The sequence below is a fragment of the Oreochromis aureus genome, linkage group 8 (assembly GCF_013358895.1).
Source record: "Oreochromis aureus strain Israel breed Guangdong linkage group 8, ZZ_aureus, whole genome shotgun sequence".
NCBI classification, from domain to species: Eukaryota; Metazoa; Chordata; class Actinopteri; order Cichliformes; family Cichlidae; genus Oreochromis; species Oreochromis aureus.
The window spans coordinates 25,810,428-25,932,323 of record NC_052949.1 but is presented as its reverse complement, the minus strand read 5'-3'; the positions used below and the strand labels follow the sequence as shown (position 1 = coordinate 25,932,323).

General features: G+C 41.3%; 10 protein-coding genes across 16 annotated transcripts; 6 read left to right on the top strand and 4 right to left on the bottom strand.

Moving 5' to 3' along the window:
• Positions 1-391: 391 nt before the first annotated feature.
• On the top strand, positions 392-18,621 carry LOC116330881 (SAP30 binding protein). Of its 2 annotated transcripts, none has more exons than XM_031753335.2 (10): positions 392-544; positions 2,281-2,390; positions 4,260-4,304; positions 9,506-9,545; positions 13,677-13,765; positions 16,286-16,377; positions 16,493-16,605; positions 16,681-16,739; positions 17,417-17,504; positions 17,892-18,621. In XM_031753335.2, the coding sequence occupies exons 1-10, from the start codon at positions 433-435 to the stop codon at positions 18,068-18,070; spliced, it is 927 nt and encodes a 308-aa protein (XP_031609195.2). In that variant the 5' UTR covers positions 392-432; the 3' UTR covers positions 18,071-18,621. The 2 variants fall into 2 exon arrangements, with proteins under 2 accessions (XP_031609195.2, XP_031609194.2); XM_031753334.2 differs by having other exon boundaries at positions 16,681-16,790.
• A 2,628-nt stretch (positions 18,622-21,249) lies between these two features.
• On the top strand, positions 21,250-48,801 carry itgb4 (integrin, beta 4). Of its 5 annotated transcripts, none has more exons than XM_039616526.1 (42): positions 21,250-21,539; positions 27,219-27,301; positions 27,755-27,837; positions 28,331-28,432; positions 28,549-28,753; positions 28,828-28,924; positions 29,022-29,193; positions 30,153-30,416; positions 30,522-30,611; positions 30,698-30,820; positions 31,662-31,829; positions 31,917-31,993; positions 32,112-32,320; positions 32,877-32,980; positions 33,073-33,168; positions 33,266-33,398; positions 33,494-33,619; positions 34,623-34,741; positions 34,832-34,865; positions 34,957-35,151; positions 35,249-35,352; positions 35,429-35,487; positions 35,603-35,626; positions 35,734-35,882; positions 35,987-36,166; positions 36,265-36,413; positions 37,508-37,715; positions 37,819-38,136; positions 38,291-38,463; positions 38,815-38,995; positions 39,218-39,355; positions 39,441-39,623; positions 39,707-39,835; positions 42,733-42,900; positions 42,993-43,139; positions 43,526-43,660; positions 44,727-44,876; positions 45,005-45,193; positions 45,304-45,459; positions 45,553-45,717; positions 47,603-47,722; positions 47,812-48,801. In XM_039616526.1, the coding sequence occupies exons 2-42, from the start codon at positions 27,226-27,228 to the stop codon at positions 47,940-47,942; spliced, it is 5,829 nt and encodes a 1,942-aa protein (XP_039472460.1). In that variant the 5' UTR covers positions 21,250-21,539; positions 27,219-27,225; the 3' UTR covers positions 47,943-48,801. The 5 variants fall into 5 exon arrangements, with proteins under 5 accessions (XP_039472460.1, XP_039472462.1, XP_031609174.1 ...); XM_039616528.1 differs by lacking the exon at positions 21,250-21,539 and adding an exon at positions 21,973-22,011; XM_039616527.1 differs by lacking the exon at positions 21,250-21,539 and adding an exon at positions 24,972-25,321.
• Positions 48,802-49,997: 1,196 nt separating this feature from the next.
• Positions 49,998-58,378, bottom strand: zgc:194990 (uncharacterized protein LOC568410 homolog). Its single transcript, XM_031753323.2, has 10 exons — positions 58,243-58,378; positions 56,638-56,729; positions 56,443-56,541; positions 56,254-56,361; positions 56,018-56,176; positions 55,703-55,843; positions 55,373-55,424; positions 52,973-52,999; positions 51,544-51,570; positions 49,998-51,464 (listed from the first exon to the last, which is right to left on the bottom strand). The coding sequence occupies exons 2-10, from the start codon at positions 56,698-56,700 to the stop codon at positions 50,905-50,907; spliced, it is 1,236 nt and encodes a 411-aa protein (XP_031609183.1). The 5' UTR covers positions 56,701-56,729; positions 58,243-58,378; the 3' UTR covers positions 49,998-50,904.
• Positions 58,379-59,184: 806 nt separating this feature from the next.
• On the top strand, positions 59,185-62,905 carry si:ch211-250n8.1. Of its 2 annotated transcripts, none has more exons than XM_031753322.2 (16): positions 59,185-59,318; positions 59,631-59,738; positions 59,825-59,900; positions 60,006-60,162; positions 60,285-60,330; positions 60,414-60,472; positions 60,549-60,584; positions 60,714-60,766; positions 60,850-60,982; positions 61,597-61,811; positions 61,907-61,952; positions 62,037-62,102; positions 62,175-62,234; positions 62,318-62,400; positions 62,636-62,730; positions 62,817-62,905. In XM_031753322.2, the coding sequence occupies exons 1-16, from the start codon at positions 59,282-59,284 to the stop codon at positions 62,849-62,851; spliced, it is 1,305 nt and encodes a 434-aa protein (XP_031609182.1). In that variant the 5' UTR covers positions 59,185-59,281; the 3' UTR covers positions 62,852-62,905. The 2 variants fall into 2 exon arrangements, with proteins under 2 accessions (XP_031609182.1, XP_031609181.1); XM_031753321.2 differs by having other exon boundaries at positions 62,315-62,400.
• Positions 62,906-62,959: 54 nt separating this feature from the next.
• Positions 62,960-65,433, bottom strand: LOC116330875 (histone H3.3A). Its single transcript, XM_031753325.2, has 4 exons — positions 65,307-65,433; positions 64,425-64,562; positions 64,186-64,339; positions 62,960-64,093 (listed from the first exon to the last, which is right to left on the bottom strand). The coding sequence occupies exons 2-4, from the start codon at positions 64,550-64,552 to the stop codon at positions 63,965-63,967; spliced, it is 411 nt and encodes a 136-aa protein (XP_031609185.1). The 5' UTR covers positions 64,553-64,562; positions 65,307-65,433; the 3' UTR covers positions 62,960-63,964.
• Positions 65,434-65,576: 143 nt separating this feature from the next.
• On the top strand, positions 65,577-76,834 carry unk (unk zinc finger). The gene is made up of 15 exons (XM_031753319.2): positions 65,577-65,968; positions 66,465-66,674; positions 68,163-68,339; positions 68,436-68,566; positions 69,752-69,887; positions 70,003-70,120; positions 70,205-70,289; positions 70,382-70,677; positions 70,816-70,881; positions 71,043-71,226; positions 71,312-71,413; positions 71,530-71,715; positions 71,794-71,975; positions 72,111-72,371; positions 75,349-76,834. The coding sequence occupies exons 1-15, from the start codon at positions 65,820-65,822 to the stop codon at positions 75,502-75,504; spliced, it is 2,439 nt and encodes an 812-aa protein (XP_031609179.1). The 5' UTR covers positions 65,577-65,819; the 3' UTR covers positions 75,505-76,834.
• On the bottom strand, positions 76,352-93,890 carry unc13d (unc-13 homolog D (C. elegans)). Its single transcript, XM_031753318.2, has 35 exons — positions 93,751-93,890; positions 92,204-92,394; positions 91,314-91,340; positions 89,237-89,290; positions 89,067-89,123; positions 88,871-88,978; positions 88,718-88,777; positions 88,470-88,536; positions 86,979-87,159; positions 86,854-86,898; positions 86,288-86,359; positions 86,139-86,208; positions 85,946-86,050; positions 85,578-85,670; positions 84,130-84,230; positions 83,586-83,703; positions 83,180-83,301; positions 83,001-83,091; positions 82,855-82,911; positions 82,669-82,766; positions 82,519-82,570; positions 82,291-82,421; positions 81,706-81,823; positions 81,463-81,615; positions 81,279-81,374; positions 80,991-81,197; positions 80,834-80,908; positions 80,471-80,550; positions 80,239-80,353; positions 79,350-79,421; positions 79,179-79,262; positions 78,978-79,098; positions 78,766-78,889; positions 78,454-78,674; positions 76,352-76,966 (listed from the first exon to the last, which is right to left on the bottom strand). The coding sequence occupies exons 2-35, from the start codon at positions 92,261-92,263 to the stop codon at positions 76,854-76,856; spliced, it is 3,348 nt and encodes a 1,115-aa protein (XP_031609178.1). The 5' UTR covers positions 92,264-92,394; positions 93,751-93,890; the 3' UTR covers positions 76,352-76,853.
• A 1,715-nt stretch (positions 93,891-95,605) lies between these two features.
• wbp2 (WW domain binding protein 2) lies at positions 95,606-100,967 on the top strand. The gene is made up of 8 exons (XM_031753324.2): positions 95,606-95,841; positions 96,931-97,039; positions 97,216-97,351; positions 97,436-97,528; positions 97,616-97,762; positions 97,847-97,969; positions 98,825-98,901; positions 100,530-100,967. The coding sequence occupies exons 1-8, from the start codon at positions 95,783-95,785 to the stop codon at positions 100,575-100,577; spliced, it is 792 nt and encodes a 263-aa protein (XP_031609184.1). The 5' UTR covers positions 95,606-95,782; the 3' UTR covers positions 100,578-100,967.
• An 817-nt stretch (positions 100,968-101,784) lies between these two features.
• On the bottom strand, positions 101,785-108,466 carry trim65 (tripartite motif containing 65). Its single transcript, XM_031753320.2, has 8 exons — positions 108,380-108,466; positions 107,542-107,993; positions 107,319-107,414; positions 106,950-107,180; positions 105,655-105,823; positions 105,484-105,573; positions 104,244-104,461; positions 101,785-103,985 (listed from the first exon to the last, which is right to left on the bottom strand). The coding sequence occupies exons 2-8, from the start codon at positions 107,989-107,991 to the stop codon at positions 103,677-103,679; spliced, it is 1,563 nt and encodes a 520-aa protein (XP_031609180.1). The 5' UTR covers positions 107,992-107,993; positions 108,380-108,466; the 3' UTR covers positions 101,785-103,676.
• Positions 108,467-108,819: 353 nt separating this feature from the next.
• Positions 108,820-113,651, top strand: mrpl38 (mitochondrial ribosomal protein L38). The gene is made up of 9 exons (XM_031753361.2): positions 108,820-108,938; positions 110,002-110,190; positions 110,295-110,426; positions 110,510-110,712; positions 110,805-110,877; positions 111,018-111,063; positions 112,154-112,312; positions 113,120-113,256; positions 113,404-113,651. Exons 1-9 carry the CDS (start codon positions 108,854-108,856, stop codon positions 113,538-113,540), a joined length of 1,161 nt encoding a protein of 386 aa, XP_031609221.1. The 5' UTR covers positions 108,820-108,853; the 3' UTR covers positions 113,541-113,651.
• Positions 113,652-121,896: the final 8,245 nt, after the last annotated feature.

Sequence of the window (121,896 nt, the reverse complement as noted above, 5' to 3'; positions counted from 1 at the left end):
ATGTCAAAAAAGTCAAATACCATGTTGTCAGATATTGCAGGAGGTGTATAGAACAGGTTATGTATGCAATAATGTGCAGCACAGGTTAAGTGCGTATGAAAGCAGAATACATTTTAAATGAGACTTTAAAAAGTCTTAGCATCACAACTGGACATATTAGTATAAAATCATTCAGATTTTATAAGTTTTGGTTGGCATAAATGTAGTTTAGTGTTTCGTGTCTGTGAAACAATACCTAGTACAATACCGACAATACCAAGTACATATGTTGGGTGTAAACTGTAACGGATGAATGCCTAAGAGATGTTTACACAAGTATTTTTAAAGCTTCTTCCTGGTACAACAATAGAATGACTACATTTCCCAGTGCCAGACCGGTTCCTTCGGTGTCTTACCGTTTTGATGACGTGAATATTCTGCGACCCACCGTTTATGCGGTACTACACAGAAATGGCGAGCGGTAAAAAGAGTACGCTGCTGTCGTCTTTAGCGGTCTATGGAGATGATTCAGAGCCCGACTCTGACCCTGAACCAGAAGAATCAGGTATATAAAAGTATTTAACTTCCTTTCATACGTTTAATGACTATGAAATACTTTGCTGTAGTTCCGCCAGCCTTACTGCGGAACTTCATGTGGGAGCTAACGTTAGCATGTAGCTAGCTTAGTTAACGTACTTTCTAGATGATCTTCATGTTCATGTTGTTTTGTTCGTAAAAAATAATATGCGCATATTTCACTGGATGGTGTTGTTTTATTGAGAGAAACTTTTGCCAAACGGAAATTAACAAGCGTCTTTAATTAACCGAGGAGGGTGCGTTTTGTGTCAGGATACCAGGTTGTGTTCTTGACTCTGAAATGACCTCGTTCACTGGTGGGATTGCAACAATCTCACCAGTGGTGTATGTTGTGGTCAAAAAACAAAAAAGTCTAGTCTTATTCGTGGAAAACGTTTGCAAGTAACCAGTCTCTTTTTTAGAATCACCGTTCAAAACAACCGGCTCGATAGCGCAATCCCATTCATTTTAATGGACGGAAAGTTTGGAGGTAGTCGAGAGCCCCTCCAAAAATGCTTAAAAAACACTGCATCTGAAATATATTTCTTCAACTCACCATTTTCAATCTGCACCCACAAATCAGACACGTTTTTCCTCAAAGACAACGGCTGTACGCTTTTTTTAACTGGATACATTTAAGGGAGATGAGTCTCATCAAACTGCCTAACAGAGTTTAAATACAGTTTCATGAAGGGCCTTTGAAGAAAAGCAAAGACAACCTTTTTCTTAACTTTCGCACAGTTTCACAGATATGTAGAGCAAAGTCTTATGATGCTCACAGATTTTTAAAACGGATGGAGCAAGCCACAGACGATGTCCGGCAGTAACAACAATCTCATTTCAATTTGTCCTCAAATTGCATAGACTGGTTAATGAAATCTTATGCTTGAGTCTTGATTTCTTTTGCAGAATGTGGGTAGTATATATATTTTTTTTTCTAAATGTAGTATATTTTCCTGTAGTTGTGATCCACTGGCAGTTTTCATGTCGGCCTTATTATGTTTTTTTCCCCTCATATCGTCCTTTCTAAAAGAGCCAAAGCCTGTTTGTTGGCACACAGGGAACAAATGTACTGTTGATTTGTTTCTGGACTGCTGGATTATGACTTGTGACATAAGATCATTGTAATTCTAATTTTACTAACCCACATTGTAATTTGTTACTGGACAGAATAATTATCGGATTAATCTCAAATGAAAGTAGTCATTAGCTACAGATGGATGTGCATAATGTACTCCACTGGAAGCGACTACACCAGCAGTAAAACTGCTTTACATTAATAACCCATTGATAAAATATACATCAGTATTGTCCACTGAGCTCTTCTAATTTTAATGCTTAAAGTAAATTTCTTGAGAGTGAGAGACATATGACATGTGGTTGTTAGTTGGCACAGAAGCTTTCAGAGCAGGGATTCACAAGTAAGTGCCAATTTAGGGAGTCGGTAAAGTTTTCAGAGTATATTACCATTAGTGAGGTCCCAGTGTTGCTGTGCTTTAGTCTAGGCAATGAGGGCTAGAACAGACAATTTAAAACTGAGGACGAACTCTTTCTTTGGCTATTTCCTGTTGTCTCATAGGCTGGCTTACTTTGAGGTTTCAATAGTTAGAATGATATCACTCATTAGTTATGTGTGAAATAAAAGAATGATTTTGCTGCTAGTGATGCCTAATTGATTTCTTTTACTTCTGTGTCTTTGACCCCCCCCCCCCTTGCGATCAATAGGGGGGCGTGTAGGAAGCCTTGTGTATCGCTATGATGAGGATGACCTGAACCAAACCGTGGACCCAGAAGAAAAAGAGTCTGCAGATGAAGACAGCAGAGAAAACAACTCGGTCAGTTTTGAATTCTGTGCTTAGCTTTCTAGATTTTATTTTTACTCATCAATCAGTTCCATTCCACTGATGTCTCTAGCTGACAGGAAAACAGTTCACATGTTGTGTGGTCTCGGAGCATGTGTTATGTTTTGAGACATTGAATCTTCACTGAGTACAGAGGGGTTTGGAAGGCTGATTGCTTGGTTGGATCTGCATCATAATCAGGATCTTCCCACTACAAAATCAGCATCACCAAAGTACTTTTTTTTCTCTTTTCTTTTCTTTAGTTTTAGGTTCACATTATTTGACTTCTTTTAAGCATAAATGCAATTTTTCAACATCCCCAAAAGTTGATTCTGTTTATCTGGATGTAGCGTTTTCAGTGGGAGAAATGTTTCGTCACTTATCCAAGTGTCTTCTTCAGTTTCAGCTGACTGCAGGTTTCCCCAATCTTATAAACAGTACATTTGCATAATGACTGAAACTAGCACCACTGAAGGAGCAATGGGCTGGGAGGTCAGTTCCTTGATCATTAAGATGCAAATTCTCATGACCGTTGATCAAAGACCACTAATCAATGATGAAATCTTCAACATTAAAAGGCTAACGGTTGGTTAAGACAAACCATGGTTCCTCCTTTGTTTGATGTTGAATGCCACATATGTAGTCTTATCAATGCTTGCTTTATGCTTGACCTGGGATTGCATGAAGGCAATCCGTGGGTGGTCATTGATGGCCCGTCTGCCTGCAGAGAATGTTTGTGGTCAGATGGAGCCAGGGTTAAAAAAAACAACTTGCGATACAACTGATCTTTGAGCTATCTTGTCATGTTGTTGGTCTGTCAGCCAGCCTCAGAAAAGAGCGAACTTTCAATGTACAAAGAGCTGAAGATTAATAGTGTTTAAAATCAGTGAAGTGTCCACTGCAGGCGCTGTCTGTACTTGTACCGTTTTTACAATCTTTGATTTTTCCACGCTTCTCCTATTCCCCGGTAATCTCTGCTGTCACACCCCTCCCTATTCACTTGTCAACCAATCAACATTCACATCCAGTGACGTGTATTTGGGATTTTGCAGTGGCAAGTTTGTGATGGATGAAAACCTCCGTCTGTACTCTGTCCAAAAGAAAACCAGAACGCAGACTGGCACATTTTTGGGATAATAAATTATGCTTTTGTTACTTGTTAGCAAGTGACCTCTATTTTGAAATGTTTTTAAAGCTTCGAAATTCACAAGTGGAGGCTATTTATTGAGGTATGATATGTTTGTCGGAACACAAACAATAGTTGTAACCAAGTCATCTAACCAGAAACTTATTCACTTTGACACAAGGGAGGTGGGACTGCAAAATGCTAACTCATTTCTGAGTTATAGACCTTAATCCTACATGGCTCCATTACAGTGCTGTTTGTTTTCTCTGGCATCTTTGTGCAGATTACAGTAGCTCACCAAAGTCACAACTATACAGACAATGCTGTTGGGCTGAGAGCGGATGCAGAGAAGCAATACAGACTCAAGCACAGATGCATGCATTATTATGAGAGCGGGTATTAGTGTGTTACCCTTTTTTCTCTCCATACTATTGCAGTAGCCACCTTTGCACACCAGCAAATGTTTTAATTTGCATCAAACCTTAAATTAAACTGTCAATATTTGAAGTGTTCTTTGGGCAGACGTGTATCACACTACTGTTAAGATGCTAGAAATCACAGTCAGCCTTATAACCTCCCAGAAATCTTTTATTTAAGGCCCACTTGTAGATGAAATAGTTGACTTATAGGTTTTCAGCCCAGAGCTGGCTGTTGGTCCTGCTGCTTGGCTCCCCATTATGGTCTCTTTTTCTTTTTGCCCCTTACAGTGTTAACCTTCTGCATTTTTGTTTTTATAGGAAGTGGACGAATCTGACGAGGGGAGGGACGCAGATGATTTTGAGGTATTTGAACACTGTGGGATTGATTAGATTTAGTGATTAAGCCTGATTAGTTTGTCATTCTGTTTTGTGACTAACCTGAAGCACAGCGATGGCGACCACAACATGCAACGATAGAGCATATTCACTAGATGGTGCTGTGGGTTTATGGATTTGAAGTACACTATGAGTCGCTGATGCATCTTCATGTGTGGCTTAAAGTGAAGAGGCGAACCAGCAGTATTGATTCTGTAAAGCACACTACTTGGACCTTCACACCATACTAACCACACCCTTTGTATGTATTTTCAAACTGTATGAGCCAGACGGTGTGCCAGCTTCCTGCTGCACTGTTTGGCACAGTTCACCAAGGTGAGAGTCACTCAAAAACCTAACAAGCGCAAACAGTAAGTCAGAGGATGTATAGCCTGACTGAGGCTTTGATTTACAACATTTCTGTGATGGCGGCCGGGATTTTATGAGTTTTGCCTGTTGGTTATGCCACATCATGAAGTGATGGCAATGAAAGGACATTGCAGTATGGTAATGATAACTGTGGTTCATGATGTGATTTCTCAGTGCTGCGTGTATCAACATGTAGAGCTTTATTGCCATGGAAGAGAAACAAGTTAATGGAACATATTCTGTGTACTTTTTAGGGAAATGCTTCACTTTCTTCTGTTGGGATGTGGTGCAAAATGAAAATAAAAAATAAACAATTTGCAGCTCTCATTAACCCGTATTTTATTCACTATAGAACATAAGAATCCCATTCACACCATAAATGAAGTGCTTCAGACTGAGACCACCTACTCCTAAGGGTCTCAGTGCAGTCAATTTGTTTTACTAGTGTGATTACCATATTCACATCTGCACAAGTGAACTGAAGTAAGGCAGAAGAAAAACCAGTTTGTATTCTCTCTGAAGGTTTACTCCATTTAAATCGATCGATGTCCGATCATTTAAAGTATATTCAGATAATCTGGAGAATGTCTGTGTACAAGGGACAGTTTTTATTTTACAAAGCAACCCAACTTTTTTGAAAACAGGCCCGTGTGTCTAGTAGTGTTATTGAAACCTGCTGCAAATACCTTTTGTGAACAGTTGCATTAAAGGCAGTGGTTGTCTTGTAATTTTGGCTACGTTGGGAGAGAGAGTTTAAAGCCTCGATGTGTTTTCTTGCTATCGTTACCATTACTAAGATATTGTTATAAAGCAATAGGATACTACTCATAGATTTTGGTTTTGCTAGAAATTGTGCAGCGAAATCTAGCAGCAGTGATGTGGTCTGCATAAGCAGATGTTAGGTCAACAGGCTAATATCTGGGTTTAGATTTAGAAACACAAAACAAGAGTGAATGTTTGTATTAGCTTTTACCCTGTCCTCAAACTTCATTGTTGTTTGCAGTTGGCTTATCTGTGATTGGCAGCTGCTAGGTGTGATACGTGTCTTAATTGTGAGTGTGCAGTGCCTCATTTTACCACAAAGACTAAATACTAAAGATGACTTACTGCCAGGTTATACTCGGTAAGAACTGTGGTTGGATATATCCGAGTTCTCCTTTAATGTTTTTAGATTGTACTGTGATCTAGTCTGAAATCTTAAGAAAACATTGAGTTTACATATTGGGGGATAAGATAACCTTTATTAGTCCCACATGTGGGAAATTGATGGGGAACTGTCTACTGGAATGGAGATAGAGGGGATAATCTGTAATGTGAAGCCTTTGTATTGTTGATAAAGTTGATCATTCTTTTTAGATCTGTGATAGCTGTGCAGCAGAGGTTCCTACTACAGGAGAACGTTCCCTTGAAGAGCATGAATCAGAGTTCCTATTGCTTAATTTCAAAGCACTGTTTCTGTTAGTTGGTGACCAACTGAAATATCGAGAAGATGGGCAAAAATCTGTTATCTTTCCAGTAATGCTATTTTAATAATTGCCTGAAAGTTTTAATTTTCAGCAAAATATCAAACAATCATCTTGTTCATAATTTTTAAGCTTGCCGAAGGATATTTTTAGTTTAGAAAAATTATTGATATTGTAGAAACTAAATGTCATAAGTGACAGAGCTCTGAAACTCCAATATTTAGAGATATTATTGTCTAACATATATGTGAGTAGAGCTCTGAATTTTGTCATTATGCTCACCTTCTAGTACTATCTGGCGAAAAAGTCAGTTTTTATTTGATGTAGTGAACAATTTATTTCATTTACACATTTTTTTTTAACCTCTCAACTATAATTCTCATTCTGTTACCCAAAATCTATGTGATTTTATAAATCCAGGCAATTCGTTCCAGTATTTCATTTTTTCCATCAGCATCTGTTTTACTATCTTTAGGTTAGGTTAGCATGCTAACAAGTAGCACTAAGGTGCTAATTCTTCCTTGGGGGGGCCTGGAGCTTGAACACTAAGGAAGAAGAAAAGCACTTGGCAGAAAGATAGAGCTGGAAAGGATGTGCAGCAGGTTAGGGTGATTAAGGATACAGATTGAAATGTCCTAACAAAAGAATAGAGTGTATTGAGAAGGTGAAATGAGTACTTTGAGGATCTCATGAGTGAAGAAAATGAGTGAGCAGATGGAGTCAAGGAGGTGAGGCCAGATATGAAGGGTGGAAAGGAGGCTGGCCCAGAAAAAGCTCTGAAGTTAATGAACCATACCAGGAGTTGCTGAAGCTAGATTAAGGAGAGACGTGACAATCAGTGAGCAGCATTGTGGCTTTTTTGCACTGCAGATGCAATGTTTCCTTCTAAAAGTGTTGATTGTACAGATCAGAAGGAGCCTCACTGTGTCTTTGTAGATCTAGAGAAAGCAAATGATGGAGTTTGAAGACAGAAACTGTGATGCTGCATGTAAAAGTAGAAGGGAAATGAGGGTGGTGCAGGACATGTATGAGCAAGAAAGATGACAGATGGGCAGGGATCAGGTTTAAGAGAGCTTGGAGAGGTGGAGGTGTGCTCTCAAGAGAAGAGGAATGATTTTGACAGAAGAATAGCAGCAAGAGTAAAGGGGGAAGGTTTGAGATGGTGAGGTGTGTGGTGTGAAGACAGTGACACTGAAAAAAGATGTGAGATGCAAAGGTTTTCATTGGGAGTGAACAGAATGGACAGGAATAGAAATGTGAATATATCAGAGGGAATGCTCAGGTCGAGTGGTTTGGACACAAAGTCAGAGAGGATAGGCTGAGACGTGTAGAGGAGTGAGAATTGCTCAAAGAATGTTGAATAGGGAGCTGCCAGTCATGAAGAACAGAGGACAACCACAGAGATGATTCATGGATGTAGTGAAAGAAGGTTATGTGACACAAAAAGGATGCTGGTAATAGGGTGAGATGGAGGCAGATGATCCACTGTTTCATCTTCTAAAGGGAGCAGCCAAAAAGAGGGAAACAAACTAGTAACATCCATCCATCTATTCGCTTCCGCTTATCCTTTTCAGGGTCGCGGGGGGCGCTGGAGCCTATCCCAGCTGTCATAGGGCGAGAGGCGGGGTACGCCCTGGACAGGTCGCCAGTCTGTCGCAGGGCTAACACACAGGGACAGACAACCATTCGCACTCACTCGCACATTTACACCTAGTGGCAATTTGGATTATCCAATTAACCTATCCCCTCAAACTGCATGTCTTTGGACGGTGGGAGGAAGCCGGAGTACCCGGAGAGAACCCACGCAAACATGGGGAGAACATGCAAACTCCACACAGAAAGACCCCGGCCTGATGGTGGAATTGAACTCAGGACCTTCTTGCTGTGCGGCAACAGTGCTAACCACCGTGCCAAACTAGTAACAATAATAATAATATTAATAATCCTGCTCTTGTAGCAGTGCTAAATCGGTCTGTGATGAGAGGGCAGCCCACATGCTAAAATGCTGCTGCAGAAGCCTGAGTTCAAATCCACTTGGAGACCATTTTCTGTGTCTTCCCCACACAGAACTGTTCCTGGTGACAAACGGACTGAACCTCATGTTCAGTGCAGTGCTCCTTTTAACAGGGAAGCATATCGCTTTGTTTATAGTGTAGTTGATACAATTAAAGCATCCGGTCAATCTTAAATTGTTTTTTCCCAGTTTGCTGAATATATAAAAAACATTGACACTACAGTCTGATATGTTATACAGCTGTCTCACATAAATCCCATCAAGGAAGAAGAAATTGTAGAATTAGAAGTAAACCCCTTATGGTGTATTCAACACCATATTCTGTTATGTTAATTTTGCATTGGCCTTTATTACACTGTTTCCGGTAATTAAAACTTAAATGAGTAGATACATGATCAGTGTCCCTGCAGTGAATAATATGTTGGTATGTGTGTGGTTACAAGTCCGTGTTTACTCATGCTAGACAGATGGCTTGACGATGTGCACAGTTGGCTGAAATTAGAAGGGCCCGTTGTTGATCTGAAGGGGTGATAATATTTTTGGTGTGGCCTTGTGACACGGCTGAATTTATATTCTCTGTACAAAAGTCCTCGAAAGCTGCTTACTGTGGCCTTACTGTGAGGGTGAGCTAAAAGGGGAAGCCGTGCCAACTGGAGGATCAGTGAAGTGATGAGTGTTTGTTTTTTTTGTTTTTTGTTTTTTAAATTAATTAATTAATTCATTTATTTTTAAGCTCGGTCTCAAATAGTCTAATTTTTTTCGCTGGGGTTCTTTACTGTATTTCCATGTCTTTCTGCCATCCTCCCTCCTCCACCACCACCTTGTGATTTGGCCCACTTCAGGAGAGTTCTTTGAAGTGCCCGTGCAGTTGCTAGGTGACAGCTTGATTCCTGTGAATAACAGCGCTGTTCTTTTGTGCTGAACCTGTGTTATGCCCACAATGCTGGCACAATAGGCGGCATATTTTAAGGGCTGTACAAGACTCCTCCTCCTGCTGAGCCAAGGCGTTCTCTGGAATCTTCTAAGATTTACTGTTCAGGCTTCTGTTGCTGCTATGAAACTGCTCTGTAGTGTGTGAAGTCTTCTCTCTAGGTTCTGTGATTTTTAGGTTTCAGGTATACAGAGAACGAGCTTTTGTCTTTTTCACCTGTACACCTTTGATTGATTAGATCGGTCATCTCACTAACTAAACCCTGGCAGGAATCATGATCTCATAATATCTATGACTGATGCTGCGTTTATTTCCCACCATCAAGCACTAATGATAAAAAAGAGGCCTAAATGTCCCCTGTGTTTTCATTTTTCTGCCCTCCCACTCTCGCCCCTCTTCTTGTGATTTCTAGATCTCAGAAGCAGAAAAAAAGGACCCCAAGGAACTAGTTGGTGAGTATACACGAACTCGCACACGCTCACGCAGAATATAGAGCAGCAATTAAAGGATTAAAGTAATCCTTATGCTCAATCTTTAACTTTGAACAATAAACTGACCCTACACAGAAGTATTAGCCCAAGCCTTTGATATATTTCCCCTCTGTTCTTGTCCACAAGCTCTTAAAATGGACTTGATTAGAAGTTTTTTTTTAAAGACCTCATCTAATATATATATATATATACATATATTATGTGTCGTGTTTGATTAAGTCATATTGCTGTAAGCGCTCTGAGACTTTGCAGCGACATCAGCGGCCACCACTTTTGAACTCGTAACTATGTTACTGACTGTGAATGAATGTAAAGATGCAGACAAGACCAGGAGGCATTCATTGCAGTGAAATGTGGATGGCTATAAATGTGCTTCAGTACATTAGCCAAACTTGGTAGTGAAATACAGTTTAACATAAACTGTGTATATAGAAAGACTTGGCTAACATGAAGTGACTGAGTGATTATAAAGATTGTTTTCCAACAACAGCCTTGTTGCTTTGCTGGTTAGCCACATGGAGCTGAGATGGTTAGTGCCTGGTTAAAGTTGTAATCTTTAATAGTTTAGTTTTATCCTTAATAATGCCCACCTGAAATTAATTTAAAAAAATGTGATATGTAGATGGCTGCTACGATCATCCAGGAGGTACAAAATTGCATTCGATTTACATTAGAGCTTGATATCTTTGCAGAAAACCTGTGATTCTTTAGCTGAATGTAATCCCTGGGAAATCCACAGTTTGCCTTTTTAGTCAAGTTTAAAAAAATTATATTAAGAAAAAAACAATTGTTGTAGAAAATTACACCTTTTGGAAAAAATACAGTATATATTCTGACTTATCCTTTGTAGACACTAATGGCACTCAAAGCTGAGTGTCTCAGACATGACTGTCATTATTTGCTTAAAAGGATAATAATACACTTGTTGAATTTCTTTCAAAAATATGTGAAAGAATCAGATTTTTTTTTTTTTTATCATGCCAGCTGGGTGTTGATACAGTAGGCATATGAATCACTACCTTGACCTAGTTGACTTGTTCAAGCCTCTTTGTCCACTGAGTGACAAATGAAGGACTAACAAGGACCTGGCAGTGGTTAGTGAGTAATGACTGATCTGTACAGGTGTGTAAGGAAACATCAAATCAGGCAGGATATGAGTGATACAGGGAGTGGCGTTTTATACACCAAACCTTAGACTGTAAACCTCTGGCACTGACAGTCTCCCTCTGCTGTTGGTTAATGCAGCCCCCAGCTGGATGTGGATGATGGCACAGATTAGGTAGTGCGACGCCCATTCGACATGTGGTAATGCGTTGCCATGAGGGTAGACAACTCATAATAACAATTTAAATTATGTGATTTCTCATGGATTAAATGTTTTATTTTGAAAGAATGTCTCGCAGAAAACGAGTGTGAGAAGAGTTGTGTAACATATTTGTTTATAAGATGGATGAAAATAATTTTAAAGGGTTTCAGTACATCTCACTGTGTAATATCTGCCATCACTCTCCATGAGAGAAATAGCCTCTGCTCACAAATAATTTCCCGCTACCGTCACCTCTTCCAAACTTCTAGCCTGGCTCAGGCATAAAAATAAGTCCCAGAGGAAAAGGAGATGCACTAGAGCGATTTTAAAGCTTTCAAAGCAGTTGCTATTGCCATGAGTGTACTGTAGTGTCAGAGTGTGACTCATAGCCCGAGCCCGGACCCTTGGCATTCCTGCAGTGGAGCTCGGCTCCTCCGTCTTGTCTGTCAGTAAATGTCACAGAGCATCTGGCCAAAAGCCTTCTGTCAGCAAGCTGAAGACGGCTCTTTGTGTGTTTACTGAAGGGACGGACATTGTCTGCCTTTCCCAGAAAAAAACCCCAGGGCACAGACTTTGACTTTCTGTCTGTTTTTAGGAAGACAGATGGTGATTTAGAAACTGAATATAATCTTTTCTCTGTCTGTTTATTACTCTCAGATTCTTCCTGTTGTTTGAGAATATTCCTCCCCATGCTGAGCTGAAAAATTAGCAGGGATTTATTTATTTTTGTATTTTTACACAGGCTGTGATTTATTCACACTTGCCATCTGACGCACTTTACTTTAGTGTTTAGAGTTTGTACAAGGGCACAAAATTATCAAGTAAATCTGGGGTTGTTTTAAAGTGGATTAGCAGGCTTCCACACTGTTAAACCCGTGTTGCAGCAGCACTGTGAGATAGTGTTTGCAAGTCTTTGTGTAGAGAGAGTTTAATGAAATACCAAGCTACCACCTAATGCCTCTGAGTCATCGGACTTGCCTTGTCAGGTTTTTATTGTTTGGGGCTACAGAAGTTTTCTGTCTCTAATAACTGAGGTTTAGTGCCACAGACTATTTACACAGGACCAGTTCATGTTCACGTAACTGAATATCTCTGTATATCTCTATATATCTCTAAACTAGTTTACATCTTAGGCATGCGTATGAACCTATGCACATGCATGCAGCTTTATTTTTGTGTCTAGCCCACAGAGGGAACGCCCTGCCCCTCCTTTACCCCAGCGGGGGAGGTTAACTATAACCATATCAGCTATCAAACAAAGGGAAAGGGAGGTGCTCCGCCTCTTAGTCGTCTGACATGCGGGCAAGTGCACCAAAACAGTATGAACATGTGCAGCTCTGTGGACCCATATGATCATGATCAGCAGGCCAATGGAAATGGAAAATGATTAGCATCGTGTCTGCACACCAGCAGATTTCAGCTCTGGCACACTACCCACGTGCAGACGTTGCTTAACTGTGTTGCAGTAATGTTTCTGCTCACAAACAGAGCAGATAGGATGATGTGAAATGATCAGAAAACAGAGTGTAGTGATCATTTTTTGTGTGCAGATCATTTAGAGCTTATATTTAACTAAAAATAACACAAACATGTTTCAGATGATAAAAATGCAGACACTTTATCTTTTGAAAAATATTTGAATTTGATGGGAGTTAGTATGTTTAGCAATGTTTTGCATTACCTCTTATTGTTAGGGGAACGGAGGAGATCATCTTTTTAAAAAAAAAAAAATCACAGATCAGCCCTTACACACTAATGCATTCTTTTGAGCTAGGCACTTAGACCAAGCCGAGTGGTGCTCTCCTCGTTAGCCAAGATGATGCAGCCTCCATTATTTCCAAACACAGGTTTTCCACTTTGCTTCAGTCTATTTTAAATGATGGCTTGCTAAGAGAATTGTCTATTTTTAAACCTGTAACACCTGAAGGGGAGCTCAGGTTTGGTTTTTGGTCTAGTCTCAGGAATTTGAATATGTACTCTGATAAATGACTTTGGTTCTAACGGGATTTTTTTTCTTCTTATGTTCCCTGATTGAAAGCTAGGTTTTCTTTTGAATTGAATAAAAACACTAAATATAAAAATGAAAGTAATTGGGTTCTGTGTATGTGATGATGGGATTTTCCTCTGCTCTGTAGGCTAAAGTGTTCAACAAGACACAGTGAGCACTTTTTTTTTTTTTTTTTTTGGGTCTTTTCATGTCCAGTCAGGTTTTTACTTGTCAGTGTTCTTCATAGAACTTCAGCAGACACGAGTTCCTCCATCTGCACATGCACACACTTGCAGCATCTCTTCACCAAAATACTGACAGCTCCAAATGACTGTGTCTGTGTGATTAAGAATTAGAGTGACACAGAAGAATGCCTGGCCTGCAGTCAGAGAGCAGAGGGAGACAAGTCGAGCAAGGAGAACAAAACAAAGGACAGGTCCAAAGGGAAGGAAAGGAGTCTGCCTTCTCTATACAAGCCCCAACAGCAGCCACTCCCTGCCTGGGACATGCTCTCTTCATACCACACTGCCCTGTAAAACTTACTGGCACACACTTAGGAGTAAGATGAACACAAGGGTGCTCAGAAATTCTCCAGTAATACTTTGACGCGCATTAATCGAGTTTCCTCTCCAATTCATGTCCGTATTCCACCACCTTCTCTCCAATTTCTCATTTGGTAGATGTACACTACATTTTAGCTGTGTAACATAGCTAATCCTACGTGTAAAGACACGCAGGGAAAAGCCACAGAGGTGAAAGCACAGTAAGGCTTATGTTTATTTTTCTGTCTTCCTTCCAGCTCTGTTTTCAGAAAAGGTGAGAAACATGTCACCTGACGAGATCAAGATCCCCCCCGAACCCCCTGGACGCTGCTCCAGCCATCTACAGGTACCCAGCACCACTGTTAAACGTTCACTTAACCACATACATTTCACTTGCAGCACACACTTTAATGCTGTTGTATCATGCAAGCAGCTTGAGTAACACCATCCAGGCCACAGTTATGTCTGGTAATCAGATTGAGGGGAGAGGGTGTGTGGTTAAAGCAGGGGTTGTGGGTTTTATAAGGGCTTGATGGAATAATCTGGGGTTTTTGTAGACTTGTTTATGTGCTGGATAACTACTTTCCAGGTAGTAAATTCATCCTCCTAAAAGAACTTGTCATTAGCTTGAAAAGGAAGAAATTGGTTCCATAGGGAGAGAAAACAGTCTGCGCTCACTGCCTTGGCATAAGATCAGATTTAAAAACCTAGACTTCAAGTTTGAAACTCTAAAGGTTCGAAGCTGCCTTATCCATACACGAAACATATGGGATGTTTATGCACTGAAAATAACCTCCTGTTGACGCCAAGCGAATAATTTAGTTTTCACTTGTTCCCTCTCGGGTTAGAAATACATTCTGGTGGCGACATAAATTCTGAGGCGCACCCCTGTAATTAAACCAGCACACAGTGTCATCCTCAGTCAGCTCAGCGTCACCACCGCTGATTTCTTTTCGCTGCTGTGCATTTTCAGTGTTTCCAGCTTCAGTCAGTTAGGTTTGTCTTCTGAGGAGCAAAGGCAGGTCAGGACACACAGCTGACTTAGTAAGTGAACAGCTCAGCAGTATCCCCTCTGGGCTGACACTCCCCCACCTATCAGACGAACAACTAATGATTCACCTTCACCAGAACGGCCTGGATATCCCTGCCCTCTGGGCTTAGAGGAGCTGCACAGCACATGTACTCTCACAGTATGGTTTAATTGGATTTCGCAAATATTCTGTTTTTCCTGTCAATTCACCTGCGCTGGAATGTAGCCACAATGTGAACTGTTTCCAAATGCCTTTTGCAATCATACCGTGACCTTGGGATTAGAGCAGATTAGAGCGATCCACTGGCTGCCAACTCCCTGAGCTCAGTCTGAAACTCGGATATCTCTGGAGAAGATTCCTGTTTTAGGAAAAGTGGACCACAATATCTGTGGTTTTTTGTTTTTTTAAATAAATATGTCCGCATTTGGAAAATTTTGCTGCTGGAAATTCAAGTAAAACCTTGAAAGCAGGAAGTGTCCAGACTGGTCCAAATCAGAGCAGCAGAAGCACTGTCATGTGTTAGCCAAGCATTAAAAAAATACACTTGCAACTGCTCCAATAGTTTTATATGCCACAAGTAGGCTTGTTTGGGGTTTTACATCATTGTAAAGTATATATTTGAAGATTGTACCTGTTATAGACAGAGTGTCAAATTGGAAGACTTGTGAAGATTATTTTACAAGTTGGAATGTGACAACATGGGTGCAGACAGTCTGTCACTCAGCTTCCTCTTGTGCATTTCTGGCTACTTCTTCAACTCAAAGAGAAATAACGTCACTGCCAGTGAGTTCTTAAATGCTGACAAAGTTGTCAGCTATACTTGTATAGGTTATCTCATAGGATCTACATGCATCAGTGCAGAAGTATAAATGAAGCTCGGGCTTTTAATGTCATTTGTCCAACCAAAGTGTTACAACACCTAAGTGTTGCTCTCATAACAAATGCTTAACTTGCAACTAATTATAATTTAAGTGGGGCATACAGTTACTTTAAGGGTGCAGAGTGTCCATAGTGACAATGCTGTGAGCATGTTTGTTTTTGCATTTTTCTTGGGAGTCTATAGGGATGGACTCGTCTTGGAACAAACTGCATATTTTGGTGCGTATCTATTCGCGACATTCTCGCTGCTTACCTTCAGCCATTGCCTTGTTTATTTCACTGTTTATTAACATCCTATTTGTGGTTTTACATGTGGCAGAGGGATGCTTATTGAACCTTGAAAGTAAATTGAATTCATTATAGTCCAGATATGTTTAATATTAGTGTGCTTGTTAATCTCAAGACTCCACACGAGATATTTTAATTAAGTCGGGGGTTTATTATGCACATCTAAAGAGTTTACTTGAGGAAGGTCAGAAAGTACATCTTCAAAAATAATTTTTTTGTTGTTGTTTACATCAAATTATCCAGCCAGTAGGGATGGCTGTTTAGAAAACACTAATATTAGAAGCACAGGAATTAGTTTTGTTGTTGTTAACACAGTAACAGTGGACCTAGACATGTAGTGATGATAAAGATACCTCTACGGATGAACAAGAGCACTATCCTCTTATTTCTCATTGCTTTCTTCCACCTTTTCTATATTAAGACCTCATGCATCACTGTGGATCTGGGTACATGTGCCAGCTCTATGTGGTTTAGTTGAACGTGGATGTGAAATATTTCTCAGCAAATTCAGGAAACTCATCTACAGTAACTCCATTCCTGGTATAAACATGTTGTTTATTACCTAAGTGACACTGCATTGTGACACAAGTAAAGTGAATTGTAACAGCGGTGACTGTGCATGTGCGTGTGTGTTCTCTTCCTTCACCAGTTTGTTTGTTTTGTAACAGGAGAAGATTCATAAGCTGTATGAGAGGAAGCTCCATGGAGATTTTGACACAAACGCGCACATCCAGCAAAAGAAGGAATTTAGAAACCCAAGGTATGCAGCTCAGCTAGGGACTGCACCCACACTGTCAAACGCACATATGGGCTGTCAGCTACACGTGACAGCAGATGTACTGTTTGACTCTTATGAAGCTCCTCTTTGCTTTCAGTATTTACGAGAAGCTCATTCAGTTCTGCGCTATAGATGAACTGGGAACCAACTACCCAAAAGATATGTTCGATCCTCATGCCTGGTCGGAAGACTCTTACTATGAAGCTCTCGGTAGGTCTTTTTATTTTTGCTTACTTGTCCTCTGTGATTTCAAATCAGCACTCATAATTGCTTTTAATCCTCCAGCCAAAGCTCAGAAGGTGGAGATGGACAAACTGGAGAAAGCCAAGAAGGAACGGACCAAGGTGAGCCTAACAACAAAGAAGAGTGGATTACTCTGTCAATCTGCGTCAGGGGCAAGTCTCCACCAGCTGTACTTTATTTCTACTTTACCTCCGTCTGACACACAGAAATCAATGTTGCCAAGTTGAGCTCTCGTAACAGCAGCTCAGGCCTAGCCCAGGGCAGATATACTTGTTGGCTTCACCCATTCTGTGTTGCTACATAAAAACCACCGTCTGCTCCCCCCGCCCCCCCCCCAGTATGTCTTTCTTTGCTATGGATTCTTTTGACTTTATGCTGGGCATCATTTCAGACAGCTAAATGCTGGGAGAGATGGGAGATGGGAGTTTCCAAGGACGATGTTGTTTAAAAACATAGTGATACCTGCTGCCATCAGCAGTATCATTCCTGCTGTTGCACTGAGCTGGACTTGAATGAACATGTAGAGTACATCAGCTATTCTGCCTGATGTGAAATGAACCCACTGTTATGTAGCTACAGTATTAAAGCTAAGAGACATCAGAGCTGTCCACAGTATTTGTAGTTGTGCAAAATGCTTCACTTGCATGTTATTGAATCCTCTGCTGTAGATTCTTAAGTAGAGCTTTTCAGTGACTGCAGTCAAGTTCAAACAATAATAAATCAAACAATTTAAACCAGTGTTTTAATATGTTTGTGTTGTTTTTTTTCTTTTTTCCAGATTGAGTTTGTCACGGGGACTAAGAAGGGCACCAACCCCTCCAGCACAGCACCCTCCACCACCAGCAACACCACAACTACATCCACAGGTAAAACACTGCAACATCTGCTAGCTTCAGCTTGCTACAGTAGCAGTGTGATCAGGTTAGACCTCAGGTGTACAAGAACAAGTGAGATTATTGGGTTAGTGAAGTACAGTCCAAAAATCTTAAGCCATTTATTTGTTTCTATTTTGCTTCCAAGAAGCCGGCTCTTCTTTTTCTTTGCTGCTTTTTCAGGCTTTTTTTGTTTGTTAAGCCATTGTTACAGATAACCGACACGGTATAAACAATTTTAAAATTAATATAATTTTTAAGCGCTTTGATGCTAGCAGGCGGTTACAAAAATGAGATGAGAGATGCATCCTGCCAATTGGTTAATCCAGAAAACACAGACCTGCTCTTACTGACTCCTCCCCTGTGTTTACTATGTCACAGATGCCCAGAAGAGGAAAAGTAAGTGGGACTCTGCACTCCCCGTGACCCTGGCCCAGCCCACCCTCATCACAACCACAGCCACGCTGCCCGCCGTCGTCTCTGTAACAACCACAGCAAGCGGCACCAAGACCACCGTCATCTCCGCGGTGGGTACCATCTTAAAGAAAGCAAAGCAGTGAGGATGATGAACGGGCTGCAGCGTGACCGATGGCCTATAATGTGCTGCACCTGTTATATATGTGAAAAGTGATGGACACATTTTCAGAACCAGCCCACAAATTCTTTCTGCTCCTCGTGGACTCACAAAGACTAAAAACTGCCTTCTATCTCTGGGATTGTATCTGCATTATGGCATCACAAAGCCAAACTGAGCACGGGGACAATACTCCTCTGTAAATCTGATGCATGCAGATCTTTCTAAACAAGCGACTATGTCATTGTGCTTTTTTTTCTTCTTTATTTGATGGCAACATTTGTTTATTTAAGACAGAAAATTGTTGAAACTGTAAAAGGGTCCCTCACAGAACGGATGTAGTTGAAATGTCTGAAGTTTATTTTTCTATCCATAGTTGTGGTACAGTATTTTCATGCCTGCTGTAGCACTCGATTGTAATCGTTCTTCTGTGGCACAGTGAATGACTCTGAGCAGAGATGTTTGTTTTTGTTTTTTTACACTTGTACATATGTATTGATAAGAAGGTGAATAAATGGATGCGATGTTGCCTTTTCACTTGGTTTCTGGTCATTTGCACAAACTGTGATCACTCAGTCCTCTTCTGTCGTTTCACATATGGCTGCTTCTAATAGAGCGTTGCATCTTTGTGCTTTGAAAGGAGGCTCTGTTGTTATTCAGGAACAAGCTCTTATTGACTGCACGCATTGGCCTGAAACTGGACTGAAGAATCTCTGCAGACACCCGCCAACACATTAAAACAGTTTCTATCTTTTCTTTCAGGGCAAAGCATCTGCGTTCCAGGTGAGGTTATGCTCACTCTAACCTCACACTCCTCATCTGACTTCTCTGGAAAGGGGAGTGTCAAGACATTTATGTGATTACGAGGTACTGTAGTGGGTTAAAGCTGGCAAGAATCAGCAGGCTCTGAGCTGCCTTGAATTTTAAAGCAGCAGCACATCCCATAGAGTTATTTTTAAAAGCTGCACATAGTTTTTCATAACCTTTCATACTTGGAAGGTGGGTGCAGTCCTTTAACTTGCCTAACTAAATATCTGAAATATGCAAAAGTAAATGTCTTCCTTGTTTTCCGGTTGTTTATCAGAACCTCACCCTGCGTTCCCAGTCGTGTTGTTGTCGTATAATCATCCACGGTGGCCTGCAATTAGACTGTGATTTAAATATACTGTGCACAGCTTTCAGATTAACTTTATATTTTGTCCTCAATCACAAGCTGACTTCCTAAATTGGCTCTCAGTCATTAAACCTTTGGTTTTAGAGGCTGGAGAAGACTCTGAGTTCTGAATTTGAGCTGTCGGTGCGACTCCTGAGGGGGGTTTAAAGTGCAGATTATGGCTTAGCACTGACTCATTTATGAAATTCATTTGAATCATACCCACATTTGGCCACAAGCCTTTATAGAAGTCATGCATTTGGTAGAGTTGCGTGTTCGTCTTCTTGTTGCATCTAAACATGTTTTTGCAGAGCCTGGAATGCAAATGAATGGCTGACAAACAAGACTGCTGGTGGCTCCACTGTGATTTCTCCGAGCTTCAGTGATTGAGGATAGAGGAAATGCAATTACAGCCAGACTAGAGCTGATTGGATAGTTGTTTTATCACGTTTAGCTGATGTTATCTGACTGAAACAGTGTTGAAAGCTTTCAACTTGAGTTTTCTTTACAAATATTACCTTTTTTGTGCCTAATAAGCTTTTTAAGCCTTTTATCCACCTGTTGGACAGTATTGCGCATTTTATCTACAGTATTTCTTGGTTTCTGGATTGTTCTTAATTTTATTGATGTACTGTTACTGTTTCTGGGTTATTTTGTTTCCTCAGTGTTTTGTCTTTTTACATTTACATTTTTATCAATATTTGTTTTTGCTTTTTTTCTTATTACATATTATTACTGACTTCTACTGTGGAGCATTTTTAACTGCAATAACCTCCATGAAAGGCGCTGTTATGAAGGCCCTCTGCTTTGGCGGGGCCTGCCTGTTTGTCCCTTAGTCATGCCTTGCAGGTTCCTGGGAGCACCTGGCAAGTCTTCCCGGAGCATTTAACAGCTGGAAGTTGCTTGGATCTCTCCATTGACTCAGCGTCATACTATTTGCTTGATGGGCTTTACTTACTTTAGCTTTTACAGTATACACCACCATACTCTTCATACATTTAATATTCAAACACTCATCCAACTGCGAAAACACTGATAACACTGGTAGAATTTGGACAGAGAAAAGTTAAAGGCCCCTCTTTCCTGAAAACTGTCCCATTAATTCAGCCATCTAGAAGTTAAAATATACATATGAAAATGAGCATGTATGTAGCAGTATATTTGCAAGGTGTTTTTATAAACCTTCATACACAAAACATTAGTAAGGTTGATTATTCATTTTTATTGTTTTTTCTTTTTAAACCTTGACTTTTCCCCTTGGGTTATAATTCAAAAGCAACAAGAGAGGGCTTACACGTTGGAGGTGAGCCCGCCAGACACACCCAATGTACAGCTTGTACTGAGCAGGTTACAACTTTACCCCATTTATCCACTGTCGTCACGATTTGACTCAAAAATGTGTACACAAAAAACCTTATGTTAATAACATTTTAAAACTTGCGTTAATGTAGCTAAACCTGATTTTTTTTAAAAAAAAAAATCCTAGTCACTATTTAACAAAACTAAATTGTTTCTCCTAACCCTAATTAACAGCTACAAAGGACAATAAGGTCAAAATGTCAAGATTGAAGTTTTAATATTATTTTGAGAAAAAAAGTCCAAATGTGAACATTACAGTTTATTTTCATAATGTGGTCCTAATACTCCGTCGTAAATACTAGCTAAACCTAATTAAAACAAATGTTACTTTTTCTGTTAGCATTTTACCTGTAAAATGACAGAGTAACTGTGTTTTTATTGAGGTAATTATTCACATAGTCTGCACTACATGTCAACCTCAAACACTTAACATAGCTTTCTTTTACCATGTAAAGGATAGTTATTTGTGCTTGTATAGAGATATTTGACATAAGGAAGCTTTTCTCGCTACACTGCGTTCAACGCTCGTAATCGCGTTACAGCACAGCTTTACCAAAGTAATTAATTGTTAGCGTCGTGGTCTTGTAACATATACAGGGTTGTGTTACTTTTCCACGTGTAGTTGCAAAGCTGTGTGTGAAATGTGTGCGCAGTAGCAGATTTATTAGTGGGAAGAAGAAGAACGGGGAGACGCCATTATAAGTGGTGAATGAACTCAGTGATCCAACAAGCGCAGTTTTTGTCATGTAAATTGGCAAAGAGTTGCCAGTGACTCAGGCTGAAACGTGGAGAGGGGAGCTGGGAAGTGGGGACATTCTTGTTGGGCTTCTTGTCTGAATCCAAAACTTTACCCCTTTTTTTCCAGCTGCCTGCGGTGGGGGGAAAAAAAGCTCCATCTATTCTGCAGATGAGTTCAATTCACTACAGGAGCATCGTGTAAACAGTAAGTAATGTTTAAACTCATAATTAGCATGTCTGCATACGCAGGAACCAGCAGTGTATTTGTGGTCCTTGAACGGTTTATTATCAATTTTACCTTTAGGTCCCACTAAGGGTGAATCATGGTAACTGACTGGTATATGTATAACCATGTATGTACATGTATAATTAGCACAAAGCTTCTTTCACACGATCCCTTGCTTGATTGTACAAATGATACAGCAGGTGTGCCACACCTTCCCCTTACCTCGTTCAACATCTAAAAGGGCTGTTTAGAGTTGTTTCTAACAAGTTTTGTTCCCCTGGAGAGTGAACCATTTTCTCAAACCAGATCTGGTTGCTAGGAGTGTGGCTCTGTATGTCCCCATTCAGGCTGCTCATGTTGTGAAAAGGAAAAGAGATGTTTTCACATTTGAGTTTGAGTCTTTAAATCCCAGATCTGGTCCACGCGTTGGAGAAGATGTGTTGCGGAGACAGTAAGTGATCGTGAATAACCTTTAACACCTGTTGTGTGGTCTGCTGGAGAGCAGAGGAAAAGCTTTTCCAGATAAATACACATAAAATTGCTCAATTGGACTCTGCCCCTATCTGGAATTCCTGCTACTTCCTTTTGCAAACTTCATGCAATGCAAGAAATGTATTAAAGAGCAAAAAATTAAACTGAAGCAAAGATTAAAGGGTTAGTTAGAGTAAAAGGGCAGAGCAGGGGTTTACTGAGTACGTTCAACTACAAAACGGTCCAATGATTAATGAGAGTCCTGACATCTAAACAAAAAAGCCTGAGGGGCATGGGTTTTGAAGGAATGTAGGCAAGTAAAAGATAATAGTTGAAGTCTTTTAAAGTCCAAAACAGACATCTAATATGTGGCTTCTCTCAGAACTCAACCGGAACACAAGCATTTTTAATAGCGAGCACACAGTAGCACAAGCGCTTTCTTATAGAGATCACTCAACACTGCAGCAATATAGTGTTAAAATGGAAATGATTCTCACTCACAGGCAGGGCTGGATAACCATCACAAGGCCTGGGGGCAGGCAAATTTCTTTTGGGGCGCCCCCTATGCTATAGAACTCGAGTGGCTTTGAACATGGCGTAGCTGTTAGGTCAGAAAATGCCCTGTTGATGCCGGAGGTCGGAGGAGAATGGCTAGACTGCTTCTAGTTGATATGAAAGTGAGAGTAACCAGAGGAACCAGCCAGATGGCCCCACCCCTCTCTGACCCTGGTTCTGCCGGAGGTTTCTTCCTGTTAAAAGGGAGTTTTTTTCCTTCCCACTGTCACCAAAGTGCTTGCTCATAGGGGGTCATATGATTGTTGGGTTTTTCTCTGAATGCATTATTGTAGGGTCTACCTTACAATATAAAGCAGCTTGAGGTGACTGTTGTTGTGATTTGGTGCTATATAAATAAAATTGAATTGTAAACTTATCTCAAACTGGTTTCTTCAACATGAGAATGAGTTGTGTACTCAGATGGCCTTCACAGTCATCAAGTCGAAAGAAACACAATTTCAATTTGGGACGTTGGCCAACCTGTTGCTGACCCCACCAATAATCAATATACAGTGGCTTGCAAAAGTATTTGGCCCCCTTGAACTTTTCCACATTTTGTCACATTATAGCCACAAACATGAATCAATTTTATTGGAATTCCAGGTGAAAGACCAATACAAAGTGGTGTACACGTGAGAAGTGGAACGAAAATCATACATGATTCCAAACATTTTATACAAATAAATAACTGCAGAGTGGGGTGTGCGTAATTATTCAGCCCCCTGAGTCAATACTTTGTAGATCCACCTTTTGCTGCAATTACAGCTGCCAGTCTTTTAGGGTATGTCTCTACCAGCTTTGCACATCTACAGACTGAAATCCTTGCCCATTCTTCTTTGCAAAACAGCTCCAGCTCAGTCAGATTAGATGGACAGCGTTTGTGAACAGCAGTTTTCAGATCTTGCTACAGATTCTCGATTGGATTTAGACACCAGACTGCATTTCTGATCAGCGCTCTCCTTGTTCGGCGTGTGAGTTTAGGTGGACGGCCTTGTCTTGGTAGGTTTACAGTTGTGCCATACTCCTTCCATTTCTGAATGATCGCTTGAACTGTGCTCCGTGGGATGTTCAAGGCTTTGTAGCCTAAGCCTGCTTTAAATTTCTCAATAACTTTATCCCTGACCTGTCTGGTGTCTAAATCCAATCGAGAATCTGTAGCAAGATCTGAAACTGCTGTTCACAAACGCTGTCCATCTAATCTGACTGAGCTGGAGCTGTTTTGCAAAGAAGAATGGGCAAGGATTTCAGTCTGTAGATGTGCAAAGCTGGTAGAGACAGACCCTAAAAGACTGGCAGCTGTAATTGCAGCAAAAGGTGGTTCTACAAAGTATTGACTCAGGGGGCTGAATAATTATGCACACCCCACTTTTCAGTTATTTATTTGTAAAAAATGTTTAATAATATTAAATTTAATAGTATTTGCAGTCCTCATGCAGGAGTCCTGAAGTGCAAAATCCAAACATGAAAAAATAAATAAAATCCAAAAAACGTGACCCCCTAAAAGAGAAAAGAAAAAGAAAAAAGAAAACAGATCAAAATGAAAATGTTCCCTTTTTAAGAAAAATGTTTGTTTTTTTGCACTTTAGGACCTCCATACTTAAGTTTGAACAAAGATTTTGTTCAAAATTAAGTATGGAGTATGGAGGGTTTGTGCATTTTGTTACAAAATGCACAAACGATGTCATGCAGAGCTGGGACACCGAGCCCTTACGAGCTGCCCAATATGGCATTGATATACTTCTGCTGTTCGGTTGGAAAGATGTTCCAACAAATTGTGAGAATGACACTTGAATATATTTAAACATTGAAATTGTGAAATTTTGTGTACCTTCAGTTTAAAATGTACCTACACTAAAAAAAAGGAAACACAGCGAGGACTGTGAAGTGTGGCAATCAGTACATTAATATCAAATACTGGAAGAAGTAAGTACAAGAAGAAAATGTGCCCTGCAAGTATGAGTACACGGTTGTGTAAACACAAATCACAGAACTGTTTCCCGTAGCCTGCAGGCAGAGTTCTGCTCTGTGTGCCACTCCCAAGAGCATGGGAGGAGGCTGCTGAAGGAGGGGACTGACTGCAGAGTGTCAAGCCCACACAGGTGAACTCCCGCTGGGGTGGAATGTAACGGGCGGGAGAGGGGGGCTGACGCACAGAGGTGTGGACCTTTTAACTTAACAGGGTGGGGAAGATGGAGGTGGCGGAAGGGAGTTAACTCTATCTGTTAGAACTACTCACCTAGATAGGAAAGTGAGTGTGTGTGTGTGTGTGTGTGTGTGTGTGTGTGTGTGTGTGTGTGTGTGTGTGTGTGAGCGTGTGCATGAGCATGCAGGAGCAAAAGGAGGGATCAAGTCACAGCCCTCGCGGTATATTCACTCAGTTGCTCTCACTGCGTCTCATATCTCTCCCACATACACTCTGAGACACACACACACTCACTCTTACTCGAGTGAGCGGAGTTTGAGGGCAAATAAGTCAATATTTGACCAGAGCGGACTGTACAGGAACAGAAGAAAGTGGAAGCTGGAAGTGTGTCGGTTTCTGTTTTTAAGAGGAACTGTCAACGTGGTCACAAGGATTTGAAGTTTTTGGGGGGTTTTTTTCCTTTTTCCGCTAACAGGTGGATACAAAAACTCTTCACCAAACTCCTGGGTCAAACAAAGCAGAGAAAAAAAAACAGGGAAATAGTTTTCTTATTTATTGCTGGACTTTTGGACCTGGACTGGGCGAGAACACAGTAAGAGGTTTGTTTGATCAGTAATCTCTTTATGTGTGGTCGTAAATTGCCTGATGGCTCCATTGTTTTCAGCGTCCTCTTTAAACGAACCTCGCAGAGCTTCGAGAAATCGACTGGCTACTTTACCTGTCGGTGTTTGCATGACTTTTGAGCGAAGTGTCTGGCTGTGAAACGTGCGTTATATAACTTTATATCAGGCCACATGGTTTTAGAATTGCCTGCAAGACCAATGACTGAGGTTTAAACAAAGTTGCTTTAAGTTTACTTGTTATTTTCTTTTGTCTTCGTGTGTGTGTGAATTTGGCTTCTCATTCTGCATGATTGCTCACATCAAGACCCAGACTGCAGTGTAGCACAGGTGAAGCGGATCAGCTATGAGGAGAGTAATCCTTCTTTTGCTGATATTAAACCTCCAGACCTGTTGTGTTGCTGCTTGTTTTGTGCTATTTGTGGTTTTAAGGGAGGAATTTGTAGATAGCAGGGATGGTTTTCAGGTGTCACCCTTCAAACATGTTACAAAAGACCCTCCTGCCCTTTCACTGATGATGTCAAGACGAGGTTGGACCCACACCCAGCGGTGGTATGTTCACCTGGCGGGCATGTTGTTGTCTGTGCAGAAACAAGCCCAGCTTTGGGGTTTGGGAAATGCCCCGCAGAATCCTTCAGAGCAAAGAAAAAAACCAAAAAAACAGCACGAATGACTCTGCTCTGTTTTCTGTCCCCTCAAAGCTGTAATTTGTGTCAGTGTCAGTGTCATAAATGCCTGCGTGCCTTTGATTTTGCCTGAGCAGGAGCAAAATACAAAGTTGCACTTTTTTTTAGCTCATATTCAGCGACTCATGATTAAGTTTGGGGATAAGAGCTGGTTTGTTCTGTGTTTCAGGCCCAGCTCTTTATGATCACTCTTGCTCACACACACACCTGCAGCCAGCTCAAGTTCACACCGAGTTGCCAGGTTTCCTTTCCCATGTGTTTTTCAGGCCGTGTCTTTAACTCGCACAGGTCATTCTCTCGCCCGAAGGAGAAATTCCTTTTCAGGGTTGTAAATCTTCGCGGCCCGAATCACCTTCTTTTCTTCCTTTTTTCCTTTTTTTTCTGTGTGTGCACTCAAATCGCATCTGCCCACTGCAGCAATTACCGAGACATTTCATGCCACACAGCACCCTTTGTTCGGTGCCATGTTCAGTGGAGTGTTTTTTGCAGCTTCCATCCAAGATTCCAGTATGAAATTATAAAGTGGTTTTGCTGTGAAGAGTCTGCACAGCATGCTGCTGCAAATATGTCCAGGTCCCACCCTGCATCCGCCCTTTCATGTCAGGATTCGATCCATTGCTCTGCTGCAAAGATAAAATTAGCAGGGAACCTTTTTTCCTTTATTTATCTGTATCTGAGATTTCCACCTCCACCATTGCAGTGGAGCTGTATTGAATGTGTGTAGTGCAAGATGTATGGTCCCCAGTGTTGGGCACGATCGACCTCAGAAGCAGCTTTTTCTTCTGCAGAAGTCAGTTAACAGAGTTTCAATTAGATATGAAGATTTATTTATTGTATTTGGCTGTGCCCACCCAGTCTGCAAATCACTATTTATGAGCACATTCAATTATTTTAAAAAGTGACCTTTGTTTTAAAGAATAGAAATCAGTGGAAGCGGAATGTATTTTAATAGGGTCTAGTGTTTGTCTTTGGAAGCTGCTGTTTTGCTAAACTGAAGTGAAGGTAAGGGGAGCGTCTGGGACTGATCTCTCTGTCTGGCCCTGAGAGTACAGGTGGTTCAAATTACACCAGAGGAAAGTAGATTCTCTGACCTTCTTTTTTTCTTTTCTTTCCCTAAAAGTGGATTTGAGCATTCTTCTACATTTGATTTTTTTTTTTCAAATTTGTTTTGTTTCTCTTGCAGGAAGGAGATGGGGAGATGGACGTTACATCTCTCGGTAGGGATCGCGCTTGTAGCGGTCCTGTTGACCTGCTCCTATGCTGAAGGTGAGAAAGACCAGATGCATGTTACCTGAACTAAACAAACATTTATTTATTGAGAGCATTTATTGTGAAATATTTCTCAGTGATGTTTGTTTGAAGCCACTGAGGTGTAGATTGGCAGAACCTGCGATATCTGCAAACGGTCTTGTGATCATTTGCAGATTTGTACACTCATTTCATTATGTCGACTAAATTACAAATTGATTACTGAAAACTATAACTGACATATTTATTTTTTATGAATGAAGAAGTTGGATTTGACTTTAATTTTTATAAAAGCTCCATTAAACCTGCTGGTTTAGCCAACTTTTAGGGAATACAGGACCAAAATGAGAGACAACCGATTTGAAGATGTGCTTGGTTTCAGTTGAGCTGCTGTTCACAGGTTCGGTTCTCACTGCGTTTCCTCTCTGTGATTCCTTCTGAGAGTATCCCATTTTCTTTCTGCTCCAACAGAGAACTACTGCTTTGCCTCCAGGGCCAGCTCCTGCTCAGAATGTCTGCAGGCGGGGGTCGGCTGCGCTTACTGCTCTGAAGAGGTGAGAGTGAGAAACTGCAGAAATACGAAAGAGCAGAAAGACGATTGATTCTCAACACTGTTGCCTTATGTGAAGTAGTGAAGTTTATCTATTAGTAACTAGTCAACAACTAATAGATAAACAGTGACATTTAAATGACAGAAAAGTTCCTGTTTTTCAACTATACACTAAAGAAGTGTCTGGTTTGCTTTTTTCTTGAAGTAAATCTACAGAACAAAGGATATTTTCTGTGAATGAATGAAAACTTTATGTTTTATAATTACAGGACAGTTTGGGCAATGAACTGCAAAAACCTTTTCTGTAATTTTACACATTTATCATGTAGTTTCACTGGTCCGACCACTTAAGTCTGTTGTATATGGTCTGTATAATGAGTGTCACGTCCCTGGTCTATAGACTGAATGTATTCCCTTTCCAATCATCTTACCTAAGCGGTCAAATAAAAATTCTGCAGGAAGGCAGTCTTCACAAATCAGTCTTCCTTCTCACTCAGACCTATAATGGCCCTCGCTGTGACCTGCATAAGAACATAATTGTCCATGGCTGCCAGGCTGCAAGCATCATTACAGTTAAAAGCAGCCAGGAGATACTAAAGGTAAGTCCTGATCACTCTTCCACCAGTTTGGCCTTAGATTAATTGTTTTCAGTCAAAAGAATTTCTAGATTTCAACTTTCACTTGTTCTTCTTCTTCTCTCTCTCCTTCTGCTCAGAATGAACGAATCAACATGAATCTTCAGAAGTCTCAGGTGTCACCACAGAGTACCATGATGACCTTCCTGCCAGGGGAGGAGAAAAACATGACGGTGGAGGTGTTTGCCCCAGAGAAAGGCCCTCTGGATCTTTATATTCTTATGGACTTCTCAAATTCCATGGAGGACGATTTGGACAACTTGAAAAAAATGGGGAATGAGTTGGGTGAGCATCCTTGCAAAGGTGATGTGTCCTGATGAGTGTCGATGTTATACTGACTGGGGATGTATTTCCTGTAGCTTCGCTGGTGGGGCGCCTGTCGAATGACTACACTATTGGATTCGGAGAGTTTGTGGACAAAGTGATAGAGCCCCAGACTGACATGAGGCCCAACAAGTAAGAAAAAATGAAGAAAGTTGAGCACAGTCTGTACCTGCATTAGCAGAGTCAAAACATAATATCATCTTTGTCTTTTTTCCATCCTCTTTGTCAGACTTGAACAGCCATGGCCCAACAGCGACCCTCCGTTTGCTTTCAAAAATGTCATTAAATTGACAAGCAACGTAAATGAATTCACCCAGAAACTTCAGAAGGAGAGAATATCTGGCAACCTGGATGCCCCAGAGGGAGGCTTCGATGCCATATTACAGGCTGCAGTGTGCGGGGTAAATAAAAATACTAAACCAGTGTTGCTATGCCTACATTTGTGTTAAATTCATAGGTCTAAGACTGTCACCGGTACCCTTCCATTGGTCCATTTTCTGCCGCTTGTCCAGGCCAGATCGCAGGGGCAGCAGCTTAAGTAGAAAAGCCCAGTCGTTACACAATCACCTTCTCCAGCTCATCCACTGAAACCACAGGCATTCCCAGGACAGCAGAGAGACGTAATCTCTCCACTGTGTGCTGGATCTACCCCAGGACCTACTCCTGTTCTACCTCTCCTGGTAGGAGATGACCAGAACACCTCAAACAGGAGGCATCTTTGTCAGATGCCCAACTAGCAAGACCCTGAGATACTGAAACTCCTCCGCTTGGGGCAGCAACTCATCGCTGACCTGGAGCAGGCACTTCACCCTCTTCCTGCTCAGAACTATAGCCTCAGATATGAAGGTGTTAATTCTCATTCCGGCTGGTTCATGCTCAGCTCTCAACCTGATGAAACTAAGAGAACCATGAGCAAAACCATGAGCAAAAAGCAGCGACATATTTTTTTTTCCAGCAGTTATATTTCTTCCCAGGTGCAATAAAAAGAAAATGTCTACAATGCTGCATTCCTCTATCATAATATGAATTGAAGTGTGACTTAATGAAATGAACACTAGTCTTTTTTTTATACACAAAAGGTTATTTAGTTCCTTCAGGTCATATTTTGAAAACCTTGGTGCTAATTTTACCAAGTAGCTTATAAACACAGTAGCTGTTTCCTGTCAAGTAGATTCTATTTCCATTACATTTTAGCTTCTTCTGCCTCCAAGTGGGCAGAAAATGAGGAGTTATTGTTTGAAGAATATTTGGAAAGAAGGGCTTCTGCCCAGCAAAGGTTGAACATGCGCTTTTTCCCTAAATGTCCTTGTAATTTATTTACTACATATCTTTTGCGCTACATTGTATCTTGTTATTCTAGGATAAAATTGGCTGGCGACAAGGCAGCACACATCTCCTGGTCTTCTCCACGGAGTCAGCCTTCCACTATGAAGCTGATGGCGCTAATGTGCTAGCAGGCGTCCTGCCACGCAATGATGAGCAGTGCCATCTCAACGAGAGCGGTTCTTACACAGAGGCTACAAAACAGGATTACCCATCAATACCAACGCTGGTCCGTCTCCTGGGAAAAAACAACATTATCCCAATCTTTGCTGTCACTAACCACTCCTACACATACTACCAGGTTGGTGGGCTTTAGATCTTCATATTTCACTGAAGTCATGCCGAAAGTCTGTGATAAATAGATAACTCCTTTTTTATGCCATGACATTTTTTGTATTGTGTGCAGAAACTCAAAGAGTATTTTCCCATTGCTGAGGTTGGTCTGCTGCAAGAAGACTCATCCAATATCCTTCAAGTCATGGAGACTGCCTTTACGGTAACAGCTTACAGTTGCTAGCACTTTGTACCCTGTTCGGTTAATCTCTGCATGCTGATAGGTTTTCATACTGTGTGTCTTTTCAGAATATCCGAGCTAAGATGAGCATCCGTGCAGAGGACAGGCCCAAGGCTTTTGAGGCGAAGTTCTTGAAAGAAAGTGGACAGATTGCACAATACGGGGAATTTAATTTCCAGCCAGGAAAAATTGTATGTGCAAAAAAAGATATAAACAGTTATTTTACTAATGAATGTATTTGTGTAATAGATTATTATTTTTGTTGGCAACAACTGGGATTTTCAGAATTCAAACGATGTATACACTGCACTCCCTATTTTACTGTAAAAAAACCTGATATACATAATTAAGGCACACTGCAGTTAATTGCATGATAAAGCAAACAACAAAAGAGTCATAAAATCGACGTGAGGATATTCTATCAAACGTAATAACCATTTTACTGTCTTGCCAAATAGTAAATAGTTATTTTTCATTAGTGGCATGTGGTGACTTTTACAGAAAGGCAGGCAGAGACAATGAGCCCCAGACATTTTGGTCTAAGAGAAAACTCGTGTTACAGTGGAAAAGGATACACTGTACAAATCATTTACAAATCATTAGGTTTTGCTTGCCCTGGCAGAAAATCACTGTTTTTTACACATTTTTGCTCTGTTAAACATCCATACATCTATTTTCTTGTTTATCTGCTTATTCAACTTAGCTATACGTCACCAGTTTTTAACAGGAAAGCAAGAGAGAGACAACCAAACATGCTCATGTTCATGCCATAGCCAGTCACCAGTTAACCTAATAATTAATGAATGATGAAACCGATGAAACCGGACCCAAATCAGAGTTATAAAAGGAAACCAGGCCAAAACAGTTTTTTATCAGGTTGTAAAAATGCATTTTAGTACTCTAAAGTCTGATATTTTCATATGAGAGTCTGTGGGGATTGATTCACTTTTTCAGCCAACCACAGGAAGCAGGAACTACCTAAATGGATTTGGAAACGTGATTTTTGTGTGTGTGTGTTTGTATGATCTCTAGGGTAAGTTCGTGATGCGGCTCAAAGCTCAACGGATGGTTGATGAAAACCATGTCTGCAAAATGAACCCGAATGAAAACAAGGCAGTAATGAGAGTCAAACCGACCACCTTTAGCACCGGGGTCATGGTTAATGCCTCAATTTTGTGTCCAACCTGTGACTGTGAGAAGGTTAGAAGCACACAAAAAGCCTAGTTAAAGTCACATTTCTTTATGGCAGATCATCTTTAAAAGACTTTATCTTTAACTCTCCTCCAGTCACCCATTCGTAATGCACCTCGATGCAATGGAAAAGGAGACCTGGTGTGTGGGAAATGTCGATGCCATAGTGGCTGGTGAGACTTAATTATTCATTCTATAGAAAATTTTTAAAAACTTACCAGGATGGCACATATGACCAACGATTTCAGACTTTTTGGTTTAATATAGTTTGCTGTCACGTCTCCTCTCCAGGGTGGGCCCTTTCTGTAATTGTTCAGGGAGTGGTTCAGCTGCAGACATCAACCAGTGCAAAGCAAAAGAAACGGATGAACCTTGTTCTGGACGTGGAGAATGTCAGGAGTGTGGAACCTGCATGTGCTACAACCCAAATCACTTTGAAGGACGCTACTGCGAGTATGACAAGACCCAGTGTCAAAGGCATGCAGGTTTCCTCTGCAATGGTACGCCAAACTATGATGTTTCGTGACTCTTGCCACTGCAAACTAAGAATAATGGATGTAATTACGGTGATGTCACCATATGACTTTGTCATTTTGGGTATTTTACCATAGAAATTATCGGCTTGGCGCTACTAATTAGTGCTAGGCAGCAGGCTAATAAAATACTGGAAATTCACTCATTAATGCTGAAACACAGACTTCTTGAACATTTTTAGACAGCCTCAAGTGGCCACTAGGGGAACTGCAGATTTTTGACACTTTCATGTTAGCTTAATTTTTCAGCCAGAGAGACAAAGAGAGCTTGTTTGCCATGAGTGTACAACAACTTTATTGCCATCTTTTTAGAAACAAATATCAAACAATTCTAAAAGCTAGATAACAAAGTGACATTTAGCAGATAAAGACTTTAGTAAATTGCAATTGTGTTTGTTTGCTGGGTTTGTTAGCTTTGTCACCTTGATAATATTGATAATAGTGATCATATTTTCCAGCAGTGTTACTTCCAAAACTCTAAATGTACAAAAATGTTACATCTCATTCTTTCCTCTCTCATCAGACCGTGGCTCTTGCGTTAAGGGTCAGTGTGCGTGCACTGAGGGCTGGACGGGAAATGCTTGTGAGTGTCCCACGAGCAGCCAGACCTGTCTGGACAGCAAAGGGGTGAGCAGAGCCAGTTATATTTGTTAATTATATTGAATTATCATGTATCTTTAAATATAAGAGGCGCATAACTGTGTCCTTGTGTGTGCCAGGGTATCTGCAATGGGCGAGGTAAATGTGTATGCGGCCGGTGTGAATGTTCAGAATCTGGAATGGAGATGACTTCAGCCTGTGAGCCAAATTTCCAGGTGTGTGGATATGTAGATATGTAAATACTTTTTAGCCTCAGTTAACATCTAAGCGGCCTTGCTTGATCTTCTCTTCGTGTGTTTGTAACTTTTCTAGGCTCAGCTAGGTGTGTGTGAGGGCACGAGGAGTTGTGTCCAGTGTCAGGCCTGGAAGACGGGAGAGATGAAGGAAACAGAGAAGTGTGACAAGTGTCTGTTCAAAGTCATCATGGTGGACGAACTGAAAAAAAGTAAAAACCTACAAATTGACTTAAACAATGATGATCAGCTATGACACTTTTAGCAGTAATAACACACGCTTAATGATCATGGTTTGCGTTTTCAGAGGAGGAAGTGTATGAGTCATGCAGTTTCCGTGATGAGGACGATGACTGCACGTACCACTACACCGTTGACAACCCGAAAGATTCAGCAAATAAAGATTTGGAGGTTCAAGTGCTCAAAAAGAAGGGTGAGTGTTTGTATTTTACATCTGCTCTGTGCTCTTGTGACAACAGCTCGTGTGTTATAATATGTGATATTGCTGAATGTGGAGGAATCCTACATGATCACACAAATTTCTTTAATTTAAAAGTTGTTGTCATTAGTGTGATAAGAGTTGCTTGGAGAAAATTAAATGCAGGTGTAGTGTGTCATGTGTTGTAATCTTATTAATAATAATAACCTTAGGATTATTTGTTCTTTAACTTTATGTGCTCTTTATTTAGGCAAACGTATTTAACGACACTAAGAAATGCAATGAATCTTTTCAGGCTTTAAAAAATGAACCTCAAACACACCACCTTACATACACACCAGCTCTTCTGGTAAGACACCGAGGCTCCGGGACGCAAACTCCAGAGTGTCCCGGATCTGCCCCAAAGGCCTCCTTCCTGAAACACCCAGTTGGCAAGCTAGTGAGATACCTGAATGACAACTAGCACCTTTTGATGTAGCGAAGTAGTGGCTTTTTCCCTGAGCGTGTCCTAATTGCCCAAGGTCTTAACCCTGTCTCAAAGTGATAGCCTGTACACCCTTCAGAGGAAGCACTGCTTGTATCCCAACTCCTGTTTTCAACTCCTGTATTACCTCACCTGGATTGCAGTCACCATGGCCCCACCCATGCAGCAAGCCAGATTAGGGCCTTTCTTTAAAAAAAAAAAAAAGGGTTAATCACAGTTAGCAGTTGGATAGTAAGTTAGAACTTCCTCCAGTATGTTACGGCGAATGAGCTCTGAGCCCTGGAGTAGATGGCTTCACTCCACACTTTGTAATCCAGTCTTGATTTTAAGAAATAAAGATTTGCAGCAGTATTCTGTGACTGCTCATAAGCAGATATCCATAACTGTCTTCAACAAAAGATTTAATGATATCACACAGACTTTAGAAGAGGTATAACAGAGCTGCAGCTCTAGCAGCTGTGCTTTCTATGATTTTGTTTCTAACTTTATCAATTTCTCCTGACGACTCTTCAGACTGCCCCCCTGGGAGTCTCTTGTGGTTGCTTCCCCTCATCCTGTTCCTCTTGTTGCTGTTGGCGCTTCTGCTGCTTTGCTGCTGGAAGTTTTGCGCCTGCTTCAAGGCCTGCTTTCAGGTAATAAACACTCACATTTGGAACTGTAAATAATTAATTTTCCATATAAGTCACAGGGGAAGTAATGGTTTCTGTCTTTTCTCAACGCAGAGCTGTCTGGCTCTGCTGCCTTGCTGTAGGAGAGGTAAGATGTTTATCATGTTGTATATTATTCATCATTTCCAGCAGGGGTTTGTGTTGAAGGTGAGCGACCTTGTGTTGAATTCTATTTTCAGGCCGCATGGTTGGATTCAAAGAAGATGAATATTTGCTCCGTCAGTCTCTGCTTACCTCAGACCATCTTGACACACCGATGGTGAGGACTGGTCCACCCAAAGGAACCGATGTGGTTCGCTGGAAGGTTACAGACAATGTCCACCGTGGACCTAATCACTCCCAGGCTTTAATAAAACCAAACCCTAAAGAGACCAGTGAGTTGTTTCAAAAGCAGAAAAATTGAAGAAAATGTCAAGTGGAGTAAAAAAGCCTAACTTTTACACAATTTTTTTCTGTTTTCAACCTTTGTAGTCCCATTCCCGATCTCACTCCGACTCAACAGGCTCTTCTCTGAGAGCCTGACACACCCCGATTCCAGAGAGGGTGACCAGCTCCGCAAGGAAGTTGCCGATAATGTGAGTCTTTTGGATTGTTTGTGGGCATGTATCAGTGTAGGAACAGTTTCACTTAGCTGTTTGTTTTTCCACGTAGCTAAATGAGTTGTACAAGCAAATTCCTGGGGCGCAGAAGGTGCAGAAGACCTCTTTCAGGTAAGATGGACTAAATGTCCAGTAACACCAAATTATGTGAGCTTATTTTGTCATCAAAGCTGGAAACAAATGGTTGATTTTCTCATTAATTATTGATTTTTCTTTGTCCTTGCAGAACGCAGAGAAATGCTGGAAAAAGGTATCATTAATATTGTTATAATTCAAGAAAACGGTACAGGTTATTGTCTCCTTAGAGAACCTAAGGTGATTCATGTCTAACTTCTCTGGCCCTGCTGTGCTCTTTAGGCAGGACTACACCATCATGGACACCGTCTTGTCTGCTCCTCGCAGCAGCTACCCAGATATCGTCAAACTTACTGAAAAGAATGTCCAGTCTGGAAACTTCCACGACTTGAAAGTGGTGCCGGGCTACTACACAGTAGCTACAGATAGAGGTGTGTTATTTGCGTGCCCAAATGGTTAAAATGGATCTTTTGTTTGCAGCAAAGCCAAGCTATACACTTATTACTGCCTGCTATAAATCGGTCTTCTTCTGCAGAGGCTGCTGGAGCCGTGGAGTTCCAAGAAGGTGTGGAATCAGTAGATGTCCACGTGCCGCTCTTTGTCAAAGATGAAGACGATGATAAGAAACAACTGCAGGTGGAGGCTGTAGATGTGCCTTTGGGGATTGCAGAGATTGGAAAACGTTTGGTTAACATCACCATCATCAAAGAGCACGGTGAGGAATGTTGAGTTAAAGTTCGAGAGGCCCTGTGGTTTGAACAGTGAATGATGTTTGAGCGTATAAACTGATTCTTTCCTCTGTTCCTCCACCAGCCACCAGTGTCTTTTCATTCCTCCAGCCATCTTACACCTACAGCAGGAAGGATGGAGTGGCCAACATCCCAGTCAGCAGAGAGATCATTGAGGACGGACGCACACAAGTCACATACCGCTCACGAGACCTCACTGCCAAGGATAAGAAGGTGAGCTGCTGCGTACTGATAGCATGTGTGGCTTTTTATGGATGATATGGATGGGACTGAAAAATTAAGCCAACATGGCCACTTTAAGGTGTCTCCAAAAGTGAGTCAGCACTCACAGACATCCATGTTAAATATCCCAACTTAAGCAAAGACATTAACATGTTTACCTTACCATGGCAAGTCCGAAAACTGTATCATCTCTGCAGCTTGTTAATAACAATTGTACACTGGGTGAATGTTTTATAACTCATCCATTTGGATGTTGTTGAGGCTTCAAATTAAAAAGATTTTATTTTATTTTATTTATATACCGAATAACCAAACAGTCACCTCAAAGTGTTTTATATTGTAAGGTACAGACCCTACAATAATACAGAGAAAGCCCCCAAATCAGATGACCTGATACAAGCAAGCACCCAGTGAAAGTGGAAAGGAAAAACTCCCTTTTAACAGGAAGGAACCTCCAGCAGAGCCATGCTCAAGGAGGGCCACCTATCTGCTGTGAATGGTTGGGGGTGAGGGGAGGGAGACGGGACAAAAGAGTGGTGTATAAACACATAGCGAGTAAAAAAAAGATGAGTGAAGAAGAAACGCTCAGGGCATCAATGGAAACCCCAGCAGCCTAGACCTATTGCAGCGTAAACTAAGTGGGGATTTAGGGTCACCTGATCCAACCCTAGCCATAAGTGTCATTAAAGAGGAAGGTGGATGCAGCTTGCTAACCATCATCCAAATATGGTCACGATTACCTCTAAAAATCCAAGGAAGTGACCAAAACACTAAATGTATTATTTTCAGCCAGATTTAAAAAGCAGGGGTCTCCAACTCCAGTCCTCGAGAGCTACTGTCCTGTAGCTTTTAGATGCATCCTGGTTCCAACATCAAATGAATGGCTTTGCCAAACTTGAGGTAATTCAACCATTTGATTCAGCTTGCTGGAGTAGCTGACACTAAAAGCTGCAGGACAGCAGCTCTCGAGGACCTGCTTTAGAGCCTTTACAGGTTTGTGCTATCTTCTAATCACAGTCAGTGTCTGTGGTATAGGTCAGTAGGTTTTCCACATTACCAAATGGTTCCTCCATAATGTATTTCAGGACTACTTGACTGTAGAAGGAGACCTGACCTATGGTCCGGGTGAGACTCAGAAGATAGTTCCTGTTCGTCTGCTGGAGCTGAGTGAGAAAGATGGTCTACTAGAAGACAAACAGGTCAAACAGTTTGTCATGGACCTCAGTAATCCAAGGCAGGGTGCCAAGCTGGGACGCTACCCGAGAACCACTGTCACCATCACAGACCTACCAGGTAAATGGATGCATAAGTGTTCTGATCACAGCCTTGATTCTAAGAGAAGAATTGATCGCTAAAGTTGCTCCTCTTTCCCACATTATCGTTTGTTATCATCCAGAACCCAGTGTGATGATGTTCAAGAAGGGCACCCAGAACTTCACCACAACAGATCCAACCTACACCATTCCAGTGGTCCGCACTCGCAGCCCCGAGACCCCTGCCACAGTGAAATGGCGCACCAAGAAGGCCCAGCGCTTTGAGTTATCTGGCCCTCTGAAGTTTGCTCCTGGAGAGACAGAAAAGAACATTGTGATTGATCCAAAAGCCTACCCCGGACCCATCCAGCCTGAGACCTTCCAGCTGGAGCTATTTGACCCAAGTACCAACGCTTCTATTGGAGACAGGAAGACCACCGTTGTCAATGTCACAGATGGAGGTAAGACACACGTGAGGCGATGTTGAGTGAACTGTTCGTTCCACAAACACATTGATCCAAAGATTTACTGAAATGGCATTTGAGAAGTTTCAATCATTGTGAAACAGAATTACTGCATGTTTGTTTATCTGGTAATTCCTTCCAATCCTCACAGTTCCAAGATCTCCGGAAATAGCCCAGATGGCACAGAAGGGCTTCATAAACAGGAAAGCTGCCTCGCCTGGTGGTCACCTCCTCTCCCCAGAAAACCCTAAGGCTGTAGCAACTGGACCCAGAAGCATCCGCCTCAACTGGGAACCTCCACTTGGTAACCCCATGGGGTACAAGGTACGCAAAATATCGCTGATAAGGCCTTGAAACAATATTTATCAAACTCGCTGACTCCTAATCGGCCGTTCACACTGCAGCAGCGAACAAATTTCTTTAAATCACGCTTAATTTTTCTGATTTTTATGCACGAAAAAAACAGGTCTCACCAACCAGATCACTGCATTTGGCAGCTTTTTTTAGGACAGATTTTCTGCAAAACATGCACGACTTTCAGTCAAGTTCTAAAAAATTCTGAACTTTGTTTAATTTTTTCGCCATGCGCTCGGCGTGTAGAGGGCTTTAGTGTAAGAGCTGAATCCTGTCAAGAAGATTTTTGCAATATTTATCAAGTGCTGTGTTTTCTTTTAGGTCAAGTATTGGATCTATGGTGACCCAGAGAAAGATGCCCAGGTCTTAGATGTGAAGACTCCACATGCTGACTTGACCAACCTGTACCCCTACTGTGACTATGAGATGCGAGTGTGTGCCTACAATTCAATGGGAGATGGCTACAATACTGACGTCGTCACCTGTCAAACACTGGAGGATGGTAATTACTGTGAACCCAGTAAATTCCTGTTAAATGCAACTTCTTTTTTTAACATTAAAGCCCAGATTCCTCCAGCTTATAGCAAATAATAATAATGCTGTGGTGCAATGCAATCATGTTACGATACAATTTACCCCCCACGTTAGAGCTAGTTTGTGTGGAACAACCTGTCTCAAGGCTAAATTTAAACTCACAAGTGGCCGCTGTGGCATTTTCCCGTAGTGCCTGGAGAACCTGGTCGTTTGGCCTTCAATGTCATCAGTCCAACTGTCACTCAGCTCAGCTGGGCGGAGCCTGCAGAGACCAATGGCAACATTACGGCTTACGAGGTCATCTACACGCCCATCGATGACGATATGAGTAAGAGACCCGCTCGTGAAACATGCAAATTCTCCACATGCGCTGGGAGCGCCAAAGTTTGATTCTATCCTGTTGCTTCTCGCAGAGCCAGTGGGACCAGCTAAGAAAGTGAAGATCGACAATCCTAAAAAGCGAATGCTGTTGATCGAGAACCTCCAGAATGCACAAACCTATCAGTACAAGGTCCGTGCCAAGAACAGCGTGGGCTGGGGTCCCTTCAGAGATGCAACCATCAACTTGGCATCGCAGCCAGCCAGACCGCTGTCCAGTAAGTCTGTGACAAAGACTTCCCCAGAGCGCTCAGCCTCCATGAAAAATCATTTACCCCTTTCTCTTTCTTTCTGCCCCCAGTTCCCATCATTCCAGATGTCCCCATTGTGGATGCCGAGGCAGGAGATGAGTATGACGGCTACCTGATGTACAGCAACGAGGTGCTGAAGTCACCTGTAGGCTCCAAGACACCCAGTGTGTCTGGTGACGGTAGGTATCCAGAGCCAAAAGCACGAGCTCATCTTAAGAGCTGATAGTGTCAGAGAACGAGCTATGACTGTGACGTGGATCCAATTATTTCAATCCATACTCTGGATGCTCCGAGGCATCGTGTGTTAGGCAGCGTGTTCTCTGTGCAAAATATGCTGGCCCCTCTGAAAGAGAGGGAACATACATACTTTCCCTTTTTTGGGTTCTTTCCCATTTTCTTTCAGGTTTTTAGTGTAAAATGCCTGAAAACATTAGCATTAGGAAGACCTACAAGAGCTCTGAAACTCAGAAACGTATTCTCAAGGCTCTGTCATGCTTTTTTAATACCGCTTCCATCTGGCGTCCTTTTTTCCCTACAGGCAGCACCCCAGTCAAGCAGCAGCAAAAGTCTGCTTCCACTGCATCCGCAGAAATATGCAGTAGATGTCTCTGTGATCACAAACCAAACTGTCTTCAGTCTGCTGTCACTCTCCTGCTTTTTTCAGCCATTGTGTTGCCCTCATTTTTCTCCAGCAGTGCTAAAGTTGCTACTCGCCTCCGAGATAGTTTGCACTTAAGCGCTATATAATCAGATGTACAGTACATGCATGCAGTTTCTCTTGTAAAGTACTCTATAGCAGCGGTCCCCAACTTTTTTGCGCCACGGACCGGTTTATGCCCGACAATATTTTCACGGACCGGCCTTTAAGGTGTCGCGGATGAATACAACAAAATAAAACTAGTACCGGTACCGAAAAAAAAAAGATTTATTCATAACACACGTGAAAAGACCCAGGAAAACCGAGTTAACGATAAAAACGATAACAAAATAACGCTGAAAGCCGATAAAAACCATGAAAACCATACATTTCACACCTGAGCCTCAACTCTCGCGGCCCAGTACCAAACGACTCACGGACCGGTACCGGTCCGAGGCCCGGGGGTTGGGGACCGCTGCTCTATAGCAAAACAAACAAACCCACCCTTGGCCTGCTTGCTTCTCCACTGTAACCACCAAATCAAGGCTGGAAATATGTGAAGTTGGTGGGGTCCAACCTGGATCTCCGTAAGGTGTCGTGGAAAAGGCGAGTGGATGTCATCCCCAGTCGGCTCAGCACAGACACAGAGACGAGCTCAGATGAGACCCCCAACCCCAGCTACACCAAAACACCCCTGCCAGGTGAAGACCACTCCATCCGACCCCGCAGATAGGCAGCCGGCATGCCAGCTGTTACGCATGGCCAGTCATGCTCCCAGCAAGGCAACTACGTTTCTCTCTGCTGTCGTGGTTTAAATCAGCGGTCCCCAACCTTATTTGCGCCACGGACCGGTTTATGCCCGACAATATTTTCACGGACCGGCAATAAGGTGTCGCGGATAAATACAACAAAATAAAACTAGTGCCGGTACTGAAAAAAAGAAGATTTATTCATAACACACGTGAAAAGACCCAGGAAAACCGAGTTAACGATAAAAACGATAACAAAATAACGCTGAAAACCGATAAAAACCATGAAAACCATACATTTCACACCTGAGCCTCAACTCTCGCGGCCCGGTACCAAACGACTCACGGACCGGTACTGGTCCGAGGCCCGGGGGTTGGGGACCGCTGGTTTAAATCACACTCAAATATTACCCTTTGTCCTTAGTCGGCACCTGCCCCATCTATCCTGCCCAGAGACGAGCACTGGCATCAACTGCTGCACCTCCAGTTGATGATCGGGTCTATTCTCTTTGTGTCCCACTGGGGAGGTTGTGATCTGGAGGCAGCTTGCCTGTGGTATAAAGCTGTGTTAAAAGCTTAGTTATTGTGCAGAAGCACAGAATAAACAGGCTTTTTGGGGGTTTTTAATAATTGAAATACAGTTTCATCTCTGCGGAGCACTTTTCTTGCAGCTGTTTTTGCTTTTATTTTCGAATGTGCTTTTACATATGCGGCTCGGTTATTCACATTGAGGACGCTGCCAGTATTTGATATGTTTTCGACACATTAAGCGACAGCATTAACAGTTTTGCTTCTGTAGATGAAGACATGCTCATTTCTTTACCTGCTTATAGAGAAAGTACTTTAGTTTCATCATAGAATACTTTACTTCATCCACAGGTCAATGAAATATCTCAATATTAACTACATTAATTTGGAATGGCAAAACTTTAAGACTAATAATATTTCTTATCAGCTTAAGGGAAGTGTTGTAACACTAAGAAGTTATGTGTGCTAACATGCTGAGATTATATAATAACTGTGTTTGCTAGTGTGTGTGTTAGCTTCCTAGCCTTTAACCCGAGTTCTATTTTGCTATTTTATTTCTGTGATTTTTATGTTTTTATTTTTACCAACAAGCTTAAACAAAATCAGTAAAATCTCTATGCTGTAAAAAAAACCTTCCCCTTCCTTTGAGCCCGCTATCTTCTGACTGGCTCTTCCTTACCTGGCTTCCGCAAGTTGTTGTACACCTGGATACTCACTGGTGTTGCAATACAACGACCATATAAGGAAATCTGCGCCGTCCCCGAGTTTGGCTCACATCCATTATTTGTACATACTGTGACATTATTTGTAACTTTGGCCATGTTTAAGGTGAGCATCCATCACATTAACAAAATAATAGAGCTCCTTCAAAATATGACACTATAACCTGCTGCAATACAAGTAAGCACAACATGTGGAGAAAAATACAGTCTTCTAGCAATAAAAAAGAAGTGATTTCAGTTTGATTGAATGAAAAAGTGCGGTTGTAGCGCTCACCTCCTTATTGCACATAAGCGGGACTGAAACTGTTGCTGCTTTACTCTCCGCGTTCTGGCTGAGGCTGCTTCCCATCAGTGGCACTGAGAGTGAATGAACGCTATGAATGCTGCAGATTGTATATTGTGTTATTAACAACCCTGGCTCTCGCTGTCATGTGTCACAGATTATATGATGAATGGGAAGTGGGAACAGAATTTCCTTTTCCCCGGAGGGTCAGGAACACGCAACCTGTCAGCATCGTCCTCTCCCATGTCCACTCTGAGCTCAAACTACAGAGGGGCGGGCGGCTCCTTTACCACAGAAACAACCACCACCTACTTGTCTGGGCCAGGTATGATGGATGGGCGGGAGCAGCGCTGATAAAAAGTAAAACTTAATAAAACCGCAAGTCTTTATCCTTCATCTGTCTCTGCTTTCACGCAGGAGGCTCTCGCAGACAGGATGTGATCGGAGGTGTCCACACCTCTGACGTTATCCTGAGGAAGCGTTCGGAGAACCGAGGCTACATGGAAGAAAATATCCGTGACTCTATCGTCATGGGAGACCTGTCAAGCAAATTCCCAGATCTTGGTAAGTCTTCATCGAGGCTTAAATTAATTTAGAGAAATTGAGAACGAATTATTTCTGTTGTTATTGGCCACGAGAGATGCTTTTTAATTTTTTTGGAGTGCAACAGTCAAGATGCCTCGGCAGGTAAACTGTGCAAGCGCATGAGCCCATTGGTTTGGACATCTGTTAGCAGGGTTGGGGCTGTTGGCTGCACAGCAGACTTTGCAGGAGCTAAGCTGACTATCGCTGTTTCTCCCTCCCTACCCTCGTTTGTACTCTACCTCTTTTTTCTTCCCTCCTTATGCGCTTTTCCTCCCCCTTCTGTTTTGCTTCCATCATTTCTTTACCTCCTGGTGTCCTGCTCCCCTCTACCCCTGCCTCCTTTCCCCTGCTCAATGCGCCATCAGGTGGGTTCGGCTACACTGGGATGCAGAGCAGCTCTCAGAGTCACTTCAGCTACAGCCTGTCTCAGGGCTCGAGGGCCAGGAATCAGTCTTCAGACGTCAATGAAGCCTTGTATAGTCTGGACAGGGTTCTCCATGGTAAGTCTGCAGCATACAAGCATGGAAGCACTGGAAGGGTTTGCTGGGTGTGATGCATAAAGCACCCCTCTTCAGTCTTCGCTGCTTCTTTAAACGTGTGGAACTTTGCCTCGCTCTGAGATCCGATGTTCTAACAACTAGAAATCCCTTTTGTTTTAGATTAACACAATATTTCATTCATGTATACGTATCACATCATTATTTCAAGGGGAACACACTCATAAAACAGACTTGAGGCTAGCAATTGATATCATAAACTCAATCACCAGCCTCACAGACAAAGGGAATCGAGAGCTTAGATTTTCATACAAACTGACTCCTTGTTGCAATCAGAGCAGTCGCCCCCTGCTGGCCGTTAGAAAGAATTGTGCCTTGGCATCACTTTTTTCAGACCTAGCAGGGATGCTAATAGTCAAACACACTACAGTTTTGCTTTTTAGTGAATTTATTAATTTGCTTAACAGCTAGACTTTCTCCCACCCCAACCTGTCACGGCAGATGGCCCCGCCCCTCCCTGAGCCTGGTTCTGCCGGCGGTTTCTTCCTGTTAAAAGGGAGTTTTTCCTTCCCACTTTTGCCAAAGTGCTTGCACATAAGGGGTCATATGACTGTTGGGTTTTTCTCTGTATCTATTATTGTAGGGTCTACCTTACAATATAAAGCACCTTGAGGCAACTGTTGTGGTGATTTGGCGCTATTTAAATAAAATTGAATTAAATAGAGTATCTCTCAGGAGTTGGTGGAGATGAATATTGGGTTTATTATATTTTTACCAAAACTCATATGTCATAAAAGGTCTGTGAGGGAATTTGATGTTAAATACAGTTTATCCTGCTGCCTTTAATTGCAGTGCTATTAGGACTACTCAAGAGCTGTAATGTATAATGCGATATATAATCTGTGACAGTCTTAAAATCAGTTACATTGCTGCAAAGCACTCAGAGTAATGGAGATAAACGGCTTTGTGAAATTAGAAAAGTCATTTAAACCTAATCAGTCCCCTCTCTGATCTGGAGACACACTACACATCTGTTAGGATGCTCATGTTTTTGTGTGTTATCTCTCAGATGCACGACTCGCCCCCGGCATTCCAGACACCCCGAGCAGACTGGTGTTTTCTGCTCTGGGACCAACAGCTCTGAAAGTCAGCTGGCAGGAGCCCCACTGTGAGAAAGACATCCTGTCCTACTGCGTCCTCTACCAGCTCCTCAATGGAGGTAAGTGCAAGGAGCACGACGTTAATGTGGAAGAGTAAGAACAGGATGTGCGTGTATTCACTTCCTGTTTATGGAGGCAGTTGACGTCTTCTCCGATGGTGTTGTTGACTACGCTCTGCTCCCTGTAGGTGAGATGAAGCGTATCAACGTGACAAACCCGGCTGAGAACTCTGTGATCATCCAGGACCTGCTGCCAAATCACTCCTACCTGTTTAAGGTGAAGGCTCAGAGCCAGGAGGGCTGGGGTCCAGAAAGAGAGGGCGTCATCACCATCGAGTCTGCTGTCGACCCCAAAAGCCCCCTCAGCCCGGTGCCAGGTGCTCATTCACTGATCAGCCCACAAAAACAACATCTGCTTATCTTAACAAAGGCACTCAATCTAATATTTCTCCTTCCTCATGCTGTCGCTTGTCACCTTTTCCTCCAGGTTCACCTTTCACTCTAAGCACACCCAGTGCTCCAGGACCTCTGGTGTTCACAGCTCTGAGTCCTGATTCGCTGCAGCTCAGTTGGGAGAAACCACGCCAGCCCAACGGAGAAATCCTGGGATATGTAGTCACCTGCGAACAGCTGCATGGCGGAGGTGAGGCTTTCTGCACAAAGGTCACTTGCTGTAAAGCTGTTACATTTTAAATTGTGTGAATTTGGTTTGACCTTTGTTTCCTGTTTCCTGCAGGTGATATGCGTTCCTTCCAGGTGAATGGCGATGGCGCTGAAACCAGTCTGACCGTTCCCAACCTGACTGAAAACATGCCCTACAAGTTTAAGGTCCAAGCTCGAACCACACAGGGCTTCGGTCCGGAGAGGGAGGGCATCATCACCATTGAATCTCAGGATGGAAGTAAGATGAACCCCATACTGACAGATTGGTGTCTGATATTAATTTTAAAAATACAACAAAAAAACTCCCAGCGGTTGTTGCTAGAAGCTGAAATAGACAAAAAGCTGATCCCCTCAGAAGCGTAAATGTCAGTCTCTTTGTCTGTATTGGAGTGCAGGGCAGCTTCTGTACAGAGTTGACATTTTAGACTGAGGCTATGCAAGAGCAAACATTTTGGAGTTATGTAACAGGAATATGCTGGATGAATTTTAAAGCTGGTACCAAAAAAGATCCATCTTCTGGGAACCTCTGGGGCTAATTTATGATCCTCTCAGTCAAGGAGAAATATTGGCATGACTGTGGCGCTGCAAAGGTGCAGAGGTCTCTGTGATCCATCAAGAATTGATAGAAATTTGTCCAGCAATTCTTTTTTTAGCATAAATTGACTGACATTATTATTTCCATGAGTTAATATGCACTTTAAAATTTTTAAAACTTAGATTCAACATTAAGAAAACAAGATTTTGTTGTGCTGCTTTGCACAATAGAAGTTACTGAGTTAAATCTGAAGATTGACAGGTGCTTGTTGACCTCAGGGTTCCACTTACAGATAGGGAACCTTACATGACACCCAAAAGAAAAACGCGATCCAGCCCATTGGACGGCTTTACAAAGTATGAAAAGTGCTGTGGATTCACTAATATACTCAGTTTTTCCAATTGAAAGCTCTTCCAGTGTTATTGCGTAGGATTGAAAATGTACAGAAAGTGCTTCTAGTTTAGTTCATTTGGTTGAATCATAGAGAGTAAAATACTGCAAGCGGTTTAGTTCCAAAAAGTCAAAATGAAAAGTTTCTTTGCCTGTACAGCTTACTAGGGCTACTCTAGGAAAAACACAGAACCTGTCCTGATGGTCATTAAATCACGTGGTTATTGATTTATACCGAGGTGTCAACTCCCGTCATTAAGGGTACCGTTGAGTTCGCCAAATGTCGTCTTTATGGGGGAATGAGTTAAAGGGCGTCCACACAGGAAGTAGTTGGCTAATTGCACATCTTGTTGTGCTCGATGGTTAGCTAGAGGACATTTTAGATTCAGATTGCCTAGATAACTCTCTGAGGTGTTCATTGTTTTGGCTTTAGTCGCTCGCCTTGAAGTTGCAATGTTATTTTGGTAGCTGTTCGAAGTCACTGAAGGTCTCTTCAGAGCAGGGCAGCGGTAACTGTCAGATTTGAACAAACAGCATTTCCTGTTTGGCGATCAACATGTGGATGTCCTTATTTGAGGAACTAAAAGTAGATCCTGATTTGGGTTATTTTTAAATATAAGCTGAAACAGTTTTTAAAGAGGCATGAGACATGCTCTTCTTTGTACTACTGTTTGGGCGCCATTTACATTTTTCTGTCTACATTTTTTCAAAAGTTCAGGGGTTTGAGGTTTGCGTGTGCTCCTGGGTTTTATGAATTTTTACACAGTATAAATACCTGCATTTCAAAAAAGTTATAAATATGTCTTATCTTGAGGAGATATCAGCTAAGTTGAACCTAGAGTTCGGCTTTTGTGTAATATCACTTTACACCACAAGATGGTGCTGTTAATTATTAGAACCTTTATTTAACCAGGCAAGCCATTAAGATAACATTTTTGTGCATAAAGGCAGCCTGCCAAAACATAACACTTGCTAATATGTCAGAAATTAAACAGCAGTGCACATTTCAGCTACATTTCAACGCCACTCGTAGAATGCTGCCCCCTGGTGGTAAACGTTTTGTTAAACTAAAAGCTCATATAGGATGAAATAGCTTAAGCTTATATGATAATGTAATGCTCAATGCACTTCTGTCACTCCTTCTTGGAGATAACAGACTTCTCATCCATCTGTTTCTGTCCTTCCTTGCCTCGTGTAGGTGCTTTGTCCCAGCACAGCAGCCAGTCGATGACACGGCGGGAGGTTTTCCACATGCCAACGGAAGTCAGCACACGAGCTAACATCTCCCACACCATGCTCGACGACCCCTTCTTCTCAGGTACAAAAATAATAAACTAAGCTTTATTTCTCTTCTTTTTAAAATAGGATGTGTTCACTCACTGTTATGTACCACTGTCTGTCCAACAGATGGGATGATGATGACTACGCAGCACACAGAGACTAGCGGCATGGTGACTCGTCAGATCACCAAGGAGGTGGTTCAGAGGGGCGTCATGGGAGCAACTACTGTCACAAAGAAGATGTTTTATGAATCTTAAAAGGCGCGTTTGACAAACTGGCATCCAAATGTTCGACATAATGAGAAATCATATTTGAGAATCTCTTTTAAAAAGAGTCGACTTCACAGTGCTGAGAGTGTTTTTGTATATGTACGAGGGGGCGTAGCTTTCACTTTGCAACCAAAATTACATTCCACATAAGAACTCGTGTCTGTTACAAACTGCCGTCATTTTCTTCTATAAGTTCTGTTTGTTTTAACATATCCATACTTATCAAATATCAAGCTATGTCTATGAACTCACTTTGTGTTGCACATTTCCTGCTAACGAGGCAAAAACCTGATTTTTCTACTGCAGGCACATGATCAAAAATATAAAGGATGTAACATGTTTTTGTATTTCATACATTTGAATTAAGTTGGTATTTTTCATGCTTAAAGTTTTTTTTCTGCCCCGTATGTTTAGGATTTTAAGAAGTTTTTGACAGTAAGATATGTGTACGGTGGCCCTGAGGTACAAAACAGAAACACAAAACATAACAAGAAAAAAAAAACATTTCACTTTGCATAAAAATTTTGGGAGACCATTTTTTAATGGAAGGAGTCCTAGTCCTTGAAAGAGTGGAAGAGATTGCAGTTATTAGGGAATATTTTCACAAAGGATATTCACCATTCAAACCTTGAAATCAAGAATAAGGCCTAAGCATAGAGGCATGAGGAAATCTGCATTTGTAAGAAAGCAAGGGATACCTTATAAACAGTAAAATATTATTTGTTGCATTTAAGAGTGATAAGGATTTGTAATTGTCTATACTGCCTGGTGCCTGTTGTGTTTTGTTTTATTTTGTATTTTGCATCTCCAGGCCTCCGTACAATTGTGTAAAGACATAAGTACTGGGCTTTTTATAGCATTGTCATGATTCTTTTTCATTCACATTATGTTATATTATAATATATTGTATTTTTCATAGTTTTTATATAGAGGTTTGGAGATAAGGTAAAGACAGAAAGATTGTATTTGCTTCTACTGCAAGTGCTACAATGTTTGGCTTTATATTTTCTTTGAAAATGCTTTTGTGAAACATTTTTGAGGGAAGCTCCTTGGTAGGAAAATGGATAAGTGGATAAACGTCTCACCAAAAAACATATTCAGTAGAGCAGCGGTCCCCAACCTTTTTTGCGCCACGGACCGGTTTATGCCCGACAATATTTTCACGGACCGGCAATGAGGTGTCGCGGATGAATACAACAAAATAAAACTAGTGCCGGTACCGAAAAAAAGAAGATTTATTCATAACACACGTGAAAAGACCCAGGAAAACCGAGTTAACGATAAAAACGATAACAAAATAACGTTGAAAACCGATAAAAACCCTGAAAACCATACATTTCACACCTGAGCCTCAACTCTCGCGGCCCGGTACCAAACGACTCACGGACCGGTACCGGTCCGAGGCCCGGGGGTTGGGGACCGCTGCAGTAGAGTTTTCCTGTTCTTTTGATCAATTATGTATCTCTTCCTTTTTAACAGTTGAACTTTTATTTTATTTTTTTTCATACACCAATTTTATTGCACATAATAAAGATTTTAAATGATTTTGTGCTGGGTGATGGTTTGTGCAAACTTGTGCAAAAATAAGTGAACCAAAAACAACAACAATAATAATAATAATAATAATAATAATAATAATAATGATACAAATACAAACCAATAGGTGCCTATTAGGGGCCTGTGTGGGGGTTAGAACTTGACTCTAGGTTATGCTAAGAGTTTGGAATTGATCTGTGATGGTTAAACTTTGAGATAAGAAGCTTAGGAATGTTTTATTGCAGGGGTGTCAAACTCCAGGCCTCGAGAGCTGGTGTCCTGCAGGTTTTAGATGTGTCCTTGATCCAACACAGCTGATTTAAATGGCTAAAATACCTCCTCTACATGTCTTGAAGTTCTCCAGAGGCCTGGTAATGAACTAATCATTTGATGCAGGTGTGTTGACCCAGGGTGAGATCTAAAACCAGTTCATTACCAGGCCTCTGGAGAACTTCAAGAGATGTCGAGGAGGTATTTTAGCCATTTAAATCAGCTGACATGTCTAAAACCTGCAGGACTCCGGCCCTTGAACCCTCGAGTACCCCTACCCCTGCTCTAGAGGAAACACTGGGTAACAGGGAACAACTTTTATTTAAAATTTGAGAACCCTTCATCCAAATTAGGTCGAAATCAGCACTAGACTTGCTTGCATTCACAGCAGCACACCCACCAAGTCTGAAGCAGATCAGATCCACTGCTGTTCGCAGGAGCGAAGAAGAGACAGAACAGACTTTCAGAGATTTCTGGAATTAATAGTAAGATTTATTGAGAGAGAGAGAAAAGCACTGCCATGTCTTATATAGCACAAATAAACAAAAACACAGCTGCAAAAACAAGCTCATGCCTGACAAATGTTTGCAGGAAGCTTGAGACAAAGAATCAAATAATCTATAATTCAACTAGTGGCATGCGTCAGCCCGGTCTGCAAATATCTGCCCCGTCTTAGCAAGGCCTCGTCAGCGGCACTGTTTCACTGCACTGAAGCTAAAAGTATCATTATTCACAGTGCGCTCATGCTGTAACTTTTTGATGTTTATTTGTCATCAACAATAAAAAAAAAAATGTAAAAAATAAAAATAGAAATGGATGAATGTTACATCACAGGTTTAAACTGATCCCCAACTTTATCCAATAAAGTCTGAGAGGAGTTTAAACCCATGGGGAAAAGTGTTGTTCATTCTTTAAATGCTCATTTTTAAAATATAAAGAATCAGATACTGTATGTTTCTATGAAGGCAGAGTAACAGGAAAGTGTTTAGCAGATGAACATGTCGAAAGAAGAGCAGTTCCTGTTTGAGATTTCACGAGGCACCTCACAGAAAGACTTTTAGTCCAGAAACAGCACACGAGATTCTAAATCAGTAGAATAAAAGCGTGAGCTCTGTGAGCTGCCGAGGATTAGGACTGATCCGTTTCAGTTCCAGAGGCAGGGCCCCGGGCACAGACACCGCTGTCTCGCATCAGCAGGCCTGATCACCAGGTCTTTGACCACCTCCACAGTCCCAAACACAGGGTACAGTTCCTCTGTGAACTTCTCGGTGTAGGTGTACAGATGGGAGCGCTTCTCCAGGTCGTAGAAGGACAGCTGGCCCTGCTCATAGTCCAGATAAATGCCGACTTTCCTGGGCACCAGGCTTTGAGGTAAAGGCGTAGCGGGCACCGTCAGGGCTTTCAGATCTGTGCCTCTCTCCAGACGGAGGGTCAGGTATCCCGTATCTGTGTTCAGCGAGCGGAAGCCCTGCCTCACGGCTGAGGCTTTGGCCACTCCCAGCCGCCAGTCCCGCTCGCCCACCTCCACCTCCCAATAGTGGCGTCCAGAGGCGTAGCCCTCCTGGCCCACGGCACACCACCAGCCATCGAAGCGTCGGGGGCATCGTGGGATGTCGCGGCGCTCCAGGCCGCACCGCATTCGTTTTTCATCATCTGAGATGAGCAGGCCTGGGTGGGCCGATTCGGAGTCCAGGGCGACGTCCTCTGTGGAATAAAAGGGCGGGATTACAAACTGCAAAATGATGTCACAGTAAGATGAAAAACAGAAAAGAGATTTTCATACCTGCTGCATCACAAATCCAGTTCCACACTGCAAAGAAAAAGAAGAGAAACTCCGTTTGCTCATTGTTTTGTACAGCGACTTAAGTATTTTAAAGAAGGCATGCAAAATTTTACCTCCACACAATAAGACACGTTTTCTTTGTCCAGAAGAAACACACAAGCAACTTACACCCACCCCACTGTGCTTAAAGCCCTGAAGTACAAAGGGGGCTGAAGTACTTGTGAAGTATTACTTTATAAGTATAAATATAACTACATATAATTTTAAGAGCTGAAAAACACATTAATGCTTTGTAGAAAAAAAAATGCAACCAAATGAATTTTACGCCCACTCCCCTCACAGCCGCTGTGATCCAGAGCCTTCTGTGTGCCCACTGGAAACATTTTGAAAACTAGTCCACGGCTTACAGTTGTTCAGTGTGATCAGTCCAAACTATTATACAGAGCATGAAAAGTCCAATGTATGCATGAGTGTTCACATATAACTATACGTGCAATTTCTTTTGACAAAAAGAAGAATAACAGCTAGAAAATGAGCCCAATATCAACATGGGAGTAAAAGGAAAACTGTTTCTTGTCACGGCACTTTGTTAAGTTTTCTCATTGAATTACCAGAAAAGTTATCAAACATCCAGAGTACCAGTGTTTCTGTTATTCTGTTCCATATTTAAATTAAATTGGTGCAGTTTTCAAACTACGATATATTCTATGATACAGGTGCTCCAAGGTGGTTGTAGAAAAAAATCATGCTGAACATAAGCTAGATTTTGGCTCTAGTTTATGACATTTGGCATCAACATTTTTTCAGTTAATCTTATGTGTCTGAGGATTTCAGAAAACTCAGAAAGAACAGAGGCTACGGTTCACACAGACTCCTCAAAATAGGAAACTAGAAGAAAGGGAAAATGTTGCCTGGTCTGATAAGTCTCCAAATTTGAGTTAAGCAACATAAAGGATGGATCCGTCCTGCCTTGTATCAACAGTTCAGGTTGACACTGGTGGTCTAATGTTTTCTTGTCACGCTTTGGGCCCCTTTGTGCCAACTAAGCACTGTCAGCCTGAGGACGGGTGACTTCCTCTATGACTACAGGATACCCATCTTCAGATGACTGCCTCCATGTCAAAACGCTCAAATCATCTCAAACTGTTTCTTGAACATGACTTCACTGTACTCAAAGGCCTCCACAGTCACCAGCCAACAGTCAGACTGTACTGACATATAGTAAAATTGATCAACTGCATAATCCAGTTGTGAACCATTAAAAAAATGACTGCATTTACTAATCAAGTTGAAAGTTTATTGTTACATACTATAGATTTCAGATCATATAATCCAGCCCCAAAGCCACAGACCACATGTATGTATACAACTATACAGAAACATTAAAGGGGTCATTCATCTATTCATTACAGTGAGCTTCTGGACTTACCGCCGTGGGGAATGTAGCGCACAGCGTCTGAAAGAACAAAGACCTGATTAAAGACAGACAAGTGTTCCACTCACAACTCAAACTCTCCTACAAGCTTGTTTCCTAACATGCTTCCAATCACATGTTTATAGATTAATTCTAATGAAATATTCACTGCAGGGTATTCTGTTACCACAGACAACAGCCACATCACCGAGTGACTGTGTGACTCCTTTCACATCCTGATTTTGCCAAGTGGTTTTTGTGCTGAGACCAACATTTTCTATGTCACCCACTCAGTCGTCTGTGAGGGTTTATAGCTGCGCCTCACTTCAGCCTAGTCGGCTACGTTTTAGTTTGGCCTTAGCTCTGAAGTCAGAGGTAGTCAAACTATGTGTCAAGTGTTATTTTCGCATTATTTTAATTACATAGAGAAAGATAAAAAGGTCATCAGTTCTAGCTGGCTGTAACCCCGGCAACTTAGCCTATGAAAAGTAACACTGCCTCATCATGGAAAAATGCTAATCTTATGAGCTAATATGTAATTTAACAAAAGCCACTTTCAGCTGTTCCTTTATTCACATGGGGTCACACGGCAGGTGGCCCTTTCCTGTTGGAACCTCTCAAGGATTTATGTCTCACCATGATAATAAATGTGTACTAGTGATAAACAGGTCTGAACTCCTTCACACTGGTCTAAGCTTTAAACTGGTCATTAGACTAATGGTAGAATTACTGCAAAGCTAGACGATATATTCAGTTAAATTCTTTATTTATTTGATGAACTTCTGGTTTTAAAATGTGAAGTAAGTGACTAAGCCCATAAATTTATCAGGAAAATAATTACTGCGGTCTCGGGCTGTGCTATATAATACAGACACTGATAATATCTGTATCGTGTCAGCCTCCAATGACTTCTTTCACCACTTCAGGCAAAAACTGGATAAACTGAGGAAATTGGATACAATACTGCACTCACACTTCTAATTAGGTAGTGTGTCATTAGTGACAGTAGCTCACTGGAAACTGTTCTTCATTTGTTAATATTTATAAATGGCGCAAAGCTGCAAGCATCAAAGAAACGTTCAGTATTTTTTCTGTATTGTCAGAAATGTCGTTACCACAAATTTTCTGGAAATATTGTGATATAACTTTGAGGCTATAATGCAAGTTCTTCTTCTACAGAAGGCATGTCAGTGTGGCTGAGGAGATCCTCAAAGTATTCCTCAACTGCAGCAGTGTGAGCAGAGCAGCATTTCCCCTCCTGAGATGTCTGACAGTTTGATGGAATCGCTTCAAGGCCAACCAAAAATCTTGTTCCATGGCCTCACCGAACTCCTCCCACACCTGAGAGTTTGCTTGAACTCCTGCTAGAGCCACACACTGCTTGGCCTGCCACTACATGACAGCTGCCTCTGGAGTCCCACAGGAGAACCAAGCATCAATCACTGACCTGTGACCAGGGTTGTTTGAGTGTCACTTGTGAACGCCTTTTGAACATGGTGTTTGTTATGGACAAACTGTGATTTTTCACATACATCAAGTGAGAACATAACAGAACTCCACTCAGCTTCAAATCAAGATCAGTTAGGCGGTTCCTCCCAGTCATGCTCCTCCAAGTCTCACTGTCCTTGCCCATGTGAGCATTGACGTCTCTTAGTAGTACAATGGAGATTCCAGGTGGGGCACTCAGAGACACTAAGAAGGCTAGGTACTCTGAAGTGTATCTGAGTAAATAAGGGCAAAAGGCAACCAGGACCCATTCCCTGACCCTCCCAATGTACATGGATACAAGAAAATCTACACCTGCCCCAAGAGCAACTGCAGATTGGAACAATGTCCAGCCCTTCATCAGGAGACTGGTTCTAGAGACCAAGCTGTGCATTAAGCTGAGCCCAACTTTATGTAGCAGATATCTCTCAACCTCAAGTACTTGCTCAGACTAGTGTTTGTGAGGCGGTGGTCCTAACCCTAGCTACTGATGCTGGATATTGGAAAGCCCCCTCTGGTGGGGAATCAGCCTGAGCTAGTGCATGAGGCTAAAAATATCCATTTTTTTTCTTTCAGACAAACAAAACAAAAACAGATTTATCTAACATTTGTCATATATATTTATCTACTTGTTCACTCTCTGCTTGACTAAGTGGTGGTGGTACTTTTACAATACCACCAGAATAATAAAAAAAAATAAAGACCCTATTCTTCGTAATTTAATTAATTAAACCAAATGTATTGTCATTTTATTCCCTACTTTATTTTGAATTGGCAATGATGGGGAGAATCCCTTTTTCACTTGTGCAAAACAAGGTTTTGGTTGAAGCAGCAACAGGTATCGTACAAATGTTGGTTTCTGACTCATGACCACTTTGCAAGATCAGGATGTTTTGTTTCATATTGTTAAACTGGATGAGATCCACTCACCAATCTTCTGACTTTTCTGCTTCTTCACCAGCCACTGCTTTGTCACATCCACCTACAAAGACACAAACACACATGCAGAGTATGTCGAGGTAGACAGTGGACACATAAAGCAGGACAAGGTGAGATAAACAAAGAGATAAACAGATTAGCATGATTGTCGTCCAGCGTATATGCAGCATGCTTGACACACTTAGCCCAGAAATCTGATGTGAGAATGTCATGCAAGTGTCGTTAATGTTTCAAATCACCTAAGTTAGCATGCTTCCCATAAATTACACCACAGAGTACAAAAACATTTAATGATGATCATTTAGCGAAAGAGATCAAGACCTTTATGGGGCTGTCGGCGTTCAGCACGGCCAGCATGACGAGCTCCATGGCCGGGAACAGGTTGGGCAGACGGCCCCTCTTCCACTGGAACTCCAGGTCATCCAGCATCATGAGCACAGGCTCACCTGGCCACACAGTGGGCTGAAAAAAGGGGTTTAGAAACAGTTACTTCTAATTTATGGCCAGAGCTCAAGCACTGTCCGATTATCATGACATCATTGTCAAGGGCAAGATTAAGCCTAATCATCTTTATCAGATGCAACGACGGAACTGGGTCAGACTTTAATGACCAGCCATGTGCCGTAAGAAAGTCACCTGAGGTCTGCCTTTAATACTCCGTGTCCAATCCATGATGACCCGTTTATGGGGGCCCATATCGTACTCGCCGCCTGCCTCCAGCATGCAAAGAAGGTGTCCCTTCCAGTCCTTCTTCTCAGACTTCTCGTACTGGTAGTCGGATGTGATTATCCTTGGCTGAATAAAGAATAGAGACTTTTAAGAACATCCATAAAAAACACAGTTTATTTCTGTAAATGGCTGCTATCTCGTACCTGAACTCTTTTCTCCAGCACAGCAGCCCATTCCACAATGAACTCCCGGCACACGCTGGCTGTCCAGATGTCCTCTCCAGTCCAGATGTGACACAGGATATTTGATCTCTGAGGTACAAAGGCAATGCGAATAAATGCAGAAGACTCTAAGTAATAAAGAGCAAAAAGGGAGCGAGGAGAAGAGCTTACCTGGCAGATTCTGTTGAGTTCCCGGGCCAGCTCCATAATAAACAACTGACTTTCCACCAGAGGCTCCTTCTTCTCAAGCTTCACTTTTTTGCGAGATTCCTGGAGCAAAGAAACAGAAAATTAAAAGGGAAAAGAACATCATGACTTCCAGAACATTTAGCCCCCGCAGCAATTACTGTGGGAGGGTTTGTATACCTTGAGTCGGATCTTGAGCTTTTTGGCTGGCTCGATGAGGAACTGCAGGCACTCTTTCATCATGCTGGCAGCTGGAGTGCGGGGCCGATGCCCTGTGGTATGATAATAAAAAAGCTTTAGCACGCTGGCACTCATTCTGTCAAGAGCTGGAGCTGACTGCGCTCCGTCGCCCACACAAATCGATGAGGGTGCAGAAATGGCTAACGCGCGAGAAGGTGGCAAAAAGGTGAGGTGGCGGAGAGAGGAGCACTCACTGCAGAACTTTTATCACAGCTCTGCACTCAGAGTCCACAGAGAGCTCATTAAGATCCCCACCAAGCTATCATTGGGTGTTGAGCCCACTCGCTCAGCCCACTCACTCCGCATAGATATATATATCCATGAGACCACACAGTGGGTGGCAAACAGAGATGTAGCAACATAAAAAAAAATATTGCACAGTAACAGGATTTCCTGCATGTGCGTGGATCGATGCATCCTGAAAGTGGAAATTTATTCCCATGGAGACGTGAGCACAGCAGAGCGCTTTTAATAAAAACACCGTGGAGCCACGGTGGGGGCGGAGGAGGAGGAGGGGTGGGGGTGGGGGGGGGTCCTTGGACCAGTTTGCTGTTGAATCAGCAGTCAGTCTGACAAGCAGAGGGGATTTGCTGTTCTTGCTGTGATGTAGAGGCAGCAGGAGAGCTAAAAAAAAAAAAAAAAAAAAGAAGAAGAAAAAAGAAAAAAGGAGGCAACAAACACTGAGGAGCACAAACTCAGGACTGAGTTGACCTTTTAGTGAGCAAAATCTGACATTCATAGGTATGCCTGCTTCCTGGCTATTGAGTATGCATGTGAATTTCTTCCACCCGCATCCCTGAACTGTTAGAAATGTTTTTATGGAAAGGGGTTTGGAATCAGTATACAGTGTTATTCAGCTATAACTTCAGGGGGCAAATCTACTCCCTTCTATACTTTTTAAACATTTATTTACACCATCATGAGTTTGCGCAGGTCTGATACCCACACCAACCACACTAATGCATCTTGATTTGTACTTTGTTGTATTTATTAATCTCTCTTTCACTATATATGAGGGCAGCAGATGTCACAGCGTTGCTTGTCTGTAACTGACTCATGTTTGGATGGTGGGTTTATTTCTGGCAGCGGAGGCTGAGCGTGTAGGTGACAGAGGAGCTGCAAGATTAGAGGAAATCCGGGATTATCAGTGCTGTACAAACGCAGGTAGTGACTTTCTATATTGGGAGTGAGTGACAAATCACTGCATGCAAGTTGGCATCAGAACAAACACACTGCACAACAACAGGCTCACGTTACCGTACAACAGTGTATCCATACACACCGAATTTAATTATTATTTTCCCAATTTGTAAAATATTATTCTTAATAATAAATAGAACAGAATTTCGAAATGCCAGTGTTGTAAGGTTAAAAAAATGAGGCCTCTTGCACATGAAGCGATGTTTACAAAAAAGGACATAATCAACAGCAAGCGTACACATTATTTCATGTAATTAGGCCCTGTGCACCGGCACAATGCAACCAGTTTACCAGTTGTTGTTTTTTTAATCACCTCGCTCTAGAGGAAAATAAATAACATCTCACCTTGTAACGGATAAATTTCTTTTCCGAAGAAAACTCTACGCGGCTTTTCTGTGATGCTTTCGCGAAACTCGGTTTGATTTTTTTAGTGCTCCGCCATCCTCCAAAGCCTCACCGCTTCCTTCGCCCATCCACAACTGCGGCACGAGAGACAGCGCGGGTGCTCTTATCAACCACCGCCTCCACTGAGCGGCAGTTCCAAAGGCGGGCCACTAGAGGCCGCCAACTAACTTTACGGAAACAGACGCGTCGCAGAGTTTTTTTCTATTTAAAGATTCATTTACTTTTTTTTTTTTTTTAGCCCGAAAATACATTTTATTTATTTATTCCAATCTAAGTAAGTCAGCGTAAAATAGTCTAGAAAGAGCACTGCGAGAGCAAACAGCCCGGGGTGGACTCGAACACACGCCTTTGTTTACCGACGGAGATATTATAGGCGAGAGACGCAAAGTATTTAGATAAGGCTGCAAGATCACCGACCAAATAACTAATACATGTCTGCCAAATGGTGAGCTTCGCTTCTAGAAGGACCTTAACCATATAAACTCGCTGGGTCTTTATTATCATGTCCATAAAAATCTCAAGTTAACGACTAAGATTCCGTTTATCTGTTTTTCTTTTCTTCCTTTACATTCCTGTATAGCTTCTGTCACGTTTTAAAATATAAATAAGTATTAGCTACTGAAGTGAAAGGTTGTAAACACGAACCTATAGTTTGTTTGGTCTACAAGGCGGGGTCTCTGAAGGCAGCACGACAGGTTTACTGTCAGTCAGTGCGCAGGTGTACATGGTTATTATTTCAGGCGCTTGTGTTTGCAGGTTCAATATTCCTTCGCTATTTATTTAAAATAATAACTTAATGACAGCAAGACATCGCCCGTCCTCGCTCAGGTACAGTGGAACTGGAAGGTGTTTCTCGATATGTTAGCTTCACGGAAGTGTGTATACAGCGCGCGTCCCCAGAGCCTGCTTAAATGACAGGAGGATAGAAGCGGCGCGTCTCTTATCAAGGACAGGCTCTGATCACAGCTGGACGATCAACATGGCACCCAAAGACCCTCTCCTTGGCTCCCTCAAAGGTAAGCATCAATAATAGATGAGTGATGGTACGATGCCATTGGATCACAATTTCAGTAAGCAGCTGATCGTGACGTACTCATAATAAAACGTACAACTAGAATTGGGTTTCATTTCTGAGACCCTGCAGCGCACTATTTTTTATGCCAAATAAAAAGCTTCCGCTACGTTTTTTTTAATCGTCAACACAGTCTCTGTTTTAGTGTTGATGAGTGAAATGGCGATGATCACATGCTTTGCAAAAATGCAGTTATGTCATGCTGATGACAACAGATCCAATGTGTGTTGCGTGTTTTCCCCCCCTCCCCACTCAGTGTGTGTCCTGAACCTGCAGTCAGATGGAGAGCGGGTGACAGATTCCAACCCTCACCTCGCCTCCTGTTGTGAGCTGCTGGAGCTGGTCCTCAGGAAGGGACTCCAGCGTCAGTATCATCATTTTGTGTAGCTGAATTCATTTTGAAGGAGACTTTTGCAGTATTCACTCAGGGTGTGTTTCATTTCTCTCCAGAGCCAGTTCTCAGTCTGGTGCACAGAGATTACTGGCACTGTTTTGAACAGCTACCCCATCAAGATGCCTGTGGCAGGTAACTATATCCTGCTTAGATTAGCAGATAGGGAAGTTTTTGGTTTTTTTAGTGACAGCTTCACTCATTAATGCCCGTCACCTCTGTCTGTGTTCTCCCGTGCAGTCTGTCTGCTCTGTCCTTGGCAGTTGAGCAGACCAGAGTTTGCAGGAAGCTGCTCTCAGCTCAGGGCCGAGGGCGCTACCTGCTCAGGCTGGCCCTCAGCCGCAAGGTCCTGCCGCAGTTCTTCACACACCTGCTGCACACTGCCAGACTCCTGGAGGTCTGATACATGGACAGATGCATTGTTCCCCAGTGTTGACCACACAAAAATGGGATTTCAGAAAGTGTGTTTCTCTAACAGACTTGCATAGTTGTGATTAACATTGTTTCTCTTTCCTCCAGTGGTACAGCCCAGATTTATCAATTCTCAGGAATGAGGAATTTGTGGGTGAGGTTACAGCAGCTTGAACAAAACTGAGGAAGTTCTTGTCAACAACAAAATCTTAAGAGCTGCTGTTCTTCCTCTTCCAGAACCCTTCATGTCGCTGCTGCTGGTGCTCTCACACATGGACTTCAAACTGGACATGGAGGTCAGAGCCGCTACTGTGATTTTTTCCAATCACTTTGAACTCCGATCTAATAAGACTTTTCTTTTCTTGTATACAGAATTGCAGTTTTCTGGATGAGAGCTGGCTCCTGCCGGTAAGAGCATCACAGTAACACTGTTATCATGTTATTTGTCTTTGGATATGTCCAAAAATCCATAGAAAGAAAAAAAAAAAGTACAATCTTAAGGAGGTGAAAGACTGACTGCTGGCTGTTTGCTTTTAGGTGTGTGAGATATATGAAGTCGTGCCCTGCCGGGAGGTAGGGTTGGTTCTGAGGTTAGTATGTTCCAGTCCACAAATATTTCCATTACACTGAGCACGTGGGCTAGTAAAAAAACATCTATGGATCTGCTTCTTAGGTATCTCAGCGGGCGCGTCTTTGTTCTCGACCTGATGCCCGGCAGTCAGGCTGACGTCGACAAGTTCATCTGTGCTGGTGACATCATCGATGAGATCAATGGGACCTCGCTGAGGAATTCTAAAAGTGGACATGTGAGAAATCCCTCAGATATACAGTGCCGTACTGCATTAGGGCTGTTGTGATATTGCATTTTCATCACACAATTATCCAGCAAAAAGAATTCATGTTAAATATATCATGCAATATCCGTGGATATTTCATGATGTTTGTGGATCATCTATATTTTAATAAATAACGTAGATCCAGGTGTGGGGCAGTCTCTGTGAATTATGATGTTTTGCAGATGATGACATTGTGATCTATAGTGAGAGTCTGGAAAGATGGAGGTACGCACTGAAGAGGAATGAAAGTTGGTGGGAGCAAAACGGAATACATATATGTGATGAGAGGGAGACTGATGGAAAGATGAGGAATAGAGATGAGTTTAAATACCTTGGTTTAAATGTCCAAAGCAATGAATAGTGCACAAGAGAGGTGAAGAAGAGAGTGCAAGCAGGGTGGAGTGGGTGGAGATGAATGTCAGGGGGGATTTTTGACAGAAGAATAGCAATAAGCAAGTAGTGATAGATAGATGTAGATATTGAAGCTCGAGCTGCCAGGCAGCATGGAAAGGTGCTGCATATGTATATATATATATATATATATATACACTTCTTTACCAGACCTTTTTTACTTGTACTCACAGGCCGGTGCAGTTCTGTCTCGGTTTAAGGGCTGCCCTTTGTCCATCCGTGTTATAAGATGGAGGGCCCACGACGGAACAGTGTATAGACCCCTTATCAAATTCCTGCGGGCCCTGAGGACAGAGAACCCCACCCTGCAGCTGGGTCCTGCTTCCTCCCAGCAGACAGCAAGCAGAGACCAGAAGCCTCCTCCATCACAGTGTCTCAAAGAGGGAAGGCAAGTGTTAATACGCCATCGCTGTGATCTGTATTCAAGCTGCCGTCATGATGTGACATTTGAGAAGTACATTCTGAACAACCTCTGTTCCACAGGATTGTTTACATAGTGCAATTCTTGGGAAAGGCAAACATTGGAATGGTAAATGACAATTTGTTTTTACAGCATTTTCAAACATTCTGCACACACCTCCTGTAACTGCTGTCATTTGTCTGCCTCTCTCAGTTTGGAGGAAAGGAGGTGCTCCAGCATGCAATCCCACAGGTGTTGCAGAAAAACCTACCCAGCAAGGTAATGAAAGCTGTTTCCCCAATTTTCTGCAAAGCACTTATATATGCATAATCCATGTAATTTTCCCTGCAGGAAGTGCTTTTAGATTTGAAGGAAACGCATTTGACGTGCACAGACAAAAACAGTAAATTGGTAAGTAGATATCTCTGGTAAAGATTCCCTTTGCCTGTACTTTAATTCTCCTGAAGTTTTGTCTTAATTTCTCTCATCAGGAGTTGTTTGAGCACCATTATCCCGAGATTTCATGCGTGGGGAGATATGCACAGCCAGACTACACAGTATTTGCCTTCTGTGTGGCGTAAGTATCACATTTTATATGAAAGCCTTTAACTGATATTGCAGTACATCCTGGCAAAATACCATAATCTAAGCTATTTTATTATTAAAGGCTTTTCCACACATCCCTGTTAAACTAGGCTGCTTGTAGTTTAGCTCGCACTCCGCCCACGACAGGATGTCATGATGCAATATATAAGCCTTGTCATTGGCTGAGCCCCCATGTCATCTAAGCACATGATTGGCTGTGTTCACAGAGACTCCCCAGAAACCCCTCAGTCCACAGGCTTCTGCTGTGTGGTGCTCCGAGCCAGCAGCATCAAGGAGTGCGAAGACATCGTCTGCAGGATTGGTGAGGCATCGCAGTTCTCAGACGCAGTCATGTGCTTACAGGCGTGTCACTCAAACACTAAACACTTGTATTTTCCCCTCCTACAGCCACTGGGTTCAAGCATACGGAATGGTTTGTATGACAAACCAGCTGTGACCAACTATGTGTTGTAAATAAAAGATGTGTATTGACCACAGACCTCTTCACTGTCTGTATAGTCCCCCCCCCCAAAAAAACAACAACACACCTCTTACTACTCATAAAGACCTTTAATAGAAAGACATGTGACAACATTTCATAAATAGTATTAAATGTAGCTGCCAAGATTTTATGTTGGAAAAAACATGTTAAAAAGCCATCAAGAATATATGCAGGGGTCTGCCATGCTCTTTGTTACCAAGTATAGAGAATCAACTGAGGTAGCCAACACCCGACACTAGGCCTTATTGAGCATGACATGCTGGCATTTTGTGGTAAATGGATTAAAAATCCTGCCCCCCATGGAAGATGGCCCCCATTCCCAGAAGGAGCCGGGCACCCACAACAAGTTTAAAGTCAAGTGATGTTACATCTTATGATATGACCCACAATGGATAATCTGAAGCCCCCTTCAGACAAACTCTGTCCCCATTGATGGTACTTTGAGTGAGCACAAAAGTTTGTGTAGTGACATGTAAATCTCATTCTCAAAGTGAACTTCATCATCAGATGGGCGCACAAGATTACAACTGCTTGTGCAGCTTTGGGAGTTGCTCAGCTCCCGAGAATAATGCTGCTGCCCAATCCCACCACAGCAAGGTACAATAGGAATTCCTAAGGATGAGCTCCAACTGAATAGAAGTGGGATGCAGAGCAATTGGCTATAGGAGGATATTGTTGGGCTTTGCCCCTTTGTGACAATGGAGAACTTATTGTTTCAAACAGTAGCTACACTTTAGTCAATGCTGATAGTTCGTATTGCATTTATAGCAACAACCCCTTTGCTCAGAGGACAATCATATGCATGATAGCTTGCTCTCAACCATTGCTTGCATTAATGAAGCTGGGACAGAGCAAACCTGGTCCATATCTAATGATAGACAGCTGTATGTCTGCAAGGGGATCACACTTGCGGAATGATTGATTTGTGTCAACCCTAAAAAAAAAAAGTAAAAAAACAAACTGTTTAAAAAAAAAGCCAAGAAAATAAGAGTCCACAAAATGGTTAAGTATGATAAATAGGATCATTTGTCATGACAATGCAGTCACTAGCCACTTAGGCCCTCTCTCCCCTTATCCTACGTGCCAGCTGGATGTCTTTGGGCATGATGGTGACACGCTTGGCATGGATTGCGCACAGGTTTGTGTCCTCAAACAGACCCACAAGGTAGGCCTCACTGGCTTCCTGTTTAACGACACAGAAAAAAACAAATCTATAAATAAGCTTCTCATTACAGTCCCATTACTCTGCAGGTGAAATGTAAATGTTTCACTTACCTGAAGAGCGCCAATAGCAGCACTCTGGAAGCGCAAGTCAGTCTTGAAATCCTGAGCAATTTCCCTCACCAGGCGCTGAAAGGGGAGTTTGCGGATCAACAGCTCAGTGGACTTCTGGTAGCGACGGATCTCCCTCAGAGCCACAGTTCCAGGCCTAGCAGATGAATCGAGCAGATATTCAACACACTGTAGGCCAGTAAATCTTTATTTCTGTGAAGAGCAACCAGAGTGCCACACACCTGTAACGATGGGGTTTCTTCACGCCTCCCGTGGATGGCGCACTCTTCCTGGCGGCCTTGGTAGCAAGCTGCTTCCTTGGCGCTTTTCCTCCAGTAGATTTACGAGCAGTCTGCTTGGTACGGGCCATTCTGTACTAGCTTTTAGGATAAAAGAAAAAAAAAAAATCCCAAAAGGTCCAGGTCAGAAACTGCTACATGACTAAAGCAGCTCGGCAGAAACAACAATTGGTACGACACCAATTAGTCAAGCTAGCGTGTTAGCCTAGCCTACATGGCTAGCATCGTCAGTTCCCCCTCCCCCAAGGCGGCCAACACCAACAGAACACTACCTTTATACGCCACCGCAGCTTATGTAACAGTTTCCACTAAAGCGAACTAGTGATGATGTCCTTTAACACATTTCGCTTAACGTGTTTATTAACATACTGACACGAATGATTAAAATTATTCTAACGGCCCAATGTAGCCGCAAACAATGGCGTCAAAACAGTGGGAGCCCGAAACAGCCCAGCCAGTCTCTGCTTTTCGACTTCGCCATTTTCAGTTTCTCGTTGTACCTCAAACAACATTGCTTTAACTCAACTCTACCAATGTTAGCACAAACGGTTATATAAGCTGTTAGCCATTTCGTAAAGACATCACGCTCAAATTTCACGTAACATTTAAACAATTTTAGCATCGTTTGTGATTTCTAACTTCACTTTATCGAGTCAATGGCGACATTAAACGACAAACCGCAAGACACTCCATTGTTCTGTTTTTAGCTAAGGCTATCGTTAGCAAGCCGACACTTAAACCCAAAACAAAAATCACAACACATGTCACAGCAAAGACAATACAATCATTAGACGTATTATTAGCAAGAAGAAATACTCACGTTACCTTTTCGACTTTAGTTGAGCGTGAAACTAATCACGAAGACAACACCTACAAAACGGAAACCTCCGAAAACGTTTTCTATCACAGAGGGCAACGAGGCCGACTATTAATACTTTGTCGTGACGTCATACTTGTACAACACTACACACTGATTGGCTCAATGGATATAAGGTACAGCCAATAGAAGCAAGCAAATAAAAAAATAAACGTGACCTCGATCATTCCTTATTTTCTTCAGTTTCACTTTTGTGCAAATGCCATAACTCTGTGACAATGTGACAGTTAATATCTTGAGTGTTTTATGACTTTCACTTTAGTTTTGAATCACAGCTTTAGTCACGTTATAACTGAACTTCAAGTCCCATAGTTCCGTGTTATTAGTTGTCCCTTTGCTATTACTTCCTCTTGCCCTGCGCAGGCTCACATCGCCACAGAATGCGGATTTCGAAGCTAATGAGAATAGCTAGCCAGTAAGCTAAAAACAAGCTTCTTGTTGTTAGGGTTTAGAAGGGTACAATGTCTAAAACGTATCCACAGCCCCCGTCATCTTCGGTAGCGACGACTGCCGGAGGACCCTCTTCGTCCTCTTCGTCTTCGCCTGCAGGGGGGTCAACATCTCCTGCAACCGTGTTGAACGTGCAGCCCGAGAAACCTCAACATTACACGTACGTAGCTAGTTAGCGGGATTAGCTTGTGTACACAAGTGTACACAACCTCACGTGCACTTAAACACAGAAAGCAACTGTTAAAATGTATTTAAGGAAACTCCATGAATAGTAAACGTGCTTAAAATGGACAAAGCAAATAATGTGCTTATTTAGCGCTGTAGGTCTCCATAAAGAGGCCTAACGTTGGACAGTAACAGTAGCCATTTCTTACAGGCTGTGCGGTGGAGCATCGTTTAAGTGCTTTGTTGTGTGTGTCTCACGGCACTTTGTTTAGTGAAAGTGTATATATACAAAAAAAACCCATCTCCGTGAGGAATTTTGCTCACTGCTGCCGAGACTGTGTTGCGCTAAGACAGTAATTATTTTTATGAGATTATCTTCGTGAAAAACTCAATGATATTAATATATTCCTATTTGTGTAGGCCACTTCAAAATATGGTGACACCGTACAACAACTTATTTCAGTCTCTCTCGCTGCTCACCTCTTTCCCAGATATCTGAAGGAGTTTAGAACGGAGCAGTGTCCCCTGTTCGTACAACATAAATGTACACAGCACCGTCCTTTTTCCTGTTTCCACTGGCACTTCCTGAACCAGCGACGCCGCAGGCCAATACGCAGACGGGACGGAACCTTCAACTACAGCCCAGATGTTTACTGTACCAAATATGATGAGGGAACAGGCACCTGCCCCGACGGAGATGAGTGAGTGTAACAAAGGCTTCAGTTTAGCACAAGATGTTTGCCTTGATTATACTTAGAACAGAAACAAAAACAGGGATTTGTGTAAGGGGGAAGTTTTGTTTTTGAATGACATAACTGACCACACCATGTCTGTTAAGGTCTATATTAGGGGTATGTATAGTCTCTGTAAGGTTAATTTAAACAGAAAGATGTAGTATTTAACTAAATGTCCACGTTTTCAGGTTTGTTGTTGTTTTAGCAGCCCTTTCAAGTTTAATCTGTCAGGAGAATGTCAAATTCAAGTTCTTTATGAAACGTATTGTGCAATTGTGTAGGTCTCTGAATGTCAATAGACCTTTATTATCTCCATTAAAGGCATCAAAGTGGTAATTCGGAACAAAAATGGGCCAAAACCGTATGGATGCATATCTAGTAGATGCTTTAGCACCTGTTCTCTCACTCTGAGGGTCTCCCTCCAATGAAATGTGCTGTACAATCCTCAATCCTCACAATGACAATCCATCTTTGTTAATATTAACAAAGAAAATGGAAATCTAAAGGCTGCAACATGATTCCTGTTCTGTGACATTTTTGGTTCAGGCAGCCCATCATATAATGGCATCTTAGTTGTGGTTAGTTGTGGTCAAAGTAGCCATTTATTTTACTTAATTATGTCCCGCCACCTATTTTCTTACCACAGACACCTTCCTCTGTCTCTTCATAAGTCTCTTTTTGGGACTGATGTCCCTCCTCTTACACTTCTCCAAAGCTTGCAACAGCAACTGTTTGTGACTGCGAGGACTTCTTACTAGTTGTTGCTGGTACTACTGACGGTGGAGCTGCTAACATATTGCTTACTTTGGCACATTTTGTTGCCTTTATTTCTTGTTTCTCTTTCTTTTTCTCCCTCAGCCTTTCAGCTCCATGCTTTACCTTTTGTTTAGCCATCTTTATGAACTACTTCTTCCACACTAAACTCTGTTCTACAAGGTGCAAGGGTCCACAGGGAAGGTAGGGGAGAGCCAGTGATGGGGCAATCCAAATTCTAATAAAAATGAACCAATGGGCTGCTGTCAGTGCTTGTAGGATAGGGTTAGAGTGCACATCGGCCCATCAAGCCGACCTGTGTGCTGTGTGTATATGGACACAAAAAACATAAAAAATTATATTTACATGTCATGCCTGATTACCAGTCCAGTCCTGGTTGGCACCCATGGATAAAGGTGCAAAGGGTATGTATTTTGTGATTTGAGCTTCAAATCAGAATACAAAAGTATGCTTTAAATGTTGTGTGCTTAAAACATCTGACGATCCCATTTACATCCATGCAGCAGTTTCTACAAACAAAGAATTATGAAGTGTGTTTTTCTTTACCTGTTTTTTTGGGGGGGGAAATATTATCCATACAAAATGGTTCATAATTAAAAAACACTTTTAAAGGCATGCATGATTTGCATGCCTTTAAATAAATAATTTAACATTTTTGAATTTTATTTTTCTACATTCCAGGTGCCCGTTTCTGCATCGAACAGCAGGTGACACAGAGCGCAGGTACCATCTCCGCTACTATAAAACTGGATCGTGTATCCATGAAACTGATGCAAAAGGCCACTGCAGCAAGAACGGCTCCCACTGTGCATTTGCTCACGGATCACATGACCTGCGCAGCCCTGTTTATGATATCAGGTACACCAAATAAAACATGGAAGCCATCTTTGAAGTAGTTTCTATGTGTGTGGCTGTGTGTTGACAAAGTTTTTTTTCTCATTACGTGCTACACAGGGAAATGCAGGTGATGGAGTCTCAAGGAAGCTCAGGGACCACGGAAGGAGGTGGAGGAGATGGGCAGTCGGGACAGGCAGCGAGTACAGCCCTCATAGAGAAGATCTTGAGTGAGGAGCCACGCTGGCAAGGTAACATCTGGAACACCACTTCAGGAGGAATTCAGGCAGAAAAACAGCTCACTGCTCAATCTTTGCTATGTACTATCGGCTTTGTGTTCCTACCTAAGTACTAAGAGAAAGGTCATACGTGTGTAGTCATTAGGATATGGATTGTGTTGGTGTGTGGGGCTGTAGCTAGTAGCTGTAGATCGTTTTCTTAGTATTACACAAACCCTCTCTTAATAGAACACAAAGCAAAGATGAAAACCAGCACACGGAGTCTTAAAGGGATCGCCACAGTGATTCTAGAAACATGAAGACGTAGAAACAGAGGCTGTAGCCTGACTGCTCATCAGTTTACTTGTTGAAGCTTAGGGTCTGGCTGGTGGGCTGGGGTCAGCACTCACTCTGCTTTAACGTCACCATGGGTTCTTAGCTAGCTTAGCGTTAGCATGCTGTCTGTGCAGATGCTTGCAAAGAGCTGAAGTTGTGTTAGCAGCATAATGCAAATATCCATGCTGTAGACTGTGCCACTATTTTCCTCCAATACATGAACTGAAATCAGCTGACTGTAGCATCAGTGCAAGTGGAACTGATAAGCAGACAGACTAACATTTACAAATAACTGGACTACTAGGAACTGGTTCTCTGCAGTTTTTTTTCTCATAAGAACATGAAAAACAGGATTACCTTAGCTTGTGTACATTTATTAACATATGTCTGCTATAGTGTTTTTGCAACAATTCAACTTGGTTGGAGTTATGCATGTTTGCATGAACCTATTCTAATGGGTTAGTCTGAGTTACAGCACAAACTGTAACTTTCTAATCTTCTGCAGAGATTTCAGTTTCCAAAACTCTGTTGTATCCTTTTAGAAATCTGATATGATGCCCTTTGTTAAACAGAGCTTACAGGTGTGAAGTAAATTAGGTTGTGTTTTTAAAAAACCTCTTAAATGTTATTTAAAAACATGTTTTTTGCTTTAATTAAATGTATATATCAGTTTTTCAAAGGTCATGATAACATACAGGTTTGAACAAGTCTTGAATCCTTTCAGGTCCAATCACCATCCATATTGGGCTGTATTTTGAGATTGTCTGTTTCTGTAGATTTCCAGTTGCTGTAAGGTCAAATATTTTTACCTAATTTCCCTGACCTGCCCTTACAGTCTGCCTGCTTCACTGTGTCTTTCCTCTCTTCTCTGTGTCTCCTCAGATAATGACTACGTGCTGTCCCATTACAAGACAGAGCTCTGTAAGAAACCACCTCGCCTGTGTCGTCAAGGTTATGCCTGTCCGTATTATCACAACAGCAAAGACAGGAGACGCAGCCCACACAAGCACAAATACAGGTGCTCTGTTTCATTGTGCTAAAGAAAGAAGGCATTTAAACATGAGGCTATTGTTGTTGCTCAATTGGGGGCTCAAATGTTTAAGTAAATTGTTGTTTGTTTCTTACCACCGCAGAGCGTTGCCATGTCCTGCGGTGAAGCAAAGTGAAGAGTGGGGAGATCCCAGTAAATGTGAGGGAGCTGAGTCATGTCAGTACTGCCACACGAGAACAGAACAACAGTTCCACCCAGAGGTTTGTCTCCTTTAGAGGAAATTTTATAGAACTTGACTGGAAATCGCCCAAGATGCGAAGCAGTGTCTTTTTTTTTGGTTACAGATCTATAAATCCACCAAGTGCAATGACATGCAGCAGTGTGGCAGCTGTCCCAGAGGGCCCTTCTGTGCCTTTGCTCATGTTGAAAGTAAATCCCCACAAAACACCCGTGATCATGTCTCAGAAACCAGAGGCGCCTGATGAGTCAACTTGTAATTTTTGTTTTTCTTCCTCCTCCAGAGCCCTTTGTTCCAGAGGAGCCATCATTCCCCAACCCCAGCTCCCCTCCACCCCCTAGGCCTCCAGACCCTATTCCTGTCCAGGAGGTTTCTGCCAGTCCCGGTAGTCACAACATGGGGTCTTGCTCTATCTCGGACCCCTTCTCTCCTTCTGCAGGCTCATGTGTAGCAGAGCAGGGCTTGCTTGGTAGCGTTTTGTCTCTGTGTGAGGACATGAGTGGATCTGCAGAGCCTCAGTCTCCGTGGGCGGGAGAGGGAGGATACGGCAGGGCACCTGGGTTTGAGAGGGAAGATCAGGTGAGAAGAACACACATAGGAAAAAGGGAACATGGTCGTATGAGTTCCTATTAAGATATACTGAAGAAAAATCGTCTCTAGAATGAAGACATTACTGCAAAATATTTTTCCTGCTTATTTAAAGTCACTATTTTTCAGGCCAAGCAAAGGGGTTTTGCTCTAGAGCAGCGACACAGAGAACTAGCATCAACTCAGAACAAACAGGTTTTCTTGTTTTCTAATACGATCAAACATTTTGAAATGTATTTTCTTGCTTATATATTTGTTAATGCTTTTGTGTGAAGGACATAAATAAAGTAACAAAACCGTTTATTTTTATTTTTATTTTTAATTTTATTTTATTTTTTCTACTTTTTCTTCATAAGGACCTTCAGGTGTTTTTGCCAGTTGGCAGCCCTTTGAGTCTGTCCTCCAGTATCCCCTCTAGTCTGGCAGCCACACCGCCTAGCCCTGCTCCTCTTGGACCCCCAGGATCCAGCATATCCTCTGGAATGAATGCTAATGCCTTGCCCTTTTACCCGACTAGTGAAACGGTGGAATCAGTTGTTGGTGAGTAAAAGTGAAAAAAAGAAAATCCTTATATCTCGCAGTTGTGACAGTAGATATGTAAGTTGTGGTGTTTTATGTGTTACAGAATCAGCCCTGGATGATCTCGACCTGAATGACTTTGGTGTGTCGGCGTTGGAGAGAAGCTTGGAGAGCAGCTCTGCCCTGCCCAGTGTGGGAGTCATGCTGGGTATTTGAAAGCATGAACACACATAGAATTATCGACATGTGAATATCTGTCCGACATCAAATATTATGCACATGTACGTAAAAATAATTCTTTTTTTTCTCTCCTTGCCTTCACAGGAGGTAGCCAGCTTCAGAGTTCTGCCCCAGTGAACATCCCAGGGTCTTTTAGCAGCTCCGCTGCTTTTAGCTCACCTTCACCATCTCCCCCAGTCAGGCCGCATGCTTCACCATTCTTCTCTACTCATCTGTCCCAACCTGGCCAATCAGAGAGCAGCTTCCTGGGACCATCTCATAGCTCTTTAGGTCTGTAGATTCCTGTTTAAATTATCAAATAGTCTCATACAGAACATATTTTGCTTATATTTATTTGTTTCTTCGTAGGTCTGAATGGTATGAGTACTAATATCTGGGAGCATTTCCCATCAGGCCAGGGGTCTCCTGGTACACCTCCTACCCTGCTGCCCTCTGCTCCCTGTGCAGAGACCTCCAGGCTCAAACAGGAGCTGGAGGAAGCTCACAGGACACTGAAGCACTGGGGTCACAGCTGGAGACACACAGCTCAGGTAGGTAGGTAGTGGGGCATGCAAATGCGAGCGTGTCCCTGAAACAGCAGTTTGTGTGCCGTGACCTGCAGAAATGGAAGAAACGAATCCCAGTTTGGGCTGCACGTCATTTGTTCCGCCTGCTTTTTCTCGCAGTCGTTTGCGGCACTGAAAGCGGATGCAGAGGAGTCACGTGCCCATGCAACGCGGTTAGCTGTGGAAGCAGAAAGAGCCAGGCAGGCTGAGGAGGAGGCGCAGAGACAAGCTACTCTCCTGCAGGAGGCGCTGGAGAGCTTAAGAAGCGGAGATAATCCTCATCTGTCACTGCACCAACTCCAGCTACTACACCGGCTGCCGTTGGAGTCAGTCCTCAGTTTACAGGCTCAGCTTTGTACCTGCTTACATGCTGTGGAACAGGTAATACCCACAACCCCCACATACCTGTTAGCCTCACACTGCTTGTTTTGACTCGGCTGTTTTCCTTCCTAAGTCGAATAGCATCCACTCTAGTGTTCTAGCTAGCCAACACTTTTTGGCCACGTTTCCATCGAACATTAAGGAGTTTAGGTGTGTAGCTAATTAATCCTAATTATTATCTTACCAGTCAAAACAAATAGTATCAATGTTTTGAGGTCTATGGCTTAAAAGAAAAAAGGAAAATGTCCCAGTTAAGCGATATTTCATATCTGATAGCACATGTAAGAAGGCTAACACACAAAGCTGGCCAGCCTATCTCAAAGATGGAACAAAAATGGTAGATGAAGAGTCATTGTTCGGGATGCTTTTACCTCAGTATCAGAAGCAGTACGAGGCACAGTGAGGGTTACAGTCGCACCACAATCCTCCAGTTTGTCTTCTTATCAGCAGAAGTGGAGCAGTTTAATTAGTGATATCATGTTTTTTATTTGTGAACCTAATTTTCTATCAAAACTTCCACCACACACTTAGACTTTAACTAGAAATCTTGGCTACATGACCACAAATTTGAGGCCATTAGCTAAACATAAATCTAGATATACAATGTCAGACATACAAACCAGAGGGTTGTGCTCACATCTGCCAGGAAAGCAGCATTAAAATAATTCTGAAATTGGGTTGAAATTGTTTTTTAGCATGAAACATGAAAACGGGACAGCGCCACCCACAACCAGAAAACGAGCAACCGGGTTTTAGAGAAAAAAAGTCACACAAACAAGAGGGAAATGTTCATTTTTTTGAAGGTAGCATCAAAACTGAAAACGTTCTGGAACTAAAACATTCTTCACCATACGTTATATTGCCAAAACTTGAATGACATCTCATGATGTTGTCCCACTCTTTGCAGCTATAACAGCTCCAGTCTCCAGTATAATTAATTCCAAAGGTCAAAGGTTGAGGTCAGGAATCTGTGCAGGCTAGTCTAGTTCTTCCACACCAAATTCTCTCATCCATGTGTTTGTGGGCTTTGTTTTATGAACTGGTGCAGTCATGATGGAACAGGAAGGGGCCATCCCCAAATTGTTCCCACAAAGTTAGGACCATGGAAGTGCCCAAAATGTCTTGGCTAAGCTTTAAGAGTTCCTTTCACTGGCTGAGTCCAACTGCGGAAACATTACCCATAATCCTCCCTCCACCAAACTTTACACTTGGCACAGTGCAGTCAGACAAGTACTGTTCTCCTTGGATACCGCCAAACCCAGACTCATCTATCTGATTACCAGATAGAGAAGCACGATTCATCACTCCAGAGAGCGCGTCCTCACTTCAATGCAATAAGTTGAGACAGATTCTTCTAGATTAGGCAATCCATCAAAGTAATTATGTTGATCTCACTTGTAAGGGGGGGAGAATAAAGCCCTCTGGAAAGTCAGAGCTCCCTTAAACAGATTGGAGCATGCCCTGATGTACCTGTCACAGGCCGGTGTCCTGTATGGCAATGGAGAAACCAAATCCCACAACTTCAAAGCCCTAGTTTACACAATAGTTATTATCCATAATGAACTCTGGTATCGTCATTTTGGCCCAGTTCAGGCTTCTCAAAAGCTGTTATGTCCTCCATCTGAACTTTCACCTTCTTGCTCTAAAGTCTGTCCCGACTCCACTTCCACAGCTCTGGGTAAACGTTTTGCTCTCTGATTGCTGAAGTATTGGAATGGAAATGTAATCCAACATGTTCCTTAGTAGAATAACATTTTTTTTCTTCCTGGTCTGAGGAAGCTAGAGGACAGTCAGTGAGCCAATGGTACCCACCGATGGCTCCGGAAAAATGTGTATTCAACATCCAGTTGCTGAGTGGTTGTTTGATGTTGCCGGGTGAAACTGGTCACAAAGGGGTATATGGTGCTAAACCATAGACCTCTTTGTGATTGCTTTTGTCACTAGCAGCTTGCCACAGTTGCCTGTAGTTTGTATGGAAGACACAAAGTTGTCAATGCAAACTTGGAGTGGAGAATATTTGCCTTCATAGTAAAAGTTGTGCCTTTTGAAATGTGTTGGTCTCAGTGGTAACTTTTACTTTGAAGGCAAACATTCTCAGTTCCAGTTTGCGGCTGTAGCAACCAAAGCAATCACGAGGAGATTTGTCTCACCTAGAGACAGCCAGCAGCCTCCAGCAGCTTCTCACCAACTGGTTTGGGAATACACATTTTTGTCATTGGTTCACTGAGCAGGTTTGTGTGACGGGGGCCCGACTTAAATTAGAGGGCGGGGGGCCTAAATTAGGCAAAAACATTTTTTTGGCCTATTATACTAACTTTCAGCTCTGTATTTTTAGGCTCTGTGAGAGTAAACTGTATGATCACAGTTGAAAGTAATTCTTGCTCATCTTATCTTTATATTCGACCTAAATTTACCCCATCAGTTTTTCCATTTTCCTTCCCTTCCCTCTACCTTTAAACCCACTTTTTTCTGATTGGCTGCCCCTCAGAAACGATTCAGGACACAGCCATATTAGAGAAATCTTGTCTCTGTGTGACATCATACAGAGCCAAGAGCAAAAAAAGACGTATCTGATACAGAGATTTAAGTTTTAAACATGAGCTTTTGTTTATAGAACTAGTTTTATATGTGCTGGCTTCATTATTTGAACCTTTACCTGTATTTAACCTGAGTTTCCACTATTGTAACCATCCATATATGGCAGAAAATAAAGGAAAGAATGATAGATTGTCTTTAACTTTATTCAGACTGATACAAATTAATATAGATAAAAAGCATTTTACTACAGCAAGACTTGTAAAACGACATATCTGTAAGGTACTGAATGGCATACATGTGTGACAGTAACTTACATGTATAAATGACTAATACTGACAAACACCCAGTAACCTGGTAGAATGATTGGAAGGTATTAAAGAATAATGGATGATTTACTAACAGTGTATATGAATATAAACATGTATATGTGTTTATTAAGGTGGTGTACAGGAAACAGAGACAGTGCTGCGTGACGTGTGGAGAGCAGGGCTCGGTGTCGCTGCCCTGTGGCCATGGACTACAGTGTGAGAGCTGCTCCACTTCTACAGATTGCCCACTGTGCCCTGAACAGAGCCTGGAACAGCAGCTCTCTTGACCTCACAATTCAGTGGGACCACCACAGATTCCAGACCAGTCAGTCCTGATTCCACAGACACCAGCCTCGAATTGTGGCAACAGTTCAGAATTACCCAGAGGTCATTTTGTTATTTGGTAACAAATCAAGCACTGACCTAGTTGTGTACTTCTAAGATGAGATTTACTTACAAATTGCCAGCTTGGTGAGCTGTAGTCACTAAGTAAAAGCTCTTAATGTGGAACTTTGAATAATGTTTCCAGTGTTACCAGTGGAACAATTTCTTTTCTTTTTTTTTTTTTATCTAGATGATGCTTTTGACCAGCAACACTGTTCTTTCCACCTGCCCTTGAGTTGTGAAAATCACTTTAAGACCTGCTGTCATTTCTTGTGTAACCCTAGCTATGAAACATTTACACAAATAGTTCTCAATTATGTTTTTTACTCTAAACAGAGTGTTTTCCATCCATGTGCAACAGGTCAGCAATTTATTTTACTTTATTTGTTTTATTTATTGTTTAATATTTTTGAGCCATCCTAACAAAAATCAAGAGGTCTGAATGAGAACACTTAAAGGGCATGGTTAGTTTCATCTAGCAACGAGTCTATATTGTTACAGTCAAAAAGAGGATATCCCAGTCTACTGAGATCACATTTCTAGATTTTGCTGCATTTTTTTTTCTCCCTCTCTTTAGCTAAGCAAAATTATTTACTGGTCATTATTAACAGAAATGTAAAAACAATAGTAGGAATATTTGTTTGAATTTACAACAGATGGCCTCTGTTTAAAGCACTCAGGTTTTCTCTAATATTCTTCTACATAAACTGGAAGAATAAGCATGTTAACACAATCGAGGCAAACATAGTCAACTTGTGTACTCTTTGAAAAGACATATTTTTAATTTTTACTTTTTCATGTTAACTCAGACATAAGTATTTTTATTAAAACTGGCCCCATTGCTGTGTTTAAATCAACGCGCAACAGGTTTCTCTGCCAATATTTTAGCATTTGTAGTAATCTTTGACATTTCAGCGTCAAATGTAGTCTTATATAATATATATATATATATATATATATATACACACACACACACACACACACACACACATAGTTAAGTGATGTCATACTTATCTCTTGCACTGATTAGACAAAGCATCAGGAAGCATACAGGTATGTAAAGCTGTGTGAGGCTCAAAGTGTTCATGATCACTGTGATGGTCTTCGGTAAACTCATGCTCAGCATAAGGTCCACACACAACTCATGCAACACCAGTGTTTCCCTCTGAGTGGATTTTTTTCATTGTTTTTGGTACAGATCATTAAAACAAATTGTATATTTTTGGAGGAACAGCTTGTTTCTGTGTGTTCATTATGACTGAATGGTCTCCTGTGACTGTTTCTCTCTCTGTCTTCGCTTCTTTACAAAAGCCTGCGCCTCCCGGTCTCCTTTCCTGGACTCCAGTAACCGCAGGATGTTGTTGTCTACAGAAAGGCACACAAACAGGGGTTAGGCTTCAGTGCTACTGATGATTTACAATTTAAGGAACACTTTAAAAACACATCAGATCTCAATGGGGAAAAAAGTGATGCTGATATCTGTACTGATATGGTATGGTTAATGGGTTAGGGAGGAAAAAGATGCCACATTGTGTGAATGAAATGAAACTTGTAAACCTACAGAGGGCTGAATTCAAAGAAAAATCAGAGTGAAACAATGATACAGCAGGCTGGTATAAATTTCATTGCAGCAAGTCAAAATGATACTCAAGAGTTTTTTATGGCCACCACATGCTTGAATGCAAGCCTGACAACATCAGGGGATGCTCCTAATGAGCTGACAGATGGTGTCCTGAGGGATCTCCTCCCAGATCTGGACCGGGGCATCAATGAGCTCCTCGACAGTTTGAGGCGCAACCTGGTGGCATAACGTCCCAAGGGTGCTGTGTTGGATTTAGATCAGGCAAGTGTGCGGACCAATCAATGCAATTAATTTCTTCATCCTTGAGGAACTGCCTGCATACTCTTATTAAGCCGTGCACAAGGAGGAATGTAGGACCTACTGCACCAGCGTAGGGTCTAACAATGGAGCCAAGGATTTCATCCTGATACCTAATGGCAGTCAGGTTGCTGTTGCTTAGTCTGTCTATGTATCTATCTACCCATGGATATGCCTTCCCAAACCATCGCTGACTCACCACCAAACTGGTCACCCTCAACAATGTTAGACATTCTCCACGACATCTCCGGACGTCACATGTGCTCAGGGTTAACCTGCTCTCATCTATGAAAAGCCAGTGCTGACTTCAGGCCAACCTCAATAAGTCTGTTTGTCATTGTTTGGTCAGAGACATTCACACCAGTGGCCTACTGGAGATCATTTCGTATCTCTGGCAGTGCTCATCCTTTTCCTCCTTGCATGAAGGAGCAGATACCGGTCCTGCTGATAGGTTAAAGACCTTCTATGGCAGTGGTCCCCAGGTCCGTGAGTCATTTGGTACTGGGCCGCGAGAGTTGAGGCTCGGGTGTGAAATTTACGGTTTTCAGGGTTTTTAATCGGTTTTTAGCGTTATTTTTTATTGTTTTTATTGTTAGGTTTCCCTGGGTCTTTTCCCGCGTGTTATGAATAAATCTTCTTTTTTTTGGTACCAGTACTGGTTTTATTTTGTTGTATTAATCCGTGACACCTTAAAGGCCGGTCCGTGAAAATATTTTCGGACATAAACCGGTCCGTGGCACAAAAAAGGTTGGGGACCGCTGTTCTATGGCACTCTACAGCATGTCCATGCTTTTGAGACTGTGTTGGCAGACACAGCAAACCTTCTGGTATAGGCAAGTATTAAAGTGCTTGCTCACGGGGGTCATATGATTGTTGGGTTTTTCTCTGTATGTGTTATTTTAGGGTCTGCCTTACAATATGAAGCGCCTTGAGGCGACTGTTGTTGTGATGTAACTTTAACATACTGACGTACCATTAGGTTTAGGATGCATCAGAGGCAAGCGGATTTGAGCAGGAACGTCATTTGGCTGTAAGCTGAGTCCATCTCCTTTGGATTCTTTAACAACTCCCGGTATTGATCTGAGGGACAGAAAGGCCTCGCCTTCAAAGTCGTCTGACCTCAAGGTGTCGTGGTCCAGGACTGTGATCACCAGGCAAGCACTGTGGGCCTGACACTGTTCCAGTGAAACCAGACTACGACAGAGGAGGGAAGGCAGATACATGAGATGAAACACGTAGAAAGAAGACAGCCGCACAGGCTCACTTATGAGAGTGAACTACTTACAATTCAAAGGCCTCGTCAAAAAGGGGGTTGAGATCGCAGTTTTTGATCTGAGTGCAGCGAGGTTCTACCTCGGGAAAGATGTGGTAAGGCTCCAGACACAGATGCACGAATGGATCACTGAGACCTGCCGTCAACGCACACATCACTGTATACTTATCATGGATCTACAGCACCTGTTTGTATCAGCAGGATGTGTTTGTAACTGTTCTTACCATTAGAATCCATTGGTAGGAGGTTGACTGCATTCAGCACCTCAATTCGGAGTTTTTGGTCTGATTTTCTGTAGGATGCTAGGAGGGTGACAGCGCCGTATTTCTCCCCACTGTATGCTTTCTGTAAATCAGCAGAGACAGTGACAGTCTAATAGAGCTGTAAAAGAAATTTGTGTGATAAGTGTTTATTGCAAAACTCACCTGCTCAAACACTTTCCCTTCAAGGTACTTTTCCACAAGCTGCTGGCTATTCAGGGAGTGGTGAGTGAGGTGACTTTTAAGGGCCTCGACAGACACAAGAGTGAAATAATAAAGTCAAATCATTTTACATTTTTCGGTGAAATGAACAATTTGTCTTTTGCAGAGACTCACCTTGTACTCATCAGAGTGAAGTTTATTCAGAGGAAGTCCGTTTCCCTCAGCGTGGAAGCACTGCTCAAGGCACTGACATTTACAAGAAATAAAAAAACAAATTATGAAGCTTTTAAAATTTTTTTTACTTTGATGATGTCCGCTAAAAATGTGCTATTGTAATGACCAGCAGTCACGACTCCTCTGGTTGTAAAAAAACACCCCATCCGCTTCATTGATTTGTAACCTGGGTACACCGCAGTACCCCTCCTAATTAGTTTCAATTACTAATTTAAAGTCTAACTCAAACAGCATGATGATCATTTAGTAAATAGTGGTCCCCATTTAAGTCAAAAAGGATGATAAAGAATAGCCAATGTCCTTAAGAAAGAGGACAAAATATAGCAAAGATCTTAGAGGAGCTGAGAGATCCCTTTAGAAGCTCTTGGTTAATATACTATTCAGCAAAACCTCAGAAATGTTCTTAGTGGATGGGTGGCTGTTAAGATGCCATATTCAAGGAGGGTAAAGGGGAAAAACGGCTGAGGTATGCCAAACTACACAAGCCTGAAAATCAGTGACAACAGGCCTTATTGAGTGATGGATCGATATTCGATATTTTAGGTTCAAATCGTCATTAGTATGTACAGAGGAGGTCATGCATGAGAGAGAGATAACAGTCTTTAGCGAAAGCATACATGGATAGGACAAACACATAGATTGAACACAGTGGAACACCATCATTTATGAATTGGCTCAGAGCTCAACATCACTGAGGATTGGAGCTAACATCCAAAGAAGAACTTGGAATGTCCTTCAGGAAGATTGGAGAACTTTCCCTGAAGAGTACTCAAAGAAATAACAAGACAGCCAGACTTTACCAGACAGCTTTCTGTGGCTGTGGACCAACCTGCAGTGTATATAGTAACCTCTGGGAGAACACCATTAGCCCCTCTTGCTGTTGATGCTGATTAGCCACCTGGTGGATGATTTTCACTGAGTTATTCCACAGAGGAGTCAGGAGACTGGATATAGAAGATAAAATAAATTGAAACTCCTTAGAAAACTTTCTTGAGACACTGAAAACAAACAATCGGAAAATACACAACACAAGCAGAGCTATCAGACATTAGAATCAGTACCTGTTGAAGTTCTCTTGAACTAAGTTTTCATTCATGTACTGCAGCTCCTGCTCTAGGTAGCGCATAAGAGGGGCTGCAGCCTAAAAACAGTAAAGAGGCTAAATGTTAGGCAAACACAGAAATTCAGTTCAAATCGATTCGATTCAACTCAGTCCCCTCAATGTGATTTATATTGTGAGTTAATGAGAAAAGCCAAGCAATCAGACCCACTATCAGCAAGCACTTGGTGACAGTGGGAAGGAAAAACTCCCTTTTAACAGGAAGAAACCTTAGGCAGAGGAGGGGCAGCCGTCTGTTGTGACCAACTGGGGATGAGGTGAGGGAAACTGGACAAAAGACTGGAAGAGAGCAGGCATCACTTACATCCTCTGTGGATTTGGAGGGAATCCTCCGTCTGGTCGACATGCTTCTGACGTGTGTTTCAATGTCTGTGTTTAACTGAAGAGACATTTCATTTTAAATGTGTGAAACATAGCGTTTTTTTAAAAACTGTCCAGTTTTCCATTTTAACCTTCGATACCTTCTTCCCAAGAGTGTCTAAAGCTGATCGGATCTCTCGGCCCAAGATGCTCTGGGCCTGCTGGAGCTGTGATGGCAGCGTGTTTTTGAACTGGCTTTCTCCTATCACATCGTGAGTCCTGTCTCGAAGCCCTGCCCAGTTCAGCTGTGTGGGAAGTCGGGTCAACACAGTCCGCAAGTGCTCCAGGTCGTTCACAACCACGCACAACTGCACAGAGAGGAGGAGGATATTCTGGTTGTAGCATTCATTTGTTCCTAAAGATTATTTTTGTTGTTTTCTTCTTCTTACCATGTTAATAGCAGAGCCGTGGTCAGAGTTCTCAGACAGCACCCTGACTCTCTCCTTTAGGATTTTACAATAGTTCACCACAATTTTACAAACATCCTGAAAACACACAGAAAGCCAGGATATAAAACCAACAATCTTCCCAACAATCATGTAATGTAACCAGTTTACAATCTGATATATGCACCTCGGTGATTTTGACCATGAGCATGAAAGCCTCCTCGGGGTCAGGCCAGGACAGCTGGTCCCACAGCTGGCAGATGGGCTGGATGCACGCCACCAGGTCCACTGCTGAGGAGCTGTGTTTTATTGGTACAACACCAGTTTGCAGTGGTTGGAGCTGAGAAGAAGACAGGGTTTAAAAAATATATATTGACATTTTTCTTTGTGGAAGAAATGTACATTACAATAAGAGTCTTCTGTCATTTACCTGGTCCACCTGGACAGCCCTCTCCACCCTGTCCTGAGTGGTGCTGAACGCCTGGTTCAGCCAGTAAGGCAGAGCCTCTCGGAAACCCTCATGAAAGTTTGTCAGCTCTAGCACTCCCCTAAAAAGACAGACAAGCTCTTGAGCTTCTATTACATTACTTGCATTAAACTCCAAAGTACTGACAGCAGGAATTTAAACTTCAGTTGAACAAACATTGGCATTTAATTGTATCAAAAACCAAAAAATAAATAGATTAAAAAATGGATTGAACGCTTAACTGAAGTGTCAGCACCACTTTAAAAAACATGAATACAACCCGGTTTCTGTGACATTTTGGCCCACATGTGTAATGTTAATACAATTAAAAGGCAGTGATTGGAATAATTTGTATCTAAGACAATGTAATTGACACAATCTTTACAGTTTTTGATAAGGAAACAGTTGATATGAATAATTGTGAGGTTTTCCAGCAGCTGTTTTAGAAACAGGGTGGTACATTTGGAGCATGAGCGGTGGGGCAAGTGAAGGGGTGCTCGAGCTTGGGCTGCCATATAAGATAGATCACTGAGTGTGATGATTTCTGACCTTTTCTGTAAGAAAGCTTTGTCTTTGTAGATGGCCTGCAAGCTCAGATAAACTGGGAACAGGCTGTTGGCTAGTTGCTGCTCCATCTGATCCTCCATTAACGACAAGGTTTCCCTCACTTCTTTTGCAATCTGTGGAGGAAAGGAGAGGACAATGTGGTGAGAAATGACCAGATTCATTAAAAAGAAGGTTGACGGGGCTTGATGGGACTGTTCCATCTCTACTTACCATGGAGTCAAACCTCTTATAGATGACAGTGAACACATCAACTTGCACAGCACTGTTGTGATAAAAACATATCATGAGAACAGGGAAGGTTTTCATCAATTTCAAGCTACTGTAAGCCAAGTCAAAAATAAAATTTAATTGCCTTCTTACCTCACAAATACTCTGTTCCAGACGTCCTTGTTGTGTTTTATGTCTTCCTGCACCTCCCCAATTAACCTAGAGAGGGCGCTCCCAATCTCTGAGAGGTCCTGTATGACAGCATAGCGCAAAAATAATAAGTGTAGTGCAATAAAATGGATAAACCGTGTAAGGTTTTCATGACGTGCTTGACTTTACCTTAGTCATCGGCTGATGCAGACCCTTTTTGATGATGAACCAGTCCTCTGTACCTTTCTGATATAAAAGTAATGTGATGAGTGCTTACAGTTATATGATGTACTAAACATTAAGATGGTAATAATCTCCCAAGTATGATGACTGACCTGTATGGCATCGCTGACCTCATCATGAAGGTCAAACTGAGCTGGATTTAATTTCTGAAAAGCCTGTGTCTTACAGATCTGGACCAATATCCTAAAAAAAGCACAAGTACTTTATAATCAAAGTCCTCAACTACAACAGCTCTGCCGTCGGGTCTGTAAACACTTATAACCACGTGTACCTGAGCAGTCTGTGTAGTTTTGGAGTAGCAGTGGGTGTTGGAGGGAAGATGTCTCTGTATTTGGCCACCAGACACAGGCCGTACTGCAGGAAGCCGTGAAGAGAGTCCCCAAGTTCCTGTTTCTGATAACAGAGTGCAACACCTTCCTCAACACTTCTGGCATTAAAAGTCAGCTCCTGGCTTCTTTCAACTTTTTTATTAATGACTATCACAGGATAGAAAAATCATCATTAAAGCAAGACGACGAGTAAAAGTAGGTGACATAGTTAGGTTGCATTAGCAGAGGAGAAAGCATGCAGGTCCCTGTGCTGTTAAAGCTCTTCACCTGCTTTTCAGAAATTCTCACAATAAAGCACTTTTGCTTCTGAATTATGCAGCTGTGTGACAGTGAGTTGAGCACTTATACCTGTTGGTAGGGCAGCTCCTGCTGGTGCCAGTGGTATTCTATACTCGTGAGCTGCTGTAACAGCACAGACGAGTCCACTTCTAAGCTCTGGTACAACTTACTGTACGCCACCCATTTCCTGTCAGGGGCACACACATATCCACATTTATTCAGAAGCACAACTGAAAGCTGGCACAGCAGTAACAACCTTGTGGCTAAGGTTAACAGCCGCACTAATGTACTCGAAAGACAATTTTTAAAATGAATTTGTTTTTGACACACAGTCTTTTAATTTTGTGCTTTAACTGATGTGTATTGGTAAAATCCCAAAATGACGAATGTAATTAGGTTTCAGTTACATTTTGTGGGGATTCTTTGACTTGGATGACACTGACTTATAGTATGTTCATCATAACTCTGATGCAATATCACTGGAAGCTGATAAATGATAAAAACTTGGCAATAGATTGATAGATCTAGAGTTTATGATTCCCTTCAGCTAACGCAGGGCTTGTTTTATCTTCTTCTCATATGAAATATACAACATGTTAAATATGGTGCTTACGCCAGGTCCTGAAGAAAAGGTGAGAGGTCGTTCTGCGTAGCGTACAGTTCGAGCAGAGTCTGGGCCTCGCCGCACAACTCCCCTTTCCACGGGGCAGAACTCTGAGAGAGACAAAACAAGATCAGAGGGTTAAAGGGAGAGTTCACCCTAAAATCAAATACAGACATTTTTTAGTACTACTACAGGCCTGTGCTGCAGTATTGTTTCACCTGTCCATGATTGTTTAAATATAAAGATGAATAACATGATTCTTTTATAAGGTGTTGCAGGTGCAGAAAAGCTAAAACTTGGTTGTAAAGGCAATGTGATGGCATCCTAACATATCCTGCATAATTAAACTTTTGTGGATATAAATGAGATCCTGTCAAATTAAAATGATATGACGCTTTTATTAAGGCGTGATAGGTGCATAAATACTAAAAACAGGTCATTGTAGCCTGCTGATAAGTGGTTTCCGAGTAATGAGATAGCATCATGATATGACGTGCGTAATTCAGCTTTTTTCAGATGTAAATCAGACGTTTTTGTCATGTACTTAAAATGATAAAAGGCTTTTTTAAGGTGTTGTTGGTGGATAAAGGCTCATTGACGTCATCAGAAAGGATAACAACATCATGATGGCATTAACATATCTGATATCTCTAAGGGGCCTTCGATGTAGGGTGCCAAGTTTGGTTGAGCAACTCTTGAATGTGTAGTTTGCAGACAGACAGACAGACAGACAGACAGACAGACAGACAGACAGACAGACATTTCCGGTACTATAGTAAGCTTTATTCCTCTAAATATTCTTTGTTGTGAGTTGCCGACTTTTGGAGATCCCAGCTGTAAAGTTAGTTGTCTTCTTCTGAACAGAATGGCTAAGTCCAATAAAATAAAATAAAATAAAATAAAATAAAAAAAAATAAATAAAAAAGTCACCATCACTGTCTTTCCAGAAAGCATAACCCAGAAATCCAGAAACAAATAGTGAGAAGTTTCATGCAAACTCTATTTTCTTCCCATCAACCACCAACCGTAATACTTTACAAAAGAATTTGAGTCTTGCTCTTGTGACAAGATGCGAGCATTGATGGTGCCCCCCTTGGCTGATTGATAATGTTAGCTAGCTCCACACTTGATGCAGTTGGGTGTAAAGGAAATAGTTCCTACATGAAACGGTCACAACAAGGTTTGTGAACTTTTCGAGTGTACTTTATTTCTATTATCTATTATGCTTCATGGACAGAAAAAGAAACTTTTTGAGTTTTTCAAACTAACTTGTCGTGCTTTGAGCATTAGAGGGGAAGTGGTTAGGGTTAACTACGTAATTAAGCAAAAGTACACATCTTTACATTTATTTTCTGGTGAACTGTCCCTTTAAAGAAGAAAAAGACGAAAGCACAAAGAGAGAGAAATAAGAGACTGATGAAGGAGTTTGAGAAGAGCTGAGAGGATGTTTGCCTAACCTGTTGCTTTGAGATGTAAGCCTGGACAAACTGCTGCAGAATGCCACAGTAGTTGACGTAAGCACTTCGGCCGGCGCTCAGGGTCCCATCTCTCTGTCAGTCACACAACACATAGCCAGTATTTTCTGTTAGACATATAAATGCTATGTTCTCTGTCCTGCAAGAAGCGCGTGTTTCTCCTATTAGAGTATTGTGTCATTAACTTCACTGTTATTGAGTCCACTTCCTCTTTCTTGAGCAAGTTTAGACATCAAAGAGGTTTCATGAGTGCACATTTCTTCATTTATTCTAACAGAGACTGTGTATACGCTCTGTAAATCTACGCTCTGTAAAACTACACAGGGACTGCAAAGAGGGCATCTTTTTACCCCTTTGTGGATGAACTTGAGGTTAAGGTGGCACTGGCCACGATCAGGGTAAGTCTCTGTTCTGGGCTCCAGAGTGTACCAGTTGTCTTCAGTACAGTGGAGCTCCTGTAGTGTGAGGATAGAAAATGGTTACTAGACTGGAAAGAGAGCGCTGAGCAAAAACAGAAGATACAAAAATAAGATCATATAATACCTTCAGTTTTATGACTACTTTTCCCAAAAAGTCATCTGTTCCTTTTTCTTTTTTGGCCTCCTTGATCATCCTAAACAAGTACAAATAGAAACACTTAGCTGTTTTGCATAATCAATTTTTTTGTATAAGTCACAGAGAAAGTAGAATACCTTCTTAAATTATTTAGGTTGGTTGTGAACTCCTCTAGTTTCTGTGTGAGTGACACCTCTTCATCCTTGTCCCTGTAGCAGAAAAGGCACAGCACAGGGGAATGCAGTGAAAAGACCATTTTATAGGGAATCTAATATGCTCATCTCAAATGCCATATTATTGTTTTTGCACCCTACTAGAGTAGCTTTGCATGATGAGCAGTTCAAGCTAATCCTTATTAATCCTTTCAGCTAACCGTCTTTGTGAAATAAACTGTTTTAGCTCATTTTTGCCCCCTTCAAGCACACTTTGTTCTGATTGGCTGCCTCTCACAAACAAAAGCTAGGAACAGCAGGTGGGTGGGGCTTCTGTTCTCACAGCCAGAGCTCTGTGTGCATGAGAGGACAGTAGTCTCAAGCCCGAGCTTTAGGCTCACTTGTAGCACAAACTCACGTTCACCTCATCATTTGAGACTTTGACCACATTTAATTTAATTATTGTAACTCCATATACTTGACAGAAGATAAGGAAAAGCATGACTAATTAACTTTAAAACAAACAAAGTGAAGGTTTCTGTTTTTCTCACCACATCTCAAGGTGGAAGCTGGCACCTGCAAAATGTCCAAATTCTCTGAAAGGAAGAGAAACAGTGGAAGTTAATGTGGGCGTTTCAATCTACTTCAGCAGAAATTATCAAGAATTGTGACTCACAGTATGAACGTTTGGTTCCAGATGGGGTTAAGAGTTTGCTTTTTAATGTCTGTTTGGTAGATTTTATCATGTGATACTGCATCCTTTACGACCGATTTAAGGGGTTTGGCTCTGGACTGGCGGGTCCGACTCTCCTCCTCATCCTCCATTATAGTGAGCAAGCAGTATGGATCACTCAAACCTGTCCAAAACAAACAGTTTTTGATTAACTCAAGTCATCTCCAAAAAGAGATTAACCAATCATAACAATGTAAACTCAGTAAATTCAAATATGAATCAAGTTTGGTAGAGGAGAAAATTCTTAGAAGGAAGGCACAATATCTTCACTTTTCTTTTTTTCTGAGGATAATCAGTTTGAGAATTATGCACATTATAAACTATAGACGATTAACCTATTCAGGATTTGCAAACAGATGAACACTAACCATATGACATTAACTAGTCTGGCATTTTGGATTCGTGACTCTGATTCGAATCAGACCCCAGTCACACAGGGCTGGAGCATCACACAGGGCTGGTGCATAACCATCTGGCAGCAACTGGTCGTGAGGGTTTAGGGTTGTGTACAAGATAAATCAAGTCAAATCGATCCCTGATTCTTCCAGTCCACATCCCAAAGTTTTCCTTGGGTAAGATGCAGAACCCAATTTGATGAGACTTAACTGAGTAAAAAGATACTATATAAATAGCAGTCTTACGAAATTAACCAGAATTCTCCAGGAACTACCGCTAACCAATCAGAGCATACAGATTTTTCTCTAGCATGGTTGTATCATGAACATGGCAGACAACAATCCCCCAAACCATCATGTAAGAAACTTCAATTGTAGCTTACAAGCTAAATGCTAAAAAGGTAACAATGACAATGGAAACACTACCATTCATCAGCATTAAGTTGCTAGTATTTAATAACATTTTTGGACATAAATCATCATTTTATATCATGAGTTTTGGGGCTTTTAGTTATAATCCACAGTATTGGGAAAACCAATGGAAAGATGTCAGTAAAGTGGTACAATGTTTAGCTTTTCCAAAACATTCCAGCTCAAAAGGGAAAATCTGGAATACCCAAAGTAGTACTTTTTAATGTCAATCCATCCAATATTTACCATTTGGAAACTATGTCTACTTTTGCATTAAATTTATATGATTGTGTTTTTTAGGCACTTTTAGTGTTTTATTTTTTTTAGGTTATCACACACAGTAAATTTGACTGATTAATAACTTTCATATAAATTTTATATTTATTTGTAAAAAAAAAAAAAAAAAAGAAAGAAAGAAAAAGAAAAAAGTAAATAATAATAAAAATATATTGAGATGATGTAGATATTTTCCTCTGGCCCAAATCTGTGAAGTCTAGCCAATTGCCTAGCTGAAATCGACATCGATATAGAATCTGTGGCTAAAAAAGAAACTCATTAAAAGAGTCTCAATCATCATATCACTGAAAAGTGATAACCCCCTGTCTGTACGGGAAAGGCAAAAACTCACCACTGATGTCTTTTCCCAGAATTCCCTTGGCTTCTTTGACAGTGGCCATCAGACAATATACTGGGGGCTGGACGGATAAGAGGGTTAGATAATAAAGCAACTTATTGCAGCATTAAACATACTGATGATGTAATTTCTGCCACAGTAAAGGTGGTGGAAAATAGAATTCTTATGACTACTATTAATAGATGTTGGTGGTCTTCAGCATTGCATTTATTGGAACAAGTATGCAGACTTCCTTTTCTCACCTCTGTGCTCTGTACTTTCTCCAGCAGACTGTCATGCTCTGATTCTGTCATAGTGAAAGCCTGGTAGATAGGATGGAGTGAACAATCATCTAGCTGCACACCAACGCAGTTGGAAAGTTATGAGTGCCGTTATACACGCGTTTACGTTTTTACCTCTCGGATGTACCGTCGAAGCTGGTCATCTGTGAAAACCTCATTTGAAGACGGTTTACCCATTTTGTGTGCGATGGTGTACAGAAGCTCCTTATACAGAGGCTTGAGCTTTTAACAGACATAATCACATTGAGAACGTTGTTGGAAAATGCCATTTTATATGCTGAACATAGTCATATACTGGAAGTGATTATACCTCCATCTCCTTGTGTCTCCTTGCTTTCTCTTCTGGATTTTCATCTTCTTTAAAATCCTAAAGGAGACACAGGAAAACTATGTTTCCATGATTCTGTTTGATAAATATGGAAATCATGCATAATTTTAACCTAAAATTTAGGCATTTAAAACACATGCAGGGTGACTTACCCTCCCTCTCAATTTCCTTGTCAACCCCAGTTTACGTGCATGCACAGGTGAAAACTGGAAAGGGAAACACGGAAAACGTCAAAAAGAGCAGACATGAAAGGAACATTTTAAAACTATATCAGTGATATGTGATTACAATGGATCACAGTGAGTTTCAAGTTTGTGAACGTATATTAACTATGTTCTAAAACGTCATCATTTCTGTACAGTGAAAAATATAGATTCAACTTGAAGGACTTGCCATGAAATTATGCACACATATAAAATTCATTCATTATCCTCATAAGATGCAACTTACTCTATATTACTTTAGAATCAACATATCAAAGCTTCCAAATTTAAATTTTTTTAGCCACATGTAGATATCTTAGTTCTTAGTATCCTAGGTAGATACATTTGTATCTACATAACTAATTACCACAAAAATTCTGCATATTTTGCCATTCATTGTTCTTATAGGACGTGTTCTGGTTTGTCTGTAACTTGATTTTTCCTTTAGCAATACCACCAGGTTGAATTCTGAAACACAGTTCTCAACACCTGTTGGAAAGATTTAGGTTAAATTTTATACAGACATTTGTTGTGTACAGAGGATGACACCGATTGTGCCACCACAGTGTCAAAGCTTTAACCTATTTAGTAAAATAATCCAACATCTATTTCACAGACTTATACAATATTATCCATGTTTTGACGTCCATTGTTCAAAGAGGATATGTCCTAGTAACTTTGGGGAATCCCTGTTCATGAGGGGACTTTCCTGTACCAAAGCCAGTGAGCTGTTTATGAACAAACATATCAATAACTGATAACAAGACCTCCTGGCTTTAACATATTCAGTAAAATAATCCAATATCTACTTGTCACATTGGCAGCTCTTTGAGTACATTCCCTATAAAAATTCCTGAAATTTTGTACATTTTGACATTGTCCATATAGAACGTTTGCTAATGACTTTGAGGACTTTTGAAGGGGCTGTTTTGACAAAGACTGGAAGGATTGAAATGAAATTCTGCACAGATGTTCATGCTCCTCAAAAGATGAATTTTACAGATTTATTCTCTAGTGTCACCATAACGTAATTTAGCAAATTCTCCCAATATCCACAGGACAAACTTGCACAAGATCTGCAGATGTTAAGTGAAAAATGCATATTCTTCACGTTGCCTGCACGGGTTCTCTCTGGGTACTCTAGCTTCCTCCACCAGTCCAGACATATGTGAGTTAGTTTCCCTTTGCCAAATCTAGTTTGTAAGCCTGCAATAAACTGGCAATCTGTCCCTGACTTTTCCTTGTTGGAGTTGGGATATGCTCCAACTCCTCCCGCATTGGATAAGCAGAAGGAAATGGATGGATGAATATTCTTAAAGGATTTATCGTAATGATTCTTGGGGGATATCTGACTTTTTCTCAACCAGTGCAACCAAGCTGATCTGTAATGAAATTTCTTGACCGCTATCGGAGGGATTAACTTAGAATTTTGCACAACAGTTTTTGTCACAAGAGGAAGAAATCTCCTCTAGTAAAATAACTTGGGTACATTTTGTACCAAGTGTAGCATAATGACTTTAGTAATGGGATTATTTTTCCTCTTGGAACAACAGGAGCAGCTAAGCTTCGAGAAAGCGAGAGAGACATCTCAATAGCAACTCAACGAGTGATTGTTCTTTTTGCCGATCAATGAATCTTACATCACATGACTTCTAAAAACAGTGATCACGTATAACAGAAAGGTAAATTGTGTAGTTGCAGTGTATACTTAATGTAGTCTAAGCACTTTCAGAAAGGAACTACATAAATGTCAGTCCATTCCATTATTTAGCCTTGAGTGGTAATTAGCAATGAACCTGCTAACCATTACACATCTAACTATCTATAAATATGACAGTGTGAACATGCTGAGAACAGTGATACAGAGTCATTAGGCTCTGGTCTTTCAGTTTGGCTGGTTTGGTTTAGCTAAATTTACCCCCCCCAACACACACACACACACACACACACACACACACACACACACACACACACACACACACACACACACACACTGGTTTAGTTCATTACGGTTTGTGTGTTTTACCTGTTTGAGTCTTGGTAAGCCATGGTCCTGGAAAAAACAAGGGAAAGGTGCTTATGTTGGACATTTAAATGGACGGAAAGAAAGCAACTACTTCAGTTGAATCAAACTGAAACTAACAGGAATTTAAATGTGATCTCAAGTCACTACAGCCTTCGCTACAAGTTCTTCCTGTGCAAAAAATACATCAATGCTGGTCTGAAGAAATGCGAGTGCTTCTTTAAAGTTTCTGATAAGGCCTGCCTATGCAAGAGACTTCCTCTGTCGCTGATAATGAAACTGACTTGGAAGCAAAAGCAAACCAACAATCCAGGAAATTCACTTGAAAGGGAATCATTATAAACATAGTCTAAAAATAATTATGCAAATACACATGTACCCATCCTCAACAAACGCACACGCACACCAATACAGCATTTTCACTATGTACGAATGTAGCAAACCCTTCAAAAGTAAATGATTGCAAAACAGTGTGAAGAAATAGTGTCTTTTGTGAAAAATATGTTTCATTCTTCATGATCTGATGTTTTTTTCCCCCGAAAATAATAATGAATCATAGTCACAGCATCTCGAAATAGCCATTTGGAGACAGTGACTCAACTTCAGATGCAACAGCACTGTTGTAGCTGCCATTTTATGTTTTTTTTCTTTTAATTTTCATATAATTAGCCTAAAATGCAAAAAAGCTTTGCTAGTATAACAAGCTACTGAAAACCAAACCCGAGGAAAATCTTTTAAACCCAGAGCAGAAATATTTGAAGGGATCATCAGTTTGCTTGTTACCCGATCACCGTGTAACATAAGTAGTTAATAACTCACGGAGAATCAAATTTAAATAAATATTGTGGAGTCTACAGTCGTGCCAACATATTGAAATGCACTGTAGTCCTTACCTGTTCAGGTGTTTGCAGTAGATTGTCTCCTTTGTTCGTGGGCTCACTTTGACTTGACATATTGATGCGAATCTAAGATCATCAGACTCCTGCCTCGTGAGCTGCTGAGTCTAGTGTGCGTGATATAGGGAAGCTGAGTGCTTTGGTGTGTTTCGATGAACTGTCACACAGCAGCCGGAAGTCATCACTTCCTGTAGAAGGTGGTAACGTCAATGACTGTGACTGATGACTTTTTCTTCATCTAGTGCCCCACATTTTGTTTGAATACAAAATACTGGTCTCACTCCCTGTTACCTTTGCATATACAAACATCAACACACATACAGCGTTTTACATTTCGGGACATTATGCTTTGTTATAAATCAAGCTTTAAAGGTTACATTCACTGATGACATATAAAATTGTATGTCCTGGGAGCAAATTTTCCATAACTTGACACATGATGAATTAAATAATGAAACTGCGTGTAACATGAGACAGTGCAGCCTGTCTGTGGAGTGTGGTTAGTTTTACCTGTGTTTATTTAGAATGTTGACTTACTCCATTATATTACTCCACTATGAGTTAATATACGCTGCCCAAAATTTTTTACAGCTGACTAAACCTGTGATATTATTCTCTTGTTTTGCTTCTTGCTAGTGTCCTTGTCACTACTTGTAGCATAAGACTGTATCTGCAGGCTATTTTGGTTGCACAGGTAATCTAGTTTCTCCAGGAGGGCACATTTAATGCAGTCTGAAGAATGTTGAGGAGGTACCAGAAAATTAAATAGGGAGAGCTGGACACTGTCTGGCCTACATATTTCTGATCACCTCTCTGCATCGAATCATATCTGTTATTAATCTCTGTCTCTCTTCCACAGCATGTCTTTCATCCTGTTTTCCTTCTTTCACCCCAACCGGTCGCAGCAGATGGCCCCGCCCCTCCCTGAGCCTGGTTCTGCCGGAGGTTTCTTCCTGTTAAAAGGGAGTTTTTCCTTCCCACTGTCGCCACAGTGCTTGCTCATAGGGGGTCATATGATTGTTGGGTTTTTCTCTGTATGTATTATTGTGCGATCTACTGTACAATATAAAGCGCCTTGAGGCGACTTCTGTTGTGATTTGGCGCTATATAAATAAAATTGAATTGAATTGAATTGAATCAGACTCCATGAGTATGGGGCAAGGTCCTGACATCATTTAGTGGGCTCTGTGGTCACAGGCTAGCATTTACAGCTCTAATGGGATTTGCCTAAGAAATACAGAGTGGTGCCTGTCCAGACACGTCTATATAGCACACAATGCTAGACTGGCTAATGAGCTATTGTGGTGATTTTTTAATTGAGAGAAGTTCAGGAGACACTATTTGCAGTATTTTATTATCAGGCAGTTAAAGATTTGGCTTGCATAGCTGTGGACCTCTATTGGGGCACTCTGCACATGGAGAAGTGAAGCACAATTCTTAATTCAAAGTATATACTTAGAATTAGGACTAGCCAATCAATAGCCAATCACAATTTTTGTGACTGGCTATTGATGGGTAAATGCCATGGTTTAGACTCAACATACCCTGATTTGTTCTTCTCGTGGTCCTGGATGGCAACGGTCATTGACCTCCACTCAGGGATCTTGTCCTGTCACAATAAAGTCTCCATGTCTTGTCGACTAGAACCCCCTGTTATCAGACACCCAAAGCCAAGCAGCCCATCCTGTCTGAAACTGTGCTGTGTAAAGGTGAAGCAATTTATTTTCAACACTCAACTCTTTCCATGCCTCTTAGTTAACCCTTCACACCTTGGGGTTAGTAAAGCTTGTATACTTCTAATGAAGAGTGTATCAACTCTATTATGAGCATACAATTGCAACTAATGTTAAAAAGAAACCTTATTTCTAACACTATCAATCACAAAGACATCACATTCTATACAAAACCATATCTCAGTCTTTACTTTAAGGTACCCTTTCTTAAACTGTTTCAGTAATTGCTTTCACTGTATTACATATACTCTATTTTCAGCTGGCTACATCGTTTTTAAATTAGCTAGATTAAAAAGGCTAGTTTAGCTTATAGCTAATTAGCTACATTTTGCATTCTACACACTGGTTAAGGTGACAGTATATCAAGTTTTACAGTGCATCTGATGACTTTTTTCAATGAAATCTCAAAATCTTTGGTTTATAAAATGTTCAATCAAATAAAATTAATAAGGCATTTTGATTTTATTAGACTAATAATATGCAAACAATATATAAATTTATTAGCATGTGTGCAGCAAAAAACACAGCTAATGAATATTTGGAAATTTTAATTGAAAGTTACTTGAAGTAAAAAATTAGTTATGTTAATGTTGAGGTGGTTGAGTTCTTATAATTATAAAGAATTCTTAATCAATAATTTTAGATTAAATTTCAAGCATCAGCCAGGTGTTTCCACACAGCTTCATGTGTAGGCATTGAGATTTTACCTGTATGGTAGCACTGAAGTTATATGAGCTTAGATCCAGGTATGAGATGTTCCATGATCGCATCCTAGAGCTTCATATGATAGCAGTAAGCTTTGACAGTAAGGGTAGTTACATCACCTCCAGTGTATTAGCACATTGGAGTGAAAAGTGACATTTAACCCATCTGTTCTATTTAACAGCTTTGCGTAATCTATTATTTGTTCTTTGTTTTCCTGGCTCATATAATAGGTTTGTGCATGGAATTTAGAGAACGATACAAAGAGAGGGTCAGACATAGATGTCAACTATTGTTAGCCAACACACACCATGGATTTGCCACTTGTTGCATCTTTTACAAGGATGTGGGTGCTTCTGACTAACCTGACCACTCACCTTTTCCTGACTCATTCTGTTACATAATGTAAGAGGCATTTCAATACTTGGTATATAAATCATCTTGCCATATTTGTACTACAAATAGAATTTTGGACTTACTTCTGTTTGTCAATGCCATTGACTCACTTGAAATAAATTATCTGTCCCTTAAACAGGTAAGGCTGGCCCTGCCCTGAAGGTACTAATAGTAATTAAGTAAGAATACATTTCTATTTAGGATAATAGGTACATCAGCCAGACTCATCATGTAAAGAAATCTTTCTTTCTTTTTTAATAAATGAATTAATGAATTATCATTATTATTATTATTTTTTTTACATCTAACTGTACTACTAACTATAGAGGCGTAGACACATTAAAAGTCTTACGTATATGATGATTTTCTGGCATTATTACTATTATTAGAAGCTATATTGCAATTGGTAGAACCTTGTAGAAATTTCTCCTGTTATATCAGCTTGTGTCGCTCATTCAAACGTCATTCAGTCATAGACATTTGATAGTAAATTTATTAAAGAAATATTTAATATCGAACAATGTTTTGAAAAGCCGACTTTTTAAAGGGGCGTGACGTCACGCCGTGGGCGTTTCACACGTATGGCGGAAGGGCAGGTGCGGTAACCTCAGCAGGCTCTGTATCACAACAACCGTTATCCGCGCGGAGGGAAGACACCGAGGATCCAGAGAGGCCTTTGGATACGTTTTCCTGACTGAATAAAACAGTATCTCATCTTTTGCATACAATCTGGAGGGCCGTCGACATGACTCTGAACCAGAATCACTCGGAGTCCGGTGGTGTCATCATCAACAACAGTGAAAGGTAACGTTAGTTAGCAGCTGTTAGCTAGGCGTTACAGTTAACCAGCCACGGATAAGTTATACCCGCTCTTTGGGACGAGCGTCACACCAGACTCATTCAAAAATAATGTGGCTCTGACGTTTCATGGAGATAGTTTACATATCAGCTGCACTGCAAATACAACATTATTATTCGGTTAATACACACAGACACACCTGCCACACAGTAAACGCTGCACTGAAATTCTAACTTTTAGCATTTGGTAGCTTATTTTTTTTAAACAAACATATGTATAAAAGCCTTTGCCGAACACCGTGAAATAATCGTTTTGCTTTCATTTTTGACTACAGTATCTTTTTTTTTTTTTTTTTTTTTTTTTACAAAGAGCCTTTTATATCATATAGTCCGAATTGAAGAGCTGCTCCTAATCAATGCAAGGCGATACAAAATAAACCTCTGAGTGCTTCACGACTAGCATGGCTATATTAATTGTTTCAACGTCATATTTTCTAATCTAATATTCGCGTCGCATCTTACAGAACCCGGTCTCGGACTCTTAGCCGAAATATGGCCCTTCAGCCTGTTATATCATCACCGCAGACTAGGATTACATAAATGTTTAGTGGTTTTTAAATGTTATAATAAGTCTAATTTATCGAGGATAAAACGTTATTTCTCCTCATTGCAGGAATAGCTGAGCATATATTGCAGTGCAATAGCTGCATAGCCTTCAGTCTGCACTCTGGCCTGGCCTCTGTGCTAAAATATTTGTTTTGTTTATTAGCACGAGTCAAAATAATGGCCAGATTTTTCTAGAACATGCTGCAGTGTAATGATAAACCCATTAGAGCTAACCCGGAACCTGTAGTAAGCTCTGTCACTAGATGGCATGTTAATCCTCTGCCTATACTACTTTGTACTAAAGGCAATGGACAGTTGCACAATAACCCAGTGATCTCATTTTAAGCTTTTAAGATGAAAGTAGGTCACATGCTCATACAAACATTGCTGATTTTTTTTTGATGCACACAAAAAATGTTGAAAAGTTCACAAAATTCTGGTTCCTACAATCAGCTGGTTCTAGTGTCTCCTTTCTGTTTTTGGATCTAGTGTGCTGATGAACCATGACAATGTGGAGCTTGTTTTTTGTGACACGGAAAGGCTGCCCGAAGCCTTCAGAAAGAGCAAGAAGGGCAGCATCTACCTGACTCCATACAGGGTGAGTGACAACACCACCAAGTCCTCCTCTTTGTTTAGACGAAGCCTTGTGCTGCCATAATGATGCCACAATTCGCATCAAGTCCTAGCAGAGCAGAACTCTATCATTCTAATTACTAAGCTGTAAGATTAGTTTGGGAGAAGCTGAGATGATGCTGTTTCTTCTTTTAATCCCAGGTGATCTTCCTGGCTAAAGGGCGGGATGCACTGCAGTCTTTTATGATGCCTTTCTACCTGATGAAGGGCTGTGAGATCAAACAGCCTGTCCTGGGAGCCAATTACATCAAGGGCACAGTCAATGCAGAGCCTGGAGGTAGGTGTACCTTTTCCCCGTTATGCTGTAATAGATCATGCAGCATCTTGTGTCTCTAAGCCCTCTCTTGAATATCTCTTGGAGGTGGCTGGGAGGGCAGTGCTACTTTCAAGCTCATCTTTGCTGCTGGAGGAGCCATAGAGTTTGGCCAGTACATGTTGCAGGTTGCAGCTCAGGGTATGTTAACAAAGCAGAACACATGAAATAGTACAGTTCCTGATATTTTATGGACTTATTAATCGATTTACTGCCTCACATTTTCAGCATCCAGAGGTCAGCCTGTAACTGCTGGCTTTGGTGGATGCCCCTACATGGCTAATGGGGCCTACGCTTACCCACCTCCCCCTGCTAATGGAATGTACCCAGCAGGACCTCCGCCCGGCTACTCCTACCCTAACCCTCCTCCTCCAGGTAGTTTTCAGAATTGTCCTCAGCTTAGATCCACATCTCGTGAAAGTGAAAACTAAACTGCAACTCTCTGTTCTCGGACTCCAGATGGATTCTACGCCACTCCTCCAGCGTTTGATGCCTCTGCAGCATACATACCTCCACCTCCTTATTCTGCTCCTCTGGGTCAGCAGCCACCACATGATCCAGACCTCCCCTCCTCAGCAGCAGGTGAAAATCTCCGGTAGAGAAGCTCTGACTTCAGCTACAGCCTAAATAAAAACACCATGCTAACAGAAAAAAGGGAGGCTGAATTTCTGCACGTGTTCGTCAGTCTATTTTATACTTTACCATTTCTATATCATGCTGGAACAGATCTGCTTACACAGGTCTTGTTAGAAAAGAATAGAATACCTTTGTCATTTCATAAATGTGCAAACATTATACAGACCCAGTATAATGTTAATGAAATGTCTTTTGTTACATTTTTGCTTTTCCTGCCACACCAAGTCAAATATCTGCTGTGGAAAACATTTTTGTCTTTAGGATATTTTTTTTAGTGGTATATAGATTGTTTTTAAAAATATCCTCCTTTATTGAATTATTACAGGTAAACTTTAAATTGAAAACTAAGAAAAGTAATTTGTTTTGAAAGTGTGGATAGTTTTTTTTCCCTCAAGATATTTGAAGCGATGCATACAGTACATTATTGGAAGTACTTTGTGTTGTTTGGAGCTGGATACATAAAGCAGTAGGAACTGCAACATGTTGCCTGCTTTCTAACAATGAATGCACTGCACTGATATCACATGAGCTTAATTCAGCCTCACAGAGACTTTGTACTAAGGAATTTAAGGTTAAAGATAAGCTAATGTCAGATCTCCAAAATATTTAAAACACTTCCCGCTGGAAAAATGCTATCTGCAAGTCAGGGAGATTTTAAACTGCCGTTCTTTTCTCTCTCAAATGCACCGACCATCGTACCTGCAGCTCGTTTAGCACCTCTCATCTCATATGTCCCAGGGGTTATTAGTAAGACCCATGTTTAATTAATGACCCCCTCCTTTGTCTCACTCGCTTTCCCAGCGGAGGCCAAAGCCGCTGAAGCAGCAGCGAGTGCCAGCTGTGCCACGCTGCCCCCTACACATGTGTACCTGCCGCAGGTGAGCTGCCCTTCATGTTTCTGCTATACAAGTTTTTTTTAAATGAGAGTGTAAATCTTGTCAATGATTTTCTTACAGTGGCTGTGAGACAGTCTGTTTGAATTTCCATTTCTCATTGAATTGAGCTGTGTTTCCTTTCCATTTGTCATCTGTTTGTTTGTAGTCATTGCTAGTATTGCTATACTAACAGTGACTGCAGATCCAAAATAAACTCATTTGGTGTGTAATTTGAAAAGTGAGGGCCTTTTTGCATACAGAGGAGAGTATTTTAGCACAGTGTATTTGCATGATATTTAAACGTATTGGTAAATTTAAGCTGGGGCATCGAGTCAGATTAATTTACCAGTGTAGAAAAAAAATCATGGTGAGAGTATTGTCTGCATCTCACTTGTATCACTGTTCTTTTTTTTTTTTTTCATAGAGCCACACTAGCATTTTTTTTGGGGGGGTGTTGGAAATTTGTGATTTCCTTTACAACCATTTCTAAGGTTTACAGAGAAAGAAGCAAAAAAGAGAAAAAGTCCAGTGAGCAGTTCTGTGGGTGAAAATGTCTTGTTTTGGGATGTGGTGGAATGTGAGATTCATATCATTAATGTGCAGACAGCAAATCTCCAGCAACTGTGTGATGCTACAGTCCTGATCAAAGTTTAAGACGCTTGAAAAATCATATTTTGCATGATTGGATCTTAACAAGGTTCCAAGTAGAGCTTCAACATGCAACAAGAAGGGCATCTACTGTCTGGACAACAGCTTCAGACAGGAGATGCCCTTCGTGCAGCCGTCTTCACCACTTTGGAGAAATGTGTAATTTGTTTCAGTGCTACGGTTAATATAAAACACTGAAATGTAGCGATGTAGTTGACAGATATCAGCCTATTGGCAGTTAAAATGGCATTTAATGATGAATAACCAATATGTTATCACATCAATTTTCTTTCAGTGTGAAAGAAATCAGGTCAGATATTTTGCATAGGTAACATTTCGTGTTGTCCCCTGACACAAAAACAGAGCAATGAATGACAACAAATCCATAATAACAGCAAAATAATCAGCACAGGCATTGGCCATCAGCCATTAACATCAGAAACATCCCTACCTGCATCAGTCTGCAGAAGGTCAGCCAGTGTTTATTTATTTTCTCTCTACTTTGCTGTGACACAGTCACTGATGCTAGCAGCTATGCAGTAACAGCATCGGTGGATGACATGGTTAAGGTGTTACAGCAAGTGAAAGTCACTGATAAAACCACATTTTATGGGGTTAAAAGCCAGTTGTTTACCACAGCTTCAGTCTGTGTATGTCAGTAATCCAAGACCACTGTGTGTTCCTACTCTCCTGCTTACATGGCACCAACTTTCACATGCTCAAAACATCGTCATCTGGCATTGTTTTATTATACTCAATTGTATATAGCATTTGTATTCTATTTTATTCGATTGCATATAGTATTTTATTTTATTTTATTCTATTGTGTACAGTATCTTATTGATATCTTATACCAGTGTTTTTCTCTAATTTTTTTATGCAACTTTGCACTGTCCACTGCTGTAACAAAACAAATTTCCCATGCGTGGGACTAATAAAGGTTGTCTTATCTTATCTTATCTCATCTTATCTTATCTTTCCAGGACAAGCCTCCTCCCTACTCTCCTCCAGAAGACAAGAAGAACCAGTAGACCTGCTTAATGTCTCCCTCATTCCTCCTTGTCCTCTGTCCTCCATCCTGCTGGATCTCATTATTTCTCTTACATTAACCGGACAGTAGGAGGGCCAGTATGTTCTTTTTTCCCCCCAAGTTTATCCATTTTTTCATCTTAATCTCCTTCCAGCTCATCTCCATTTTGATCTAACCTTAAAGTCATCCTATTGCTTTCCCGCCTCAGCCTGCATTCCTTGTAACGACTCATATATTGTAATCAGCTTCATTCTCTTCAAATGCACCTTTACGTGATGTAAAGTAGCAAAGAAGAAGTGTTGGTAGCAATCTCTGAGGAAGAACAGATTGTTCAGGCCAAAGTGTTTGGAGTGGTTTTGAGGGCTTTTTTGATTAAAACCTTGTAACCTGATGAGCTATTTTAGTATTTCTTGCCTTGGAAGCCTCCCCAGAATCGTGCAGCAACCTTAACTTCAGCTGTGCTTATGATGTCCTGTGACTGTCTATAAAACTAGACTCAGACAAATGATAGTAAATACTTTGCTAACCTGTCCAGAGGCGAAATGAACGCAGTCTTTTATTTTTCTATTATTTGTGTGTACAGGCTTTTAATATGTAGACTTAAAAAAAAATAACATTATTTTATCAAGAACACTAACCTAAAGAAAAACTAGCTTTTTTAACGAGCGGGTCGCAGGGTGGTGCTACCTGCTTTGACGTGTTTTGGCCGACGAGCGGACCACAAAGATTAGAGCGGCGTTGAGCCACAGCAGCCAATCCCTGATCCTGGATCAGAGCGGGGGAGAGGACGGCTGGGCTTTTGGAGGGACCGACTGCCAGGAGGGATTATCTTTATAATGTTGCAAGAGCAGAGCAGTCACCCAATGATGTCACTTCCTATTTTATTACGCTTCCAGACGTTAGAGAAGACGCACGGTCAGACTCACCATCAGCCTGCTTTCATCTTCACTACATTTTTAACATTACATACACAAACAGAACCATCACTGAACTCTTGTTTCTGCTTTCTGTGGTCGTGATCATTACTCTTCAGTTTGAGGTCCAATCTGAGTATCTCATCTTCTATTCTTCCTTCCTCTGCGGTCTCTAATCTATATACTGTATCTGTGGCACATCTGCGGCTGATTCTTTGCACTTTTAGAATGCTATGCATCGGGTTCCTGTATGCTCCGTCATGGCTGTGTGTAAAATAAAAATAAAGCTCTGTATTTAATTGAAACTAATTTATTGAATAATTACCAACTCGAGTAAGAAAACAAGGCATGAGCTCAACTGATGCATGTATGCATTGGACTGGATTTTAATAAAGAATTCAGAAGTGTCTGTCTTTATTTCAGCAGAGTATTGCTATCACAAGTTTTAATAGTCCACATTATAGTGCATTAGCAGTTCTAACAAACATATGCAACAGTCAGCAGGAAGAGTGACAAAGTTTTCCCCCAATCATTAGGCCAAAACAGCCAAATGTGCTTTTCCTCAGCTGTTCCTTATCTTCAGAAAACTTGTGCAAATCCACAGCAGTAACCCACTTTAAATGTGCTAAAAGTTCTCAGCTAAGATTTGTAAACCCTCATAATCTAAAAATTATCTGCCCCCAAAAAATGCACACACCAGTACAATACATCAGATTCCAGCTCAGCACTGTCAGCAGTCAGCACCATTTGTTTGTGCAGTCATGATCAGATCGCAATGTGATAACGCGGCCTTCGATTTTCAGTTGTGTTCTCAGTAGTAACGCTACAGCCTGCGACATTTTTGTTTCACCTACAGTAGCTCACATACTTCTGTAGAATGAGCTCAGCATACATGTGAAAGTGATCAGAAAACACAATGAAAAGTTTGGACATGTATGAGTACAATATTTACCCTAAACATCTGAGCCTTGAATTTTTTTTCCAAGCATCCCCTTTACATTTGCTGTTTTCATTTGTATGTGGACATATGCTGTGGCACAGGCAGATATTCATCAGTTTCCATGTGATACAATTCACTCTGTATGATGAACATAAAGCTACAAAAGTGGACCCATTACACTTTTCTGTTGGTTTCTGTCTCGGTAACCCCGACCTCAAGGTCAAAGTCCAGTTTCCTGAAAACTTTATGAAAGCGATAACTCATGAGTGAAGTCACTCGAGATATTCAAATTGATACAATAGGTGAATCTACTAATATAATGCTTTAATTGAACTTTGACAATATCGATCTTCACATTTGGTAAAAAGAATCATAAATTTCCCTTAGAGTTAATTCATGTTTTTCAAATAGAATGAGCGTAACAGGTCCTCGCCAACCTATAAGAAACTTCAAATGCTGGAGTTTCATCCACCTTCTCATGTAGCCTTAAGTGCATTTCTTTAGGGCAGAGTCATGAACACTCAAATCTGACATGTGTGTAAGACCGAGTGCGTTCAGTTGTCGTCCTGTGCTGGCACAGAAACACAACACAGTATTACTGATGCATTCACCTCCACCTCAGTAAGTATCTTTTTACTAATCACACAGCATATATTGTAATGCTATTTTGGAAAAAAAGAACATTTGTTTCAACATGGGTGTGCCCTAATTAAAGACATAATCCAGCATGTATGCAGAGTTCAGTGTCTCATGAGAAGTAATTTTCCTCTAAGCTTGAACACCTTTTGTGGGTGCTCACCATCTTAAAATGGAAAACTAAAAATGATTTTAGGTAATGAAAGTTCAAAAGTGTGACCCACTGAAATGTAACTGTTTTTTTTCCTACCTGAAATAGGACACACGAACATTATTTATCACATGTTAAAAAATGAATTAGTGTGAACTAAAACTGTAAATCCTTTTAAAAGCACATTATGTATGCATATAAACTGTTTCCTTAGCAACATCGTGGTAAGTGACAATGCAAAACCAAATGGCAAACATGTTAGAGGAAAGAAAATCCCAGTCAGTCAGTTCTTCTACTAAAAACAATGTAGGAAGGCAGTTGTCCCAGAAGAGAAAAGTGAATTTAAAAGAAGCTCCTAGATTGTTTGGAGGCGGGAGGAGGGGGTCCTTTATGTCAAGTCAGATTGTGGCCATGATTCATAGTATTCCTAGAATTCCACTTGTTCTTTTACAAGTCTGCTCATGAAGAGCAGAGGGTGATGCTGACCCCCTCTCCTATCCAGCAGGCAGGAAACAGCTCCTGGGTGAAGGCACAGTGGAAGGCGTGCAGCCTGGTCTGCCCGTCTCCGTAGTAGGTAAGCGTACCCGCCTCGTAGTCCAGCAGCATGCCGATGCGGCTGTGATGGGAGTTGCCGGGGATGGTCTCCCGACGGCCATTGTGCCAGGCGCTAAGCTGGTGCTCGTCCAGTTGCAGGCTCCAGGACAGTTCATTCATTCCCACCATGCATCTCTTGCCCTTCTCCTTCCTGGGGATGCTCTCGTAGGTTACCTGGGGAGGAGGATGCGCAGAACAAAGGAAACATTAGCATGCTGTGGCCATCTCTGTGGGAACAATGAATCCCTGTATAACACTTTAGGAAAATCTGTTGAAACATTCTCGACTGATTAGACACATCAGAGTAGATCTACTATTGAGCAGGTCCATGTAACGATTTACTAGGCAAGACCCAGAATGTCCCCATTAGCGACCTGCTACAAAGCGATGTGTCACAAAGCCACAGTGTACACAGCATTATGATATCCTTACCCCGAGGTAGGCCCAAGGCTTGGACACCTCCAGTTCCCAGTAGTGCTGTCCGTGTTTGAATCCCTGAAAGCAGAGCACCTGCCAGGTGTGATCAAAGCGGGCTTCATGTGCGGGGACAGCGCGTGGCCCTGATGTCAAGTGCTCAGCCCTGCGATTCTCCTGGGAAAGAACTAGATGCCCATTGGCTGTCCGTGGGTCAAAGGTCAGAGAGCATCGGTCTGTAAGAAGGAAGAAAATGAATCCGGCAGATTAAAGCTGGAATGGTGATCCAGAAAAGTCTTAGAGGTCCTTATAGGGCTGTGCGATATGACCAAAATCTCATATCCCGATATTAAGACATCTATCGTCGATAACGATATAAATCACAAAAATGTAACATTTCCTGTAAATTCTGTGAATGTCGGGCAGCTCGACTTGCGTGAAGTGTTTCCAGCTGGGCGCTGAGTGTTTTAACTGATGCATGAAACATACATTGTTAGACATAGGTTGTAAGGCCACCGTTTTCTTTGTGAGTATTTATTACACAGCGTGCTGCGGGGAAAAGCCTGTTCTAACGTTTGAGGCTAAGGTTTATTTTTTAGCACCTGGCGGCTCTTTTTTGCTTCTCATCCGTAAATACTCTGCATCTTTCATGTGATTCAGTTTATTTTGAAAAGTCTCAACAGGATCTTGAGCTTTATTGTGAAAGGTTTATGTGGAAAATAAACAAGCGGACACGAGATGGTTTTACCGTCGTTGTTGCTAACGACAAGGCATAAAAACAAGCGCTTGTCCGTCTATAGTGTGGTTGTATTAAATATAAGAGAAAGAGAGAACTTTAGGAAATTAATATAGCCACTACAGCAGGGGTGGGCAATTCCAGGCCCCGAGGGCCGGTGTCCCTGCAGGTTTTAGATCTCACCTTGGGTCAACACACCTGAATCACATGATTAGTTCGTTACCAGGCCTCTGGAGAACATCAGGACATGTTGAGGAGATAATTTAGCCATTTAAATCAGCTGTGTTGGTTCAAGGACACATGTAAAACCTGCAGGGACACCGGCCCTCGGTGCCCACCCCTGCACTACAGTGACCATCAAAATAATGAAAAAATATTGCCGTAAACAGTTTATTTTGCGACACCACGAAACAAACGATAGCGTAAAATGAAACGATAGACGTTTTTATATCGTCATCCGATATATATCGTTATATCGAACAGCCCTACGTCCTTAGTTATAAAATGTCTCTTAGAACTCACAAGCACTGAGGCCCTCCTTCCCAACAGGGTGGCACGGAGCAGCAGGGCTGGGAACCACAGCGAGTACTGGCCTCTTGTCCTGAGGAGAACCTGGAAACCAAAGACAATGCATGAGAACACATGAGGACCGTCTGAAGGCGGATCAAGCTAACATGCTTCATCTTTCCTTACCTTCTCTGTCATGACCCACAGCGGTGGTCACAGCTTTCTCCAAGTCTTCAGACACCAGCTTAGACACTCGGGAGAGGATGTCAGTGACGCCATTTAATCGATCCTGCAGGGTCGAAGTCACATCTGTGGAAATGTCCTTGAAGCGGGGGACTTCTATGTGCGATGATTCCTGTGAAGACGTGGATTTCAGGCAGCACTTTAATGAATAGGCAAAAGTTTCAATATCTGATTAATTACTTTGGTTTGACCTTAAAGGCACAACTGAAACAGTGAGATTAAGATGTGTATGCAATTGTTAAATGAAATAAAAACTCAATTCAAATGACAATTCAAAATCACCTGCCATTCACTGCATTATGACGTATGTCTGGATCCTCTACAGTGTACTCCTAGAATTTGTGGTTATTAGATTTCAGGCATCGTTTCTGTTAAACGGTGCAAGTCTTGCCCTAGCTGCCTCAAATAATGCCTCTACTTGTCTGGCCCACACACTGTCGATATGTAAAAGACGCCATTGTGATGTTACCCACAGGTCAGGAAAGCATTGCTGTGAAGCTGAGAGTTGAATATTTTCTCTGTGCCTTTAAACCAGACAGATCGAGAGCAAAAACGTACAAATAAACATCATGGTGCACTCACTGGCCTGGAACTAAAATCTGACAAAATAAACATATGTGAAAAGGTCTTAATGAGATAACAAATAAAGTAAACATTAATTTTCCCAGATGTCTCTTTGCAGCCAGTGAAGCCGCCACCTGCTGGCCTTTAGAAAGAATGAGGGCTACAAGAAACTTTCGCACTCGCTGTACTCTGGGAGGCAATTCCAGCTTTTATTTATAGTCTATGGCTCAGCGATCATCTGCATGGATACTCATTTGAATAAATCTATTATTGCAATAGACATCTTTCATTTCAGTTGCTTTATTCTCTCTGCGCTACTTGTGACACTCAATCTGCTTTTTACGTGGCTCATAGGAAAAGCGTGGCAAGGCCTGGGCCACAACTCTGATAAACTTTGTAGAGGAAAGAAGCGAAACACTGAGGTTTTCTGTGACTGAGCAGATACCAGTCTCGTGTTGTTTAATTAAGCCCACATTTCGATATTTTAAAAAAATGCTTGTGCAGCCATCCAGCAGCAGGAAGCTTGCTGAAAGCTCTTCGCATCCACTTGTGCATGTTACATGAAACAGCAACCTGCACATACTTACCTTCATGAACTACTGGGACTATAAAATGAACCAACATAAAGCAACAAATCCTCCCCTTCCCAAATGTGTAAAGGCAGGAATACAAACCCTGATGAGGTCAGTATCAGGGAGGTTATGTAGTGCCGCAATTTGGTCTTGGCGCTCTCTGAGCAGGCGGAAGCGCTCACTGAGTTCGGTTAGTCGTGTCTCCGCCTCCGTGAGGGCTGCCTGCTTTTGGACCTCAATAAAAAGCGCTGTTGCCTCCTGCTTCTCAGACAGGATTTTCATCAGGTTAGAAAACTTGGCGTTCACCCAGGCTGACGTCTGCTCAAGAGTTACCTGTTAATTTAAAATATGCTCGGTAAAATAGTTGCTTGGGTTCATTTGGGCAAACGCTTTAGATTTCTGATTGATTTCTTTTATACTTAAAAGCCTCCTTTTCTGAAGCATTTACAAAGGCTTAAAGTGAGAGTTTACCTTAGCTTGACTGATATTCTCAGCCAAGTCATTTATACTTTTCTGCATCTCTTCAAGCAGTTTCCCCACATCTGTATTCTTCCTTTCCAGCAGCAGCTGTAATGAAAACATATCAAATCAAGAAAAAAATCCTTTACTCTTTCACAGTCATACAAATATGTGATAATCATCATCTATAATCCACTCCCAGTTAAAAATCTGCAGAGGCTTTGTGTTTGTATACCTCTTGAGTTTCCCTTTCTTCCTCCAATATGACCCTTTCATGGTTCACGCACTCTGACTTTTCACATTCGTTGCACACAGACTTTTTGTCCTGCCTGCAGTAATAAACCAAAGGCTTTTTATGGCGCTCGCACAGCAGCATGGCTCTGGCCCCTTCACCTCCTCTCACCAGAGGATCCTTACATGAGGGGCCTGCGCTGTTTGCAGTCTCTGCCAGGACCGACAAGGACACATTACGCCTCAAGACAGGTCTAGTTTTGAACTCCTCATTGCAGATGGGGCACTGAGGGCCAATGTCAGACTGGCTCTTAATGTCCCAGTGCTTGCTGATGCAGTTTTTACAGAAGGTGTGACCGCAGGGGATGGTTACAGGATACCGGAAGAACTCCAGGCAAATGGAACAGTTTAGGTTTGCATTCTGAGACTCCATCTCCGAAGACATGGCAGACATCTCTGTAGAGGGAAACAAAAAAGGCTGAGGTTAGCCATAATATGACATCTTTCAAGACAAACAACTTCATTTCGTTTATTTAAAAATGTATTTTATTTTTGGGCAGGAAAATATTCTTTATGAACTGCCTTAACATTTATAGGGAAAAATAACAGGCGAGTAGGAAAGCAGCAGTCCCAAATTCTAATGTCAGCTACCACACAAGTGAACGGAAAAGCTAATGTTAGCCAGCGTTAGCATGCTTTCAAGTCATTCAACGTTAGCTGGGACTGTTACAAACGAATACTCGTCAAAATATTACAATGGTCAAATTATATTATCTTAAAACGGAGCACCATTACACGCTCACCAGCAAGATACTGTACCAAAAGAAAAAAAAAATTCTTACCACGTAAACAGATACACTCATGCAGAACACTGTATGAATATCGCTAGATGAAGCGTTCCGGATGACGTATGACGCAAAAAGGAACGCCTTCACGTGCTTTCAACAAACCAATGAAATTTAAAAAAAAAGAAAGAACCATATATTTTGTATTTTGTATGCTATGAGACAAACTGTAACACTGTTCCACTGTGAACTTTCCAGGACAATACTACTTAATTTATGTCTCTCATTTGCTTTATTGTTTGCACAATAAAGCACATGATTTTGGTTTAATTAATGTAGAATAGATTTTTGCTGAAACATTCGCCTCAAAAATCCTTACAATGTTTTTTATGTATTAAATTTTTATGTTATAATGTATGTGACTGCATATATTCAGTTTTAAGTGTCTTCTTTTCTGTTTTTGCCTCTCGGCCACCGTATTCTATTAAAAAAAAAAAAGAAAAAAGTAGGGGCGGGGAAAGTCATTCCAAGATGGCGCTGCGCACGGTATGTGCTGCTGCTTTACGAACCGGGACAGATTTAGGGGTCAATAATGCGAGGACATTTGTCACGACAGGTATGGCAAGGTTAACTAAGTCCAACTATATTTGACAATTTTTAAAATACTTCCTGAACGTCTTAAATATAGAAAATATTTCGGTAGGCTATATTAGTTGTAGCAGAGCCCTGATACACGCTGTCACATTACAGACATGGTAGAAACCTCATAAACAAATATGACGAATAAATTTGGTCAAGCTAAACATTTCTCAGGAAAAATTGGTGTGAAACACCTGAGGTGTTGTAAGAGTGTCAACACGTTTAATGCTAAACGGCTCATACATCAGTTACATTATTTTCTGGAAATTAGCTGCTACTTTTTTTTTTCTTAATTTTGTGTATGTTGTGTAATTATCCAGTGATTATCATATTTATCAGTAAATACTCACAACCACAGTTATAAAGGTGCAAAGATATCTGCCTTAGAATAAACAGGTAAAGTACGAGACCGTGAACTCATCACTCACTGACAGTTGACTCGGAGTGCAGAATGTCCTCTGCACATTTCCATTTGTTTTGCAGTTTTTAGTCATGCTTTAAAACCAGCCACAAGCTGATAAATAACACAAAGAGAAATGAGGGGTGATCTTGCTCCAAAGTCTGACTCCCCCACAGGCACTACACTGCTCTTCACCCAGTTAATTAACTTGATCTTCACTTTTCATGACATTTGTCTGATCCTCTGCCAAGACCCTAAAGACGTTGTTTTCAATTTTAAAGAAGGGGATTTGAATGCGTGCTCTTGTTCTTTCTCGCCACCACATTTCCTCACATTTGGCCCGTAGTTTTTACGTAGCCTTGCTTACAAAGTAGAAGGGCACTCAGGATGCACAGTCCTCTGCAAAAGTCATTGGTGTACTTCACAGATGTAGGCAAAGTCATTCAGCTCTGTATCAAAATGTAATGGATTCTTCCACCTCCACACTCAGATTTGTGAAATTTGGCACAGTAGCTTTGAGAATCAAAAGGCACAGAACCATACTTTGCTGCAGGAATGAATACAAATTTGGTGAAATAGAACAGCGCAAAGATGTAGCATTTTCTAAACCGATGTGTCTAACTGTTTGGGATGTTTCCAGCATTCCTCTGCAAACGGGTTCCTCCTTTGGGCCCGATGCCAAATGAAGAGATTGATGTTAAAAACCTGGCATCGGTAGAGAAGTATCGCAGCTACAATCGTTACTTCAGGCAAGCGGCGGAGGCGAGGAACAAGGACGTATGGTGGAAGACTTACAGGAGCTATGTGGAAAAAGCTAACCCTGAGCATGGTGAGATGATGGAGTGAACATTGGGGCAACATGATGTCTCGTAAATTTCATTTTTTAACAGTAAAAACTCCAGATAGGATGAAAGAATTCTGTTGTGTTTGAAGGCGCAGAGCGAGTGGACATTGGACTGCCCTACTATCAACCCTGCAGGACCAAAGAAGTGAGGAAGAGGAGGCAGGTGATGAAGGAGAACAAGAAGAACGTCGAGCTCGAGAGGGCGTCTCGTCTACGCACGTGTAAGCTTACATCAGTTTCTAACAAATTCTTCCGTTGCTCTGTTTTGGTACCCTGTGGTAACAGGTTCCTTGTTGTCCACCAGTTAAGATCCCTCTGGATCAAGTACAGGAAACTTGGGAGAAGACAACCGGGCCATTTCATGTTAAAAGACTTGCGGACCACTATGGGGTCTTCAGAGATCTCTTCCCCATGGCTTATTTTCTACCACAGGTTACACTCAAGGTCTGCTACAGCCAGGATAACGGCACTCATGTGCACTATGGGAATCGACTGACACCCACTGAGGTACGTTAAGAGATTTTGATTCTATCCCCCCCCCCCACCTTTTATAAATCTTCTTGCACCATATTCTTTGTCTGTTCTTTGTGGTCCTCCAGGCAGCAACGGCACCACAGATCAGCTTCAATGCAGAGGAGGGCTCCCTGTGGACCCTCCTGCTTACCTGTCCAGGTACACACAAAATGATCAGTGGACAGTCTTAAGAATGACTGGCTGTCTTTAATACTTTTAAAAATGAATCCAAACAGATAACTGATGGATTCTTTACTTTTGCAGACTGTCCAAATTAAATAGTATTTTTCCCCCCTCAGATGAGCATCTTCAAGATAACGAGGCAGAATACGTCCACTGGCTTGTGTGAGTAGTCTCATACCAGTCAAATAAGCTTTAAAACTATATGTTGACCATGCTGTGGTTATGCTGAGGTTCAAAAGGGCAATCAGATAATTCCCAAGTCAAGAAGATCAATTTACTGATCTAATTTCCAAAATATAAGGTTTTCCACTAAATATGAGCATCCAGTTTCACAAAACATATGTGCTTATAGTTCCTTCATTTGACTGTGTGAGCTTCACGGTGCAGAGTGCCGCATTTACAGAGCTTTGTCTCACAGGAGTAAGATTTTGATGTCAAAACTAGTTTATAATCCGAGTACATAATTTCCTTATTGATTATTAAAGGATTCTGATCAGTGTATTAAGTACAGTTTTTATGAAAAAAGAGACATCTTGTGGCCAACTGAGGATACAACTGCTGCACAACCCCTTCGGCAAGAGAATCTGGTGGCTGTGTTCTGCTGTGGGAGCAGGGAGTTTTATCCTCTTACACTAGTATTTTCCACATGTATGGGTCTGCTTGAGCACCCAGTCAAATTGGTATGTGTTTGTTCTGTGTAATCAGTTTTATCCTGCAGTTAAACCTTTCTGTGTTTACTTGAGTGGCCTCTGTCAGGACTGAGGACCACTAAATGATTTGAGGATGAAAATGAAAAGGCTCATATGCTCTGGTCCTCCTAGTCACCAGATCTCAACTCAGTGTGATACATGTGAGAGATTTTGAAACGGCTTTTCACCAACATAAACTAAACACCAGATGATGGAGCGTCTTTTGAAAGAATTGTGTTCCATCGCTCCAGTAGACTTTCAGAGATTTAAAAAAAAAAAAAAAAATCAGTGCCAAAGGTGAAACACAGGCGATGCTAAGACTGGGGCTCATAAGGTGGAGCTGGTGACAAACTAATAAGTAGGGCATTTGTTTGCACCCCAGCAAGGCAAACCCTAAAAAGGAAATGGAATAAAACAGAGCTTTGTTCACTGCTCTTAACTTGAAGTGTAAGATGTTTTGATTGGTCAGATCATCTTACAGTCCATTACAGTCCATTCACTAAGCTAAATAAATCTGGTTTCGAGTTATTCATGGATTCCTTGAATGACCCATGTCTCTGCAGGGGGAACATACCAGGCGCAGCAGTCCAGGCTGGCGAGGAGCTGTGTCACTACCTGCCACCCTTCCCTGCCAGAGGAACAGGCTTCCATCGCTATATTTACGTGCTCTTCAAGCAGGATGGACCCATCAACTTCCAGGAAAACATCAGGCCCTCGCCATGGTGAGTAGTACACTAAACAGAGTGGTGGATGATGTATTCTTTTTGGATGGAATTACAACAATAACAAAGTCCATCCCAACAGCAAGTTACAGCAAGATACCTGTGACTAGGAAACGTGTAGTGCTCAGTAGGTAGGAATAACACTAATCTCAGTGTAGCATTAGCAACTGCCTCCCGAACCACCCGAACCTGGCATATATGTGCTGTTGTAGTGATGGATATACTAAACACAATTCAAATTGTGAGGTCATTTTATGTGCAAGTAACCCATGTGAGCCAAACTCTCAGGCTTCAGGTTGCTATAAACACTCTGCTACCTCGAGTTTTTTCTACTCTTGGCTCTAAAATGTCATTAAGTGTGATATACCATATCGATAACATGGTCATCTCAGACACATAGCAGAGGAGGGAAATTTAAAACCAAATCTTGTGTTTCTGTGGGGCAACCAGCATGAAGAAAGTTGTGGATGGATGGATAGATAGCTAGAGATATAGAGATACAGATCTCTCTCTCTCTGTGAAATACTAGCATCGCACAATCACTATAGGACCAGAATTACCACGTGTTATTGGAGACCACAAAAACTGCCATATTAAATATGCTTCAGACAAGTGGCTGACGCTCCTAGTATACCACAAACCTTAATAAATAAATAAAATCAATTGTCTTGACATGTTGACTTTAGCTCGACTTAGCACAAATACTCTAAATACCTTCTGGATAAAAATATGTATTGAGTTGGCACATAAATGTTAATCTGTGTGATACCTAAAAACGCACTGAGCATGTACCGTCTCTCCACACAGCCTTTCACTGGTGCAGCGCACGTTTAAGACGGTGGATTTCTACAGAAAGTACCAGGACAACATGACTCCTGTGGGTCTGGCCTTCTTCCAATGTCAGTGGGATCAATCTGTGACAAATACCTTTCACAACACCCTAAGTGAGTCACGGTGTGGCAAAAAGACACCACAATACATGCTGGAACTTGTTTCCTGCATCTAACGTGTTCATCTAAATTGGGCCAGGATTTTTGTGACAGCTGGTAATGTGAGTTTAACGGTCTGCTTTCCTGCATCTTCTCCTGCAGACATGAGGGAACCCGTGTTTGAGTTCATCAGGCCTCCGGTGTACCACCCCCCACAGGTCAAATACCCTCACCGGCAGCCCCTACGCTACCTGGACAGATACAGAGACGGGAAAGAGCACACCTATGGAATATACTGATTATCAGACACATGCACATTTGAGGAAACAGCAACAACAATATGGACAATGTGGAATTATGTTTGCCATATTTATGTCAGGATTGTAAGAATAAAGCAATTTTCAGCTGGACTGGGGCTGCATTTTATTTACCTTTGCCAAAAAAGCACATTTTATACTCACTAAACATCAATTTTTAGCGTTTTATTAATGATAATCTGGCAGGGATTTTTCCAGCCAGCAACACCAAATATAAGTCAGCAACATTTAACAGCTCAATGAGAAGCAGGTACATGTCAAGTCAAAATGTAACAGAAGTAACATTTTTATGCCTCAAATATTTATTACTTTTTATAGTTTTAAGCCCATGAGACATTCATGTCAAAGACCAAGAATTTGTCTAAAAGCGTCTAGAAAAAGATACATTTATTCATACTTGATACTATAAACTTTTATTGCTGCAATTATGAAGCCTTGCTCTCTATAATCTTGGGTAATTATCCTTAATTTTGTGTATACTGAAGCGTATACTGAAGAAATGTCAGCAGATGGCACTGCTGAGTTAAAATCCCCAGAGACCACACGGATGAGTCAGAACTTTTCAGAAACCTTATTTTAACTATGACTCATATTTGATTGTAAATTCTTAAACTACGGATACTGGATGCCTGTGCTGGCATTTCTCCTGCAGTGTTGCTAACAGTGTGTGAAGAGTGGGAGAAGAGGGTTGCATTGACAATCCAACACAATGGGCAGCACATTGAACACATTTTATAAGTGGTCAGAAACTTGTAAATAACTCATGAAAGAATAAAGTTACATTGAAACCAAGCACACCATTGTTTTTCTTGTGACATTACCAATAAGTTTGATGTGTCACATGGCCCTCTTCCTATTGAAAAAACAAAAGTTGTATCCAAGATGGCCGACTTCTAAATGGCCACCATGGTCACCACCCATCTTGAGGAGTTTGCCCCCTCACATATACTAATGTGCCACAAACAGGACTTTAATATCACCAACCATTCTCATTTTATTACGGTGTATCCATATAAATGGCCCACCCTGTACAATAATAGACAGAGGGCAGAACCAGACATCTTTTAAAAAAAATATGTTGTCCTGTCTGGTAGCTTTTGCAATCAGAAATGTGATCTGAATGCATGGTGGTGCTGAACACATTTTGCTTTTGCACGAACAGCTATATAGAATCTCTCTAGGCTCCTCTTATTCATGTGAATCTTTTATCTGTTTGTGTATTCATTTCTTTTTGTGTTATTTCAGATATTACATTATATGTGGTATAATATGATAATGTCTAAGGCAAGGCAGGCAAGAGAAAACAAAAAGAGGAGGTGGTGGTGGTGGTGGCAGTGCTGTGACCAGCACTGGGGTTTAATTCAATTCAGTTCAATTCAGTTTTATTTATACGGCGCCAAATCACAGCAACAGTCACCTCAAGGTGCTTTATATTGTAAAGTAGACCCTACAATAATACATACAGAGAAAAACCCAACAATCATATGACCCCCTATGAGCAAGCACTGTGGCGACAGTGGGAAGGAAAAACTCCCTTTTAACAGGAAGAAACCTCCAGCAGAACCAGGCTCAGGGAGGGGCGGGGCCATCTGCTGTGACTGGTTGGGGAGAGAGAAAGAAGACAGGATAACAGACATGCTGTGGAAGACAGACAGAGATTAATAACTAATCATCAAATGCAGAGTGGAGAAAACACACGCAAGTTAAAAGAGCTGAGTGAAGAAGAAACACTGCGTGCACCTATTGCAGTGTAACTAGGGGAGGATTCAGGGTCACCTGGTCAATCCTAAATGTAACCTTTTTCAAAGGGGAAAGTCTTCAGCCTAATCTTAAAAGAGGATGTCTGTCTCCCAAATCCAAACTGGGAAATAATTCCACAGAAAAGGGGTGCAAAGTCTGAAGGCTCTGCCTCCCATTCTACTTTTAACTATCCAGGGAAACATCAGTAAACCTGCAATTAGCAAAGTGCTCTATTACCTCATACGGTACTATGAGGTATAAAGCATTCCTACGTATTTGTTTAACATTCGCAAATCCTGGTAAAAAACAATAAGACTTTTCGTGGCCTCATAGTGCTGCTGAAGGCCAAGGTGATGCAATCTGGTTTAAATATCAGGTTAGATTTTTAGGGCCAAGTAATACATTCAGTAAGAAGCAGGAAATTAGAGATCATCTAGTTATTTATGTCTTTAAGACATTTCTCCAGTTTAACTCATTAATGTGGGTCATCATATAATATTTCTACCTAAGGGAAGCATCTATAAACTAAATGAAACAGATGCCTCGGGTGAGCATCAACCTCTGATCGTTAAACTGACATGTTGCCTAATGATACCTAACTTGCACTTGAAACTCGACTGTATCCACAGCCCTGACACAACGACAGGAAAAGTTGGGAACAGTTTTGAGGAACCATGCAAGACTTTAGATGGCTTCTAAAATGTGTATATCGCACCAGTCCAGCAAAATACATTACTGTAACTTCAGGGCAAACTAACCTGTTTATCCTAAATTAAATTGCCAAGTAGATTTATGAAACCTTTGAATAACAGAAAGTTTGTTTCTCAGGACATTTCACAATATGAAAAAACAGAACTTCACATTATTGTGAATTTCACTGATCAGTATGGTCCTCTAAAACTAGACAAAACTAAAAGAATCGAGACACCTAAATTATGACTAAATGTCAAAGAAGACTATCACTATAATAAATTGAAAATTTGCTGTCAAAATGAACCTTGCACTGTAAAATGTAATATTGTGTTTAATTAAAAATATTAAATAGGCTGAACTCAATTTTTATCAATTTGTTATTAGAACTCAATTTAAATAAGTTACCAGTACTTTTTATGCAAAAACGCTGATAAACTCCATTTATTTGAGTTGTCTTAACTTAGAAAAACTAAGTAAGCTGGAAGTTTTGCTTCTCAGTGCGGAAGGATGAAAGATGTGTTTTGAAAATGCCACGTGACTACCGTCCTCCTCCCTCTCCTCCCTCTCGGATCAGTCCGCATGTTCACGGTGCATTTTTTATGGAATATGTTGAGCAAACCTGGAGAAGCGTCAGCTCAAGATATTATTGTTGTCATTGCTGTGGATCTTTACCTGATACACTGACTTGGTGAGTAAATGTTTACTCTTATTCAAACTGATTTTGTGGCTTCTCTTAGTTTAGCAACAGGTTTAAAATCTTGCTAGCTAGTTAGTGTTAGCCTAGCGTTGCTGCTGCCGCTGGGCTCGTCTTACTTAAAAATTAACACCACAGCCTTTAAAAACCTTACATAAAACTATGTGGTGAAATTTTCTGTTGATTGTTTGAAATAAATAAGTGAGATAAGAGCCCAGACAAAATTCTTCGGGAGGTGCAGCCGTTAGGGGTGGGGTGGGGTGGGTGTGGGGGGTGGATAACAGAGCTCTCCGAAAACGTGGAAGCACTTTTGCAAATATGTGATATTTTGATAAATTAAGTAGATATTTGAGCATTACACAGCTACATTGTCGCCTGAAAATATCTTAAAAGGTTATTTTGTGACCCAGAAAGGGTAGTCTGGGGAAAAGGAGGATCGCATTTGTCGGCCACGGTTGTCGGAGCCTGTGCGTACTTGTAAGCGCGGCAATGGCGGAGGAGCGCCGCTGAAAAACTTATTACTTTTTCTGGGTCACAAAATAAACTTTTAAGATATTTTCAGGCGAGAATGTAGCTGTGTAAATTTCAAATATCTGCTCGATTTATCAAGACATCACATATTTGCAAAAATGTCTCGACGTTTTCGGAGACGTCTATTTTTTTTTTTTTCATGCTTTGTGGCAGCTTTTGAACATCTGTGGCATCTATTAATGTCAAATCTAGCCTTTATTTAACAACATAAGCAAACTCTATGTTACAATGATTGCACCGCCATTAAGGATCAAATCAGTTTCTGAAAAATGTTCTGTTTTTTCTCCCTCTGCTGGCTTCTTACTGTCTTTGAGGCTCGGGACCAGCACTCCTGCTGTTGGACAGAAAGACATCAACTCAGTGGTAAGTATTTTGGTTTTCCAATATATTAGCAACTGTCAGTGACATTTATATTAATCAGGCTGAACTTTAATCATACTTTAGATCAGCCTGTTTTACTTGTTGTTTTGTTTGTGCTTTGGTTTGGGGAAGTTGTTTCTTTACTGATCTTTTCCTGTCTTCTGTTATTAGACTTGAGATATGACTGCACTATGCTGTTGCTGGTGACCACAGTTAATTCTACAAGACATGCTGTGTAAGTAAACAAACAACAACAGTTTGGTCTGCATTTCTTGAAAGATCACATCCCCCAAACTTAGTTTAGAGGGTCTACACTGTATATAGTGAAGTCTGCAAGTTTTCTAACAGCAAAATCTGTTTTGTGCCCAAAATCATTTTGCACATCATTAGAATGAAAGTTATTGGTAAATGGCCTGTATTTATATAGCGCTTTTCTGGTCCCTAAGGACCCCAAAGCGCTTTTACATATCCAGTCATTCACCCATTCATACAGACATTCACACACTGGTGATGGCAAGCTACGTTGTAGCCACAGCCACCCTGGGGCGCACTGACAGAGGGGAGGCCATGTTTGCATAGCCCTTTTTAAAATGATGCTTTCATGACATTATTGTGTGTTGGGTGGTGGTCAGGGTTATCCAGACTGACAATTTGGGACATTGAATGTCACCTCTCCGGTGGGAGGGAGCCTGAGATTGTCTAAATTGAGTCTGTTCTATACCAAATGCAGAAAAAAATGTTTTAAGAAAGCAATTAAGTTCATGTTCCAAAAATATGATTGTTTGCTTGCAGGACAACAGGAGAGACGAGTCCTCCGTCACAGATGGTGTGGTCAGTGAAGATGGTCGCCTGCAGGTTCAAGCTCATTGCATCTCCAACCCACATCCACTGCCACTGTACTTAAGGGAAGTTAAAGACTTTCTTCTGCACCTACATTTGGATCACCTCGATCCATGACAGTCATTCAGGCAGTAATGCCTGGACTGGAAACAAGCATCCTTAAAATATTACAACATTCCAGCTCATGTGTTGGAATGGAAAACAAATGTGTTGTTTAAATTAGAGACTGCACTTGTGACAGAACAACAAATATTTTATTTTGATTATATAAGTAATGTAAGTACAAAACAAACTTGTGGTAGGCCTAAACTTATTTTCAGAATAATTACATCTGAGACTTTGTTTCATTGTAAGATTATAACAGTGATGGCAATATAATTGTTTGTTGTTCAGCAGAACAGTGTCCAGTATGTTGGCTGTTATACTTTGTTGTGTTTGAAAATAAAAGTTGGGCTCATTTTAACATCATTACAAAATTGTTGTTAATTATTTTTAAAAATATTCATGGTACCACAAATTGTTTTTTCATTTAGTTGAACTTAACATGTTTGTCAGTAGGTAAACAATTAGTATTGTACAGTCAGAAATATCAAGTTATTGTTAATACTGCAGACTTGCAGTATTAAGTAGTAAAAATTATGGAAACTCGTTGCCTCAAAAAAACTAAGTAAAGCTTACTTAAGATGACTGTTAGGACAACTTATACATTAGTTGTCCTAACAGTCATTTTAAGTAAGCTTTACTTAGTTTTTTTGAGGCAACAGTTTCCATAATTTTTTGAGTTCTGGGAACTAACAAGGCTGTACAGTGTACTCAAAATGAGTAAGTTGCCCTAACTTGGTCATCTTACGTAAACTTGATCCAATTTTTTTGAGTTCTGGGAACAAATGAGCTTGTACAGAGTACTCAAAGTAAATAAGTTGTCCTAACTTAGTCATTTTTAGCTAAGCTTTACTCAATTTTTTTGAGGCAACGAGTTTCCATAATTTTTTTGAGTTCTGGGAACTAATTAGATTTTACAGTGTGCATCATATACAGATGCAATATCTGATTTACGAATAAGGACTTTACAGATCAGCTTTCCATTTTTAGTTTATTAAATCTTGCAGAGTAGTCCTTACGTTTAAATATAACCTCTCTCCTCTGTGAATATTACTAAAAAAAATGAAATCAATTGTCTTGACATGTTGACTTTAGCTCGACTTAGCACAAATACTCTAAATACCTCCCGGATTAAAACATGTATTGAGTGGGCACATAACTGTTAAACTGTGTGAGAACTAAAAACACACTGAGCATGTATCGTCTCTCCACACAGCCTTTCGTTGGTGCAGCCCACGTTTAAGACGGTGGATTTCTACAGAAAGTACCAGAAAGTTCACCATGACTCCTGTGGGTCTGGCCTTCTTCCAATGCCAGTGGAATCAATCTGTGACAGATACCTTGCACAACACACTAAGTTAGTCACGGTATGGCAAAAAAACAACACAATACATGCTGGAACTTGCACATCTTTCTAACGCGTTCATCTAAGTTGGGCCAGGATTTTTGTGACAGCTGGTAATGTGGGTTTAACGGTCTGCTTTCCTGCATCTTCTCCTGCAGACATGAGGGAACCTGTGTCAAATACTCTCACTGGCAGCTCCTATGCTATCTGGAAAGATACAGAGACAGGAAAGAGCACAACTATGGAATGTACTGGTTATGAAACACATGCATATTTGAGAAAACATCAACAACTATGTGGAAAATGTTTTTATTTATACGGCGCCAAATCACAGCAACAGTAACCTCAAGGTGCTTTATATTGTAAGGCAGACCCTACAATAATACAATAAAAACCCAACAATCATATGACCCCCTATGAGCAAGCACTGTGGCGACAGTGGGAAGGAAAAACTCCCTTTTAACAGGAAGAAACCTCCAGCAGAACCAGGCTCAGGGAGGGGCGGGGCCATCTGCTGTGACTGGTTCTTTTTGTGTTATTTCAGATATTACATTATATGTGGTATAATATGATAATGTCTAAGGCAAGGCAGGCAAGAGAAAACAAAAAGAGGAGGTGGTGGTGGTGGTGGCAGTATATATATAATATGTTTGCCATATTTATGTCATGATTGTAAAAATAAAGCAATTTTCAGCTGCACTGGTGTTGCTTTATATTTTGCTTTGTCAAAGACCATATATAATACGTCACAGCTACCACATCTTCATTTTAGGTTTGACAGCATTTCTAGTAGACAATGGGAGATGGTTTAGGGTTTGAGGGGACTGACAGCTGCTCCTGGGCTAGGCAGATCCCCACATACATCAATAGTTAATGAATAGTTAATGAATTGAAAAAGGGAGGGAGGGGCACAAAAGCTTGTAGAATCTGATTATAGCTATGACTCGTATTTCCTGTATATACTTATCAATTATAGTTGCCCATCTTTGTGTAAGTGAAAGGTCTGTTTACTGTCAGTTTAGATGGATTGCAGTTAGTTTAAAAACTGTTGTGTGCCTGTCTGATCAGAACAATGGTTTAAGCTTTACCAAGAACTGCTCATACAAACCGCATGGATGAGTGAAGACTTGCAGCAAGATACAAAAGACAAAAAATAAAACTATTTAAGTACAACATGCCCTCATATGTTTGAAAATTTGCAAAAGTTTGTGGTTTTCACATTTTTTAATCCCTTTCAGATGAATGGTAAATTTCAATAACTCATGTTTCTTTATCTTGGCATTTTCCACATTGCTCTGTATTAATCTTCATAGTTAAACTGAACCCCGTACGATCTATTATGAGCCTTGAGCCTTTCTTGCCTTCTTTTGTTGACTGTTCTTCTTCTTTTTTAATATTTATTGGCGGTTGGCAAAGAGCAGAATGGTGCATTACTGCCAGCAACTGGTGTGGAGTGTGTCTTTGCCTCTCTTTTTCTTCCAAAGCAAGATAATTAGAGCTGACGAGCTGCAGATGTGACACCTGCGCTGTGGCCTTTTTAAACCTCACAGGTGACTTCCAATTGTGCTTGGTTGCTGAAACAATGGGAGCTGTTTGGACCATTCTTTTTTGTCTGCTGACTGTTTGGCTTGCTAGAGGTTTTGTAGTTTCTTTCTGCTTCATTTGACATTTATGTTAATTAACTTAAGAGTAGATTTTTATAAGCTAAGCTCTTGATACCGCTAAAGGTTTCTGGTGTAAAGATCCTGAAATATCACTTAGCTACTGCAAATTATGTCTTTTGGCATCAAACAGCATAAAGAATGAACAGAAACATGTCAAATGTAAAACATGTTCCTCCTGTTTTGCAGTCAATGGATCAAATCACAGACGGGATGAAGTGCTGCAGAGGGAAAAGACAGGTAAGGGGATTGGTCCCTGGCTTGTAACTCATACTTTGTTTGTTTTCCATCTTTTGTATCCTGTGACAAGGCTACACTCAATCATGTGGTTTGAAGTTATTAAATAAGAAAAATGATAGTGAAAAATGCTTA

Bases quoted from the DNA above. Each gene is read 5' to 3' on its own strand.
- trim65 (XM_031753320.2), bottom strand. From the start codon at position 107,991: ATGTCTGCCATGTCTTCGGAGATGGAGTCTCAGAATGCAAACCTAAAC. The intron at 107,415-107,541 runs GTATACAAACAC...TTTTCATTACAG, and splicing joins AAGAAAGGGAAACTCAAGAG to CTGCTGCTGGAAAGGAAGAA. The intron at 107,181-107,318 runs GTAAACTCTCAC...TTAAATTAACAG, and splicing joins AGAATATCAGTCAAGCTAAG to GTAACTCTTGAGCAGACGTC.
- itgb4 (XM_039616526.1), top strand. From the start codon at position 27,226: ATGGGGAGATGGACGTTACATCTCTCGGTAGGGATCGCGCTTGTAGCG. The intron at 29,194-30,152 runs GTAAATAAAAAT...TTGTTATTCTAG, and splicing joins TACAGGCTGCAGTGTGCGGG to GATAAAATTGGCTGGCGACA. The intron at 30,612-30,697 runs GTAACAGCTTAC...GTGTCTTTTCAG, and splicing joins TCATGGAGACTGCCTTTACG to AATATCCGAGCTAAGATGAG.
- unc13d (XM_031753318.2), bottom strand. From the start codon at position 92,263: ATGTCAAGTCAAAGTGAGCCCACGAACAAAGGAGACAATCTACTGCAA. The intron at 85,671-85,945 runs GTAAAAAGATGC...TGTGACTGACAG, and splicing joins TCAAGTTCATCCACAAAGGG to AGAGATGGGACCCTGAGCGC. The intron at 82,767-82,854 runs GTAAAGTCAAGC...GCTGTCATACAG, and splicing joins TGCATCAGCCGATGACTAAG to GACCTCTCAGAGATTGGGAG.
- wbp2 (XM_031753324.2), top strand. From the start codon at position 95,783: ATGACTCTGAACCAGAATCACTCGGAGTCCGGTGGTGTCATCATCAAC. The intron at 97,040-97,215 runs GTGAGTGACAAC...TTTTAATCCCAG, and splicing joins TCTACCTGACTCCATACAGG to GTGATCTTCCTGGCTAAAGG. The intron at 98,902-100,529 runs GTGAGCTGCCCT...TTATCTTTCCAG, and splicing joins CACATGTGTACCTGCCGCAG to GACAAGCCTCCTCCCTACTC.
- mrpl38 (XM_031753361.2), top strand. From the start codon at position 108,854: ATGGCGCTGCGCACGGTATGTGCTGCTGCTTTACGAACCGGGACAGAT. The intron at 110,713-110,804 runs GTACGTTAAGAG...GTGGTCCTCCAG, and splicing joins ATCGACTGACACCCACTGAG to GCAGCAACGGCACCACAGAT. The intron at 111,064-112,153 runs GTGAGTAGTCTC...ATGTCTCTGCAG, and splicing joins GAATACGTCCACTGGCTTGT to GGGGAACATACCAGGCGCAG.
- LOC116330875 (XM_031753325.2), bottom strand. From the start codon at position 64,552: ATGGCCCGTACCAAGCAGACTGCTCGTAAATCTACTGGAGGAAAAGCG. The intron at 64,340-64,424 runs GTGTGTGGCACT...TTCATCTGCTAG, and splicing joins AAGAAACCCCATCGTTACAG to GCCTGGAACTGTGGCTCTGA. The intron at 64,094-64,185 runs GTAAGTGAAACA...GTCGTTAAACAG, and splicing joins CTGCTATTGGCGCTCTTCAG to GAAGCCAGTGAGGCCTACCT.
- si:ch211-250n8.1 (XM_031753321.2), top strand. From the start codon at position 59,282: ATGGCACCCAAAGACCCTCTCCTTGGCTCCCTCAAAG. The intron at 60,473-60,548 runs GTCAGAGCCGCT...TCTTGTATACAG, and splicing joins ACTTCAAACTGGACATGGAG to AATTGCAGTTTTCTGGATGA. The intron at 62,235-62,314 runs GTAAGTAGATAT...TTCTCTCATCAG, and splicing joins CAGACAAAAACAGTAAATTG to GAGTTGTTTGAGCACCATTA.
- unk (XM_031753319.2), top strand. From the start codon at position 65,820: ATGTCTAAAACGTATCCACAGCCCCCGTCATCTTCGGTAGCGACGACT. The intron at 71,227-71,311 runs GTGAGTAAAAGT...TATGTGTTACAG, and splicing joins AACGGTGGAATCAGTTGTTG to AATCAGCCCTGGATGATCTC. The intron at 71,414-71,529 runs GTATTTGAAAGC...TTGCCTTCACAG, and splicing joins CAGTGTGGGAGTCATGCTGG to GAGGTAGCCAGCTTCAGAGT.
- LOC116330881 (XM_031753334.2), top strand. From the start codon at position 433: ATGCGGTACTACACAGAAATGGCGAGCGGTAAAAAGAGTACGCTGCTG. The intron at 2,391-4,259 runs GTCAGTTTTGAA...TTGTTTTTATAG, and splicing joins ACAGCAGAGAAAACAACTCG to GAAGTGGACGAATCTGACGA. The intron at 16,378-16,492 runs GTATGCAGCTCA...CTTTGCTTTCAG, and splicing joins AAGGAATTTAGAAACCCAAG to TATTTACGAGAAGCTCATTC.
- zgc:194990 (XM_031753323.2), bottom strand. From the start codon at position 56,700: ATGATGAAAGAGTGCCTGCAGTTCCTCATCGAGCCAGCCAAAAAGCTC. The intron at 51,571-52,972 runs GTAAGTCCAGAA...TTTTCTTTGCAG, and splicing joins GCGCTACATTCCCCACGGCG to TGTGGAACTGGATTTGTGAT. The intron at 51,465-51,543 runs GTATGAAAATCT...TTTATTCCACAG, and splicing joins CTGGATTTGTGATGCAGCAG to AGGACGTCGCCCTGGACTCC.